The 144,179-nt window shown below is 38.8% G+C and overlaps 1 protein-coding gene across 1 annotated transcript; it reads right to left on the bottom strand.

Annotated features, from left to right (window-relative positions):
- Positions 1-18,071: 18,071 nt before the first annotated feature.
- On the bottom strand, positions 18,072-111,761 carry BCL3 (BCL3 transcription coactivator). The gene is made up of 8 exons (XM_053690868.1): positions 110,677-111,761; positions 73,960-74,146; positions 27,932-28,040; positions 22,470-22,665; positions 21,488-21,576; positions 21,123-21,200; positions 19,238-19,405; positions 18,072-18,710 (listed from the first exon to the last, which is right to left on the bottom strand). The coding sequence occupies exons 1-8, from the start codon at positions 111,062-111,064 to the stop codon at positions 18,552-18,554; spliced, it is 1,374 nt and encodes a 457-aa protein (XP_053546843.1). The 5' UTR covers positions 111,065-111,761; the 3' UTR covers positions 18,072-18,551.
- Positions 111,762-144,179: the final 32,418 nt, after the last annotated feature.

The following is a 144,179-nucleotide window of genomic DNA, read 5'->3' on the forward strand; positions in this document are numbered from 1 at the left end:
CCTTGTGAGCTGAGGAACCACTAGTTTGAGGTGAGTCTGGCACATGATACGCCAGCGTTCCCTTTGTCTCCTACGACATCTATACATTTATCAACGCTGATACCTGCTTACTTGAGAGTGTGTTTATTAGTGACTTTATCCATTTGCTGTATGGGGGTTCTAGGGCAGTTACATTGTGCAACGAACATTGCTATATATACACAGCTAGTGTGACCTACCTGTCTGTTATCTTTTCTTGCATATATCGTGTTTGTTTTGTGTCTGCAATAAATTTCCTCCCTCCCCTACACTTTGCCCTCATGCAACACTTGGACAGTGTGTGAGTCAGAAGGAAGGATAAGCTGACAAACAGGAGCTGCAAGGTTAGAAGAGAGTCAGGTTATTTAACACTTTGTATGGCTGTGTGCAGGGCTTTATGCATACTCAGGCCCATATTTATCAAGCTCCGTATGGAACTTGAAGGGCCGTGTTTCTGGCGAGTCTTCAGACTCGCCAGAAACACAAGTTATGAAGCAGCGGTCACAAAGCAGCGTATTGCTTGCCGTATTCAGCGAGGTCTGGCCGACCTGATCCGCAGTGTCGGATCAGGTCCGCCAGACCTTGATAAATAGAGGCCTCAGTATCTTCCAGTCTTCCCTCTGCAATTTTATCTCTCTGCTCTGACCAACTAACCGCTCTCACCTTTCCCCCTACCTGATGATTAATGTGACCAGTGTTCCTTGAGCTGTAAAGTGCAAGCCTGTCTCTGTTTTCTCATCTTTTTTTGTTAAACTGGCAGATATCACTATGTTGGAGTAAACTTTTTATTATATTGAATTAAATGCTAGTATGTGTGTGTATAATATTATAGACATATACCTGGTTCCTAGATATACTACAGCAAATGATATATACTGTATATGTGTGTGTGTTCTTAAAATAAACGTTATATAACAAAAAACATAATAATATCAAGGATAAGAAGTAATAGTAGAAGTTTGTAGTGGCTACCTTTTTTTTTTTTTTTTTTTTTTTTTTTTTTAATGGGTGGGGCCATCTGGGGGAAGTGGCTTTATTTAAAGGGGTGGAGTCTAGCGCCTCACCATCTTTCAAATTCACCAGCCGCCACTGCCACTCTGAATACAATTATTAAGTATATTTCAGAATACTATCTTCCAGCATAGTTCACTTGTGTTTTTAATGTTTGTTTTTTATTTTTAACAGTTAAAAAACAAGTTTTATTTTATTAGTATTTTTCTCTGCTACAGTACCGGTGTTTTAGAAATAACAAACAAACCTTTAAGGAATAAGAGTGCTTCTATGGTGTACACCGCTTTCAGTCTTGTACTGTTAATTCAAGTTTGTTAAACTTGCAATTTAAATTCGTAGTGGCAGGATGGTTATTCATGTGTCCGGTAAGATCCTCTCCCACAACAGTGTAGTGTCTGTGTATGTACACAAGCAAAGCATGTACTGTGACCTCCAAACAACCCCCTTTGATCTGTGCATCATTTGATTTGGAATTATACCAAAACATGACTGTATATCATTTATTGGAGGTAATCACTGCATCTAAGACTGCCTTTGGAGGATATTTGCAATTCTACATCTAAAGCCCTGTGTATGGAGCACAATAATGTACAGCTAGTGCTGCTATTGGCTAGCTCGCACATATACACCAATTAACCGTACTTAATGAGCAGCTATTGGATGTCTCATATCTGTTATATATGGTCATTTAGTAACAGTATGTGAATAACCTAATGCTAATGGGGACTGATATGGTCTATGTTGAATTGCTTTAAGAGATTGAATCTTTCTTGTATAGATTACACAGGCATTTTTTTTTTACTATTTTAAGATGTAAGTTTAGGGCATGATTAATGTTAGAGAGTGCACTTCTACACTGTTATGCATTTTTTTAATATTTCAAGTCTTTTAATATATATAATTTGATATACAATTTAAAAAGAGTGATGAATTCCTTTACTTTTAGAGATCAAAAATGAATAGTCTTAAAACGCTATTTTCAGATCCTGCACCCATCTGAACCTACACGGATGGTATGCAATATCAGTTTTATGTGGGACATGCACGCTCTAGTACCCTATATCAGAGACTGGACTTTTTCTGTTGCAGCGGGTTATGCTTCAATCCTGTTATTTGCCTTATACTGCCTAGCCTCTAGTACTTTAGTATTACAATTTAGTTCATAGGCCCTCTCCTATATTATACCCCACAATGTACTTTATGTTGGCTGTTAGGACCGATTAGGAGACTTGGCTCATTTCTGTTTACACGTGCTACATCTTGGGCACACATAAGCGTCATTTACACGGAGCATACTTATACACCTATAATTGAGTCATATATCTATAAATCCTGGCTCCTGCTATATATATATAGGCGTAGTTAGTGTTTATATGTCACTGAAGATACCTCTATTACAGCCAATATTTATATAGTTCAACATAGGGTACAGTCACACACTATTCCATGTATGATAAGTAACATACCTTATACCTACTAACATATAGACTTTTCAAAGCTAATTGTATGCGTGTTTAACAGCCTATGATTGTGCATATCTTAGATGCGTACTATAGTAAACATTTGTGAAGGTGCTCTCCATATTTTTAATTGTATGCACACATTATACAGCTAAGGTTCTGTGTGGCTCAGGGCTCTATTTTATATAAATCAGTTACACCCAAGTGTTTCACCCATATATGTTAAGTCCTTGGGGAATGTTATGTGAGACTCTCATCTAGGCAAACTATTAAGTTTCCTATTCAGCCCCCCCTAGAGAAGATACACCTTAACCCCTAATACTTGCACATAACTAACAGTCTTATTTGTTAAACCTAGTAAAGGAGTAAGTGTGACACGGTACATATCATCACTTGTTTGGGCGCTTATGATACTGATGTGAGTAGATGAGACAGTTTAGACTACTGTGGCTATGTTTGAATATTCATAGTTAAAATGAAATTAACCTCTTCTAGAGCATGTTAAATGATGAGCAGCCTCCTCCTAAAACTGGCATATTATCCATTATAAATGTCTTTCGCAAATAGGAAATCCTCTCAGTAGTAGTACACTCCTTTGTTATGTTTCCTAAGAGTACAGCTATGAAGTGACCAATTACCTATGCTCGCCTACACTCTTACGCTTAGCCTGCACTATGGTCAGGAGTTAATATGTTGGCTACTGTCCATACGGTGTTTAATGACTTAGAAGCTCATTTAAAACGAAATCTGGTTTCTTGTGTGTATTTACTATTCCTCATTTATATCTTGTGATATTTAATAGTATGCCATAGTTCTACTTAGTTAGCTGTGTCCAGTCTTTCTTCTCACACTGTTCATGTACTAAATCTAGGACTAATTTGAGCAACCCTCTGTTCTGCTCCTATGTATTTACACTGTATAGAGTATGAACACTAGGTGTACCCAAAGGCGACCAAGGTTTATTCTTGTATTTCATTATAATTATTATGTCAGTTTCTTATGCTTAAGGTTCTGTGTTAAATGAGAGGTTCACTTGTCTCACCCGAAATATGCTTTTGGTTATGTACCTAATGAGACTCTCCCACCCCTAGCCCAAACTTTCCCCAGGTACTGCCCCACTTATAGAGCCCTTGATGACAAGCCCTCTAATAGCCCCATGTACACTGTTAATTTAGCATTTAGATAGCTCCGCCCCTCATTCCCTTTTATTCCCCTCCTTTTCTAACACGAGCGGCTCTCGCCCGCTGAACTCTTTGTCCCCCTTCTTGACCACCTTGGTCCGAAAACGACTAAACAATTACTGCCCCACACTTACCTCAATTCTATTAGAATACATAATCTTATAAATTCTCTACATGGTAAGATGTGGGCCACATCGCTTATATATAAAATATAAAACTGAGGTTCCATTATTTTATGTACACATATATACTCCATTACTGGACATCCTTGTTATTGCATGGGTAACTATAGCAATCTCATATGCCTCCTATCTGTTGTAAATATCTGCCTTTTCATAAGGGAGTTCTGAATATGGGACATAGATATATTTCCTATGACTATTGTACACGTTTCCCTCCAAAGGCATATAGAATTTACTCCAAGACCTGTTACTTCTTTGGTTTATGATTATGTTTATGTAGTAAGGATGTATCTTTCAGAATTATGATACTTTGTTAATCGGATGACTATGTTATGTAAATTTTCTCATAACCTCAATAAAAAAATTTAATAAAAAAAAAAAATGAATAGTCTGTTACTTGTCTGTGTTTTTTCAGTATTAAGCCTTAATTGCTTGAGCCGTTTCCACACCCTGTGCTAAGCTGTTTGAAGTTTCTAGATGCTGCATATATCTAAACCTTACTGTTGTCCTCAGCGCTAAGGTAGCTGAGATCAAGGGGTTTAAATACTTACCCCCATCAAGCTCCCTTAAGCTCTCCTATCCACTTCCCGGTCTCCAGTTTAATGACGTCACCATGCCCATGCAAGGTGATGTCATCAGCATTGCCAGATAGCAGAGGTGATGCAGAAACCCTTGGCAAACTCCGTCCAGGCCCTTAACTACAGAGGGGGTCGTGATCAGCTCTAATATGCACCCCCGATGATGATATGTGGTTGACATCCGCAGGTTAAGGCATTGTGTGGAATGACGATCACGTGTCATCACTTGCACTTAAAGGGACATTCCAGCCAAAACTGGCATGCACATGGGAGCCTTTCAGTTTTGAATAGAAGCGTTTTTGCAATATACATGTATTAGCAAAAATGCTTCTAGTAATTACTTTACATGTTTTCAACATATTACCTGCCCAGAGAGCCCTAAGGTGCTTGTACGTATATGTTAATGATTCAGTTTGCATTGTTGCTGACATGATATAAGCACCAATTAACTGTCTGCACAGCTGCATGTATTTAAAATGCTGCTTACTAAGAAATATCTAGATATGCGCTACATGCACATGCAGAGGAAAATGCCTAAACAATACAGCTGTGACCTATTTTACTAGAAGGATTTTTTGCCAATATTTGTATCTTTGTAAGTATGATTCTATCCAAAAATGAAATTCATCTATGTGCATTTCAGTTTTAAATAGAATATCCCTTTAATTATATTTTTTAAGGGTCTGCACCATAAAATATTTTTCTTAAGTGTTTTTTCTCACCTAAAGTATAAATTGGTAAAAAATTACACTTAGGTGACATCAAAGTGAGAGCTGTGGCTTGGATCCCATACAAACTCATCTATTTCTCTTAATTTATAAAACACAAGTAATTTTAGTAACAGGCTTATCCAGTTTTATCAAATCTTGTTATTCTAAGCAAGCACAGCAGCACAAGCAATGGAATTATGTGTGTGTGTGTGGGTGGTGTGTGAACTTTTGTGAATAGGGTGTATACTAATAAATAGGATAAGTGGAGATTGCAGAGACTGGATAGTCTGTTTGTGAATCTAAACCCTGACTCTTTTAAACCATGTGACTCACTTAGACACATTACAGTTGGAATAAAAGAGCAGGTTTACTTTCTATTCAATTAATTCATTCTTGTATTTTGTCAGAGGATCAGGGGGTCGATCCGATATAAAGCGTCGCCCGCAAAAGCCGGCGACGCCAATAATTGCGCGGATTTGGTTTCCTATATACGGCGTAAGCTAGAAGTTACGCGCGTATATTTCTGCCGTCGCCCGCAGTTTTTTGGGCCATAGGCAGGTATACCAAACCCGCGCAGTTTGGTATCCAATATGCAGCGTAAGGACTTACGTGGCGAAAATGGAGAAAACTTACTCCATTTTCACCTCGCCACAAAAAGCAGCCGTAAGAAGCCTTACGCTGACTATTGGAGCCCCGTAACTTCCTAAACTGGCTGCTAAAATAAACCTAACACCTAACGCATGCGCAATGTCTATCTCCCTGTCAACCGCGATCTGCTAAAATAAACCTAACACCTAACGCATGCGCAATGTCTATCTCCCTGTCAACCGCGATCCCCCCCCCCCCGAAATCCCTAATAAAGTTATTACCCCCTAAAACGCCGCTCCCCAGACCCCGCCGCCATCTACATAAACTAACCACCCTACTGTGAGCCCATAAAACCGCCGCCAACTACCTTATCTATCCCGTAATGTGACCCCCTTACACCGCCGCCACTATATAAAAATTTCTTAACCCCTAATTTAATCTACCTACCCCGCCGCCAGCTTTGTTATCTATATTAACCCTAAGTATATTATAGTTAATATAGGTTTTATACATTTATATATTAACTATATTAACCCTAATTTATATTAGGGTTAACTATAGTTACTATAGTATTTATATTAACTATATTAACTCTATCTAACCCTAACTAAAATTTTATATTAAATTAATCTAATTCATTTATAAACTAAATATTCCTATTTAAATCTAATACTTACCTATAAAATAAACCCCTAAGATAGCTACAATATAATTAATAATTACACTTGTAGCTATGTCTAGGGTTAATATTTATTTTACAGGTAAATAGTTAATTATTTTAACTAGGTATAATAGATATTAAATAGTTATTAACTATTTAATATCTACCTAGTTAAAATAATTACCCAATTACCTGTAAAATAAATCCTAACCTAAGTTACAAATACACCTACACTATCAATAAATTTAATAAACTACAAACATCTATCTAAAAATACAATTAAATTAACTAAACTAAATTACAAAAAAAAACAAACACTAAATTACAAAAAATAAAAAAAAGATTACAAGATATTTAAGCTAATTACACCTATTCTAAGCCCCCTAATAAAATAATAAACCCCCAAAATAACAAAAATTCCCTGCCCTATTCTAAATTAAACAAATTTCAAAGCTCTTTACCTTACCAGCCCTTAAAAGGGCCTTTTGTGGGGCATGCCCCAAAGAATTCAGCTCTTTTGCATTCAACAAATACAATCCCCCCCCCCCCCATTACAACCCACCACCCACATACCCCTATTCTAAACCCACCCAAACCCCCCTATAAAAAAGCCTAACACTACCCCCTGAAGATCTCCCTACCTTGTCTTCACCACACCGGGCCGAACTCCTGATCCGATCTGGGCGATCGTCGTCCTCCAAGCGGCAAAGAATGAATTCTTCCTCCGGCGACGTCTTCCTCCAAGCAGGCAGCAAAGTCCTTCATTCTTCCGGCGGCATCTTCAATCTTCTTTCTTCGCTCCGCCGCCGCGGAGCATCCATCCCGGCCGACTGCTGAACTTGGAATGAGGTACCTTTAAATGACGACATCCAAGATGGCGTCCGCCCGAATTCCGATTGGCTGATAGGATTCTATCAGCCAATCGGAATTAAGTTAAAAAAATCTGATTGGCTGATTGAATCAGCCAATCAGATTCAAGTTCAATCCGATTGGCTGATCCAATCAGCCAATCAGATTGAGCTCGCTTCTATTGGCTGTTCCGATCAGCCAATAGAATGCGAGCTCATTCTGATTGGCTGATTGGATCAGCCAATCGGATTGAACTTGAATCTGATTGGCTGATTCAATCAGCCAATCAGATTTTTTTAACTTAATTCCGATTGGCTGATAGAATCCTATCAGCCAATCGGAATTCGGCGGACGCCATCTTGGATGACGTCATTTAAAGGTACCTCATTCCAAGTTCAGCAGTCGGCCGGGATGGATGCTCCGCGGCGGCGGAGCGAAGAAAGAAGATTGAAGATGCCGCCGGAAGAATGAAGACTTTGCTGCCGCTTGGAGGAAGACGTCGCCGGAGGAAGAATTCTTCTTTGCCGCTTGGAGGACGACATCGCCCGGATCGGATCAGGAGTTCGGCCCGGTGTGGTGAAGACAAGGTAGGGAGATCTTCAGGGGGGTAGTGTTAGGCTTTTTTAAGGGGGGTTTGGGTGGGTTTAGAATAGGGGTATGTGTGGGTGGTGGGTTGTAATGGGGGGGGGGGATTGTATTTGTTGAATGCAAAAGAGCTGAATTCTTTGGGGCATGCCCCACAAAAGGCCCTTTTAAGGGCTGGTAAGGTAAAGAGCTTTGAAACTTGTTTATTTTAGAATTAGGGCAGGGAATTTTTTTTATTTTGGGGGTTTATATTATTTTTTAGGGAGCTTAGAATAGGTGTAATTAGCTTAAAAATCTTGTAAATCTTTTTTTTTTTTTTTGTAATTAGTGTTTGTTTTTTTTTTGCTAATTTAGTTTAGTTTTAATTTAATTGTATTTTTTAGATAGATGTTTGTAGTTTATTAAATTTATTGATAGTGTAGGTGTATTTGTAATCCTAGGTTAGGATTTATTTTACAGGTAATTGGATAATTATTTTAACCTAGTAGATATTATATAGTTAATAACTATTTAATATCTATATATACCTAGTTAAATAATTAACTATTTACCTGTAAAATAAATATTAACCCTAACATAGCTATAATGTAATTATTAATTATATTGTAGCTATCTTTAGGGTTTATTTTATAGGTAAGTATTTAGATTTAAATAGGAATATTTTAGTTTATAAATGAATTAGATTAATTTAATATAAATTTAGTTAGGGGTGTTAGGGTTAGATAGAGTTAATATAGTTAATATAAATACTATAGTAACTATATTAACTATATTAACCCTAATATAATTAGGGTTAATATAGTTAATATATATAATGTAATACCTATATTAACTATAATATACTTAGGGTTAATATAGATAATATAGCTGGCGGCGGGGTAGGTAGATTAAATTAGGGGTTAATCATTTTAATAGAGATGGCGGCGGTGTAAGGGGCTTACATTAGGGGTTAATAATTTTAATATAGATGGCGGCGGTGTTAGGGGCTCACTTTAGGGGGTTATAGATATAATATAGCTGGCGGCGGGGTACGGGAGCGGCGGTTTAGGGGTTAATAACTTTATTAGGTTGCGGCGGGGTACGGGAGCGGCGGTTTAGGGGTTAATAGCTTTTTTATTGTTAGGCTAGTGAGGGGGGATAGCGGATAGAGGGTTAGACAGTGCGGGCTATGTTAGGGAGGCGTGTTAGGACAGTGCGGGCTATGTTAGGGAGGCGTGTTAGACAGTGCGGGGTGTTTTAAAACTTTAGTCAGGTTTTATAGGCGCCGGCAGATTCTAACGTGCCGCAAGTCACTGGCGACGCCAGAAATTTGTACTTACGCAGATTTCTGGACATCGCTGGTTTGTGAGACTTACGGCACGTTAGCATCTGACGGCGACTTATATGGGATGGCTCGAGTTGCGAGCTGAAACTGCGGGCGACGCCGGTCTCCTCGCTTGCGCCGCAAACTGCGATCTATATCGGATCGCGCCCCAGGTGTATTATTTTGTTGGTCTCTGTGTAAGTGCCAGTTTCTGACCTACCAAGTTATAAAGTAGAAGCTATAAAGCAGCCTGAGTGACCAAAAAAGACAAAATTACAGTCATCTAAAACACTGAAACGTTTTTCTTTTTGTTTGTTTTGTTTTGTTTTAAACTTAAAGGGACAGTCTAGGCCAAAATAAACTTTCATGAGTCAGATAGAGCATGTAATTTTAAACAATTTTCCAATTTACTTTTATCACCAATTTTGCTTTGATCTCTTGGTATTCTTAGTTGAAAGCTTAACCTAGGAGGTTCATATGCTAATTTCTTAGACCTTGAAGCCCACCTCTTTCAGATTGCATTTTAACAGTTTTTCACCACTAGAGGGTGTTAGTTCACGTATTTCATATAGATAACACTGTGCTTGTGCACGTGAAGTTATCTGGGAGCAGGCACTGATTGGCTAGACTGCAAGTCTGTCAAAAAAACTGAAAAAAGGGGCAGTTTGCAGAGGCTTAGATACAAGATAATCACAGAGGTTAAAAGTATATTATTATAACTGTGTTGGTTATGCAAAACTGGGGAATGGGTAATAAAGGGATTATCTATCTTTTAAAACAATAAAAATTCTGGTGTAGACTGTCCCTTTAAAATAACTAATTTAATACCCAATATAATATTGTTCATATTCAATTCTTTATAATCCAAGTAGTTTAAGCAAACACCATAAGTGAACACTAGAGGTCGCCCAAACCACAGAGCATGAAACTGAAGGTGTCAATAATATGCAGGGGTTTTCATACTGTGATATATAAGGTGTTTTTGTTTAACTCATTTGCACTTACATGCCTCTGATCTCATAGTGTACTTAGCTGACAAAGAGTAAGTACATTGTCACATCCTTGAATGAAAAGTAAGCAAATGCAGAACGTGTTCACACCCAGTCACACCTGTCTAGGCAGATTCTATATGCACAGTAATACAATAATATTCTGATGTTGTTTAGTCCAAGCATACTATGGACTTTTATATCCCTTAAAAGATCTGTTTGGGCTATATGGAAACTTCAGCATCTCATAATCTGGGAGTGCTAACAAAGTAGCCAAAAATATACCTCACAATCGGTTAGATTACGAGTGGCATTCTCGTACGCAAGCACCACCAGAAGTAAACATTTAACGCGGGCAGGATAGCACACATATTACAATTTGAACGTAAATTGTTTGCACACGAGTGAAACACAATGCAAGCTAACTTCAGGACTTCGGATATCACAACCATGTTAACGCATTTGCCATATAGAGTTTAATGGAGCGTGCTTAAAAAAATAAAATAGCACTTATTACTTGCGCCCTAACCCAACACCGCATTAGACCTATAGCACTAAACCCAAAGGTAATAATGAATATTTTACATTCCAATGTTCTTCAGAAAAAAGAAAATTAAACTTTCATGATTCAGATAGGGCAGGCAACTTTAAACAACTTTCCAATTTACCTTCACATTTGCTTTGTACTCTTTGTATTGTTTGTTGAAAGCTAAACCCAGGTAGGCTCATATGCTAATTTCTAAGTCTTTGAAGGCCGCCTCTTATCTCAGTGCATTTTGACAGTTTTTCCCAGCTAGATGTGTGTTGTATAGATAACATTGTGCTCACTCCTGTGGAGTTATTTAGTCAGCATTAATAGGTTAAAATTCAAGTCTGTCAAAAGAACTGAAATAAGGGGGCAGTCTGCACAGGCTTAGATACAAGATAATCACAGGGGTAAAACGTATATAAATATAATGGTGCTGGTTATGCAAAACTGGGGAATAGGTAATAAAGGGATTATCTATCTTTTTAAACAATGACAATTCTGGGGTAGTCTCTCCTTTTAAAAATACAAAGAACATGTTCTACTATGGGAAGAGCACAGTAATGTAAAATATTTACAGTAAATACACAGTTAAACACATTATAATGTATTAAAAAGTATTAAAATTTATTTAAGGTATTTGAGTGGAAAGGGCTCCAAAGTCTATATGTATTGTGTATATATGTATATAAATGCATAACTATGTATTTATATGGGAATATATGTATGTAAATACATTTATACGTATATACATATACATGTATATACACATATATGCAAATATATATAGACCCATACACATATTTAGACTTATTTATATACATTATAGCCCTTTCTATTCAAACACTTTATCATATACCATATACCTTTTCAAAGTATAATATTTGTATGAATAATGTTATCAGATAGTGTATATTGAGTGTAACACTTTATTTTTTATGTATTTATGTTGTGTTTGGTGCACTTTTTTTTAACTCTTGCTCTTTACGCCACCGCACTAGCAATAACCTGACGCATGCAAATTCAGATTATGCTCGATAGAAAGTGTTTACTTTCAACTTGTAATAGTGCAGGATCAATATTGGTTATTGTGATCTGTGCAAACAATACTGCACCACTTGCAATCTGGCCAAATATTTCCCAGATGCTTTTGAGGGCAAGAAGGTTAGAGCACTATGGGGCAGAATCGTATCAGGAGTGGCAGGTTGTGGGTGTGTCATGTGGTATAACTGGGCATGAAAACCGGGACATTTCCCTTTTCTTCTTTCTACATAAAGTACCTTTCATATACAGTTTCTGTTGTTTTTTAATTTGTTTTCTAAGTTGCACTAATCATCTTGCTGCTGTTGTGTAGGTGTGAGAGGTTAGTGCATTGGGTACATAGGTGTCTGTAAAATTGTTTGACAAAATGCCCTGAAATATATCTATGGCAAAATGTGCAGGGTGTTGTTTGTTGTATATATAAAATGCACATAATTTCAAATTAAGTGACTCAAGCGGGTGCAATGTTCACTCCCCCCTCCAGACACCTATAATTGTGTAGTACCAGCTCAGTTAAAGAGATGAATACAGCTCTGGATATTAATCCTGTCTGTTCAAAAGATGTCATTTTAAAATGTAGAAATCCTGTAGATACAGAAAAGAGGTGCCTTCATAGAGCAGTAACTTCTACATATAAGAGCAAAAACAGACGAAAGATTGCCAACTCACATAGAGATGAAGGCACTCACGGTGCCGTGAACAGCAGGCCGGGACCTCTTTGTCGCCCGGACAGACTCACCTTGAGATTTCCTGCAGCCAATCACGTAGTGGTGTGTTCACACAATCAGGATTCCTGTCTCCGATAAACGTCAGTAGATGTGTCCTACGGTAGCAGCACCAATTTGCTTTGTATTTATTGAAAAGGTGGTGTTTCCTTATTGGGAAAAAAAAAGTTACTGATCCTTTATTGTCTGTTGTGCCCACAAACCCCCCCCTGCAACTTCCTAATAGTTCTCTGATTAAGAAGGCTTTTTATTACCTTCAAAATGCATAAGGACAATCTATAAGACACTGCCTTATAGTAATTCTGTACAAACTATACCACCATATAGGGGCCGAATTGCCAAGCAATTGTCAAGCAAACCAGCAATTATGAAGCAGAGGTCTTGTCCGCCTGCTCTGTGGCTGCGGACATCAATATAACCTGTTCCTATACGATCGGGGTTGATTGACACCCCCTGCTAGTGGCCGTTTGGCTGTGAATCTGCAGGGGGCGGCATTGCACAAGCAGTTCACAAGAACTGCTTGTGCAATGATAAATGCCGACAGCGTATGGTGTTGGCATTTATCGATGTGCGGCGGACATGATACGCTACATCGTATCATGTTCGCTCGCACTTTCATAAATCGGCCCATAGACCCTAATGAGTCTTTCTTTTTAATCAGCAATAGTTGTGTACGTATTGAGCTTGCCCATCTTTGGTTCAGCACCTGGGTAGAGCTTGTTGATTGGTGGCTAAATGTAACCACCAATCAGCAAGCGCTACCCAGGGTGCTGAGCCACATATGGGCTGGCTTGTAAGCTTACAATCCTGATTTTCAAATAAAGATATTAAGAGAACAAAGAAAAATGTATAATAGGATTAAATTAGAAAGTTGCTTAAAATTGCATGCTCTACCTGAATCATGAAATAAAACACTTATAAAAGGGACACTAAACACTATGGGGCCTATTTAACAAAGATCTGTCGGACTTGATCAGCTCTGACAGACCTCGCTGAATGCAGAGAGCCATACGCTCTCCGTATTCAGCATGCAACGCCACCCCCTGCAGATTTGCGGCCAATCGGCTTGATAAATGGGCCCCTATGCCCTTCCCTCTAATGATGGGTACTGCTATCTTGAAACTTAGGTTTCACAGAAGGTATCTGCTAAAGGAGAGTTGCTGCACATTTGCAAACACATCAGCACTGGAATGCAATGAAAGAGGGAGGCGGATAATAGTTTAAATATTTTGCTTATAAAAAGTATTTAATGTCTATTTACAGAATACCTCATATGTCTGAGGTTTCCTTATTAGTGATGTCGCGAATAGTTCGCCGGCGAATAGTTCCCGGTGAAGATAGCTTGTTTGCGTTCACTGCGGCGGGCGAACATATGCGATGTTCGGTCTTCCCCCTATTCGTCATCATTGAGTAAACTTTGACCCTGTACCTCACAGTCTGCAGACACATTACAGCCAATCAGCGGCAGACCCTCCCTCCCAGACCCTCCCACCTCCTGGACAGCATCCATTTTAGATTCATTTGGAAGCTGTATTCTTAGTGAGAGGAGGGACAGTGTAGCTGCTGCTGATTTAATAGGGAAATCGATAGCTAGGCTAGTGTATTCAGTGTCCACTACAGTCCTGAAGGACTCATCTGATCTCTGCTGTAAGGACAGCACCCCAAAAAGCCCTTTTTAGGGCTAGAACATCAGACAGCTGCCAGTACCCAAGATGGCCACCAATAAGGCAGATGGGGAGGGTTAGAGAGCTGTTTTGGGGGGGATCAGGGAGGTTGGGGGCTAAGGGGTATGCTACACCACAGCATATGTAAATATGCTAAAAAAATAAATATTTTTTTTAAAAAACCTTTTATTTTAGTACTGGCAGACTTTCTGCCAGTACTTAAGATGGCGGGGACAATTGTGGGGTGGGGGAGGGAAGGGAGCTGTTTGGGAGGGATCAGGGGGTCTGATGTGTCAGGTGGGAGGCTGATCTCTACACTAAAGCTAAAATTAACCCTGCAAGCTCCCTACAAACTACCTAATTAACCCCTTCACTGCTAGCCATAATACACGTGTGATGCGCAGCTGCATTTAGCGGCCTTCTAATTACCAGAAAGCAACGCCAAAGTCATATATGTCTGCTATTTCTGAACAAAAGGGATCCCAGAGAAGCATTTATAACCATTTGTGCCATAATTGCACAAGCTGTTTGTAAATAATTTCAGTGAGAAACCTAAAATTGCGAAAAAATTAAAGTTTTTTTTTAAATTTTGATCGCATTTTGCGGTGTAAATGGTGGCATGAAATATTACCAAAATGGGCCTAGATCAATACTTTGGGTTGTCTACTACACTACACTTAAGCTAAAATTAACTCTACAAGCTCCTTACATGCTCCCTAATTAACCCCTTCACTGCTGGGCATAAAACACGCTTGGTGCGCAGTGGCATTTAGCAGCCTTCTAATTACCAAAAAGCAACGCCAAAGCCATATAAGTCTGCTATTTCTGAACAAAGGGGGATCCCAGAGAAGCGATGTTGACAACCATTTATGCCATAATTGCATAAGTTGTTTGTAAAATAATTTCTGTGAGAAACCTAAAGTTTTGTGAAAAAGTGAACAATTTTTTTTTATTTGATCGCATGTATGGGCAGTGAAATTGGTGGCATGAAATATACCAAAATGGGCCTAGATCAATTACTTTGGGGATGTCTTCTAAAAAAATATATATACATGTCAAGGGATATTCAGGTATTCCTGACAGATATCAGGGTTCCAATGTAACTAGCGCTTATTTTGAAAAAAAGTGGTTTTGAAATAGCAAATGTGCTTTCTTTTATTTATTTCCCTATAACTTTGCAAAAAAAGCAAAGAACATGTTAACATTGGATATTTCTAAACTCAGGACAAAATTTAGAAACTATTTAGCATGGTTGTTTTTGGTGGTTGTAGAGTGTGTAACAGATTTTGGGGGGTCAAAGTTAGAAAAAGTGTGTTTTTTTCAATTTTTTCCTCATAATTTATAATATTTTTAATAATAAATTATAAGAAGATGATGAAAATAATGGTATCTTTAGAAAGTCCATTTAGTGGCGAGAAAAACTGTACATAATATGTGTGGGTACAGTAAATGAGTAAGCGGAAAATTACAGCTAAACACAAACACAGCAGAAATGTAAAAATAGCCCTGGTCCTTAAGGGAAAGAAATTGAAAAATGGCCTTGGTCCTTAAGGGGTTAAAAAAAAAAAACCTAGAAATTTGACTGTGAAATAATAGCAGTCTGTTTCCTTCACGCGTGTGCGTTTCAGGGCCTGCCAGGGCACAGTGTCACACCAGTGCAACTCATATCTGGTGTAACAGTAGTGTACATTAAAAAAAAAAATACAATTTTGACTGTAATAGATTGAATAGCAGTTACTTGTCTGCAAGCGTGTCTGTCAGGCCTACAGCGTCTACTCTGCCAACTTCTGCCAGTGCACAGTGCCACTCATATCTGTTGTCACAGTAGCTTGCATGCATAGTACCACTAATCGAAAAAAAAATGACAGGTAGAGGCAGGCCACCCTGCAGGGGCCGTCGTGGTCATACTGCTGTGATTCCCTTTGGCCCTAGAATAATGCCCAGTGTTCAGAGGCCACGTACCCTGAACTCGAAAAGGTCTGAGGACATAGTTGACTGGTTAACACAGGACACCCAATCTTCTACAGCTTCCGCTCGGAAACCTTGACGCACCATCCTCCTCCAGCTTAGCTTCGGGCACCTCTCAAGTTACCACTCGCCCGCCTGCCGCCACCACCAACACTAGCACCACAGCCGCTTCACTTGATCTGTCAGAGGAGTTATTTACACATCAGTTGGAAGAAATGAGTGATGCGCAACATTATTGCCAGAGGATGTAGATAACAGGGATATGTCTCAGTCAGGCGCATTACAACACATGGACGTACGGTGTGATTGATGATGATGTTGGTACCCGCTGCGGGAGTTTGGTGTGTTACTGTGAAGCGGGGCGTAACCCTTACACTACCTGATCGATACAACATCATACCTGATGTTTTAAAGCACGTTATTCCAAACAATTTAGGAATGTTAGGTGATTTATGCCCTTTATGGATTAAAACCAGACTCTGCATCAACTATGTAATTTTCCATGGGAGTTTTGCCATGGATCCCCCTCCGGCATACCACAGTCAGGTGTTAGTCCCCTTGAAACAACTTTTCCATTACTATTGTGGCCAGAAAGAGTCCCTGTGGGTTTTAAAATTCGCCTGCCTATTGAAGTCTATGGCGGTTCGCCCGTTCGCCAGTTCGTGAACATTTACGGAAGTTCGCGGTTCGCCAACCCAAATTTTTATGTTCGCGACATCACTATTCCTTATGTGAGTTGGCTACTAAATAGATTGTATCAATAAAACTGTATTATGCTATTGCATTTTCACCTTTCCCCTGTATCTCTCGTATGCATTGTGAGTCATACCTGGAAAACAGATATCCATTCCTGGAATAATCTAAGAGGCAGAGATCCAAGCAGGAAGAGAGTAATGACAACCTAAAGAGGAATCAATTTACAGCTATTACCTCATACTGATTCAGTTCTCAAGAAGTATTAGAAACCCTAGGGGGTTTATCATTGCACCACATTAACCTGTGCTTTGGAATCTATTACTTTTATTTTAAAAAACAGAAAGTCTTGCACTAACTCTCTAACTTCTTGTTCGAGCATAAATTTATTTAACTTTTATTTTTAGCAAAAATATTGTCACGTGTTAATTGCCATTTTTGCATATGAACAATAGAAAATTATTCAATTAGCATAATCTTATTTATTTTAAATTTTCTAGCCTTCCATTTTTTTCTGTAAGTGGAGTTCTTCTATGTTGTCATTCTGGAATGACTTTTGTCTTTTGGGCTCCCTGTTATGTATAAAATTAGAAAAATTGGTTTCTGACAATGGTTTGTTGCTTTGCAAGTCATTAAAAGATAAGAGTGACCAGATTAATTATTGCTCTATTGGTTGTGTTAAGTTCTCGCATCTTACGCCCTCATGTACTAAAAAGCGATCGAGTGGACAAGCTTCTTAACCCGAGAAGTTGTCCGCTCGCATTTGCTACATACGTATGAATCATTACACGCTCAAGTGAGCGTGCAAAGCTCGCCCCTTCTCTCACGCGACTGATCGCATGAGAGAAGGAACAGTCAACCGCCCAGAGCGAACGAGCGCTCAGTGATTTCCCCTCGATATGTCAGAGGTAGCGAAGAGTGTAGAAGCAGATCTTCTTTTCCTGCAGACTTGATCCATTTGAACGAGCGTGTTCTCTAGAACAATGGGTTTGTGGATTCATGAGAAAAAAATACATATTTCAAATACCCAATTAAACCAAAAGGAGCAACCTACAAATAATACTCTGCAGCTAGTATAGCAAGTCATTGAAAGCACAGTAAGGGTAAATCAGTTTTACAGTATGTAACAGGTGTTCCTTTAATTCTCAGGATAGCCTTACGCAGATCTCAGACTTTCTTGAATTCACTATCCTTACTGATTCAACTGGAAGACTATTCCATAAATCAACCATTCTTTATGTAAAGAAGTGCTCCTGAAAATGACTCCTAATAGTTCCAAATACCAACTATCCCTATCTTCCGTATGAATATTTTTCTGCATGAGAGCCATCATGTTACATTTTGTACAAAAATATTTATTATAAAAATATTAAATAAATTAATAAATGTATCCCCTTACAGTATATTCTCATTATGCAGAGCATTGCCTTGTATCCTACAAGAGATTATACCCTCCACCCTGCAGCACATTATATACAATAATAAGAGTGAATTTTTCAGCTACACAGCCTCTCGGTGGCTCAACAGCGTGTCTGAATGTGTCTCTATATTGTCACGTATCTGTGAATATAGAACTGTCATGCTTCATGAGGAGGTAGATGGGTGATTATTGAGCTGCCAGAAAAGTTTTCTTTGTTATAATCAAAATAGATGTCTTTCCAAGGTGCTATGTAAAGAGATCCAAATACTTTTCTCCTCATCATGGAGATGTGCTTAGTTAGAATCATTTTCCTTATTGCCCGCAGGCAGTTCTCTGCGTGTTCCACCTCATTATGCGGCAGTGAAACAGTTTCTGGGTGCCATTGGTTTTGGTCCTCGTTCAGGAAGTTGCCTTTTCACAAAATTGTGGAGCTGAGGAGTTGTGCTGAGATCTCTCTCCCCAAGACGAAGAAGTAAAAGAGTTATCCTTCAAGCTGCCCACACATTTCTCATTCTGAGAATGGGGAGAGGATGATTTACCACGTAGAATATCTGTGATCTGAAATTAAACAGGAAAAATGTGATGAAGAGTACAGTATGTCAGAGAAGGTGTTGGGAGCATTGGGGAAAATTAAATGCAATAAAGAAGATATTAGTAAAAGCAGAAGAAAACACTGTCCCTAATTATTCTTATGGCATACCTAGGTGCACATTCCGGACCAGTTCATGACTGGAAACAATGCTGGCCACCTAGTGTTCTTGCAAATGTATAACATAGTTATAAAACTGCTGACATATATTGATCGAACACCTTCCCACCTGCTTTTCAACAAAGACCATTAAGTGAACAAAGTAAATTTGATAATAGAAGTAAATTGGAAATGTTTTTTTTTTTAGCATTTTACATTTTATCTGAATCATGATAGAATTATTTTGGGGGTTTATTGCCCCTTTAATTATTAATAGATACAATAATCTATACAAAGGTCTAAAAAAAGAATTGAAACATTTTTTTCTTCTAACCATGAAAATACAATTGTTTATGAAAAGGTATCTAACACAGGGATTGATTTCTTAGCTCCTTACCCTTCTGTCCTTTGCCACTGTCATTGCTGTGTCATTATGGCAGTTTTTGATGCCACAGTCGGCGCCACTCCTCAGCAGTAACCGCGTGATCTCTGCAAGGCCACGACCACTTGCCACGTGTAGTGCTGTGTTGCCTGCATATGTCTGGGCATTCACACTAGCGCCATGCTGGGAGTGACAAAAAAGGACACTTAGAGCTTACCACAATTCTAAAAATGTGCACAATGACAATATAGCAAGTATCACCCCTACTAATCTATGGTACTCTCCTGAATTTCTCTCAGCATAATGAATAAAATCTATAGATTAAATGGACAGTCTTCTCCAGAATTTTTATTGTTTAAAAAGATAGATAATCCCTTTATTACCCATTCCCCAGTTTTGCATAACCAATACAGTTATATTAATATACTTTTTTACCTCTGTGTTAGCTTGTATCAAAGTCTCTGCAAGACTGCCCCCTATTTCAGTTCTTTGACAGACTTGCATTTTAGCCAATCAGTGACGACTCATAAATAACTCCATGGGAGCACAATGTTATCTATATGGCACACACAAACTAGCGCTGTCTAGCTGTGAAAAACTTTCAAAATGCTGAGATAAGAGGCAGCCTTCAAGGGCTTAGAAATTAGCATATGAGCCTACCCAGGTTTAGCTTTCAACAAAGAATACCAAGAGTACAAAGCAAATTTTATGATAAAAGTAAATTGGAAAGTTATTTAAAATTGCATGCCCTATATGAATCATCAGTGTTTAATTTTAATAGACTGTCCCTTTAACATTCTCAATGTGTGAGGTTGACATGCTATAAAGTCCTTTCTACTAGTGAAAGGAATTGAATGAAGTGCTGTCAATAAGGGAACGTGCAAGAAGAATTCCTACATGCTTGTCACCCAGCAAGTTTTTTACCTGCATGGACAGTAATTTTAAGGTAGAATATATGACTAATAAAGCTGGTCCTATTGCTGGAACTAGCCATAAATATTTTTCAAATAATAGTGACTTTGTTTCTGAGTGATGCTAATGTTTCTTATGCTTTTTATGGCTGAAATGTAACCCCAAATTCATACCTGTAACACGTTTCTTATAGTTATATTAGTAATTATTAATTCTGCAACTACTATGTGACGGTAAGTGGAGAAATGTAGCAATGAATTTTATTCCCTAAATGATTAAAGTGATATTTATGTAACATGAGATAAATATTCCTATTACTTGCCATAGATAGGAATGAGGAAGGTATTGGAGATGTTACTAATAAAATTTATGAATTAAAACTACAACTTGTATGAGGTTATTTCTATTATGTGTTGTAATTCTTTGGACTACCAGTGGGTGGAGTTGTGCCGGTAACATTTAGGAAGTAGTTGGATACACTGGGGCATATTTATCAAGCTCCGTAAGGAGCTTGATGCCCCATGTTTCCGGCGACCCTAAAGGCTCGCCGGAAACAGACGTTATGAAGCCCCGTTCTAAAGACCGCTGCTCCATAACCTGTCCGCCTGCTTTGAGGCGGCGGACAGAAATCAACCCGATCGAATATGATCGGGTTGACTGATACCCCCTGCTAGCGGCTGATTCGCCGCAAATCTGCAGGGGGCGGTATTGCACCAGCAGTTCACAAGAACTGCTGGTGTAATGATTAATGCCAAGAGCGTATGCTGTCAGCATTTATCTATGTGCAGCGGACATGATCCGCTATATCGGATCATGTCCACTCGCACCATAATAAATAGGACCCAATGTGTCAAATAATTATTAATATTTAAAGCACAACTTTGATTTGCAAATAGAAAATATTGTATTGTATAAATTAGTACTGTCAACCCACATATGATATTCTATAAAACAATGGACACATGATAGAATGATGATTCTCCTTTACCTGCAACAGAAGGGACACCAAATCTTCACAACCATTCTCCACAGCTTGTATTAGGGGACTATGACCACTCTTTATATCCTAAATAAACAGTAGGCAATAAAGCACTCAGTTACATTCGTGAGAACTTCAGATATGATTCATAAAGTTTGCTGATAGTAAATGAATTCTGTCCCTCTCAGATGTTAAACGGATGACATTTCTCGTCACCCTCCCCAATTCATCAGTCAGTCAGTATGGGCCCTTCTTAGAAGGTAGGCCTATGCTTGCCCTCTCCTTTGTGATCTGTCATTGAAGGTCCCCCCCTTCCAAAATGATATTAAAAAAGTGGTCGCTTTCCTGTCAAAGAGCCATGAGTGACATCATACCACAGTATCCACCTCAGCTCCATTGTCCAAGAGGCAGCACGTGATGTCTTTACGCCGTGTGCTGATAGCTACATGCAGTGCAGTCTTTCCTAAAAGAAAAAAACAAAAACCTATGTGACTAGGAGACAGGGGATAGAAGAGTTGGCTATTTGGTGCATGCTATTTGTATGGTATAAGAATTAAAACAGAGAAATATTGGAATAAATGTAAAGGAACACCCTGACTGTTAAATCTATCAATGATGTCTGAGCATCGTAAATAAAGTTTATTAAAAAAAAAAAAGACAAGGATATCATTCTTATAGCTACTGTTGCTAATAGGTTAATTCTAAAATAAAGAAACACTTATCTATGCTATTTTATCATCTGCTGAAATGCTAAACCATAACCCTGGACTTTCTGGGCATATTCCTGCCTTAACACTAACCATGGTTGACAAGACTCCACCCCTAGCCCTCCAGGTGCTGCAAGAAATGTGTTGGTAGCTATGCTTATAGTATATATAGTTTTTATACTGTCCTAGCATCTAGGAAGTCTGCTGCCCCTTCACCTGCTTTCCATAAACACAACATATTTGCCTAATATATTTCTAAGAACTGTAGGCCAGGGATTCATGGACAGGGGTCATAGAATCCCAACTTACAACCAGGTATAAATAAACCATCTGGAGCATAGGAGGGGGGTGCATCATGCCATAGAACTCCCCATAAAATCTGTTGTTTTCCCTAAATCCTTGTACCTTAGGCACAGGCCTAGTTGGTGTAGCTGGCCTAGGACAAAATATGCCCCTTGTATATTATACATTTTTTCACTTAGTTTGCATTCATCACAAACTAAACCATTTTACTTAAAATTTCAGGTTACGTAGACATTGTCATTTATACCTAAATTCAAAATTGCAGGCAATTTCAATCCTGCTTTCAACAGTTATTAGAATGTGATAAACAGAATGTTACTTTGTATTGATGTTGAAAACTACTCACCTTGGAAGTTGGTGGCTTCCAGGTTCCTTGTTTTAAACCTCAAAAGCACTTCCAGACTTTCAGAACTTTCATATTCGCATGCTAAGTGAAGACATGTCTGCCCATTGCGATCTGGAATCAGGGGCGAGGATCCATTCTCCAGAAGTAGAGAGACCAGGTCAGGCTGATTGGTAATGACAGCAAGGTGCAAGGGTGTCTGAGAGAGGAAGATGGAGATAAGATATGATACAAAGTGGGTGTGAAAGCAACAAGTAAAATTACAGGGACGTAATGATAACAGACAACATATAAATATATATATATATATACATATACTGTATATGCAAAAAAAAGAGAGAAAGTAAGATAAAATATGTAAAATGATGTTCACAACATATATATTATATACTGGGGACACAAAAATACACATATTTACAATGAACACATTTAAAGATTGCTTAGTTTTCAACCTATTTCCAAATATAGGAAACATATCTTCCTTGAAACCTACTCCAAACACTGGAACAGGTGATGTGAATGAGCACAGATTATGTTGTCAGGTATCCAGTATTCAACTGTACAGTTTAGTATTTCATCAGACTGTCTTGTATATTCTACATAAATATACTGGAGTGTCAGCTAAGTATTAAATAAATTACACTTCCCATGCTCTATTCTGCCTGTTACCGGCAGCCAAGGAGGGTAAAAAACACTGTCTTATGTTTTACTGGCAGCCATGGGGTGTTAAATCACTGCTCTTTGTGTGCTGCTGGCAGTCAGTTGAGTGAAATGGCTACTGCATACGTTGTTACTTGCAGCCAAGAGTGTAAAATGACTGCTTAGTTGTGAAAAATATATGTACATGGTGTATATATATGGTATATATGGTATATATGGTATATATATACATGGTGGGGTCAAGAGTGAGGTCTAACGTAGGGCTTTTGGGGGACATCATGTGACCCCCACCTACCACTATTGTCTAGCCAACTAAAGGTTGTCCAGTGTTTTTGTGGATGACCACTGGCACCCTTATGAACAGAGTACTCCCTTACACAGAATGTGCATGCTAGCTGTCAAACTGTGCATGTGCATGGCTCACTCATATATTGGCTGTTGGTTGTATGCAAGAGTGGCGTAAAGGCAATTATATTTAGAATCAATTTTAAACTCAAAGTTTTTTTTCAGGGTGTATATTGCAAATGTATTTATAATTAAGTTTACAGTCCATATACATTCTTTTGATCATGCCTGTCACGCCCCTTTACCTAAGACGGTGCGGTAGTAGTGGCAAAAGTGTTATACAGGATGGAGAAAACGGTAACCGTATGGATTTGGTAGGAGTATAATTAATGGGAAAGAGAACAGTTCAGTGCTTGGTCAAGAGATGCACTTTACAGAATTTTTGAATTTTCCCTAAATGCCATGTTAGCGGGATAATTTTACATTTAGACGTATGTTAAATACAAAATGTTACTCTAAGCATAAAAGGTTGTTTCTGTACGTCTGCTGCACGTGTAAATCACTACTGTAAGAGGGAGGGTTCAAAAGGAAACAGAGGGGAAACCCCTGAGTCATATGATTTCCAGCAAGAGAAACTGACATATAGAAAGGGAGAAATACAGAGAGCGTGTTAGTAATGCCACAAGCTTTTCAAAATCATGAGAGACAGACAGTATCTTGTGCGCTAGGAGTTATAGAGAACTAGTATTAGTATATACAAACACAGGAAACCTGATGGGGAAGGGGTGGGTTATATACAATAACAAGAGTTATTGTAAATTGAGTAAATATATAAGATTCATTTTAACAACTGTGATGCTACAGGGAATTGTTGAGGTCTGAGGTCTACAGGTATTAATGTGAGGAACCACATTGTCCCCCCGCCCCAATTTAATTAAATGAAATAATAATGTGATCTTTCATATAAATAAATGATCAATGCCTTATCAACATACATGGCACTGGTTAAATATGCACAAGTGGCCCTAAAGCTATATATGCACACTGACCCAGAAGCATTTGCAGTGGTTCCTCCCAGTGAGCCATGAAAGTTGCAGATAAGTAGGGCAAACTATGCTTAAAGGAATACTTAACCCACATTTTTTCTTTCACGAATCAGATAGAGCATGCAATTTTAAGCAACTTTCTAATTTACTCCTATTATCAATTTTTCTTCATTCTCGTGCTATCTTTATTTGAAAGAGCAGCAAAGTAAGCTTATGTCCCGGCCCACCTGAGTAGTGCTTTCTAATTGGTGGCTAAATGTAGCGAAACAATCAGCAAATGCAACCCAGGTTCTAAACCAAAAATGGGCCGTCTCCTAACCTTACATTCCTGCTTTTTCAAATAAAGATAGCAAGGGAACAAAGAAAAAATTATAATATGAGTAAATTAGCAAGTTGTTTAAAATTGCATACTCTACCTGAATTGTTTAAAATTGCATACTCTACCTGAATTATAAAAGAACATTTTGGGTTTAGTTTCCCTTTAAAAGAGAATTAAAGGGACAGGCAACACCATTTTTTATGTTTTGGATAGAACATATCATTTTAAACAACTTTTCAATTTACTTCTATTATCAAATTTTGCTGAAGCAACAGCATTGCACTACTAGTAACTAGCTGATCATATCTAGTTAGCCAATCAGAAGATACAAATGTGTGCAGGTCCCAATCAGCAGCTAGAACCCACTATGTGTATTCTTTTACCAAGAGAAAGAAGCACATTTGAAAATAAAAGTGAATTTAAAAGTGTCTTAAAATTAATTCTATAGGGTAGATTTATTAACAGTCGAGCGGACATGATTCGCTGTAGCAAATAAAATGCTTGTGTAATGACCACCCCTGCTCACTGGCAGCCAATCATCAGCTAGCAGAGGCTGCTTCTTAAAGGGACATGAAACCCAGTTTTTTTCTTTCATGATTTAGAAAGAGCATGCCATTTTAAACAACTTTCTAATTTACTTCTATTATCTAATTTGTTTTAATCTCTTTATATACTTTGATGAAAAGCATATCTGGATATGCTAAGTAACTGCTGATTAGTTGCTGCACATAGATGTCTCGCGTGATTGGCTCACCCATGTGCATGGCTATTTCTTCAACAAAGCATATCTAAAGAATGAAGCAAATTAGATAATAGAAGTAAATTGGAATGTTGTTTAAAATTGTGTTCTCTACTTGAATCATGAAATAAAAATTTTGGGTTTGGTGTCCCTTTAACTTCCGTTTCAGGCAAGCATGAAACAATGGGGCTCTGAAGCAGCACCCTCTGTTTAATAAATGGAGCCCTATATCTGAATCATGCAAGTTTAATTTTGTTTTTCCTACCCTTTTAAAGATATGTATATATATTATATATGTATATATACACCCAGCCACTGTATTGCACTGCATGTTGCTATTTCAGACCATTCCTGGGGTACATCCTGTGAAAAGCTCCTTAAATCTTTTTTTTTTTTTTTTTTTGCTGTACAATCAGAGACCAGAAATCATTCAGATCATATACTGATCAATGCACTCAATAGAATGTTGCTGAATAAGGGAGCCTCCTGTAGTTTACTTAAAGGGACAGTCAAGTATAAATTAAACTTTCATTATTCAGATAGGACTTGTCATTTTAATCAACTTTCCAATTTACTTTTATCATCAAATTTGCTTTTTTCTCTTGGTATTCTTAGTTTAAACTAAACATAGGTAGGCTCATATGCTAATTTCTAAGCCTTTGAGGCTGCCTCTTATCACATGCTTTTTAAATCTCTTTTCAACACAAAGAGACAGAAAGTACACATGGGCCATATAGATAACACTGTGTTCAGGCACAGGGGGTTATTTAAGATCTAGCACAATACAATGCTAAATTTAAGACAATAGATAATAAACAGTCACAGTCATGTGATCAGGGGGCTGGAAGAAGGTTCCTAGATACAAGGTAATCACAGAGGTAAAAAGTATATTAATATAACTGTGTTGGTTATGCAAAACTGGGTAATGGGTAATAAAGGGATTATCTATCTTTTAAAACAATAACAATTCTATGGTAGACTGTCCCTTTAAATGGATATGAAATCCAAAAAATGTCTTTCATGATTCAGATAGAGCAGGAAATGTTAAGCAACTTTCTAATATACTCCTATTAACATTTTTTCTTTGTTCTCTTGGTATGCTTTGTTCAATGAGCAGCAATGCGCTTCTGGTTGCTGACGGAACACGTGTGAGCCAATGACAATCGGTATATATAATATGCATCCACCAATCGGCAACTAGAACCTAGATTCTTTGCTGCTCCTGATCTGTCATAAACCTTTTCAGCAAAGGATAACAAGAGAAGAAAGCAAATTAAATAATAGTAAAGTAAAGTAAATTGGAAAGTTGTTTAAAATTGTATTCTCTATCAGAATCAAAAAAGAAAAATTTTGCATTTCATGTCCATTTAAGTGTGTAGTGCATCGGGTTTTCTTGTGGGAATGGAAAATGCATAATTTTCAGAGACAAATTGTGTGGGGGAAATACAGTAACAAATTTGGAGTTAATAGTTTTGTTTTACTATTAATGAAGCATTGTGTGGGGGATTTAATTTTTAATTTAATGGTACTTTAATTGATGGCTGCATAATTTTGATACATGGGTGCACATTCTGTGTTGCAGAAGGTTAGAAGTAGCTAAATAGTGCATGATCACAGCCAAATACATAATTGTAGCACCACTCAACCATATAATGCAAAGAAGCAACTTTGAATGCTACATAGTACCTACCTACAAATCTGTTGCTCAATACATATAGCTACTTGGTTTAGATACAAAATGATTGGTGGGAAATAAAAATACATAAAAAAATAAACACTGATGATGATCACACTGTGGCCCTTGGACTTTAATCTGAACAGCATGGTTTGGATAGAGGAGTTCTGTCTAGAAATAAGAATCTTTATAACAGAGGTGTTATAATGAATAATTTTCAGAACAAATAAAAGGTACTGATTTAAACAATAAACAAAAGATAAAGTTATAGAAATGAAATGGAAGAGTTAGGGTGGTTATAGAGAGGGATCATTTATAGGGGCCGAATTATCAAGCTCTGAATGGAGTAGTTATGAAGCAGCGGTCTAAAGATCGCTGCTACATAACTTGTTCGCCTGCTCTGAGACTACGAACATCAATCCGCCTGATCCTATACGATCGGGCTGATTGAGACCCCCTGATAGCGGCCAATTGGCTGCGAATCTGCAGGGGTGGTATTTATTTGTGAACTGCTTGTGCAATGATAAATGCCTACACCATATGCTTTTATATATGTATATCCCAGGACATACTTGAAAACGAGAGAAATCTCAATGTATCCTTCCTGGTAAAATATTTTATAAATAAATAAATGTGCGGCTGACATGATACGCTACATCGAATCATGTCCGTCCGCACTTTAATACATCGGCCCCATAGTATTAAAAATAAGTATTTCTCTGTCTGGTGTTAAATGCTCACCTGTCTCAGGTTGTTGAGAGAATCCAGGGATCTCCTGCCATGAAGAAGAAGACTTATCACCTTCTTGGCAGCAGAGAAGTTTCCATGAGCGACAGCTATGTGCAATGCTCTGCATGAAAAAAGGGGTGAGAGGTGACATTCTTGATGAAAGGAAGGAAAAACAAATGACACATAATATATTAAGTTGGTAGTAGAAGAAACTATTAGTTGTAGGGAACAGATGGAAAGGAGAGAGAAAAAGAAGATGAGCTAGAGAAGAGAAAACAAGGTATGATGGTATGTGCAGAGGTACAGGAAGGGGAAAATGTATCCACAAACAAGTAAGACTTTCAATAGACTAAGGGCTAGATTACAAGTGAAGCGCTAATTTAATGTGCACCCGTAAAAGGGGCAAATTTGCTAGTTTACAGGCGCACATTAGATAACCAGTTATTACAAGTGTCTGGTTAATGCTACCGCAAGCTCGCAGTAGCAGTTTACGCTCAGTGAATTAACCAGAAGTCAGACCTCTGGTTAATTAAATATATGTCCCCCTATTGCACCCAAAATAAAGTGTACAGTTCCTTTATTTAAAAAATAAATATGAGCATCTTTTAAAAAAAGTCTATGGTGACTGAAGTCTATGGTGACTGTGTTTTTACTTATATATTTATATGCTCATATAATTTATGTGTATATATAAAGGAAGGAATTCTTCCAAAAAATTGTCAACTTAAAAATGTATAGTTAGTCCCATAAAAAAGTATCATTGCTCAATGCAATACTCTTGTTATTTTGTGATATATATATATACAGTATGTATTCATATACATATATATTTTATGTTTGCTGCCCAACGTTGTGTAAATTACCTACCTCCTACACTGCAATAGGTTCCTTGCCATGTTTGACAGCATCAGAACAAGTTTGCCAGTGGAGCCTATGGAGGCGCGCTTTCGTGAGCGCAAAGCTTCCAGGCAATGCGAATGTGAGGCCATGTTTGCATTGTGCTCAACTTGTAACACCAGCGCACAATTGCGTGCACCGGTATTACTGAGTGGAGAGCAAATATTGCGCTTGTGAAAGCGCAATTTTGTGTTCCACTCATTGGGGCCTATTTAACAATGGTCTGTCAAACCTGATCCGACAGTACAGATCAGGTCCGACAGACCTCGCTGAATGCTGAGAGCAATACGCTATTCAGCATTGCACCAGCAGCTCTTGTGAGCTGCTGGTGCAACGCCGCCCCCAGCAGATTCGCGGCCAATCGGACGCCAGCAGGGGGTTGTCAAACAACCCGATCATACTCGGATAGATATATGTTTTTAAAAGATAGATAGACATATGAATTTATGTGTATATATGTTAAATATGTACACATATATAAGTATTTATATATACACACATACACATATATATCCATATTTAGACATGTATATGCACAACCCCAATTCTGAAAAAGTTGGGACAGTATGAAACATAGAAACATAGATATTGACGGCAGATAAGAGCCATAGGCCCAGCAAGTCTGGAAAATGCAAAAAAAAAAAAATCAATTCACACTTTACTATATTGAAGACACATTATTAACACATTATTTGATGTTTTTCTTTGTAAATTTAATGTATTTTTGAAAATATACACTAATTTAAAATCTGATGACTGCAACACAAGGATGGGTCGAGACTTGCCAATCTGCCAACAGATGCATCAGCGAATAATCCAACACTTTGAGAACAACATTCACCAAAGACAATTCAATAGGATTTTGGGCATTTCACCTTCTACAGTTCACAATATAATTCAAAGAATCAAGGAATCCGGTCAAATCTCGGTGCGTAAAGGGCAAGGCCGAAAACCACTTCTGAATGCTCATGATCTCCAATACCTCAGATGTCACTGTCTCAAAAACCATCATGAGTCTGTAATGGATATCCTGACATGGGCTCGGGAATACTTTGGTAAACCTTTATTAGTCAACACCATTCGCTGCTCCATCCACAGATGCAAGTCAAGGCTTTACTATGAAAAACAGAAGCCAAACATCAACACTGTCCAGAAGCGCCGCCGACTTCTCTGGGCTCGGTCTCATCTGAGATGGACAGAAGCACAGTGGAATCGTGTTTTGTGGTCTGACGATTCAACATTTCTCTGGGCCAAACAGGAAAAGGACCATCCAAGCTGTTATCAGCATCAGGTCCAAAAGCCAGCATTTGTCATGGTAAGGGGGTGTGTCAGTGCCCATGGCATAGGTAACTTGCACATCTGTGAGGACACCATCAATGCAGAAATATATGCATATATTTTGGAGCAACATATGCTGCCATCCAGATGTCGTCGGTCTTTTCCAGGGACGTCCCTGTATTTTCCAGCAGGACAACGCCAAATGACATTCTGCCCGGATTACAAGTGCATAGTTGCGTAAGCAGAGAGTGTGGGTGCTAGCATTGCTTGTATGCAGTCCTGACCTGTCTCTGATTGAGAATGTGTGGCACATTATGAAGCGCAAAATAAGGCAACAAAGTCCCTGTACAGTGGCTCAGCTGAAGACATGCATAATGGATAAATGGGGGAAAATTGTGCTTGCTAAACTTAACCACAACTGGTGTCTTTAGTGCCCAAACGCTTAATAAGTGTTATTAAAAGAAAAGGTGATGTTACACAGTGGTAAACAACAAACTGTCCCAACTTTATTTGAAATGTGTGTTGCAGTCATCAGATTTGAAATTAGTGTATATTTTCAAAAATACTAAATTCACAAAGTAAAACATCAAATAATGTGTTATCAATAAAGTACAGGTTGAATTTAATTTTCAAATTACTCTTTTTTTTTTTTTGGGGAATTTTCGATACTGTCCCAACTTTTTCGGAATTGTGGTTGTATGTATCTCAATGTTAAAGCCCTTTGCCTTCCTTTTTTTTGTCTAACACCTGAGTCCTCATATCTTGGAGCCCTTATAACTTTTTTGTGCGATATTTATTTTTAATCATTTTTATTAGATAAAGTTATTATGTGTGTAACTGTACTTTGTAATGTATTTTTGACGTGCTTTGTGACACTTTTTGTTTTGTGAAACAGTTAACTAGAGCTCTCAGGTCATGCTAACCCGAATAGCTCAAGCAATCGCGTTTACTTTCAACTTGTAATATGATTGCAAAAAACCCGGCGTGCGTAAAAACTCGCGATAAACCCCTTTTTGCTTGCGCATAACTGTTAAAGCTCCACTCGTAATATAGCCCTAAATAAATTGGAATTTATTTTTTGTCATTTTCAACCACTTTAGTGTCAACATTATAATTACCCAATATACCTCCATAATCTCTATCTTCCTAAAATATAATAAACATCTTAACCCCTTCACCCCCTTTGTTTAATCTGTAAGCGACATTTGAACATAAACCATATCTTTACCACCAACTGGTAATATTTTGAGATGCTCAGATCATGAATCTCTTTATAGGCCCAGAGTCACCAAATACCTTTACATTTTCCATTATCCTCTTGCCTACTCGTCATTCCAAATATAGACAAATATATACAATTGGTGATTGCTTCCCTTATATAGGATAAGCCTATCCTTCCTTATGTCAATAATAGTAGAACTAAATTATCCTATAAATATTAATAACAAGAGAGATAGTGATATCCAACTATGGTTTCACTTATAAAAGAAAGGGATTTCAGAACTCTTTTCAAATTTAAATTCTATTTATTTATTTACAAGTGCACAGATTATGTGAATACACACACCATCCCCACCCAGACTAAAATAGAAAAAGGAAGCCCTGACAAAGCCCAATAAAGCAAGGCATCATGGGTTAAACACGCATAGGCAGACTTCTATTCCTTTGAGAAAGAGACCAGTACCAAGAAAAGTACTGAAGAAATCCCTTTATTTTATAAGTGAAACCATAATATGTTGGGTATTACTATCTCTCTTGTTATTAATATTGATATAAAGTAAACAAGGGTCTGCACCAGGCGTATTTAAAGGGACAGTCTAGGCCAAAATAAACTTTCATGATTTAGATAGAGCATGTAATTTTAAACAATTTTCCAATTTACTTTTATCACCAATTTTGCTTTGTTCTCTTGGTATTCTTAGTTGAAAGCTTAACCTAGGAGGTTCATATGCTAATTTCTTAGACCTTGAAGCCCACCTCTTTCAGATTGCATTTTAACAGTTTTTCACCACTAGAGGGTGTAAGTTCACGTATTTCATATAGATAACACTGTGCTCGGGCACGTGAAGTTATCTGGGAGCAGGCACTGATTGGCTAGACTGCAAGTCTGTCAAAAGAACTGAAAAAGGGGCAGTTTGCAGAGGCTTAGATACAAGATAATCACAGACGTTAAAAGTATATTATTATAACAGTGTTGGTTATGCAAAACTGGGAAATGGGTAATAAAGGGATTATCTATCTTTTAAAACAATAAAAATTCTGGTGTAGACTGTCCCTTTAACTCATTAAATAAAATATACTCAAAAATAAGCCTAGGATTATAATCTTAAAAATGTTTTAATAAACTAAATTATCATAGAATGATTATAAAATGAACTCTAAAATATTTTGACATTTTCCTGATGTATGTGTGTGTGTGTATATATGATTGTGTGTGTGTATATATTTGTATGTGTATGAGTGTGTGCGTTAGTGTGTGTCTGTGTCTGTGTTTGAGCGTATTACTATAAAATTAAACACATACTGACTATCTTTTTCCCTCAGACCTTTCCACACCATAAAAAAACATTGGACAAACCAGTGGAAGAAGGCAGAAGCCCTTACTCTAAGCACAACACGAACAGAGTATGCATACCCCTGCAAATAACTGAATGTTAGAGGTTTTGGTTCTAGCAGAAAAATAAAGAGTTAAGTTCTTGAACTGAGGTTTACAAAAGAGGAGGGGAGAAGGCTGAGTGTAGGAAGAAGGGTTGGAGTGGGTTAGATGTGCGTCAGTTTTAGGAAGTTAAAGGGATTTCACAGAACTGTCTGTTACTATAAAGTGAAACTTAATGGTGCTGGAGGGGGAGGGGGAGAGAATGAGTGTGACTAGAGAAACAAAGAGACTATAAGAACAATGGTGGAAGATAGAGAGCACAAGAAATACATAGGAAGAGACTGAAGTTAAAGGGACATGAAAATAATGCATTATATATTCATAGTACGTGTCGTTATTAAAGGGACAATAAAGTCAAAATTAAACTTTCATGATTCCGAAAGAGCACACAATTTTAAACTTTCCAATTTACTTTAAAAATCAATTGAGCTTAGTTCTCTTGGTATCCTTTGTTAAAAAGTAATCCTAGATGAGCTCAGAAGCATGCACATGTCCTTAGCCATTTGGCAGCAGTGTTTGCAACAATGTTTATAGAAATGCTATACATAGTTGAAAACTTTGCTGCTATAGAGTTTATGTAGCATTCTGTGGCCGCAATGTATGTAAGTATGTACAAAATTGATATAAACATTGTTGAAAACACTGCTGCCAGATGGCTAAAGACAGGTGCACGCTCCTGAGCTCACCTATGATTATTTTTCACAAAGGATACAAGAGAACAATGCAAAATTGATCATAGAAATAAATTTGTATATTGTTTCAAATACTAATCTCTATCCAATCCGTTTAAGTTTAAATTTGACTTTACTGTCCCTTTTTAAGCACTGCATTGCAAAAGATCTGCAAACAAACAGCTAGATTACGAGTTGTGCGTTAGGCTTAAAAAGCAGCGTTGGCCGGTCTTAACGCTGCTTTTTAATGCCAGTTGGTATTGCGAGTCTTGCAGGTACAGTTGTACTGCTCACTTTTTTTGCCAGACTTGGAAATACCGCAAATCCACTTACGTAAATTGCGTATCCTATTTTTTCAATGGGACTTGCATAGCGCCGATATTACGAGTCTGACAAAAAGTGAGCGGTAGAATCTCTCCTGTCAAGCCTGGTACCGCATTTTAAAGTCAGTAGTTAAGAGTTTTACACTACAATGCCGTAGCATAAAACTCTTAACTAAAGTGCGAAAAAGTACACTAACACCAATAAACTACCTATTAACCCCTAAACCAAGCACCCCCCCCCCCACATCGCAAACACTAAAATAAAATTTTAACCCCTAATCTGCCGAACCGGACATCGCTGCCACTATAATAAATATATTAACCCCTAAACCGCAGCACTCCCGCATCGCAAAAACTAGTTAAATATTATTAACCCCTAATCTGCCGTCCCTAACATCGCTGCCACTTACCTACATTTATTAACCCCTAATCTGCCACCCCCAACGTCGCCGCCACTATTCTAAATTTATTAACCCCTAAACCTAAGTCTAACCCTAACCCCCACTAACTTAAATATAATTTAAATAAATCTAAATAAAATTACTATAATTAACTATTCCTATTTAAAACTAAATACTTACCTGTAAAATAAACCCTAAGCTAGCTACAATATAACTAATAGTTACATTGTTTCTAGCTTAGGGTTTATTTTTATTTTACAGGCAAGTTTGTATTTATTTTAACTAGGTAGAATAGTTATTAAATAGTTAATAACTATTTAATAACTACCTAGATAAAATAAATACAAAAGTACCTGTAAAATAAAACCTAACCTAAGTTACAATTACACCTAACACTACACTATAATTAAATTATTTCCCTAAATTAAATACAATTAAATACAATTAAATAAAATTATCTAAAGTACAAAATAAAACACTAAATTACAGATAATAATTAACAAATTACAAGATTTTTAAACTAATTACACCTAATCTAATCCCCCTAACAAAATAAAAAAGCCCCCCCAAAATAAAAAAGCTCTACCCTACAGTAAATTACAGTAAATTACCCCAAAGTAATCAGCTCTTTTACCTGTAAAAAAAAAATTACAAATCCCCCCAACATTAAAACCCACCACCCACACAACCAACCCTACTCTAAAACCCACCCAATACCCCCTTAAGTCTTCATCCAACCGGGCAGAAGTCCTCAACGAAGCTGGGAGAAGTCTTCATCCAATTCGGGTGAAGTGGTCCTCCAGACGGGCAGAAGTCTTCATCCAGACGGCATCTTCTATCTTCATCCATCCGGCGCAAAGCGGGTCCATCTTCAAGACATCCGACGCGGAGCATCCTCTTCATCCGATGGCTCTTCTGAAATGAAGGTTCCTTTAAATGACGTCATCCAATCGGAATTGAAAGGACGCCATCTTGGATGACGTCATTTAAAGGAACCTTCATTCCAGAAGAGCCGTCGGATGAAGAGGATGCTCCGCGTCGGAAGTCTTGAAGATGGACCCACTCTCCGCCGGATGGATGAAGATAGAAGATGCTGTCTGGATGAAGACTTCTGCTCGTCTGGAGGACCACTTCGCCTGGCTTGGATGAAGACTTCTCCTAGCTTAGTTGAGGACTTCTGCCCGGTTGGATGAAGACTTCTCCCGGTAAGGTGATCTTCAAGGGGTTAGTGTTAGGTTTTTTTAAGGGGGTATTGGGTGGGTTTTAGAGTAGGGTTGGTTGTGTTGGTGGTGGGTGGGTTTTAATGTTTGGGGGGGGTTTGTAATTTTTTTACAGGTAAAAGAGCTGAAAGGCCCTTTTAAGGGCTATTTGTAATTTAGTGTAGGGTAGGGCTTTTTTATTTTGGGGGGGCTTTATTATTTTGTTAGGGGGATTAGATTAGGTGTAATTAGTTTAAAAATCTTGTAATTTGTTTATTATTTTCTGTAATTTAGTGGGGGGTTTTTGTACTTTAGATAATTTTATTTAATTGTATTTAATTTAGGGAAATAATGTAATTATAGTGTAGTGTTAGATGTAATTGTAACTTAGGTTAGGATTTATTTTACAGGTACTTTTGTATTTATTTTATCTAAATATTTTTTAAATAGTTAATATCTATTTAATAACTATTCTACCTAATTAAAATACATACAAACTTGCCTGTAAAATAAAAATAAACCCTAAGCTAGATACAATGTAACTATTAGTTATACTGTAGCTAGCTTAGGGTTTATTTTACAGGTATTTAGTTTTAAATAGGAATAATTTAGTTAATTATAGTAATTTTATTTAGATGTATTTAAATTATATTTAAGTTAGTGGGGGTTAGGGTTAGACTTAGGTTTAGGGGTTAATAAATTTAGAATAGTGGCGGCGACGTTGGGGGTGGCAGATTAGGGGTTAATAAATGTAGGTAGGGGGCGGCGATGTTAGGGACGGCAGATTAGGGGTTATTAATATTTAACTAATGTTTGCGATGCGGGAGTGCGGCGGTTTAAGGGTTAATATGTTTATTATAGTGGCGGCGACGTTGGGGGCGGCAGATTAGTGGTCAATAAGTGTAGGTAGGTGGCGGCGACATTGGGGGCGGCAGATTAGGGGTTAATAAATATAATGTAGGTGTCTGCGATGTTGGGGGCAGCAGATTAGGGGTTCATAAGTATAATGTAGGTGGCGGCGGTGTCCGGAGCGGCAGATTAGGGGTTAATAATTATAATGTAGGTGTCGGCGATGTTGGGGGCAGCAGATTAGGGGTTCATAAGTATAATGTAGGTGTCGGCGATGTCGGGGGTGGCAGATTAGGGGTTAATAAGTGTAAGATTAGGGGTGTTTAGACTCGAGGTTTATGTTAGGGTGTTAGGTGTAGACATAAATTTTCTTTCCCCATAGGAATCAATGGGGCTGCGTTACTGAGCTTTACGCTGCTTTTTTGCAGGTGTTAGACTTTTTTTCAGCCGGCTCTCCCCGTTGATTCCTATGGGGAAATCGTGCACGAGCACGTTACACCAGCTCACCGCTGACTCAAGCAGCGCTGGTATTGGAGTGCGCTAATGAGCAAAATTTTGCTCTACGCTCACTTCTTGTCTTTTAACGATGGGTTTGTAAAAACCTGTAATACCAGCGCTGTAGGTAAGTAAGCGGTGAGAGAAAACTGCTCGTTAGCACCGCATAGCCTCTAACGCAAAACTCGTAATCTAGCCGAAAGGTTTTAAAAAAACTTTTGTACAGTCATTTTGTTAGTCAAACTTGAATTATTTTGCAGTTCGGGGGACATACCCCTTGAATCTCTGTTTTTGTTCTTTATTTCCTTTGTTATAGACTATTAGGGACAGATATAAATGAGCTCCTGTGTAAGGCTTTCACTTTGTAGCTTGTTACAGGGTTATGGATCTAAAGTCTGCAGGGAGCACTCTCTATAGACAGTGAAAGTGCCACTATTTTCACAAATATATTGCTGGAAAAGTGAACAAAATAAATAATGAAAGAGCACAGTTCTTTGTTATTAAGCATTTAAAAACACAAAAAATATTTGATTGTATTTATTTAAACGGATATGAAACCCCAACATTTTTATTTGTGATTCAGATAGAGCATACAATTTTTAAAAAAATGTTTCCAATTTATGTCTATCATAACATTTGCTTCTTTACCATGATATTCTTTGTTGAAGAAACACCTGGGAAGGTGTCTCAAGCACAACATGCCAAGAAATAGTGTTACCATCTACAGCTCTTGCAAATGGAGAACATTCTTGCAAAACTGCTGCCAAATAGTGCTCCAGAAACGTGCACGCTCCTGAGCTTACATCCCTGCTTTAAAAAAAAAAAAAAAGCTTCCAAGAGAACTAAGGAAGACTGAAAATAGAAGTAAATTAGAAAGTTTTGAAAAATTGCACGTTCTATCTGAACAGTGAAAAAAAAAGTCCTTGTAAGACTAATGCCTTTGGCTTATTAGAGAAGTTATTAGGAGTCAATGACAATCCTTTAGAAAAACATATTCAATCATTTATCCAAGAGTTTAATGGTGTTTTCCAGTTTAAAAACATTAGAAACATTTTTCTAAAGGATTGTGATTTGTATTTAATCTCCTACAGCAAGCAAGAATGATAGGCGGGTATGGTCTGTATTCATTAAGGTGAGATTATATTATTCATGTTGCAAATGTTGTGAGGGTATAAATAAACAGGCACGAGTAAGAGGAGGTAGTAATGGCTGGGAAAGCAGGGGCACCACCGTGGGCTTATGCTGTTCTTGTATGGGAGGAGAAGTATGTGACAAGGGAGATGAAGGGGGAATTTGTAGTCACATGTGGGGACTGTATAGACTCAATAGGGGAAACATGTTGAGTGCAGAAGTATAGGAGAGGGTAGGAAGTTTGTGGTTTCAGTGAGTTCTGTGGGGAGGAGGGGCTAATATGTGGTTTTAAAAGGACTGTTTGGTGGTTTCTCTCCGCTCCCCTTTATGAGATTCCAGTAATAAAACGATCAGAGGTCAAACCACAGCTAGGCATGCACCTAATGCATTTACATATCAGCAGCCCTTTAGTTATTAAAGAGCCATTATAGTTCATTAGAGCATGTTATTTTATCACTAGCGTCACTGCAATGCAGACCGTGCAAATGCATTAAACACATAGTTAAAATACCACTTGGGAGCCGCAGAAAAATGCTGATGAATGGAAACTGCTGTCACCCAGTCAGCAATGCTAGTTTCTGCTTGGGAATTAAATGGCCCCTAAAAGGACTACTAAACACAACATATAGCACACTCAATAAATACATAATAAAAAGACAATGAAAACGCACTTAATTTGAATTTCAAATTAGCAGTAGATTTTTTCTGATAAATGTAAAAGTTAGTTACATTTGCCTTCCCAATGCATCATGTAACAGTCATCAGACAAAATGCATATAGGTATATTCTGTGAATTCTTGCACATGCTCAGTAGGAGCTAGAGCCTCAGAAAGTGTGCATATAAAAAAAGATTGTGCACATTTAGATAATGGCAGTGAATTGGAAAATTGTTTAAAATCTGAATCGTGAATGTTTAATTTTAAAGATTTTGAGGAATTACACAAAGGTGTAACTGTATCAAAGTTTAAAAAAACAAAATGCTAGGTTGATGGAATAAGCTAAATATGCCTGTATAGCAATCTTTACCTGAAACCGCAGAACATGCTCTAAAATAACAGAGAAAGCAGAATATGATCTGGTATATTGTAGTAAAGCAGAGTAACCAGGCATAACAGAAGTTAGGTATGGCATAACCAGGCATAACAGAAGTAAGGTATGATATAACCAGGCATAACAGAAGTAAGGTATAGCATAACCAGGCATAACAGAAGTAAGGTATGGCATAACCAGGCATAACAGAAGTAAGGTATGGCATAACCAGGCATAACAGAAATTAGGTATGGCATAACCAGGCATAACAGAAGTAAGGTATGGCATAACCAGGCATAACAGAAGTAAGGTATGGCATAACCAGGTCTAACAGAAGTAAGGTATGACATAACTAGGCCTAACAGAAGTAAGGTATGACATAACCAGGCATAACAGAAGTAAGGTATGGCATAACCAGGTATAACAGACGTAAGGTATGGAATAACCAGGCATGACAGATGTAAGGTATGGCATAACCAGGCATGACAGAAGTAAGGTATGGCATAACCAGGCATAACAGAAGTAAGGTCTGACATAACCAGGCATAACAGAAGTAAGGTATGGCATAACCAGGTCTAACAAAAGTAAGGTATGACATAACCAGGCATAACAAAAGTAAGGTATGACATAACCAGGCATAACAGAAGTAAGGTGTGATATAACCAGGCATAGCAGAAGTAAGGTGTGACATAACCAGGTCTAACAGAAGTAAGGTATGACATAACTAGGTATAACCAGAGCACACCTGCACAGGATTTGAGAAGACAAAGTGAATACCAGCTATACCCAGTTGAAATATTCAAGTTCCCACTGAGCGGCATATATTTAACCGCAAAGATCACATTGATAACTAGAAATCCTTTTTCTACTTATCCTACAAATGTTCTACTTATCCCAACAACCACATTTCAGCACCCAGATCGGTCACTGACCGACATCTAAGAAACCTGGGAACAACAGACCGGAAAGGCACGCAAAAATTCCACATCAGGAGGTTATCCAACAACCATACCATCGTGATCGGTCACTAACCGACAGACAAGCCACAGAATAGAAAAAACGGAGATACTTAAAAAACATCAGCAAACGGTTAGCACTTAACCGCAACGAAGATCCCACCAAGAAACCCTTAAGAGCGCGATCGGTCACTGACCGACAAAGGATAAGGTAACTGAGCGGCCACGACAACTACCCAAACACTTATATAAAAGTGAATTTTCTTGCAGCAAACAGATAAGCCCACCTAATAAGAGGAAACCAAAGCGGCATTTATTTAACCGCCAGCAGCTCATATAGAACTGCCACCATCTTGATCTTGAAACTTAATCAAAACACTGGCATAGCGGCGTTTATTTAACCGCAATTATCTCACAAAAGTGATATCAAACAGATACACTTCAAGGTACTAATTTGTATACTTATATTATAGTGTGATAAAAATCGCACCAACATACCTCTACATTTGATATATAGTTGCCTAAGATAAGATCTCAATTGCATAGCTGAACTTGAAACAAAGTATCCTATATGAACTATACAGCAACTATTGTTTTATCCACTATAAAATTGTATCTACAAACATTCTGTTAGAAATTACAACTTGTGATAAACCCAAAACTGTATAAATTATAAGATTTCAACGCTATTATTTTAATTTAATTTATTTTTTATATATTATGTACATTTTTATACATAGAGACACCGGTGTCATTTTTTAAACTTTGAAGGAATTGTAATATTTTTTGTTTAACTGTACTTTTAGCATCACTACTATTGGGTAAATTTACCATAATCAAATAAAGGATCATATTTATTTCTTAAATAGTTTCGACATCCATTTTTTTCCAAAAGAGAATATAAAATTAGGACTCATCAAAACATTAACATATATTGAGCCCACATATTATCACACATATTTACAGTAAGACACATTGGGAATAGCAACTTGTTTTGCGCCACCTACTACAACTAACTATAACTCTTTAAACTTTGGGATAAAGTTTACTTCAGGTGTGCTAGATTCCCCACCAGCTAGACAGTCTAAACCTACCAAACATAACAGAAGTAAGGTATGGCATACCAAGGCATGACAGATGTAAGGTATGGCATAACCAGGCATGACAGAAGTAAGGTATGGCATAACCAGGCATAACAGAAGTAAGGTCTGACATAACCAAGCATAACAGAAGTAAGGTATGGCATAACCAGGTCTAACAAAAGTAAGGTATGACATAACCAGGCATAACAGAAGTAAGGTGTGATATAACCAGGCATAACAGAAGTAAGGTGTGACATAACCAGGTCTAACAGAAGTAAGGTATGACATAACCAGGTCTAACAAAAGTAAGGTATGACATAACTAGGTATAACAAAAGTAAGGTATGACATAACCAGGCATAACAGAAGTAAGGTGTGATATAACCAGGCATAACAGAAGTAAGGTATTGCATAACCTGGTCTAACAGAAGTAAGGTATGACATAGTCAGACATAACCGAAGTAAGGTATGGTATGTGTTTTTATAGAGTAACATATCAGCCAAGTTTTAACGTTTATAAAATACATTAACATTCTTTTTACTGCAATTATTTTTTAATAGCCAAACTCCACTCTCCAATTAAAGGGACATTGTAGACTAGATTATTCTTTGCATAAATGTTTTGTAGATTATCTATTGATATAGCCCATCTAGGAGTGTTTTTGTAACAATAATAAAAAAAAATAGTTTTTTAACCTCTTAAGGACATATGACGGAATTTTTCTGTCATAAAACAATTGAGCAAACTGAAAGCTGTGTCCTTAAAGGGTTAATAACATTGTGATGATTTTCAGACTGCTAACAAAGCCCCACAGTGTCAGATGTATACACATGTTTACAGACTTCTGTTGGCTCCCGTTTATGTTATGTCTTTTCATATGCCAAGAAGGGGGGGGGGTGTCTGCTCTTCCTGCTTTCTCTGACCCTTTCACTGGGTGTCCCAGACTAACCTCATAAACAGTGCTAAACTGGGATCTTCCAAGTAAGTTTTAAATGGTTTTATACTGGATTTTTAGATCAGTATCTGTGCATATTCTTCTTTATAGTAGTGTATATTACATGCAGTTATATGAAAATTGGTGTTTATTCTCCCTTTAAATTCATTAATAGTAACTAACTCCCTATATCATTTTTGTAACTGGCAGTGTTCTACTCAGATGCAGCAATGTTTAGTTCTCCTGAGTGGGACTTTACCTATGTGTTTAACTAGTAAACAAGTTAAACACATGAGGGTTAATCATAAAAAAAATACTGCAACTTTAATGGAGAGTGCAAACTGCAATAAAACCTAACACCCATAATTGCATGCTAACCCAACCGCGTATATTCAAGAGCGCTAAACCCGACATAAATTATTATAATTTAACATTCTGAAGTTCTTCACATAGCAGAACATTTCCTGGTTTTTTTCTCCTAAATACATATTTCTCTATATATCTGTAAATACCTACACCTATCTATCTATTCCTATAGATATATAGGTATATATATATATGTATTTTACATGAACAGTATCAGATATACAGTATATATACAGGTAGCCCTCAGTTTACGCCGGGGTTAGGTTCCAGAAGGAATAGTTGTAAATCGAAACCGTTGTAAATTGAAACCCAGTTTATAATGTAAGTCAATGGGAAGTGAGGGAGATAGGTTCCAGGCCCCTCTCAAAATTGTCATAAGTAACACCTAATACATTATTTTTAAAGCTTTGAAATGAAGACTTTAAATCCTAAACAGCATTATAAACCTAATAAAATAACCACACAACACAGAATATATAATTAAACTAAGTTAAATGAACAAAAACATTTGTTAAACAGCATTATAAACCTAATAAAATAATCACACAACACAGACTTCACTTGCATTTTTCTGCAAACAGTTCTTTCTATGCATTCCAATCTGGACTGATTTATAGACAGGAAGATCTTGTTCCTTTGAAATCTGCTCGATAGCTCAGGTCTGGTTAAACTGATTAATTTCAGCTTGCTTGGCTTTGCTGCAACACAAGCGGACAGCTCCACCTATTGGCTATTTTAATAAATGCACCGCTTCTCAATGCTTTTCAATAGCAGTCACATGACTGAAAAAAAGGTTGTTATTCTGAAACGGTGTAAATTGAACCGTTGTAAAACGAGGGCCACCTGTAGAAATATAATTAATAATAAAAAGTGCATTATGTTCTATGTGAAATATGCGTTTTGTGCTTTGGGTATCACGATTAAAGATAAAAATTAAAAAAAAATTTAAATTATTAAAAATTATTAAACATACAGTAAAATATTCCAAATAATCCATAGAATATATATTTTATGGTATGTTTAATGATTTTTACTAATTTGTATTCAGTTTTTATAATATTTTATATTTAATATTTCAATAAAGCGCCTTAAGACTATTAGGTTTTCATGTGCGCTAACCCGACCGGTTAAAATCGAAATGTGAAACCTGATGTGCAAAACACATATTCCTATGTTCTTCACATACACCTAGATTACGAGTTTTGAGCGCTATAGGGAAAGTAAAGAACGCAACAAAAGTTAAGTTATTTAACCCCCTATAGCGCTGCCATTACAAGTTTTAAAAAAAACGGCTTGCGCGTACGATATGGAGATTTTGAGCTCCATACCGGACCAAAAACAAGCAGTGTTTTGACGTGCTTGTGCGTGCTTTCCCCATAGACATCAATGGGGAGAACCAGCAAAAAAAAAATGGCTAACACCTGCGATCGCGGAAACAAAAGCTACGTAACGCAGCCCCATTGATGTCTATGGGGAATAATAAAATACTGTTTAAACCTAACACCCTAACATAAACCCTGAGTCTAAACACCCCTAATCTGCTGCCCCTGACATCGCCGATGCCTGCCTACAGTTATTAACCCCTAATTGGCCACTCCCTATATCACCACCTAAATAAAATTATTAACCCCTTATGTGCCCGTCCGATATCGCCGCCACTATATTAAAGTTATTAACCCCTATGCCGCCGCAACCTAACAACGCCACAACTATATTAAAGTTATTAAACCCTATTCTGCCGCTCCCCAACATTGACCGCAACGAAATAAAGTTATTAACCCCTAAACCACTGGCCTCCCACATCACTACCACTAAATAAACCTATTAACGCATAAACCGCCAGCCCCCCACATTGCAACAACCTAAATTAAACTATTAACCCCTAACGTAACCCTAACCCTAACACCCCCTAACTTTAACATAATTAAAATAGAGCTAAATTAAACTTACAATTATTAACTAAATAAACCTATTAACCCCTAAACCGCCAGCCCCCCACATCGCAACAACCTAAATTAAATTATATTAACCCATAACCCTAACCCTAATCCTAACACCCCTAACTTTAACATAATGAAATTATATTTAAATTAAATTTACAATTATTAACTAACTAATTCCTATTTAAAACTAAATACTTACCTGTGAAATAAAACCTACGGTAGCTACAATATAAGTAATAGTTACATTGTAGCTAGCTTAGGTTTTATTATTTTTTCACAGGTAATTTTCTATTTATTTTAATTAGTTAGACTAGTTGGTAAATAGTTATTAACTATTTACTAACTACCTAGCTAAAATAAATACAAACTTATCTGTGAAATAAAACCTAACCTGCCTTACATTTAAACATAACATTCAAAAAAATAAAAAAAACTACCATTACAAAAAAAAACTACCATTAAAAAAACAACAAAATTATCCAAAAAAATAAAGACTATTCCTATTCTAATACCTATTAAAAAAAAAGAGAAAAAAAACACCCCAAAATAAAAAAAAACAAATCTAGAATAAACTACCAAGGGCCCTTAAAATACAAACACCCCCTAACACTATACAAACCCCCACCCCCCAAACTACCTTAAAAGGGCATTTTGTAGGACATTGCCCTAAGTTAAACAGCTCTTTTGCTAAAAAAAACACCCCCTAAAAATATACATTACACAAAATAACAAACAAATTATCAAAAATAAAAAAAAATATTCCTATTCTAATACCCATAAAAAAAAACAAAATAAAAAGCTTAATCTAGAATAAACTACCAAGGGCCCTTAAAATACAAACACCCCCTAACACTATACAAACCCCCACCCCCATACTACCAAGGGCCCTTAAAAGGGCCTTTTGGGGGCCCTTAAAAGGGCCTTTTGTAGGGCATTGCCCTAAATCAAACAGCTCTTTTGCTAAAAAAAAAAAAAAACACTCACTAAAAATATACATTACACAAAATAACAAACAAATTATCAAAAATAAAAAAAAATATTCCAATTCTAATACCCAGGAAAAAAAACACCCCAAAATAAAAAACCTAATCTAGAATAAACTACCAATGGCCCTTAAAATGGCCTAAAGATAGCAGCTCTTTTAGTGAAAAAAAATTACAAAGACCCACTAACATTACAAACCCCCACCCCCCCAAACCTACAAAATAATAAAAACTATCTAAAAAACCTAAGCTACCCATTGCCTTGAAAAGTGCATTTGTATGAGCATTGCCCTTAAACGGGCATTTAGCTCTTTTACTGCCCAGACCCTAAACCAGGGGTGGGCAGACTTTTGTAAGGTAAGGGCTACCTCTAATTTTATTCCAAGTGACGTGGTCACCTAACTAAAAAAAAAAAAAAAAAAAAAAAAACCCACCAGTCGATGGCTGAAAATTGTTTTTTTTGCCACAAATAGGACCTGCTGGCAGAAATGTTATTTTTGCCTCAAATAGGATCTGCTGGCTGAAAATTTTATTTTTGCCACAAATAATACAGCTTTAAAAATCAGCCGCATTCTCTTTAATAATGAATACAGCCACACTCTTTACTTACTGCGAGAACTCTCTTTATGTCACGGTGGGACCAGCAACCTTATCTGTGTACCGCGCCTGTGTATGAAAAAGGAGTCTCACAATCAAGACAGCTCGAGTCTAGGGCTAGCGGAGTAGTCAAGCCTGGAACACATGGGAAACCCACAGCTCAGGTACAACAATGACAATGAACTATTCTCAGCCAATCATAGACAAACTCATTCTACAAAGTAATTTTATTGGTTGGACGCTATGTCAGGTTGATTAGGGGGCAGGTCCTGTTGGCTGCTCTCCACCCAACTGCTACTAGCCGAAGACTACTGCAAATAGTTGGGACAGTGACAGTGGCAGGACCTGCAGGCTCTCTACCGCCTTACACAGCAACCAAAGACTGGTATAGCAGCAACAGCACTGACACCGCACAATTTGGTGACAACAAATTCTGGGGACAGAAAACTGCAGCAACTAGCACAAAGTATAGCTAATATTAGTGTGTCAGAGAAAGTATCAGAGAGCAGCATCAAAGCCTGGTACAGAGTAAGTTAAAGAACCTGAGGGGGAGTAACAGACCCTGGGGGAAAAAACAACAACACCAGACCATTCACCCAGTAGAGCCTGGTGACAAGTAATGGAGGACAGAACTAGAAAATAGCAGCAGAATTTCAGACAGAGCAGGACCTGGAACTGCCAAACCCAGGGAATACAAGCAGCATATTAGCCTGGCGCATAAAGAGTCTTTACTATGGACTGACCACTCAAGACAATAAGTAGGAGTTTGGGACAGGCAGTAAACAAAGCTGGGGCAGCGAGTTCAGCTACAGCCGCGTCGCACATGCTGAAGTACACTACCACCGTCATAGACTTAGGCAGACTTTTGAAATCGTCTATAAGAGAAACATTTCTCATACATCTTCGGTGGCGAGGCTCTTCACTCAGAATCTAGATGTGTGAGAAATGTTTCTCTTAATATGCAAACTTTTGAAATCTTCCAGGCGGTCACCATAAAATTCACTTGCGGTCCACTGGTAGACCACGATCTACCACTTGCCCACCCCTGCCCTAAACTAAAAAAACACCCACCCAAAAACCCATTAAAAAAGCCTAACACTAACCCCCTGATGATCCACTTAAAGTTTTTGAAGTCCTAATTCGAATTAGCCAATAGAATGTAACTGCTTACTTCCTATTGGCTGATTTGTATAGCCAATATGATTTTAGCAGCCCTAATTCCTATTAGCTGTTTCAAATTTTTCAGCCAATAGGAATGCAAGGGACACCATCTTGAATCGCGTCCCTTGCATTGAAGATTCAGTTTACGGCAGTGACCATATGAAGAGGATGCTTCGCGCCGGATGTCTTCAGGATGGACGCACTCCGCGCCTCCGGGATCAAGATAGAAGATGCCGTCTGGATGAAGATTGAAGAGGTCGTCTGGATGAAGACTTCTCACCGCTTGGATCAGAACTTCACTGCTGGGATTAAGATTGAAGAGGCCGCCTGGATGAAGACTTCTCGCCACCTGGATCAGGACTTCAACTCTGGGATGAAGATCCTTCAATCGGGATTTCAAAAACTGTAAGTGGATCTTCAGTGGGTTAGTGTTAGGCTTTTTTAAGGGTTTTTTGGGTGGATTTTTTTTTAGTTTAGGGTCTGGGCAGTAAAAGAGCTGAATGCCCTTTTAAGGTCAATGCCCATACAGATGACCCTTTCAGGGCAATAGGTAGCTTAGGTTTTTTTAGAATTAGGTTTTATATTTTGAGGGGTTGGTTGGGTGGTGGGTTTTACTGTTGGGGGGTCTTCGTGTTTTTTTTACAGGTAAAAGAGCTGATATCTTTGGGGCAATACCCCACAAATGGCCCTTTTAAGGGCCATTGGTAGTGTATTGTAGGCTAGGGTTCTTTTTTATTTTGATAGGGCTATTAGATTAGGTGTAATTCTTTTTTGTCTTGGATAATTTTGTTTGTTATTTTCCATAATTTAGTGTTTGTTATTTTATGTAACTTATTTTTTTGATTTTGTATTTAAATACTTTGTAATTTTTAGAGTAGTATTTTAGAGTAGATTTTTTTAATGTGTAGTTTAGTTTTAGTTAATTGGTAGTTAGTTTAATTTTAGTTTAATTATTATTTTATTTTAATTGGTAGTTGAAACTTATTTTTTTTTTAATTTGACAGCTACATTTTAATTTAATTTAAGATAGGGAAATTGTAATTTTAATATAACATTAGGGGGTTGTTAGGTTTAAGGGTAAATAGTTTAATTTAGTTTATTTTGATGTGGGAGCTTTCGGTTTAGGGGTTAATAGTTTAGTATATTTTGTTGTGGGTGGCTTGCGGATTAGGGGTTAATAGGTTTATTATAGTGGCGGTGGTGTAGGGCTTAATAACTTTAGTATAGTGGGGGCGATGTGGGCGGACGGCAGATTAGGGGTTAATAATATTTAAATAGGGTTTGCAATGCGTGAGTGCAGGGGTTTAGGGGTTAATAACTTTAGTATAGTGGTGAGGATGTCAGGGAGCGGCGGAATAGGGGTTAATATTTTTTTTTAGTGGTGGCGATGTAAAAACTTTAAAATAGTATTTGCGATGCAGGAGGGCCTTGGTTTAGGAGTTAATAGGTAGTTTATGGGTGTTACAGCTACATTTTAATTTAATTTAAGATAGGGAAATTGTAATTTTAATATAACATTAGGGGGTTGTTAGGTTTAAGGGTAAATAGTTTAATTTAGTTTATTTTGATGTGGGAGCTTTCGGTTTAGGGGTTAATAGTTTAGTATATTTTGTTGTGGGTGGCTTGCGGATTAGGGGTTAATAGGTTTATTATAGTGGCGGTGGTGTAGGGCTTAATAACTTTAGTATAGTGGGGGCGATGTGGGCGGACGGCAGATTAGGGGTTAATAATATTTAAATAGGGTTTGCAATGCGTGAGTGCAGGGGTTTAGGGGTTAATAACTTTAGTATAGTGGTGAGGATGTCAGGGAGCGGCGGAATAGGGGTTAATATTTTTTTTTAGTGGTGGCGATGTAAAAACTTTAAAATAGTATTTGCGATGCAGGAGGGCCTTGGTTTAGGAGTTAATAGGTAGTTTATGGGTGTTACAGCTACATTTTAATTTAATTTAAGATAGGGAAATTGTAATTTTAATATAACATTAGGGGGTTGTTAGGTTTAAGGGTAAATAGTTTAATTTAGTTTATTTTGATGTGGGAGCTTTCGGTTTAGGGGTTAATAGTTTAGTATATTTTGTTGTGGGCGGCTTGCGGATTAGGGGTTAATAGGTTTATTATAGTGGCGGTGGTGTAGGGCTTAATAACTTTAGTATAGTGGGGGCGATGTGGGCAGACGGCAGATTAGGGGTTAATAATATTTAAATAGGGTTTGCAATGCGTGAGTGCAGGGGTTTAGGGGTTAATAACTTTAGTATAGTGGTGAGGATGTCAGGGAGCGGCGGAATAGGGGTTAATATTTTTTTTTAGTGGTGGCGATGTAAAAACTTTAAAATAGTATTTGCGATGCAGGAGGGCCTTGGTTTAGGAGTTAATAGGTAGTTTATGGGTGTTAGTGTACTTTTTAACATATTAGTTATGAGTTTTATGTTACAGCTTTGCACTATAGACTTTAAATGGCGTTACAGATCTTGTCGTTTTAGGCTGTAATGCTCGCTTTTTAGCCAGAAGGCAAAAATCATAATACCCGCGCTATGGGAATACCATTAAAAAACTTACGGCTAGATTGCGAGTTTTGCCGGTAAAGCTGTGCATTGCTAATGCTCAGTTCCAGCTCACCGCTCACCTACAAACAACACTGGTATTACAGGTTTTTTCCAACCCAGCGTTAGCCTCTAAAAAGTGAGCGTTGAGCAAAATTTAGCTCCACATCTCACCTCAATACCAGCGCTGCTTACGGTAGCGGTGAGCTGGCTCAACGTGCTCGTGCACAATTTCCTCATAGGAAATAATGGGGCAGATTCGGCTGAAAAAAACCCAAAAAAACCAAAAAGCAGCGTTCAGCTCTTAACGCAGCCCCATTGTTTCCTATGGGGAAATACATTTTATGTCTGCACCTAACACACTAACATGAACCCTGAGTCTAAACACCCCTAATCTAACACTTATTAACCCCTAATCTGCCGACTCCAACATCGCTGCCACCTGCATAACCTTATTAACCCCTAATCTGCCGCTCCGGACACTGCCGCCACCTACATTATACCTATGAACCCCTAATCTGTGACCCCCAACATCGCAGCCACCTACATTATACCTATGAACCCCTAATCTGTCGCCCCCCAACATCGCCGACACCTACATTATAGTTATTAACCCCTAATCTGCCGTCCCCAACGTCGCCGCCACTATAATAAAGTTATTAACCCCTAAACCTAAGTCTAACCCTAACCCTAACACCCCCCTAGCTTAAATATAATTTAAATACATCTAAATAAATTTACTAGTATTAACTACATTATTCCTATTTAAAACTAAATACTTACCTGTAAAATAAACCCTTACATAGCTACAATATAACTAATAGTTACATTGTAACATTTTATTTTACAGGCAACTTTGTATTTATTTTAACTAGGTAGAATAGTTATTAAATAGCTATTAAATATTTAATAACTCCCTAGCTAAAATAAATACAAATTTACTTGTAAAATAAACCCTAACCTAAGTTACAATTACACCTAACACTATACTATAATTAAATTAATTACCTAAACTAACTATAATTAATTACAATTAAATTAAATAAACTAAATTACGAAAAAAAAAAACACTAAATTGCAGAAAATAAAAAATAAAATACAAATTTTTAAACTTATTACACCTAATCTAATCCCCCTAATAAAATAAAAAAGCACCCCAAAATAAAAAAAATCCCTACCCTATACTAAATTACAAATAGCCCTTAAAAGGGCCTTTTGCGGGGCATTGCCCCAAAGTAATCAGCTCTTTTACCTGTAAAAAAAAATACAATACCCCCCCAACATTAAAACCCACCACCCACACACCCAACCCTACTCTAAAACCCACCCAATCCCCCCTTAAAAAAATGAACACTAACCCCTTGAAGATCACCCTACCTTGAGACGTCTTCACCCAGCCGGGCCGAAGTCCTCCAAGAAGCCGGGCAGAAGTGGTCCTCCAAACGGCAGAAGTCTTCACCCGAATCGGGCAGAAGAGGTCCTCCAGATGGCAGAAGTCTTCATCCAGGCGGCATCTTCTATCTTCATCCTTCCGGCCCGGAGCGGGTCCATCTTCAATCCAGCCGACGCGGAGCATCCTCTTCCATCAACGTCCTAAGGAAGAATGAAGGTTCCTTTAACTGAGGTCATCCTTCATCCTTCCGGCCCGGAGCGGGTCCATCTTCAATCTAGCCGACGCGGAGCATCCTCTTTTCCATCAGCCAATAGGATTGAGCTCGCATTCTATTGGCTGTTCCATCAGCCAATAGGATTTTTCCTACCTTAATTCCAATTGGCTGATAGAATTCTATCAGCCAATCGGAATTGAAGGGACGCCATCTTGAAAGACATAATTTAAAGGAACCTTCATTCTTCGTTAGGAGGTCGATGGAAGAGGATGTTCCGCGTCGGCTGGATTGAAGATGGACCCGCTCCGCGCCAGAAGGATGAAGATAGAAGATGCCGCCTGGATGAAGACCTCTGCCGTCTGGAGGACCTCTTCTGCCCAGATCAGATGAAGACTTCTGCTGTCTGGAGGACCACTTCTGCCTGGCTTCTTGGAGGACTTCGGCCCGGCTGGGTGAAGATGTCTCAAGGTAGGGTGATCTTCAAGGGTTTAGTGTTTTTAGTGTTTTTTTAAGGAAGGATTGGGTGGGTTTTAGAGTAGGGTTGGGTGTGTGGGTGGTGGGTTTTAATGTTGGGGGGGTATTGTATTTTTTTTTACAGGTAACAGAGCTGATTACTTTGGGGCAATGCCCAGCAAAAGGCCCTTTTAAGGGCTATTTGTAATTTAGTATAGTTTAGGGAATTTTTTTATTTTGGGGTGATTTTTTATTTTATTAGGGGGATTAGATTAGGTGTATTAGTTTAAAAATTTGTAATTTCTTTTTTATTTTCTGTAATTTAGTGGGGGGGGGGTTCTCGTAATTTAGTTTATTTAGTTTAATTGTAATTAATTGTAGTTAGTTTAGGTAATTGATTTAATTATAGTGTAGTGTTAGGTGTAATTGTAACTTAGGGTTTATTTTACAGGTAAATTTGTATTTATTTTAGCTAGGGAGTTATTAAATATTTAATAACTATTTAATAACTATTCTACGTAGTTAAAATAAATACAAAGTTGCCTGTAAAATAAAAATAAATCCTAAACTAGCTACAATGTAACTATTAGTTATATTGTAGCTATCTTAGGGTTTATTTTATAGGTAAGTATTTAGTTTTAAATAGGAATAATTTATTTAATTGTAGTTGTTTTATTTAGATTTATTTAAATTATATTTAAGTTAGGGGGGGTTAGGGTTAGACTTAGGTTTAGGGGTTAATACATTTAAAATAGTGTTGGCGACGTTGTGGGCGGCATATTAGGGGTTAATAAATGTAGGTAGGTGTCGGTGATGTTAGGGATTGCAGAATAAGGGTTAATAAAATGTAACTAGTGTTTGCGAGGCGGGAGTGCGGCGGTTTAGGGGTTAATACATTTATTAAAGTGGAGGCGATGTCCGGTTGGCAGATTAGGGGTTAAATCATTATATTATAGTGTTTGCGATATGGGGGGGGGGCTCGGTTTAGGGGTTAACAGGTAGTTTATGGGTGTTAGTGTACTTTTTAGCACTTTAGTTAAGAGTTTTATGTTACAGCGTTAGCCCATAAAACTCTTAACTACTGACTGACTTTTAAATGCAGTAGGAGTCTTGACAGGAGAGGCTGTACCGCTCACTTTCTCCAAGACTCGTAATACCGGCAATAGGAAAATCCCATAGAAAAGATAGGATACGCAATTGACGTAAGGGGATTTGCGGTATGCTCGAGTCGCGGAAAAAAAGTGAGCGGTACACCTGTACCTGAAGGACTCATAATACCAGCGGGCGTTAAAAAGCAGCGTTGGGACCTCTCAACGCTGCTTTTTAAGGCTAACGCAAGACTCGTAATCTAGGCATTAATTTGTACGAGTGCGGTACTGACGTTGCGTTACAGGCTAAAAGGCTTGCAGTACACCTATACCGACAAGACTTGTAATGGCTGCATTAGGGAAAATGATGCGTTATGGGCCATAACGCTGCTATTTGACTCCTAACGCACAACTTGTAATCTAGGTGATAGAAAATAATGTACTTTTTATTATTAAATATATATTTCTATATGTATATCTGATCATGTGAAATTCCTATCTATACCTATATATCAATAGGAATAGATATACTGTATATATATATTTATTAGTCAATCGCTCAATCCAATAGATAGGCACTCACCGGTATTGAAGAAAGTTTCTTTATTAGTGAAGTTTCAGGGAGTTTAACCCCTTCCTCAGACCATAAAAAAACATGTTACATGTTATAGACTTACCCCATATTTATACCCCACACCAAGCAGTGATAATCCAAAGCAAGAATGCACACCAGCGTTCCAATGGCGCAACTACGCATGCGCCAACGGTCAGTGATGGCATCTCACCAGGGACAAACTAAAAAGCAAAGTAAGACGTATTACAAAACAGCTGAGCGTCTCCTAGAAACCCTGCGCATATCAATACTGAACTGAATCACACTGCTAGTACGTCCTTGTTAAGATCATGAGACTGTGTGCATAGGATGAACAAGCAAATAGAAACCAATGACGGGGCCCAGCTTAAACAAAAAAAAATTTTTTAAATAAAAAACGTTGACCTGCCACTGCCTGCACTGATATCATGTGAGTGTGACATGATGCTTCACTAGTGTCTCTGACTACAGGGGTTAGTCTTTCTGTTTTACCCATTGGTGTTTATGTATGTGTGTGTATGTATGTATGTATGTGACTGTGTGTGTATTTATACATGTATGTGTGTGTGTATGTATGTTTGTGACTGTGTGTGTATTTATGCATGTATATGTGTGTGTGTATGTTTGTGGAACCAGCAAATTACAGACCTTGTTACTACAGCATGGGGGTAGGGGGGTAAACAGTGTCAGTCTATACAGTACCACTATATACAGTATGGGGGGGCTGGACCATGTCACACACTACTGTGATCACTTTATAAATTACTGGGGTGGGTAGGATCAGGCCAGCCATCTCACCGGCAGATTACAGACTGTGTCACTGACTCACTATATACAGTACTGGTGGGTTAAACAGTGTCACTATATATAGTAACTAGTCCTAAAGCCCGTTCACATGGGCCATTTTTTGCAGGGTACAGCAGTCCCAACCCTTGCGCTCTCTCCCTGCCCCTCTCCTTTGCTCTCTCTCCCCCCTGTCTTTTGCGCTTTCTCTCCCCCTCTCTTTTTAGATCTCTCTCCCCCCCCTCTCTTTTGCGCTCTCTCTTCCCCCTCTTTTTCGCTCTCTCTCCCCTCTTTTGCGCTCTCTCTCCCCCCTCTTTTGCACTCTGTCTCTCCCCTCTCTTTTGAGCTCTCTCCCCTCTCTTTTGAGCTCTCTCTCTCCCCCTCTCTTTTGTGCTCTCACTCCCCCTCTCTTTTGCGCTCTCTCTCTCCCCCCTCTTTTGCGCTCTCTCTATCCCCCCTCTTTTGCGCTCTCTCTATCCCACCCTCTTTTGCGCACTCTCTCTCCCCCCTCTTTTGCGCTCTCTCTCTCCCCCCCTCTTTTGCACTCTCTCCCCTCTATCTCTCTCTCTCTCCCCTCTCTCTCCCCCTCTCTCTCTTTCTCCCCTCTCTCACCCCCCTCTCTCTCCCTCTCTCTATCTCCCCCCCTCTCTCACTCCCCCTCCCCTCTCTCTCTCCCTCCCCCTCCCCTCTCTTTCTCCCTCCCCTCTCTCTCTCCCCCTCCCCTCTCTCTCTCCCTCCCCTCTCTCTCTCCCCCCTCTCTCTCTCCCTCCCCCTCTCTCCCCCTCCCCCCTCTCTCCCCCTCCCCCCTCTCTCTCCCCCTCCTCCCTCTCTCTCTCCCCCTCTCTCTCTCCCCCTCCCCCCTCTCTCTCCCCCCCCTCCCCCCTCTCTCTCTCCCCCCTCCCCCCTCTCTCTCTCCCTCCCCTCTCACTCCCCCTCCCCTCTCACTCCCCCTCCCCTCTCTCTCTCTCACCTCTCACTCCCCCTCCCCTCTCTCTCTCCCCCCCTCCCCCCTCTCTCTCTCTCTCCCTCCCCTCTCACTCCCCCTCCCCTCTCACTCCCCCTCCCCTCTCTCTCCCTCTCTCTCCCTCCCCCTCTCTCTCTCCCTCCCCCTCTCTCTCTCCCTCTCTCCCTCCCTCCCCCTCTCTCCCTCCCTCCCTCCCTCCCCCTCTCTCCCTCCCCTCTCTCTCTCCCTCCCCCTCTCTCTCTCCCCTCTCTCCTCCTCCCACCTCTCTCTCTCTCTCTCTCTCTCTCTCTCCTCCCCTCTCTCTCTCTCCTCCCCTCTCTCTCTCCCCCTCCCCCTCTCTTTCTCTTCCCCCCCTCTCTTATGATCTCTCTGTCCCCTTTCTTTTGCTCTCCCTCCCCCTCTCTTTTGCTGTCTCTCCCCCTCTCTTTTGCTCCCTCTCTTGTGCTCCCTTTATCTCCCCTCTTGATCTCTCTCTCCCCTCTTGAACTCTCTCTCTCTCACCTTTCTTATCTTTTCCCTACCCCCTCTCTCCCCTCTTTTGAGCTTTTTTGAGCTCTCACTGCACAGCCTTTCACGGGCTGCCTGGCCCCGCCCCTTCACACTTGACCACGCCCCTCACGGCCCTCGCGCTCGGCCACGCCCCCACCCATGCTCGGCCACGCCCCCACCCACGCTCGGTTCTGCTCGCACTGCAGAGCAGAGACTTAGGGACTCTCAAAGGCCAGGTGTGTTTGTCCTCGTGCTGTGCTGTCTACTGCGCATGACAGCTTCGGACAAACACACTTGGCCTTTTATTATATAGGATAGGGGGTCAGACCATCTCACAGACTGTGGGCACAAGGTACCTCCTTTTTCAGACATGTAATCTGATTCACATTTTTTTTCTGTGTTAAATGTAAAAAAAAAAAAAAAAAAAGATATGTATCAAATTCACTTTTTTGGGGGGTGGGGAAGGCCTTTCTTAGATTCTTGCACCTGGACCCTGTGGTTACTAGTTACGCCTCTGCAAGTCTATATACACAGTGTCACCAATAATATATGTGTATGTACTTATCACTATTGGGCATAACTAGATCATTAAGTGTGTTAAGTCGGGACATATAAACACATAGGTAAAGCAACCCTAATGAGCAAGATCATATACTCCTTATTAGATATAAAATCCCATGATTATCATATAAGTATATAGTTAGATACCCTATTGTTCGTATTTAACCTCATAAAAGTTATACAAACAATAAAAAGGTTAGCACATTCAGTAGCAGTGGTCATGGACTATTAGAAAACTTGTGTCACATAAATAGACATACAATAACAATGCTGCTAATCATAGCACTTAAATTAAAAAAAAAACAGGATTTATCATAGAGGGAATAGGGCCCCTCGGTTCCCCTACGGACCAGGAAGATCTTATACCATCTCATAAATATATCACATAGATCCACTTTATAGAAAGCATTGTAGATCCATGTTGGTGTTAGGTCCCCTAGGCACTAGGGTCTGCAGGCTCCTAGAGAGGGGGGGGGGACATTGTCAATGATCATGTATTTGAGTTCTGAAGCAGAGTGTTTGGCCACAAGGAAATGCTTGGCCACAGGTTGGTCAGTCTTACCAGTTTCTAGTGCATTCCTGATACCACATCTGTGATTGGCCATACGCGTTCTGAGATCATCATTGGTTTTACCAACATAATACCATCCACAGCTACAGTGTAACAAATACACCACATGTCAGTGCATGTCAGTCGGTACCTGATGTTGAATTTTTGGTTTGTCCACGGGTGTGTGAAAAACTTTCCTTGTGTCAGGCCATTGCATGTTGTACACCCGCTGCATCTATAGCATCCATTCTTATGAGCTCCCAGTCATGTCCCAGGGTTGTAGCTTGCTTTGAAGTCAGGGCGCATCAGGATGTCTCATAGGGATCTACCCCTCTTGTACCCAACTCTTGGTGCTTCATATTTGGTCAATGGTAGTTGTGGGTCACTTTTCAAGGTTTCCCAATTATTCCTGAGGATAGCACATACCTGCCATTTATCTGACGTATAGGTAGTCACAAAGGTTAATCTTTTCTCCTCTGTACCATCTTTGGTATTTTTCCATAGTGCTTCTTCTTGGGTGAGTGCCATTAGCTAATTCACAGTCGAACCAAGGTTCTTATCATGGTAGCCTCTATCCTTGAATTTATTTTTCATGTCCACTAGATGTTGGATTTTCAATGTGTAAAGAGAGTTGTTTCTGATGACTCTCTTGAGTTGAGATTGTGTGAGTGCTCGTTTTAGTGCTGGTGGGTGGCAACTGTCAGCCCTGAGCAGAGAGTTTCTGTCTGTCTCCTTGCTAAAGAGAGTCGTCTCCAAATGCTGTTCCTTTTTAAAGATCCTTAGATCCAGGAAATCAGTGCATGTTTTGGAGTGTCTCATCTTGAATTTGAGGTTATCAGTGGTCCCATTCAGGATTTTAAACCAGTCCTCCAGCTCGCTTTCTGTTCCAGACCAAATTAAGAACAGGTCATCAATATACAGACTAAACAGACGGATCCTTGGATCTTTAAAGCAATCGGTCCTCATGTTCTCAAATTCGGACATGTACAGGTTTGCGTATGATAGGGCCACATTCGACCCCATCGCCGTACCCGCTGTCTGTAGATAATACTTCTGCTTAAATTTAAAGTAGTTTAAGGTAAGACAATATTCAATTAGTTGAATAAGTACCTCTGATGGTGGACCGATGTAAGGATACCGGTTCAAGTGTCTTAATATTGCTGCCAGACCTTCATCATGGAGAATTACTGTGTAAAGACTTGCGACGTCAAGTGTGACCATGGTGTCATCATCACTCACACTTTGTTCTTCTTTCAATAGCTTAATCAATTCTATTGAGTCCAGTAGAAATGAAGGCATATTTCATACCAGAGGTTGAAGAAAGCTGTCCACAAAACTGGCCACTGTTAATAATAGTGATCCCCTGGCTGAGATGATCGGGCGTCCTGGAGGTTGTACTGGATTCTTATATATTTTTGGCAGGGTATAGATGAACGGTATGACTGGATATTCCACTATCAGAAAGGCTTTGTTAGCTGGACTACTGTTGCTGATAATTTTGATCTACATATTGACATTTTTCAACAGAGCTCTGAAGCTGAAGAAATTCTTTAAAGATACATACATGGAATATGACAAGTTCCGGGGTAAAAGTACTTTTGACCCCAAAAGTATGAATGCGAGCATTAGGACCTTCTCAAGAATGCTGACAGCACAGATCTATGACTCTTGTAGTAATCATAAGGCAGAGGTCAGGAAGAACTTGACGACACCAGAATGGCAAGCGTTGGATGCATTGAAGAAAAACCCCAATATAGTCATCAAGGAAGCTGATAAGGGTGGTGCCCTCATCCTAATGAACTATAAAGATTATCAACAAGAAATTTTGGGACAACTGTCTGATACCCAGACATATAGGAAATTACTGAGTGATCCAACTAAGATGTTCAAAGAACGTATTGATGGTTATAGTACAACAATTACTGATATGAGATACATCAGTCCAGCTAACAAAGCCTTTCTGATAGTGGAATATCCAGTCATACCGATCTTCTATACCCTGTCAAAAATACATAAGAATCCAGTACAACCTCCATGACGCCCAATCATCTCAGCCAGGGGATCACTATTACAAACAGTGGCCAGTTTTGTGGACAGCTTTCTTCAACCTCTAGTACGAAATGTGCCTTCATTTCTACTGGACTTGATAGAATTGATTAAGCTATTGAAAGAAGAACAAAGTGTGAGTGATGATGACACCATGGTCACACTTGACGTCACAAGTTTTTACACAGTAATTCCCCATGATGAAGGTCTGGCAGCAATATTAAGACACTTGAACCGGTATCCTTACATCGGTCCTCCACCAGAGGTACTTATTAAGCTACTTGAATATTGTCTTACCTTAAACTATTTTAAATTTGAGCAGAAGTATTATCTACAGACAGCGGGTACGGCGATGGGGTCGAATGTGGCCCCATCGTACGCAAACCTGTACATGTCCGAATTTGCGAACATGAGGACCGATTGCTTTAAAGATCCAAGGATCCGTCTGTTTAGTCGGTATATTGATGACCTGTTCTTAATTTGGTCTGGAACGGAAAGCGAGCTGGAGGACTGGTTTAAAATCCTGAATGGGACCACTGATAACCTCAAATTCATGATGACACACTCCAAAACAAACAGTGATTTCCTGGATCTAAGGATCTTTATAAAGGAACAGCATTTTGAGACTACTCTCTTTATCAAGGAGACAGACAGAAACTCTCTGCTCAGGGCTGACAGTTGCCACCCACCAGCACTAAAACGAGCACTCCCAAAATCTCAACTCAAGAGAGTCATCAGAAACAACTCTCTTGACACATTGAAAATCCAACAACTAGTGGACATGAAAAATAAATTCAAGGATAGAGGCTACTATGATAAGAACCTTGGTTCGACTGTGAATGAGCTAATGACACTCACCCAAGAAGAAGCACTATGGAAAAATACCAAAGATGGTACAGAGGAGAAAAGATTACCCTTTGTGACTACCTATACGCCAGATAAATGGAAGGTACGGGCTATCCTCAGGAATAATTGGGAAACCGTGAAAAGTGACCCACAACTACCATTGACTAAATATGAAGCACCAAGAGTGGGGTACAAGAGGGGTAGATCCCTACGAGACATCCTGATGTGCCCTGACTTCAAAGCAAGCTACAACCCTGGGACATGGCTGGGAGCTCCTAAGAATGGATGCTATAGATGCAGCGGGTGTACAACATGCAATGGCCTGACACAAGGAGAGTTTTTCACACACCTATGGACAAACCAAAAATTCAACATCAGGTACCGACTGACATGCACCACTAGATATGTGGTGTATTTGTTACACTGTAGCTGTGGACGGTATTATGTTGGTAAAACCAATGATGATCTCAGAACGCGTATGGCCAATCACAGATGTTGTGTCAGGAATGCAATAAAAACTGGTAAGACTGGCTGGGAAATGGCTGCATGAAGAAATAGCTCCTAGGCCCTAAGTCTCTAAACCCAGCAGCCATCCACGACCTCAGCCTCTATGAACCCTTAACCGCAATGGTGATAGTCCCCTGACCCTGGTGCAACACTCCAACGGCTGCAAACCCCTTATAGTTAGACCGTGCGCGCTCATATTATCAGGCGCCGCACGGATCTGAGGGAGAAGACATCGCGCTCCTGGGCCTTATTAACGTCAGGGCCGGGCCCGATCAGATAAGAAGCTACGCACGGACCTAGCAGCCGCTGTTCCCCACCAACGGCCTTCTACAATCGCTGCCGCGATCACAGTCTCTTACCGCCTCACAAGATTGGAGCGCCTTCAGGGCGCAGTGCACGCTTCATGGCCACGAGGTGAGACAGTCCACAGTGGGGGCCGCGAAAATTAACATCCCAAGCTACTTACCGCTCTGCTGCTTGGCCACCCATCGCAACACAGGGGGGCTAAGCGAGCAGACACCTCCCAGGGGAATAAATAGTTAAACATCTGCAGCGGGAGAAAGGGCAACCTCGCCACATTCAGATAAGCTGTGAGACAGCAGGCACTATAAAGTCACATCATAAAAATACCACCAGTGATCAGATCAGTATATGGGGCTTGCATCACACAACTCACAACAGCCTCTGTGAAGCTCCCACGCTGCACACATCTTGGGGTTACATTTTCTTATCACAACAAGCAGCACCACCCTTCACTCCCAAGACAGCCACAACTCCTGGAAAGTGTCAGTGCTGCACTGCTGTAGGAGCAGGTCACTTGATAACAACTCTTGGCAGTATATAGAGGGAACCAGCCCAAGCTTCAACCTAAACATATCTGAACTTTTACCTATACCTCTAGCCCATAATAACTCAAAAAGGGCACACTCTCACCACTAGCACCAACCCCCACCATCCCATATACATATGCCAGGGAAAAAAACAGCCAAGCTGGATAACGTCTTACAACCTAGAACTATGCAGCAGTTCCTAAAACAGCCTGAATCCACTTCAAAACAAGCTCAACACATCTCTGACAGCACCATGATCGCACCCAACCCCCAGCCTGGGGCCCAGGTTGCTAACCCTGACCCTGCTCCTGCCAATAATTCGTCAATCACTAAAGAAGATCTAAAATCTTTATGCACCAAAGATGATTTCAAAGAGATGCTCACTGAAGTAAAGGGCTGGTATGGTGACCTCAAAAGGGACTTAACAAGGGTGACGCAGAGAGTTACCAACTTAGAAGAAAATCACAATACAACCAGTAATGACATCACTCATATGTCCCGCCTCCTCTATGATCAAGAAGAAACCATATACAATCTGCTAGAGAAGGTTGAAGACCTCGACAACAGGGGCAGGAGGAACAACCTGAGAGTGCGGGGAATTCCGGAATCTATTCACCCAGGAGCCCTGGAGGGTTGCCTACAAGCTTTGTTCCGCACGTTAAAAGGTGATGAAAATGCTCCAGAGGTAACTATTGAAAGAGCACACAGAGCCCTCAGGGCAAAGCCACCACCTAAAGCACCTCCCAGAGATGTAATCCTAAAGCTACTGCATTTCAAAGACAAGGAAGACATTCTAAAACACTCAAGACAGAAACCAGACTTCACACATGCAGGCATCCGCATCCAGATCTTTACAGATCTGAGCCCTACAACACTCCAGAAACGGAGGGACCTGAACCATATAACCACAGTGCTCAGAGAGAGGAAGATCGCCTACCGCTGGGGATTCCCGGTCAGCATCATCGCCACCAAAGGCAACACCACAGCTATCTACAAAACCCAAGATGACTTACCTCACTTTTGTGAGGCCCTGCAGATACACATCCAGACAGATGCCTCAACAAAAGATGGCACAGCTTCGAGGCTTCCTTCGGGGAGCCGGATGAGATCTACACCCACAACCTCTGTTGAGCGGGGCTCCCATAAACACCCCTCGCTAGTGACTGTTGCTGATGATGTGGAAGAACCACATCAACAAATGGATTGCTCGCTCCTACAGCCCAGGTCAGGGACCAGCTCCTGAATCCAGGCGACAGGTCGTATGTGATATAATGTAATGTTACTCTTAAAGTTTACTTTTTCAAATGCTGGGTTTATTGACGGGGATATTACCCTACTTGTCTAGTTATTCATTGTCATTGATCACTGTTTGTATAGTTCTTTAGAGTTAAATATACCTATCTAACATTAGCTCCCACGGCAGAGTAGCCAAATTGTAAGTATATTATAACTGTTTGCAACTTTATTCTCCCCCATCCTTTCTAAACCTCCCCCCCCCCTCCTCCCTTCCTACCCTCCTCCACTCCTTCTATCTCCAACCCACCTTCCCCCTACCATTGCACATAGAAGCAGAGAGACCTAGAAACTACACACCCCACAGACTTACAAAAGAGTAGGGTGCGTAAAGTAGCCAGACATTGTCCAGCTCCCGGCACACCCGCACATAAACAGATAGATAGCAAATACTTGTTGTGCCCTGACACTACCCAATTAGATCCATTATACCTCAGCAACATGCAGCCGCACCCTATTAAATTCATAACAATTAATGCAAAAGGGCTCAATAGCCCCGAAAAGAGATCAATTGCTTTCACACAGTTACATAGGGCTGGAGGGGAAATTATCTGTATCCAAGAGACACATTTCAAAAAAGGGAGGGAACCCAGATACATCTCACATAGATATAACACCTTTTACCTCGCTTCGGGCTGCTCAAAGAAAGGCGGAGTGGGCATTTTCGTTAAGAATACGATCCCTTTCCAACCAACCCAGGTTCTTAAAGACCCCAACGGAACATACTTGTTAGTGGTGAGAACACTGTTCGGCTCCTACATCACAATAGCCAACGTCTATCTGCCAAACCAGGGTCAGCACACCACATTCAAACAGCTGACACAATTAATATTGGAACATACAAGGGTCTACCATTGGTCCCTTCCCACGACACCTCATCAGGGAAAACTAATATCCCACACAGAGTAATCAAAACTGTCAATTCGCAACTTTGCTCACTAAAACTACACGACATATGGAGGTCATTACACCCAGACACCAGAGACTACACCTTCTTCTCACACCCACATCATGTCTACACCAGAATTGACTACCTCATAACTGACCAATTAGGCCTTTCTTTGGTCAACAAAGCTGATATACTGCCAATCACCTGGTCAGATCATGCACCCGTGCAATGCACATTTGAGTGGCCAAATGTACCCATAAAGCCATATAAGTGGAGACTTGACGAACACACGTTAGATAACCCTTTGCATAAACTGGCAATTGACACAACCCTACGACACTACTTTAACGAAAACCCTTTGGACGCCCTACCTACTTCCACGACTTGGGAAGCACACAAATGTGTGGCGAGGGGCGAATTCATAAGGCTTAAAGCCACAGAAACCAAACAAAACAGACAATTTTTAAACTCGTCCCTATCTCAGATCCGTTATTGGGAAACTGAGCTAAAAAAGAATCCCTCATCTACCACCATCTTAAAATCCCTAAACACAGTAAAGACTGATTTGAATAACCACCTTATCAAAGAATACCAGAGAAGGGCATCAATGCTTCAACAAAAATACTTTGAGATGAATGACAGAATAGGCTCCTCACTAGCTAAGGCGCTGAAGCGCAAACAATTAAGCACACACATATACTCGTTAACAGATGCATCGGGGCATATTCAAAAAGAGAGTGAGAAAATAGCCGAGACATTCCGACGATATTACGAGACACTGTACAACATCACGAACAACAGCACACAATCAAACATAGACACATATCTAAGAGACATACAACTTCCCACACTCTCTCAAGAGGACTCTGAGCAACTTGACAGACCGATAACAGCTGACGAGGTTAAACTAGCCATCAAGAGCATGCCAAATGGAAAGAGCCCCGGGCCCGACGGACTGGGGGTAAAATACTACAAAGACTTCATACATCACTTACTAACCCCTCTCACACTCCTGTTTAATTCACTGTTAAAAGAGGGTGGCTTCACAGAACAGATGCTTGAGGCAAACATCACTGTCCTCCCCAAACAGGGTAAGACCCCGGATAGGCCGGAGAACTTCCGCCCGATCTCGCTCCTTAACGTGGATGTAAAAATCTACGCAAAGGTATTAGCTAACAGAATCAATCGGATCTTGCCCACGCTGATACACCCAGACCAAGTGGGTTTTGTACCCGGGAGAGAGGCGCGCGACAACACACTGAAAGTGTTACAGCTCGTATCGCACGCGCAGCATCAGCATACCCCCCTTATACTGGTCTCGACGGACGCTGAAAAAGTGTTCGACCGGGTACACTGGTCCTTCCTAAAAGCGGTACTAGCTAGAATGAAGTTTAGTGATACCTTCATTAAACAGATTTTTACTCTCTATGAAAATCCCTCCGCTAGGGTAAAAGTTAATGGCCTCCTATCAGACAGATTTCATATTAGAAATGGGACCAGGCAGGGATGCCCACTTTCGCAGATTCTCTTTGCTATTTCAATTGAGGCATTGGTGCAGAAAATTAGAGAAGACCCCCAGATCTCGGGAATTAAAACTAAATCAAACATACACAAATTGGCTCTATACGCCGACGACGTCCTATTGACACTTACTGACATAGAGACTTCCCTCCCTAGGGTAATAGACACCTTTAGTGAGTACGGACAACTATCTAACTTCCACCTTAACGTAGCCAAATCAGAAATATTGAACATCACATACAACATAGAAGACTTGACTACAACATTAGGTGCCTGCCCCCTGAGACTCAAACGAGACAGTCTGAAGTATCTGGGGATATACATCTCCCCGGATGCTCAGACTGTATTCCGAGAAAATTACAAGAGCTTAGAAACCACGCTGATGGCAGATCTGTCTAGATGAAAGAATAAATCCATCTCTTGGCTAGGACGAATAAATGTCGTCAAAATGAACGTGCTACCCCGACTGCTTTATATTCTCCAAACAACACCAATCCCCCTTCCAAGGAACTTTCTACAAAAAAATGCAAAATTTAATCGAACAATATATCTGGGGAGGGATCAGACCAAGGGTAGCCAGGAGAACTCTGTACTTACCTAGGGACAGGGGGGGCTTGGGGGTCCCAAACATACTAACATATAAACAAGCAATCACACTGGGTAGATTGCTGGACTGGTGCTCGAATGACCCCAACAAAGAATGGATATGACTGGACTGCGATATTTTAGACACAACCAACGCAGGCCTAGGTGCCTGGCTACTAGAAAAGGATAGGCACACAGCCACAAAAACGTATCCCCTCTTGGCAGATTTCTATTCCACCTGGGACAAGATAATAAACACTACAACGCATATAACAACTAAACATTCCCCACTAACCCCTACTTATCACAATGCTGCACTACCATGGAATTACCCTGATAATAGAGCCACCGCTGACACACCCTTAAATAACTACGTCATCAAATCACTGACAGACGGACACAAGCTCAAGACATTAGCGGACATCCTGAAGGATCATCCTCATTTGGGGATGAGCTGGTACTCACACATGCGGTTAAACCACTACATTGTGACACATAAAAGACCTTGTTTAACCAGAGCGCCCACCACCTTCGAGACCTTGTGCCTGAAGGACTCACCAACTGCTCATGCAATCTCACTACTCTATAAACTGCTACTGTCAGATGACGCCCAGACACCCCCTTCCTACACGAAGATGTGGGAAAAGGAATGGCAAACTGAGATTGACCATGGGGACTGGCAGAACGCCTTTTTAGTGACCAAGTCAGCCTCAATCTCCATGAGAGTGCAGGAATCCAGTTTCAAATGCCTAGCAAGGTGGTACCTCACGCCCAGCAGGCTACAGAAGATTTATAAACAGGCCTCAGGCAAATGCTGGAGGGACTGTGGCGCAGCTGGCACACCAACACACATATGGTGGGAATGCCCCAAGCTAGATGATTATTGGGTTGGCGTCCTTAATCACATGGAACTAGTCCTGGGGAAACCTCTGCAGAACAGCCCAAAAACATTACTATACCTCTCATTGCCCAAATTACCTAGTAAAGCCAGTAGAGCACTACTACTGATTATGCTGAATGGAGCTAAATTGCTGATCCCAAGGCATTGGAAATCCAGCACCACTCCGACACTTAAGGAATGGCAAGAACAAGTAGATACGCTGCTACACCTAGAAAGATATCACCACATCCAGCATGGGACTGTGGACACACACGAGATGATGTTGGAGAACTGGGCGACACACAGACAACGGACAGACAACGGATAGTGTAGGGAAACTTTGACTACTGCACGGACCTCTGATCCATCCACTGACCCCCCCTCCCCCATCCTTCCTCCTTTCCCTCCCTCATACTTACCTATCCCCCCCGCCTAATCTTCATGAGATTTGCACAAACGAACCCCAAACAATCCCCCCCTCCTCTTTCTCCCCCTTTACTCTCTGCTTCTCACTCTCTGGTGATCCTAGATTATGTATATATAACTTAGTAGGATTGGCCGTAAAACACCAGGAAAAGTGCACTGCTGGACTTTTGGACTTTTTAACATACAAGTGCACATTGACCTGTGTTCTGATCTCTTTGGAGCTAAAACTCCACATATTCTATGAGCGGTCAGTAATTTATCATGTCTAGGGGAGCTAGGGGAAGAATGGTTCTCACATGTTATTGTTAGACATCGCAATTCGCAATGTATTGACCGCATAACTATGTTTTCACATGCATCTTTGAAAAATTTGAAAAACTTGTAACCTTTTGAATACCTTTCAATAAAGCTTTTTTGAAAAAAAAAAAAAAAAAAACTGGTAAGACTGACCAACACGTGGCCAAGCATTTCCTTGTGGCCAAACATTCTGCTTCAGAACTCAAATACATGATCATTGACCATGTTCCCCCTCTATCTGGGGGGGGGTGATCGGGGAAAGTTGTTATTGCAGAAGGAAAGCAGATGGATATTTACCTGCAGACCGTAGTGCCTAGGGGACTTAACACCAACATGGACCTACAATGCTTTCTATAAAGTGGATCTATGTGATATATGTATGAGATGGCATAAGATCTTCCTGGTCCGTCAGGGACCCGAGGGGCCCTATTCCCTCTATGATGAATCCTGTTTTTTTAAATGAAGTGCTATGATTTGCAGTATTGTTATTGTATGTCTATTTATGTGACACAAGTTTGCTAATAGTCCATGACCACTTCTACTGAATGTGCTAACCTTTTTATTGTTTGTATTACTTTTATGAGGTTAAATACGGACAAAAGGGTATCTAACTATATACTTATATGATAATCATGGGTGTTTATATCTAATTAGGAGTATATGATCTTGCTCATTAGGGTTGCTATACCTATGTGTTTATATGTCCCAACTTAACACACTTAATGATCTAGTTATGCCCAATAGTGATCAGTACATACACATAAATTATTGGTGACACTGTGTATATAGACTTGTTATCTGAGATTGAGAATTTGGCTTAAACTAGCATTTAACCACATAGACCAGAATTACATTGTTAACTCAGGTGTACAGACAATTACACATATTTTATTTGTGCTACAATAGACTCCATCTGCCTACAATATTCTTCGGTTACTCTTTAAGATTGACGGTTGCTTTACTTATGTACTTATAATGTCGTCCTATTAAGGGTGACTAGTGTTATTTTTGCGTAGGACTAGGATAAGATTCACACACATTATGATGTAGAATAGTGTGCTTATTATCTAGCCTCCAACATGTAATCACATGTATTTCATTTGAATAAGTGCTCTATCACCAAGTGTTAATATACCAATATTGGGAGTATTTACCTATGTTCATTAACAATATTACACGCAGGTTCTCTATATATTATTTGCACAGGTCGTTGGTTTCTATTTGCTTGTTCATCCTATGCACACAGTCTCATGATCTTAAAAAGGAGGACGTACTAGCAGTGTGATTCAGTTCAGTATTGATATGCGCAGGGTTGCTAGGAGTCGCTCAGCTGTTTTGTAACACATCTTACTTTGCTTTTTAGTTTGTCCCTGGTGAGATGCCATTGGCGCATGCGCAGTTGCGCCATTGGAACGCCGGTGTGCATTCTTGTTTTGGATTATTACTGCACGGTGTGGGGTATAAATATGGGGTAAGTCTATAACATGTAACATGTTTTTATGGTCTGAGGAAGGGGTTAAACTCCCCAAAACTTCACTAATAAAGAAAACTATTTCTTCAATACCGGTGAGTGCCTTTCTATTGGATTGACTAATATATATATACACACATACAGTATATCTATTCATATTGATATATAGGTATAGATAGGAATTTCACATGATCAGATATACACTAATAAAGAAAACTATTTATTCAATACCTGTGAGTGCCTTTCGATTGGATTGACTGGATTTGGATGTTTAAGAGCACCCTGGAAGCTGATAACAAATTAACGGCTAGATTTAGAGTTCTGCGGCCAAAGGGGTGCGTTAGCTATGCATGCTTTTTTCCCCCGCACCTTTTAAATACCGCTGGTATTTAGAGTTCACAGAAGGGCTGCGTTAGGCTCCAAAAAAGGAGCGTACAGCATATTTACTGCAACTGCAACTCTCAATACCAGCGGTGCTTACGGACGCGGCCAGCTTAAAAAATGTGCTTGTGCACGATTCCCCCATAGGAAACAATGGGACAGTTTAAGCTGAAAAAAACCCTAACACCTACAAAAAAGCAGCGTTCAGCTCCTAACGCAGCCCATTTGTTTCCTATGGGGAAACACTTCCTATGTCTGCACCTAACACCCTAACATGTACCCGAGTCTAAACACCCCTAACCTTACACTTATTAACCCCTCTTCTGCCGCCGCCGCTATCGCTGACCCCTGCATTTTATTATTAACCCCTAATCTGCCGCTCCGTACACCACCGCAACCTACGTTATCCCTATGTACCCCTAATCTGCTGCCCCTAACACCGCCGACCCCTATATTATATTTATTAACCCCTAATCGGCCCCCCACAACGTTGCCGCCAGCTACCTACAATAATTAACCCCTAATCTGCCGACCGGATCTCGCCGCTACTCTAATAAATGGATTAACCCCTAAAGCTAAGTCTAACCCTAACACTAACATCCCCCTAAGTTAAATATAATTTAAATCTAACAAAATAAATTAACTCTTATTAAATAAATTATTCCTATTTAAAGCTAAATACTTACCTGTAAAATAAATCCTAATATAGCTACAATATAAATTATAATTATATTGTAGCTATTTTAGGATTTATATTTATTTTACAGGCAACTTTGTATTTATTTTAACCAGGTACAATAGCTATTAAATAGTTATTAACTATTTAATAGCTAAAATAGTTAAAATAATTACAAAATTACCTGTAAAATAAATCCTAACCTAAGTTACAATTAAACCTAACACTACACTATCAATAAATTAATTAAATAAAATACCTACAATTATCTACAATTAAACCTAACACTACACTATCAATACATTAATTAAATACAATACCTACAAATAACTACAATTAAATAAACTAACTAAAGTATAAAAAATAAAAAAGAACTAAGTTACAAAAAATAAAAAAATATTTATAAACATTTGAAAAATATTACAACAATTTTAAACTAATTACACCTACTCTAAGCCCCCTAATAAAATAACAAAGACCCCCAAAATAAAAAAAAATGCCCTACCCTATTCTAAATTTAAAAAGTTCAAAGCTCTTTTACCTTACCAGCCCTGAAAAGGGCCATTTGCGGGGCATGCCCCAAATAATTCAGCTCTTTTGCCTGTAAAAAAAACAATACAATACCCCCCCAACATTACAACCCACCACCCACATACCCCTAATCTAACCAAAATCCCCCTTAAATAAACCTAACACTAAGCCCCTGAAGATCTTCCTACTTTATCTTCACCATGCCAGGTTCACCGATCCATCCTCCGAAGTCTTGATCCAAGCCTCCGAAGTCTTCATCCAAGCCCAAGCGGGGGCTGGCGATCCATAATCCGGCTGAAGTCTTCTATCAAGCAGCGGCTGAAGAGGTCCAGAAGAGGCTCCAAAGTCTTCATCCTATCCGGGAAGAAGAGGAGATCCGGACCGGCAACCATCTTGATCCAAGCGGCACCTTCTATCTTCATCCGATGACGAACGGCTCCATCTTGAAGACCTCCAGCGCGGATCCATCCTCTTCTTCCGACATCCAACTGAAGAATGAAGTTTCCTTTAAGGGACGTCATCCAAGATGGCGTCCCTTGAATTCCGATTGGCTGATAGGATTCTATCAGCCAATCGGAATTAAGGTAGGAAAATTCTGATTGGCTGATGGAATCAGCCAATCAGATTCAAGTTCAATCCGATTGGCTGATTGGATCAGCCAATCAGATTGAGCTTGCATTCTATTGGCTGATCGGAACAGCTCCCCCCCCTCTCTCTCTCTCCCCCCCCCTCATCTCTCTCTCCCCCCTCCTCTCTCTCCCCCCTCCTCTCTCTCTCTCCCTCCTCTCTCTCTCCCCCCCCTCTCTCTCTCTCTCTCCCCCCTCTCTCTCTCTCTCCCCCCTCTCTCTCTCTCTCTCTCCCCCCCTCTCTCTCTCTCTCTCTCTCCCTCCTCCCTCCCCCCTCCTCTCTCTTTTCCCCCCTCCTCTCTCTCCCCCCCTCCTCTCTTTCCCCCCCTCCTCTCTCTCCCCCCTACTCTCACTCCCCCCTCTCCTCTCTCTTCCCCCCTCCTCTTTCTCTCCCCCCTCCTCTCTCTCCCCCCCCTCTTCTCTCTCTCCCCCTCCTCTCTCCCCCCCCTCTCTCTCCCCCCTCTCCTCTCTCTCTCCCCTCCTCTCTCTCTCCCCTCTCTCTTTTGTGCTCTCTCTCTCTCCCTCTCTTTTGCTCTCTCTCTCCCCCTCTCTTTTGTGCTCTCACTCTCCCCCTCTCTTTTGCATTCTCCCCCCTCTCTTTTGCTCTCTCTCCCCCTCTCTTTTGTGCTCTCTCTCTACCCCCTCTTTTGCTCTCTCTCCCCTCTCTCTTTTGCTCTCTCTCTCCACCCTCTCTTTTGCTCTCTCTCTCCCCCCTCTCTTTTGCTCTCTCTCTCTCCCCCATCTCTTTTGTGCTTTCTCCCCCCTCTCCTCTCTCTCTCTCCCCTCCTCTCTCTCACCCTCTCTCTCTCCCCTCTCTCTCTCCCCTCCTCTCTCTCTCTCCCCCCTCTCCTCTCTCTCTCCCCCCTCTCCTCTCTCTCTCCCCCCCTCCTCTCTCTCTCCCCCCTCTCCTTTTAATCTCTCCCCCCTCTCTCTCTCTCCCCCCCCTCTCTCTCTCTCCCCCCCTCTCCTCTCTCTCTCCCCTCCTCTCTGTCTCTCTACCCTATCTCGTGACCGCGCCCAGCCATGGCCCCTTCACGCCCGGCCACGCCCCTTTCACGATCATTTTCATCCGGTCACGCCCCCTTCGCACTGGCCATGCCCCCTCATGCCCGTCCATGCCCACTTCTGCCGCAGATGAGCGCTAGGGAGTAGGACTCAAAGGCCAGGTGTGTGTGTCCTTGTGCTGTCTCTACTGCGCATGACAGCTTCGGACAAACACACTTGGCCTTTTATATAATAGGATATATATATATATATATATATATATATATATATATATATATATATAGGTATAGGAATATACTTATAATAAATTTATATATATATAAATTTATATATATATATATATATATATATATATATATGATCATGTAAAATACATATCTATACCTATATATCAATAGGAATATACTTTTATAGAAATATATAGAAATATGTATTTACAATAAAAAGGACATTATCTGTATGTGAAGTACATTAGAATGTTAAATATATACCACACATAGACACACACACACACATATATATATATATACACATACACAAATTTAGACATGTGTATGTTCGTATCTCTATGTTAGAGCCCTTTGCATCAGATCTCATATCTTTGAGCCCTTATAACTCTTTGAATGCAATTTTTAAAAATCATTTTTATCAGACAGTGTTAATATGAGTGTAAATGTACTTTTAAATGTATTTTTGATGTTTTTTGTGCAACTTTTTGGCTTGCGTAACAGTTAACCAGATTTCTGAAGTCACACTAACCTTACAAGAGTTAAATTTAATTGTGCTCAAGTTAATGCGTTTTCTTTAAACTCTTAACACGTACATCATTTTCCTACATGTGCAAGGAGATCCGAAATACCCCTTATTGCTTGTGCACTACAGCTAGCACTCCCCCCATAATCCCATAAGTGTACAATTAACAACTAATAAAATATCAGTTTTGTGGAGTTTACAATTGCTTCAGAGATTTAAGGGCCTTTATATTGACTGATTACTTTTTATTGCATTTAGTGATGCTAATATGTGTGAAATGTATTTATTGTGCTCTACACATATGTGAGTATGTCAGTCTAAGGGATTAGAACAGAGGCATTATGGTTATAGTGGACATCTGTGGTTGCTGGGCTATTGATAAGGCTCATTTTTATTAGTTTAAAAGTACTTTGTATTAAAGGTTTAACTTTAATTGATTAAAGGTAGCTTTGTATCTGTTTGGTGAAGTTGATCCCTAAGGTTATCCAATAAGGCAGCAGGTAATTTCAGTGTGTTTTGCCCATTATAGTTTAATTTTGTTTTTAGTGTCCCTTTAAAGGGACAGTCTAGGCCAAAATAAACTTTCATGATTCAGATAGAGCATGTAATTTTAAACAATTTTCCAATTTACTTTTATCACCAATTTTGCTTTGTTCTCTTGGTATTCTTAGTTGAAAGCTTAACCTAGGAGGTTCATATGCTAATTTCTTAGACCTTGAAGCCCACCTCTTTCAGATTGCATTTTAACAGTTTTTCACCACTAGAGGATGTTAGTTCAAGTATTTCATATAGATAACACTGTGCTCGTGCACGAGAAGTTATCTGGGAGCAGGCACTGATTGGCTAGACTGCAAGTCTGTCAAAAGAACTGAAAAAGGGACAGTTTGCAGAGGCTTAGATACAAGATAATCACAGAGGTTAACAGTATATTATTATAAATGTGTTAGTTATGCAAAACTGGGAAATGGGTAATAAAGGGATTATCTATCTTTTAAAACAATAAAAATTCTGGTGTAGACTGTCCCTTTAAGTATAGAGCCATTTTTTCACTGAAACAATAATAAAAAAGTACTGCCTATAAACAATAAAAATGCATGATTGTGATCATGTGGACATGGAAAATGGCTTAACTGAGGCTGTTGACATGTTAATAAAATGAAATGATAGATTGTGATCAACTCTATAGTTAGCTAGGGTCACAAATTAGTGCATGACATTTTTGCTTCAGAGTCTCCCTTTTTAAGGACCATTATAGTCATAAAATTACTTGCTCTAAATAACATTATATCAACCATATCACACAGTAGAAATTTTACTTAGGACTCACAGCTCTACTGGAAAATACTGCAGATCTAATCTGCATCACTAGTCACACGACTCAGATATAGAACAAGTGCTGCTGATTGGATCAATGGTGTTTTCTACCTGGAACCAACAGTGCTCTGCAAGACCAGAAAGGTAGTTTTACTGTTTTTGATGTGGTAAAACACACAGCAGTGTAGGGTCAAAAGTCTTAAAATTACTTGCTCTAATGGATTAGAACACGTCATTTTTTTTTACTATAATGGCACTTTAAGGACCGCAAATAGCTAAAGCTCTAGTTGATACAATAAGATACAATAAAACAGATACAAGGTATGAGAAGTACAAACACATTTTATGAGCCAGTATTATAAAGAGCATATGGAATTGTAGCTCAGTGATACAAATGACTTTAGGATAATTTATAACAGATCACATGTAGTAGACATAGGAGTGCAAGTAAAAGACTGAAGTTATACGGAGCTACAGAGAATTGTATAGTAAAGGATTTAGTGACCTGGGATAGGAGTGGTTGGAGAAACAGAGAATGTAATAAACGGAAGATGAAATAATGAGTAGCAGGGAAGCTGGCCCCTTACGTGTCTCCATCTTCATCTGACTGTGTAGCAGCAATAATGTCAGCTTGCAGCTGGGAGTCGTGTTGTAGCAATGCTGCATGTTGCTGAGGCAAGAATCCCGTAAAGGATCCATTTAGCGTGTTATGAACGGGAGCTGGATACAGAGGTAACGTTGGTAACGCTGGGGACAAATAGGCTGCAGAAGCCCCTGAAATAAAAAATAAATATAAATATGAATGTTTCTAAACAAGTATGGAGCCTAACAGTAGATATAAAGAAGCCAATTTATTAAGGGACGAATGGCCCCTAATGCCCCTGTTAGACTCTTAAGACTGCTGCTCTTTAACTGCCCCCTCTGAGGCTGTGGACATCAATCCGCCTGATCTCATACGATCAGGTTGATTAAAACCCCCTGCTAGCGGCTGACTGGCCGCGAATCTGCAGGGGGCGGCATTGCACAAGCAGTTAATCAGAACTGCTTATGCAATGCTAAATGATGACAGTATATGCTGTCGGCATTCAGCGATGTCTGTCGGACATGATCCGCTGAGCGAATCATGTCGGACAGACATCAAGGCCTATGTATCATAGGTCTTGCGGACCTCATCCGACAGTGCGGATCAGGTCCGCAAGACCTCTCTGAATGCGGAGAGCAATACGCTCTCCGTATTCGGCATTGCAACAGCAGCTGGCGGCCGATTGGCTGCGAGTCTGCAGGGGGTGTCAATCAACCCGATCGTACTCGATCGGGTTGAATTCCGGCGATTCCTGTGCTCCTCATCAGAGCAGGCAGACAGGGTTATGGAGCAGCGGTCTTTAGACCGCTGCTACAAAACTGCTGTTTCTGGCGAGTCTGCAGGCTCACCAGAAACACGGGGCATCAAGCTCCATTCGGAGCTTGATAGATAGGCCCCATTTGATAAATTGGCCCCAAACTATTTAATCTTCCTAACCTGGATGATCTTGATTATTTAATTAAAAAGTGCCAGTTTTTTCTGCAGCTCTAGGGGATAATATGCATTATTTATGTTTTTGTGTGAATAAGCCCAGTAACTATTCCATGCTTGTTACATATACTGGGATAACTTTCTGTGTATCTACTACACTTGATTTCTGTTGATTACTTGTTGCTGTACAGAAACTGAAATAAACACTTTTACAAATCAGTAACTGGAAGCCATAATGTTGATCTTAAATTCCATTTGTACACTTTGTGGACTGTTAGCTTTATTAAAAACCTCCATAAACTTTAACCCCTTAAGGACAGAAGCAATTGTCCAAGTTCTGAATGTAAACAAAACCTAGAATATGAGCTATGTTTGTTCAACCATAATTTACCTCATTTAAGTGTACCCACTTTTATTATAAATTGTTTTTAGATAAAAAATAGGGCTTTCTTTTTACATCAAATATTTATATACTAGTACTAAAGCCCGTGTACACGGGCCATTTTTTGCAGTACAGCGGTCCCACCTCTTGCTATCTCCCCCCTCTCTTTTGCTTTCTCTCCCCCTTCTCTTTTGCACTCTCTCCCCCTCTCCTTTGCACTATATCTCCCCTCTTTTGCTCTCTCTCTCCCCTCTTTGGCTCTCTCCCCCCCTTTCTTTTGCTCTCTCTGCCCCCTCTTTTGTTCTCTCCCCCCCTCTTTGGCTCTCTGCCCCCCTCTTCTGCTCTCTCTCCTTCCTCTTTGGCTCTCTCTCCCCCCTCTTTTGCTCTCTCTCCCCTTTGGCTCTCTCCCCTCTTTTGTTCTCTCTCCTCTTTAGCTCTCTTTCCTCTTTTGCTCTCTCCTCTTTGGCTCGCTTTCCTCTTTTGCTCTCTCTCTTCCCCCTCTTTTGCTCTCCCCCCTCTATTTTGCTCTCTCCCTCCCTCTTTGGCCCTTCTCCCCCCCTCTCTTGCTCCCTCTCTGGCTCTGTCTTTTAAACCCTTTGCCTCTCTGGACACGCCCCCATCACGGCACCCCGCCCGGCCACTCCCAATCGCGACAACACCAGCCCGGCCACGTCCCTCGCCCTGCCCTGCCACGCCCCATCACAGCGACACCTGCCCGGCCACGCCCCCTGTTGCACCCGGCCACGTCCCCATCGTGACGCTCCCGTCGGTCACTCCCCCTGACACTCTGCTTCAGCCTTGCTCTGTGCTGAGTGCTGAGTGTCAGGATCCAAACGGCCAGGTATGTTTGTCACGTGCAGTCTCTACTGCACATGACTGCATCTGACAAACATACTTCGCCATTTATTATATAGGATGAACTATAATTTAATATGAATAAAATCTAAGTAAGCAAACACACACATATTTTATTGTGAATATCAGTAAACCACTCACAAGCAAAACAACTTTTTTTTCACATAAACACTGCACTCTCACTGTTTATATCATCCTCCTTATATGTTTTATACACCCATATTTGTGTTCAGTGAAGTCCCACAAGTGAAACAACACCCCACATGTACAGGTTCATTGAGGTTTCTAATGTTAAAGGGACAAATATGGGGCCTGTCCATGTCAGTCTTCATACATGGAAATTTGAGACATTGATTTTCTGGACCTCTGTCACATTTGAATCAGTATGGCAGCCTAGGAAAGAACATTTTTCCATGATGGCATTTCATTTTCGAAAATAGATAACCCACTGTATTATACATGAGGGTATTTTGAGGTTTTTTTTGTTTAGCCACTTTATCATGACCTTAGAGTTGCGGGGCTTAATGTAAACAGGGACAAGCCAAGCTCAGGGGATACAGAAAATCAGAATAATTAGCCAATAAGTCATTACAGGCAGCTGACAAATAGTAACCAGAACAGAATAACCATCAATAAAACACATACAAAGCCATTTGAATCAATAGTTTATCTCTGTATGAATGCCTGTAATACATAGGTCAGGTAGAGATAGGCAGGAAGGGCAATAATAGCTAGACTCCCTCTTAACTTTTTTTTTTTGTAACAGACTCTGCGGGTTACTTTTTGCGGTGGGTGGGGGGGTATCCAACAAGGAAAGTGCTAGCTGCAAAGTTTCTGGACATTCTCTGGTTCCAAATGTGGGAGGATTAGGGGGCTGGTTAAACAAAATTGCTGATAAAAGCTTTAGCGTAAATTACAGGAAATCACATTTCTTCCCTATGCCTGCTTTTTTGTATAGCACATATGAATTATAGACTGTTATCTGTGTTAAGTATATGGCTAATCTTTTGTACCAGGCTTTGGTCTTGTTCTGAGCCAGATGTGGTTGTATGCACTGATCAGCTAAATCTACTCCCCCCCATATATTTGTTGTACTCAACAATGCACTTTGGTTTTTGAATTTATACACCCTTTTCACTGACAGACACTGGCACTTAATCATGTCAGCTTCTGGGAGCTACCAGTGAGATTTGTGCACTGTGTCAAAAAAAAAAAAACTAAAAACTTTTTAAAACAAATCAATTCTGCTATTATAGTTGTCAACCCAGAGATGGTAGCGTTTGTTCAGCAAGGGTAGGAAGAAATTCTACACAATCTTGCCATTTGTGCCCATGGAATCTATGTAACTAGGGTGGCTATCTTTCCTTCATAAATACAAAATGCCCAGTTATAACTTGTAGTGCATTTGCATAATTGATAACATTTTATTCCATAGCTTGAATGCTTAGATGGAATACAAGTATAATATAGTCTTCCTTAAAATTATATCATAGAATCATCTACACGGATGTTTTGGTCAGGGGTGTAATTTTCGGAAAGCTTTTCAGACAGGTGTTTTATCAGGGGTCATATCTTGTATAGCCTGTCATGCAAGGGGTAATTTCTAGGGTGCACTGGGCATTATCATCAAAATGATGAAAAAGCAGCAGTTATTCACATATATCCCTCTCCATAATCCCTGGAAAAAAGGGGGTAGGCAGGATGGGGTGTTGGTGCCAGTACGAACCTATGCTGGGTTTTTTCCCTATACCAATTAACAAGGTCAGTGCCCAAAGCCTTTTAATTTCTGTTAGGTCAGTGGGGTGCCAAGTGTTTTTCATAACATGGTGTGAACTTTGATTAGTCGACAGATACTGGGTAGCATATAAATTTGTTTGAGTAGCTATATTCTCAAACATGTTATCAGTTAGAAACAGGTTTCAATAATTTGTTGGCTCACAAACTAAAATTCTGGGTGAGATGCCAGGAGTTGCTGTAATTTGGGGTATTTTAGGGGGTGGTTACATTTAGGGGGTTTTGTCTGAGATTGTTGGATGTTCTGAACGCATGGTGGTAGGGTGGGAGCACCATCACTAGAAGCCTCACTTAGGGGCTCTATTTCAGATGCAGCAAAGAAGTTACTCTCTAAATCATGTGCGGAACGGAGTTAGGCCTCTATGTATGAAGCCGTCTACTTTCCTGCATTCGCCGGCCCAATATGCTCGCCTAAGCTCGCCTACCATCGCCGCCGCAGACCTGAATATGTTCCCCAAAGTTATCAAAAAAGCTGTCAAGAAGCCGCGCACCAAGTACGGAGCGATGAGCAGCGGACTGTTGTTAACTGAGAGTCATCGATCTCGCTGCTCATCGGCTTCTTTGCAGCTTTTTTGATAGCCTGTCACTAAGCACTCACACTAAACTACACTGTTTTACCCCCTAAACCGCCGCTCCTGGAGCCCCCCACAACTAAATAAAGTTATTACCCCCTAAACCGCTGCTCCTGGACCCGCCGCAACTATAATAAATGTATTAACCCCTAAACCGCCGCTCCCGGACCCCGCCGCCACCTACATTATACCTATTAACCCCTATCCTGCAGCCCACTACACCGCCGCAACCTAAATTAAACTCATTAACCCCTAAACCGCCGCTCCCGGACCCCGCCGCAACTAAATTAAATGTTTAACCCCTAAACCGCCGCTCCCGGACCCCGCTGCCACCTATATTAAAGTTATTAACCCCTATCCTGCCCCCCCCCATACCGCTGCAACCTATATTAAAATTATTAACCCATAAACCTAAGTCTAACACTAACCCTAACCCCCCCTAACTTAAATATTCATTTAATAAATCTAAATAATATTACTCGTATTAACTAAATTATTCCTATTTAAAACTAAATACTTACCTGTAAAATAAACCCTAAGCTAGCTACAATATAACTAATAATTATATTGTAGCTATTTTAGAATTTATTTTTATTTTACAGGCAACTTTGTATTTATTTTAACTAGGTACAATAGTTATTAAATAGTTATTAACTATTTAATAACTACTTAGCTAAAATAAGTACAAAATTACCTGTAAAATAAATCCTAATCTAAGTTACAATTAAACCTAACACTACACTATCATTAAATAAATTACCTACAATTAAATAAAATAAAATAAAATAAACTATAGTACAACCCCCCCCCCCACTAAATTACATAAAATAAAAAAGAATTACAAGAAGTTTAAACTAATTACACCTAATCTAAGCCCCCTAATAAAATAATAAAGCCCCCCAAAATAAAAAAATACCCTACCCTCTTCTAAATTACCAAGTAACCAGCTCTTTTACCAGCCCTTAAAAGGGCTTTTTGCGGGGCATTGCCCCAAAGTAATCAGCTCTTTTACCTGTGAAAAAAAAAAATACAACCCCCCAACATTAAAACCCACCACCCACATACCCCTACTCTAACCCACCCAAACCCCCCTTAAAAAAACCTAACGCTAACCCCCTGAAGATCATTCTACCTTGAGCCGTCTTCACCCAACCAGGCCGAAATCTTCATCCAAGGTGCGCAGAGGAGGTCCTTCATCCGTTAGACGTCTTCATCCAGGCGGCGTCTTCAGTCTTCATCCATCCAGAGCGGAGCCATCTTCAAAGGAGCCGACGCGGAGCCATCCTCTTCAACCAACGACTGAACAACGAATGAAGGTTCCTTTAAGGGACGTCATCCAAGATGGCGTCCCTCGAATTCCGATTGGCTGCTAGGATTCTATCAGCCAATCGGAATTAAGGTAGCAAAAATCTGATTGGCTGATTCAATCAGCCAATCAGATTGAAGTTCAATCCAATTGGCTGAACCAATCAGCCAATCTGATTGAGCTCACATTCTATTGGCTGTTCCGATCAGCCAATAGAATGCAAGCTTAATCCGATTGGCTGATTGGATCAGTCAATCAGATTTTTGCTACCTTAATTCCGTTTGGCTGATAGAATCCTATCAGCCAATCGGAATTTGAGGGACGCCATCTTGGATGACGTCCCTTAAAGGAACCTTCATTCGTCATTCAGTCGTCGGTTGAAGAGGATGGCTCCACGCCGGCTCCTTTGAAGATGGCTCCACTCCGCTCCAGATGGATTAAGATTGAAGACGCCGCCTGGATGAAGACTTCTACCGGATGAAGGACCTCCTCTGCGCACCTTGGATGAAGATTTCGGCCCGGTTGGGTGAAGACGACTCAAGGTAGGATGATCTTCAGGGGGTTAGCGTTAGGTTTATTTTAAGGGGGGTTTGGGTGGGTTAGAGTAGGGGTATGTGGGTGGTGGGTTTTAATGTTGGGGGGGTTGTATTTTTTTTACAGGTAAAAGAGCTGATTACTTTGGGGCAATGCCCCTCAAAAAGCCCTTTTAAGGGCTGGTAAAAGAGCTGGTTACTTGGTAATTTAGAATAGGGTAGGGCATTTTTTTATTTTGGGGGGCTTTATTATTTTATTAGGGGGCTTAGATCAGGTGTAATTCGTTTAATTTTCTTGTAATTCTTTTTTATTTTCTGTAATTTAGTGTTTGTTTTTTTGTAGTATAGTTTATTTTATTTTATTTTATTTAATTGTAGGTAATTTATTTAATTTATTTAATGATAGTGTAGTGTTAGGTTTATTTGTAACTTAGGTTAGGATTTATTTTTCAGGTAATTTTGTACTTATTTTAGCTAGGTAGTTATTAAATAGTTAATAACTTTTTAATAACTATTGTACCTAGTTAAAATAAATACAAAGTTGCCTGTAAAATAAAAATAAATCCTAAAATAGCTACAATTTAATTATTAGTTATATTGTAGCTAGCTTAGGGTTTATTTTACAGGTAAGTATTTAGATTTAAATAGGAATAATTTAGTTAATACGAGTAATATTATTTAGATTTATTAAATGAATATTTAAGTTAGGGGAGGTTAGGGTTAGTGTTAGACTTAGGTTTATGGGTTAATAATTTTAATATAGGTGGCGGCGGTATAGGGGGGCAGGATAGGGGTTAATAACTTTAATATAGGTGGCGGCGGGGTCCGGGAGCGGTGGTTTAGGGGTTAAACAATTTATTTAGTTGCAGCGGGGTCCGGGATCTGCAGTATAGGGGTTAATAAGTTTATGTAGGTGGCGGCGATATAGGGGGCGGCAGATTAGGGGTTAATATGTATAATGTAGGTGGCGGCGGGGTCAGGGAGTGGTGGTTTAGGGGTTAACATGTTTAATATAGTTGTGGCGGGGTCCGGGAGCGGCGGTTTTAGGGGGTAATAAATTTATTTAGTTGTGGCGATGTAAGGGGGGGCAGATTAGGGGTGTTTAGACTCGGGGTACATGTTAGGGTGTTAGGTGCAGACATCTCTTATAGGAATCAATGGGATATCGGGCAGCAGCGAACATGAGCTTTCGCTATGGTCAGACTCCCATTGATTCCTATAGGATTCGCCGCCTCCAGGGCGGCGGATTGAAATACAGATACGCTGGGCCGGAATAGTGCCGAGCGTACCTGGTAGTAGTTTGATAACTACCAAAAGTAGTCACATTGTGCCGAACTTGCGTTCGGAACATCTGTAGTGACGTAACCATCGATCTGTGTCGGACTGAGTCCGGCGGATCGTAGGTTACATTACTATATTCTACTTTTGCCGGGCAGTAGTGGTTGATAACTAAGGCGAATCAGCCTCGCCACAAATACGCTGCGGAATTCCAGCGTATTTGCGGTTGACGGCTTGATAACTGGAGGCCTAAGAAGCATATGTATCAAGCTCCGTATGGAGCTTGATGCCCCGTGTTTCTGGCGAGCCTGCAGGCTCACCAGAAACAGCAGTTATGAAGCAGCAGTCACAAAGACCACTGCTCCATAACCTGTCCGCCTGCTCTGAGCAGGCGGACAGACATTGCCGCAAATCAACCCGATCTAGTACGATCGGGTTGATTGACACCCCCCTGCTGGCGGCCGATTGGCCGCGAGTCAGCAGGGGGCGGCGTTGCACCAGCAGATCTTGTGAGATGCTGGTGCAATGCTGAATACGGCGAGCGTATTACTCGCCGTATTCAGCGAAGTCTGGCAGACTTGATCCGCACTGTCGGATCAGGTTCGCCAGACTTTGATAACTAGAGGCCTAAGCCTCTTCTGTGCAATAGTAACATGCCATGATGCAAAAAGCAACTTTTTTTATCATTTTCTTAAATTGTTTACTCCTACCTTACACTAACTCCCTCAACCCACCCACCAATTCCCACTTCCACCCCCAATTCCCACTTCCACCCAACAAAATGACCCCTATACACCACCCAAAAAACGTAAAACAGTATTGATCATAGTATAAAAAGTTGCAGTCAGATCTATTCAGCACTGAAAGTGTTAATTCATTTTTTTAGTACACTAACAGATCAGGTTGATCAGACAGAATGCTCTGAACACAGACAAAGTGTGATGACCAGAAACCAAAGGAAAGGGTTAAAAAACTAAAATTTGATAAAAAGGACAAAAAGGATCAAATAATTTTAATAAAAAAAAAAATGTATATAACTTTTTGTAGCAGTGATCTCTCTGCCTCTTCCGCCTCAAATCCCACTAAGGAAAGAGAGAGACAGAGGGAGTGCAGTCATTGGCTGTCACATTGTATCAGTGACTGGTTGTCATTGCATTCCAACTGACTGATTGGCTCCCAGGAGACTGACTGAGTTGACAGGCAAGTCCCAGCTTCGTATCCTGCTTAGAAGGAGAGCGGGGGGCCATAGAAGTTAGGATGTGCCCTGCTATCTTAACGTCCTTAAAGCCCAGTGTTTTCAGGACAGCATGGAATGTTCTAACATCCTTAAATGGTTAATAATAATTGTCGTAACTAATACTTTATAATGTTTACAAATTTAATGTAAAATATCCCTTTACTTTGTTTAGCAGTTAAAATTCTCTAGAAATCTGTGTTTACATTTTTTTTTTTAATTAACCTCGTCTGCCAAATAGAGAGATGCAATGCTAGAGCACTTGCTGTCAATAAAACTTGATTTCACAATAAAGGGCTAGAGTATGAGTCCCAATCTAACTGTAGCGAGCGAGCGATAAGGGGTTTTTATTGGCTCTTTGGTCCCATTAGAAGTAGCGCGTGTTTTGTGAGTTGAAAGTAAACGTGTTCACTTGAGTGCATTTCAATTTAAGGTGTGCCGGGATAGTGCAAAATCTGAGCTCTTATTAACTGTTACGCAACACAAATAAGTTGCACAAAACACATCAAAAATACATTTAAAAGTTACACATAATAACACTTTCAAATCAAAATATTTTTTACAAAAAATGCATAAAAAAGTTATAAGGAATGAAAGATATGAGGTCTCAAATGTTAGGGAAAAAAAAGGCAGGCAAAGGGCTTTAACATAGAGATACATACATACACATGTCTAAATATGTATCTATGGGGTCAATTTATCAAGCTCCGTATCAAGCCCTTGTTTCTGGTGACCCTTCAGGCTCGCCGAAAACAGAAGTTATGAAGCAGTGGTCTAAAGACCACTGCTCCATAACTTGCCCGCCTGCTCTGAGGCCGCGAACAGAAATCAATCCGATCGAATACGATCTGGTTGATTGACAGCCCTGCTAGCGGCCGATATGCCTCAAACCTGTAGGGGGCGGCATTGCACCAGGAGTTTACAAGAACTGCTGGTGCAATGATAAATGCCGACAGCTTATGCTGTTGGTATTTATCGATGTGAGGCGGACCTGTACGCTACATCATATCATGCCCACTCCAACATTAATAAATATACCCCTTTATGTTTATATGTATGTACATATGTATTTATGTGTTTATATGTGTTTTCATGTATTTAGAGATATATATACATATATAAACCCTTAAAACCTATGTTATCTGTATAGACATATATATATATATATATATATATATATATATATATATATAGTTTTACAAATATATATATATATATATAGTACATTGGAGCCCTTTGCAGTCAATTATCTGCATACATGAAATATCATATTTATGCAATATTAATATTTAAAGGGACTGGAAACCCAAAATTTTTCTTTCATGATTCAGATAAAGAATACAATTTTAAAAAAAGGTTTATAATTTACTTCTATTATTGAATTTGTGTTGTTCTCATGTTATTCTTCATTGAAGAGATATCTAGATAGGTAGCGTACACATGTCTGGAGCACTACATACCAGAAAATAGGGCTACCATCTAGTGCTCTTGCTATTGTACAACACTGTTGCAATATAGTGTTGCAGACACGTACACACTCCTGAACCTTCCTGCTTTTCAACAAAGGAAAACAAGAAAAAGAAGACAATTTGCTAATAAAAGTGAAGTGGAAAGTTGTTTAAAATTGTATGTTCTAGGGGGGCGGAGCCGGCCGAGAAAGAACATGGTCGCACAAAGCTAAAGCTCCGATCATATCCACTTGATGTATCATATAAAGAAGGGTCAAATGCTCTTTATTTGGGTATTGAAAGGTGCCCAATAAAATCTGAACAGGGGAACAAGGTTCCGGTACCAAAACCTGAGCGGCAAACAGCGGGGAAGGCAAGAACACAAGCACCATCATCGGAGGCCGCAATGAAGCGCCAACTCGGCATGTAACATCCCGCGACCAGAATACTGCAGCGGCGGATAAACCTGAGAGTGTGGAAGCCATAACTTGAAAAACGCTTACAGGACAAAAGGCCTTTGGATAACACAAGCCGGAGAGCGGTAACGACTCAAGCTGAAAGTAAGTCAGACCTCGATAACTTTTACTGGGGCCACTATCTAAAAGCAATACCCTTACAGTTTCAATCGCAAGACTACTGCGACACAATACAGCTTTATACACAGGATATAAGGACACTCTGATCTGAATAACGCGCTCTCACAGAGTTACACTTATTTTTTTCTTGTTATTGCACAAGCACAGAGTCCCATAATAATAAAGACACCCGGGGTAAGGAGGAGACAAAATTCAAATTCAAAGTTTAATATACAAAGACCCCGCATTGTTTTAAACATACTTAAGTGCTTCACATACCCAGATCAATATGGCGGCCAGAAAACCGAGGTCAGACAAGACACAGAAGAATACAACCCCCAGTGGAGGGAAACTAAAATCCTTTTTCAAACCATTTGACAGTGTAAACGCATTATCGTTAGAGACTGCACAAATGGACATGTCAGATCTCACAGAACACACAGATGATTCTGCTCCCATAACAAGGGCAGACCTGAATCTACTCCTCACTAAAAATGACCTCAGCACATTCATGGTACAAGTCAGCACAGCAATAAAAGATGGTCTGGCCGAAGTTAAAAGGGATGTTAACGCTCTGGGCCACAGAGTACTCCATCTTGAAGAGCAAGCAGAGGAAAATACAAAGACCACTGATGATATGACCATCGCATTACAACAGCAAAACACCACAATCCTACAATTGCAATCGCAAGTTGAAGACCTCGACAATAGAGGAAGACGCCACAATTTGAGAATTAGAGGGGTACCGGAGGAAATTCTACCACCACAAATCCCCTCATACCTACAAAATTTATTTAAATTTCTGTTGGGACTTAACAAAGATGACACAATAATTCTAGACAGAGCACACCGAGCCCTCAGGGCAAAACCCCCACCAACTGGGCCACCCAGAGACATAATACTATGCTGCCATAAATTTGCAGACAAGGAGAACATACTGTTGGCGGCAAGGAAAAAATCCCCAATCAGATTTGGAGAAGATTCCATCCAGATTTTCGCTGATCTTAGTCCCCTAACATTAGCAAAACGAAAGGAGGCCAGGTACCTTACACTACACCTGGCTGAATTAAATATACCCTACAGATGGGGTTTTCCATTTGCTATCAGAGTCATCAAGAACAATAAAACCTATATCTACAAAGACCCAGAAGATCTAGAGACATTTTGTCAACAGCTGGACATCCCTCAACCCTCTTTGCCTTCTATTAAAGACCTTATATCGGATAAACCAGCCCACAGAAAATCCAACACACAGGACCAAAGATCTGACTGGATGACAGTACCGAACAAGAGAAGAAACACCACTATTGCTCCACAAGCCCAGACAGAAATGGACGGTGAATCATCATGAAAGAGACACTTTGCTTTTCTTTGCCTCTGGGTGGGATACCTCCCCGCCATACTCTTGCTCAGTTATTGATAAGTATTTGGTTATATTGACACTGTATGCAGACTTGCACTAAAATGCCGGAAGGCATTGGGAGACTCTCCCCCTCATTACACCTATCACCTTAACTCCCCTAAATTAACGAATTCACGCCCCCGAATTCAACCCAATTTAAGACCTAATAAAAGTCAACATCAAGATTGGATGGGCATATTTGGTGCCTCACTCCCTCCACCCTTTTTAGTCTTTAATACTCCGCTTATCGGAAGTACCCGTTACCCCATCCCCTTCTCTCACCCCTCCTAAGTGTGTGATGCTAGAACTTCACACATCATATTGTTCAAGATGTTATTGTTGTTATTGGATGTTATTTTTATATGGTTTGAAATATTTACATGTTTTATTTATCTATTTCAATCTAGAAACCACCATCTATTTCCTTCTCTTTCTCTGCACTTCTCTTGGAGATCCGAAAACAACTCCCTCTTATGTAGTTATCTTCTGTCTCTCTTCTACCCTTGTTGACAGAACTCTGCAACCCACGAAATGGCCGAATTATCAAATGGTAAGAAAATATTGTTCTCCAACACACACACAAGAACATGGCTAACCCAATAGTTAATATCATTTCACAAAACACGAAAGGCCTCAACTCACCCACGAAGAGAGCAATTGCATTGCGGAGCCTAGCCAAACATAATAACTCTATTTTATTTCTTCAAGAGACACACTTTGTAAAAGAGTCAGAACCTAAATTCCACTCTAGGGAATTCACAACAGGCTATTATAGCTCAAACAAAGTAAAAAAAAACGGGGTATGTACCCTCTTCCACAAAAACATACAATTCCAGCTCAATACACAGATAACGGACAATGAGGGCAGAATATTGATATTGACGGGACTCATGTTCCACCAACCAGTAACGTTAGTCAATGTTTATGCCCCTAACGGCAAAAAAGCTCAATTTTTCCAAACATTACAAAATTTAATTGTAGAACATAAGACGGGAATTCTTATATTAGGAGGAGATTTAAATGTTACTCTAAATCCCTCACTCGACGCCTCCTCTTACAGACCCACAGCCCAAACGAGACCACCTAACCTAGTATTCAAATTTCTAACACACTTAGGCTTACTTGATACTTGGAGATTGAAGCACCCCACGCAGCGCAATTACACCTTTTTCTCTTTCCCCTGGTCAGTGTACACTAGAATTGACTACATTTTCATAGACAGAAACCACCTATCTATACTTAAAGATGCGGACATCCAACCGACCCCATGGTCGGACCACTCCATGGTCAATACACAGCTACAATGGCCTAACCACCCCACTACCCCATTTATTTGGAGACTGGACGACTCCCTAATGCACACCCCACACACAGTCAAGGCAATAGAAGCCTCCTTAAAAGAATACTTTAGTATTAATATGACTCCCACCACTTCACCACACATGCTATGGGAAGCCCATAAGGCAGTAATTAGGGGGCACTGCATCAAACATACAACTTACAGGAAAAAAATCTACAACCAAACAATAAATAACCTGACTACTCAACTAGCCCGCCTGGAATTAGCACATAAAAACTCCCCAAAGAATAATATACTACTTAAACAGGTAACAGACACCAGGCTAGAACTTAACAACACATTGTTAAAAGAAGCACAGAGACGAGCGTTACACTTAAAGAAAACCTTCTACTTTGAAGGCAACAGGGCAGGCTCACTCTTAGCTAGGGCCTTAAAAACTCAGACGTTAAAATCACAGATACATAAGATAACAACACCTGACAAAACAGATATCTTAGACAGCGAGGGAATCGCTAATCATTTCAGGGAATACTACTCTAAACTATATAACCTTGAAAGAAAAGACTCCCAGGAACACTTAACACAAATGCGGGACTACATCAACAAAGCAGACCTACCTACCTTACACCCAGAACAACGTGAAAGAATGGAAAGTCCCATAAGCCTACTAGAGGTCTATACAGCAATAAAAGACCTGCCGACCGGCAAAAGTCCGGGCCCAGATGGCTTCTCAAACACGTACTATAAGACATATAAACACATCTTGGCCCCACATTTACTCAATCTATTTCAAACGTTAGAGGAAGGTGGTACCCTATCTCAAGATATGCTTTCAGCGCATATCTCGGTCATACCCAAGCCACAAAAAAATTTAACAGACCCCAGCAGTTACAGACCAATATCGCTCCTAAATACAGATATAAAGATTCTTGGAAAAATATTAGCAAAAAGAATTAATGTAGTTTTACAATCCTTAATCCACACTGACCAAGTGGGATTTGTCCCCGGGCGGGAGGCGAGGGACAATACCATTCGGGTCTTGACACTCATTTCCTATGCCAAACATAAAAAACTTCCTGCCGCCCTCTTGGCGATCGACGCCGAGAAGGCGTTTGACCGCATCAGCTGGGGATTCCTTACTGAGTCATTGAAAGCGATAGGATTTGGCCCGCACATGATTACCCGAATACTTAGCCTTTACAAAAGCCCAACAGCCAAAGTCAAAGCAAACGGAATGCTTTCTAACCCCTTTCAGATCCAAAATGGTACACGTCAAGGTTGCCCCCTATCCCCCATACTTTTCATTATAACTATGGAAGTATTTGCGGCGCATATACGGCGCAATCAGGACATTCAGGGAATTAAAATAGGCCCACACGACTTCAAAATCGCGATGTATGCAGACGACGTGATCTTCACAATCACTGACCCACTCCTGACAGTACCCAAGATATTGAATGAAATTAACACCTTTAGTCAATTCTCAGACTTCTCTATAAACACACAGAAGTCAGAGATTCTAAATATTTCCATGACACAAACAGACTTTCTTAACATGGCAGTTGACTGCCCAATGATCGCCCGGAATGGATCAATAAAATACCTAGGGGTCCACATCTCCCCCAGTCATACACAACTATTCAAAGAAAATTACTCCAAACTTATAACAACAATCCAACAAGACCTCCGTACCTGGGCCCTAAAGCCAATTTCATGGTGGGGACGCACACAATGCATTAAAATGACCACATTACCTAGGATCTTATACTTATTCCAGGCAGTACCTATAAATCTCCCTAAATGGTATTTAGCACAATTACAGAGACACATCAACACCTTTATTTGGGGGAAGAGCAGACCTAGGGTCAACAAAACCAACATGTACAGAACAACAGTAAATGGAGGACTGGGACTACCTGACCTAACAACTTACTACAATGCAGTAACTTTACAAAGAGTTCTGGATTGGCACAGAGCAGGTGATACAAAAGCATGGGTGTCCCTAGATTCCAACATTCTAAAAGTCCCGTCAGTGGGAGCACTATGCTGGGTGCCGAAACCTCTGCGCCCCCCCCAATGTAATGATCTACCGATCCATAAACATATCTTTGAAACATGGGACAGCATTACAACTCACCAAACCCACATTACGGGGCCTCGTTCTCCCCTTTTTCCTATCCCCTTAAATGCTGAAATGATAGGAGGCTTAGACAGAGGACAACAGAGATTGACGGAGTGGGGATATACAGTCCCACTGAAAGAATTCACACTAAATGGGAAATTAATAGCAAGAGAAAACCTAAATACGGTTGCAGGAGGCAGGTACACTAATTGGTTGAAATATTCACAATTAAGACATTTTATTTATACCTCCCCACATCAGAAAGATTACCTTAGAGCCCTTACCCCCTTTGAGAACCTTTGCACAGGTGAAACCCCTTTGCGACACGTGCTATCTATAACCCGCAAACTCCTACAGACGGAACACACACGAACACTCCCCTCATACTCGACCAAATGGCACGAAGAACTAGGGCAGGAGCTGAGTAGAGAAGAGTGGTCTCAGATCTTTCAAAACACAAAAAAGTCGTCCAGCTCACCACGGATGCTAGAACTTAACTTTAAAGTACTGATGAGATGGTATTTGACCACCTCTCGTATCCACTCTATCTACCCAGAAGCCAATGGGAATTGCTGGAGAGGCTGCTCCACAAAGGGCCAATACCTGCATATGTGGTGGGAGTGCGAAAGAATTAAGCCATTCTGGCAAGAGATAGAAACTTTTTACAAGCAAATACTGAATGATGATTTCAGACTTACAATAAGAACAGCCTTGCTTAATGACCTCCCCTCTTTCCCCTGTAAGTTGAGACTTCAATTATTACAAATAGGTATCACTAGTGCTAAACTAATTATAGCACGACATTGGAAAACACAATATACACCAACACTGCGAGAGTGGATTAGCGAGGTTTCAGAAATACTAGTACTTGAAGAATATGGATTCTTTAAAAGGAAACAAATTGGTAGGCTTGCAGACATTAAATTCATTTGGGAAGAAAACACCCCACGACAGACTTTACCGCCTCGGACCGACACTTAACGGATCTCCCCCCCCCCCCTCCCCTCTTTTTTCTTTCCCTATCTCTTACCTTTCTTTTCCCCTCTATCTTTTCTTATTCCTCTCCTCTTCTTGAGGGACAGGTGGGTCCCTTGTCTTAGTTGAGATTTATATGTTTTGATGTCATTAATATAACTTACAATCTTACAGCAGAATTGTGAATTTAAACATGAACATCATCCACATCGACACGCTGGGAGATAACTAAATATTGCCATTTCTGCTATATTGCGAAAATCCCTTGTCATTTTCATTATGTTTGTATATATAATATGGATGATAATAAAGCTCTTTTGAAAAAAAAATAAAAAAAAAAAATTGTATGTTCTATCTGAATAATGAAAGAAACGTTTTGGGTTTTATGTCCCTTTAATAAAGTGTGTATTTACTGTAAATATTTCATATTCCAATGTTTTTCACAAAATATGTTTTCAGAATTTCACAGAATATGTTCTAAGACTTTTTAAATAGATATTCCTTTATATAATCTGTATCTATCGATACCTCTATATATATATATAAACGTATATATACGTATATAGGTATAGATACAGAAAATATATATAAAAATATATATTTAAAAATTCCAGATGCCTACCTAGGTATCTATACAACAAAGAATATGATGGGAACTAAGCAAATTTGATAATAGAAGTAAATTGGATTTTTTTTTCTTTTTTTAAAATTGTATGCTCTGTCTGAATCACAAAAGAACATTTTTGCATTGCATATCCCTTTTAATCTAAAAATATTTTCCCACTGCCAACTAAGACACTGAAGTGCATCTTACAGGATTCTGAGTTCTGACCCATCAATGTTCGGCTCCATGATTGCTCAATATGTGCTATACCTCTTTTACATATGTCCCTAACTGCCAGCAGCAAAGTCGAAAACACACTTGTCAATGGGGTGTGTATATGGACTGCAAAACCATGTAGATTTTGTTAACAATTTTTTTTGGTATGTAGGTCTTTTGCAATTCAGCACTTCAATGCAATATACATTGCATAAAGATAAATTACTTGAATGTCTCTCCTTTAATTTCACATCAAAAAAATCTTTTTCAATCCACACTTGTGTTGTTAATTCTTTGTTTCTGAAATGTATTTTTTTTCTAAATGCAAAAAGCAGAACTTTTATTGTATAAAATATATTCTCTTGAAACCCTGACCCTGCTTTGTTATAGGAAGTACTGAAGACTTATGCCAGCTCTGGAAACTACCTGAAATTTCTAGGCGCTCCATATATTCCGGGACAGTTGGTTACAATCTAGTGAGGTGTAAACAACAGGAATCCCCGAAGACAACTCCCAAGAGAACGATTTCCAAATGCAAAGGCCAATCGATAATTCATTCAAAAAAGTTTGATTTATATAACAAATAGGAGTATGCTTGCTGACTTTGATAAACAAGATATTTGTTGTGTTTGTTGTGTTATTTGTTGTGTTTCTAAGTATGTGAAACGCGTTTGAAAAGCTTTTCTGATTTTTCCTTATTTATACAGGAATTATTAATAAAAATCAAATTTGAATTATTTTAACCCTGAGTTTTTATTTATGGAATTAGAAAATAATATGTATAATTTCACACGAACGGAAGTGATCAGTCCAGTAGATGATTGGCCCAGTATTTAACCCTTTAACAATGCTGATGTACCCTGCATGTTGCCTGTCCCAAAGGAGTTTTTGGCCCCATAATAGCGCAGGTCTCACAGAAAGTGGTGAGATGTGCTATAACAACATGCCTCACTCCTGGAGGCATTGGGCTTTAGGACGGCAAGAGCTGCGTTATTTAACCCCTATCAAAGAAAAATTACAGCCGAACACACAGAGTATGACGGCTGTCATTAAGGGGTTAAATACTACTTATAAGCCAGGTTTGAAGGATTATAGAATTGATCACAATCTATTGTTTGATAATTATCTGCATGCTAATGACTACTGATGAGCACTTTTGCTTGTCTATTTCATTGTTTATCGGCAACCCTTTTTTTTTATTAATATTTGAGTCCCGGTTGGTTGATCATAACCCAAATTCTCAATAATTAACAACACATTTACAAGATAATTTTCACATATCAAATTCCACATCTAAAATAACTTGGTACATCCAGTACATCACTATTCAAATTATTGCCAAAAACACAATAAAGTTAGCAAATCAAACAGTGGTTTAACACATAGGCAAAACACATTGACATTACCCACTGCCATATTACTTCACCAAACAGATACAAACACTACCTGTTGAAAAAATGAAAGCTAACAAATAAATAACAAGCATTTCTACACAAATAAAAAGTGGTCGAACCAATAATCCAACAAACACACAGTTAACTATACTGATAATTCCACTATTAATATCCCTTAAAGGGACAGTCAAGTCCAAAAAAAACTTTCATGATTTAAATAGGGTATGCAATTTTAAACAACTTCCCATTTTACTTTTATCACCAATTTTGCTTTGTTCACTTGGTATTCTTAGTTGAAAGCTAAAACTAGGAGGATCATATGCTAAATTCTTAAACCTTGAAGACTGCCTCTAATCTGAATACATTTTGACCACTAGAGGGCATTAGGTCACATGTTTCATATAGATAACATTGAGCTCATGCACGTAAACTGAGCTAGGACTGAGCACTGATTGGCTAAACTGCATGTCTGTCAAAAGAACTGAAATAAGGGGGCAGTCAGCAGAAGCTTAGATACAAGATAATTACAGAAGTAAAAAGTATATTAATATAACTGTGTTGGTTGTGCAAAACTGGGGAATGGGTAATAAAGGGATTATCTTTCTTTTTAAACAACAAAAATTCTGGTGTTGACTGTCCCTTTAAAGAGACATATGCACATATATCTATGGTTTTGGAGAACAAATGGTTAATTGCACACATGTCACTTATTAGCCTTTCAAACTGTGATGTAATTAATCGTCATTTTGTCTGTCCTGCACATTTAGTTTTTTCAATTATAAAATCTGGAGATTAATCAAGTATTTTGGGACAGCACTGTAAAAAAAACAGACTGACAATACGGCTGAGTTTCTGATATCAATATCTGCTGAAAACAAGTGGAAGATGGTGATACAACATCTTTAGGTGCTTAAGCAGGGTTCTTCAGTGTAAGAAGAATTTCCCAGTACTGAGTCAAGAGATGCTTTTTAGCGGGTTCTAACATGGCCTGGTAACACGGGTCAAATGCTTCTCTCTTATTTGTTTAAAATGATTAATGTTTGGCTGCTTTTGTAAGTTCTAAATTAATTAAACTAATTTTATAGCTGCAAACAAATGTTATACTTCCCTATTTGATATTTGATCTTAAAAAACACATATAAACTAGCAAAGCAATATTTGAATATGCAGAACCGTTGAAAGGGAACATTGCTGGGACATGCCTCTGATCTGAAGCTTGATAGTTGGGGAATGTAACTTACTAAAAAGGTATCTGCACATATGCTTTTTATCTAAAGTAAACATTTTTTGGCATATTCACTATTAAAGAGTGTTGTGAGGACATGCCCTTGAGTTTATGTTTCCCGGTTTAGGTAAGAAGCTTCTAATTATACAGGAAAAAAAAATTGTATTGCATCTTTATTGTTTATTTGGCTTGCTGTTCCTGTAATTTAAATCTTAAAAATTCTAATATTTTTCAAAGCCCCCCAAGGTTGGAATGGATTTTATGGGTTGTTGTTTTTTTAGAGTCCTGGCCTCCCTACATGCTGCAAATTGTTATATGCTGAAATTCATTTATACCTGATCCTAACTGGCAACAGTGAGGGAAATACAATATAACATTGTATTATATGTAGTAAAACTCACTGTAACAGTTTGCTGGGAACGTTTCTCCTCACATGCCTGATGTTTTGGGCATATAACTTACTAAAGCAATTACTTTTGATATAATTTTTCATGATTTACGCATGTAGCTTCTTCAAGGGGTTGAAGTAAGCTTGAATAACTAGAAAGAAAGTATTTACATCAATACAGTACATATTAACTAATAAATTAAAAGAAAAAGAAACTCACCAGTTATCTTGTTTTGTAGTGCCAAGTGTGTGAAATGCGTAAGGGTTCACAAGTGCTGCCCACTTGTCAATAAACTAGAAGCTATGTTCAAAATTAGCCTCCTCCTTCTTATTATTGTTTTGTATCTTGTTTTATAATACATTAGACATGTGAGAGGAGGGGCTGCAGATGTACCATGGTAAGGAAAGGGCATGGAGTGTGGGGTTGGGCAGAGCTGGGCATGTCGTTAGCGGAGCTCTGTCCCTGGAAACTGGGACATTTGCACTGACAGGTGAAGTAGCAGGAGGGACAGTAGGCAGATCTCCCAACCAGTGACAAGCCCACATGACCCATGACAGTTGGGCAGTATGGCATTGCAATTGCCCAACTATAGTTTAACTTAAAAAATGTACTGTAAAAATAATTTCCCCTTTATGTTGCACGTGACTTGCTGCAGAGTATTAAAAATATGGGACATTGCTCCTTTAGACTTATTTTCATAATTCAAATAGCTGGTTTTGTTTAATGAAACCATCAACCATTAATCTCAAGAGCATAACCCATCAAATGAGCTGATCATAGAGGAAAAATCAGACTTCTTTATCTTATATTTCTTTCTCTACACAAAAGCCAATAATTAAGGTACTTACATTTTCATTATGGGTGGTGTTGTCTATCAGCAAAAACAGTTACTTCAGGTTCAAGAATAAAACTAAAGGAGGAATTTCCAATATATTCAAGACATTACAGCTGATAAAACAACAAATTAGGAACATAATAGGGTGAAAAAAGTACAACTTTTAAAAACATATTTTGACCCATACCAATTGTATTAGTATACCACCCGCACAACAGAATAGAACAGTGGCATATTTACTTCCCTAGGCACAGATAATTCTGCAACTTGTCAAATGTTACTCAATGCATTTTCCATCATATTTTCATTATATATTTATCACAAATGAGCAGTACATTATAAACCATTCTTATACATACAAATAATAGTGCTCAACCGCTATCTAAAATCGCTACATTGGGCCAGATTACATGTGGTGCGCTGAGTACAAAGTAAAAAATTAGCATGGACGCATTAGTGTGAGTATTACAAGCTAAACCTGAAGTATACTTTATTTACATTGCTATGTTCTTCACATAGAATTAAATGTTCTTTTTATTCAAAAAATGATTTATATATATATATAAATATATATATATATATATATATATATATATATGTGTGTGTGTGTGTGTGTGTGAGATCATATTTTTGTAAAATATAGGCCAGATTAGAAGTGGTGCGCTAATAATAGCACACATGCGATAACCAGTTTCTCTTGACCACACTACCATTATTGTACAACTTTGATATTACAAGTCCATGTTAAAAAGTGTTAACCAGAGAAGGGTTAGCGCAGCCACCTTTGTTCAAGCATCTCTTTCAATCGATATTGCGAATTCGCTGGCTTTACAAGTTGAAAGTTATAGTTTGCTCAAGCCAAAGCCGAAACTGCACTAGAAGATTTAGCGTTACTTCAGACTTGAAGTAAACTGTAAAGGTTATTTTTTTTCCCACAAAACACATGTATAACACATTAAAATAAAATATTACACACATATATACACTCTTTACATAAACTATATCATACAAATATTAATAAAAAGGTTTTAAAAAGAGATATGGTATATGGTAAAGAGTGACTTGAAAGGGCTCCAATGTGTGTGTGTGTGTGTATACATATACAAAAAAAAAAAAAAAAAGATTGCAGCACTCTAATATTCTTCCTTTCAATTTCTTACAAGAGTGATAGACATAGGCAAATCTTATATATGTCTATTGCCTAACACATATATGTCTAAATATGTGTTTTTATATATGTGTATATATGTGTATACATGTGTATATGTTCATATGTGTAAATATGTAGGTGCACACAGTCACATACATTATTATTATTATTATTATTATTATTATTATTATCAGGTATTTGTAGAGCGCCAACACATTCCGCAGCACTATACATACAGTACATATATACACATAAATACACATACATACAATTATATATACATATATATCCACTTTTGAGCCCTTCCCAGTCAAATACCACTTCAGGAAACTACAGGACATTCTCCAAAAAAAGAGTTCAAGATGTGCTTAGTGCCAATTGACGTCACATTAAATACTGAATTTTGTCTGAAGTGTTCTGAAAAGTGTGTTTTTTTTATATTTTGTGCACATATTTTCTGTATTTTCTGTTTATGTCTTAATAAAGAGAACGAAAAATAAATATAAATGGTCATTAAAACTTTTAAACACAGCTAATGGTAGTCTACTTTTGTACAATACTGTATATATATATATATATATATATATATATATATATATATATATGTATATATATACATACATTGGAGCCCTTTCCATTCAAACTCTTTACCATATACTATATCCCTTTTTAAAACCTTTCAGGTTTTCGTGCATATTACAAGTTGATACGTAAGTAATATGCGCTAACTTCTGGAACAATTTGCATTTGTGCGCTAACCCGACACCATGTTAGATCAACTGCGCTAAACCTGAAGTGAGTTATGAATACATTAAATTCCAGTGTTCTTCACATAGAAGAAAATGTTCTATTTACATTAAATATATATTTCTATAAATATACATAATTATTTTAAAAAAATATATGTCTATACCTATATAATTATTTACACACATATATATTATATATATATATTTAAAAATAAAAGAACATTTTTTTTTTATACATGGAAAACATTGAAATTTAAAGTATTTCTATTCAAAACAAATTAAAACAGAATAAAAATGACATTGCATGTTTCAAGGTATTTGACTGGGAAGGGCTCAACAGTTGATATACATGTGTATGTAATGTGTATGTAATGCTCAAGATTGTCTTGCACAAACCTGGTGTAATAGACCTTTTTCACAACAATCATTTTGACATGCAATAGTAGGACAAATACAGGTGTTCGCAATGACATTAATTAATGTTCCATTCCATTTAGGTTTACGAGAGCCAGGTTCCTGCTATTGCTCAAGTGTAAGGGGAGGTCACACTAAATAATTGCCACTTTAGCCTTTAAGCGGTTTTTCTGATTTTTTTTCAGTTTTTTTTAATACTGCATACGAATATTCTGTATATTCTGGTTGTATTCTAATAAAGAGACTGAGAAATAATTATATATGGTCATTATACCAATTCTAAAACAACAAATCTAATGGTGGCCTAAGACTTTTGAACAGTACGATATATATATATATATATATATATATATATATATATATATATATATATATATATATATATATATATATATATACATACAGTATATAAATTACGAAGAAAAGATTGCAGCTTTATTATAAGAGTGACAAACATAGGCAATTCTTATATATGTCTATTGTATAACACATATATATCTAAATATAGTCTATGTCTATACCTATATTAATATGTACACACCCACACAGATAGATAAATAGATAGATAGATAGATAGATAGATATTGTATATTCATGTATTTCAAAATGTGGAGAACATTAGAATTTAAAATTTCTATTCAAAACACATTAAAACAGAATAGAAATGACTTTGCATGCTTGAAGGTATCTATCTCTCTTCTCTCTCTCTCTCTCTCTCTCTCTCTCTCTCTCTCTCTCTCTCTCTCTCTCTCTCTCTCTCTCTCTCTCTCTCTCTCTCTCTCTCTATATATATATATATATATATATATACACTGTATATATAGATATATATATATATATATATATATATATACTGTATATATAGATATATATATATGTGTGTGTATAATCTTTCTTTGGTAAATGAGATTTTTTATGGGCTTATAATATTGACTAGAGCGATAATATTAGCGCTGTCCAGCGTTATTGCTTAACGTGCCACTTGTAATCTGGCCTATTATGTGCTTACTAATATAATTCAGAAGTAAATATTTTAATCTATCACTTGCACACAAACAGTAACACATTCAGTTGCACTGAGACACAAATTCACATAAATGTATACAGACTTATCTGCACAACCCCATATATGTAAACGTATTAAACTATATATACATATCCTCATATAAACTATACAATTATTTTGCCAAATAAGAATCACTCTTCAGTCCTCAACTGCTTAAAGGGATATTCTGGTCAAAATTGAAATGCACATACTGTAGATGAATTACATCTTTGCAATATACATGTATTGGCAAAAATACTTCTAGTAAAAGCTATTGCTGTTTTAGTGTTAACATTTTTCTCTGCACGTGCATGTGAAGCATAGCTAGATATTCTTAGTGCACTAGCATTTTAAATACTACAGCTGCTCAGAGTGCCAGTGGGGCTTGTATAATGTCAGCAATTAACAAATTGAGTCATTAACAGATAGTGCAAGCACCTTAGGCTCTCTGAGCAAGCTCTGTGTTTAAAATGCTGGTGCACGGTGCATACTTAAATACACTTTTGAATCAGTTATAGCTTTTATTAGAAACATTTTTGCTAATGCATGTATATTACAAAAATACTTCAATTCAAAACTGAAATGCATCCATGAGGATTCTATTTTGGGCTGGAATGTCCCTTTAAGGAACTGTCATGCTGCGCTCCTGGCAACAAGTGCATTCTGATACTCATCCAAGCTGAATATTGGGAATAGGTTTCTAAATCTCCTTGTCTAGACAATCAGATAACATTGTTTCACATCTAATTCCTTGTAATGCATGGTCTATTCCTTTAGTTATAATGTGTAAAGTGTATCTCTCTTGAAATAGACACTGTATTCAAATGTATTTTTATCCTGTTTATAAAAGAGAATACTGAAAATAATTTCATGATTCAGATAGAGAATGCAATTTTAAGCAACTTTCTAATTTACTCCTATTATCAATTTTCCTTCGTTCTCTTGCTATCTTTATTTGAAAAAGAAGGCATCTAAGCTAAGGAGCCAGACAATTTTTGGTTCAGGCCGCTGGACAGCACTTGTTTATTGGTGGGTGAATTTATCCACCAATCAGCAACAACAACTCAGGTTGTTAACCAAAAATGGGCCGGCATCTAAACTTACATTCTTGCTTTTCAAATAAAGATACCAAGAGAATGAAGAAAAGTTGATAAAAGTAGTAAATTAGAAAGTTGCTTAAAATGGCATGCTCTATCTGAATCACAAAAGAAAAATTTGGGTTCAGTGTCCCTTTAAGTAAAAGCTGTTTACATGTCAAACTATTCACATTCTTCCAGTTAAAGGGACAGTCTACACCAGAATTTTTATTGTTTTAAAAGATAGATAATCCCTTTATTACCCATTCCCCAGTTTTGCATAACCAACACAGTTATAATAATATACTTTTAACCTCTGTGATTATCTTGTATCTAAGCCTCTGCAAACTGCCCCTTTATTTCAGTTCTTTTGACAGACTTGCAGTTTAGCCAATCAGTGCCTGCTCCCAGATAACTTCATGTGCACAAGCACAGTGTTATCTATTTGAAATATGTGAACTAACACCCTCTAGTGGTGAAAAACTGTTAAAATGCAATCTGAAAGAGGTGGGCTTCAAGGTCTAAGAAATTAGCATATGAACCTCCTAGGTTAAGCTTTCAACTAAGAATACCAAGAGAACAAAGCAAAATTGGTGATAAAAGTAAATTGGAAAGTTGTTTAAAATTACATGACCTATCTGAATGATGAAAGTTTATTTTGGCCTAGACTGTCCCTTTAATGCCCATATTCTGTAGTTGCAGAAAGGGACACACTTTTGCAAACCTGGCAAAGGTTACTTTCAAGACAATAATATGAATTCCTCCGCCAAAAAAACATTTTGAAATGAACAGGGAAAAGCCATTAGTGTAAAGTGCCATGGAAATCAAAATAAAAGTTACATTTTCTTTAATATTTCAGATAGAACATACAATTTTAAACAATTTTTCGATGTACTTCTATTATCAAATGTTCTTTGTTTCCTTGTTATCCTTTATTGAAAAGCAGAAAGGTAAGTTTAATCAAATGATCCTGTTATCCTTTGTTGAAAAGCAGATAGGTAAGTTCAGGAGTGTGCATGTGTCTGCAGCACTATAATTGTGCAGCAGTTATACGTTAGGAAGAGCATTAGATGGCCGCACTATTTCCTGTTATGTAGTGCTCCAGAAATGTGAACGGAACCTATCTAGATATCTCTGCAACAAAGAATAACACGAGAACAAAAAAAATTGATATTAGAGGTAAATTGGAAACTTTTTTAAAATTGTATTCTCTATCTGATTCATGAAATAAAAAAATTGGGTTACAAGTTCCTTTAAAACACTCAGATAGTGTGTGTAATATAAAAAAATCTCTTTCTGCTGGTATCCTTTGTTGAAACATTCCCTGAGAGCATACTAAGGTTAGGGAACTTGAATGTGTCTTGAGAACTTATGCATACGATTATTACAAACACTGTTACAAATGCAATGGCAATTAAGTACTCAATACACGTGCACACTCCTGAGAATACCTTAATATGCTCTCATGAAAAGCTAGGTTTCACCAAAGGATACCAAGAGATAAATTTGATAATAGAAGTAAATTTGAAAGTTTAATTTTGATTTCCATGTTCCTTAATGTTTTTTTTGTGACAGAGCAAACAATTTTAAAAAGTTTCCAGTTGGCTTGTTTCCATTGTATTCTTTGTTGAAGAAATACCTAGGTAGGTTTCTGGAGCACTACATGACAGGAAATAGTGTTGTCATTTAGTGCTCTTGCAAATGGATAACATTCTTGCAAAACTGCTGCCATATAGTGCTCCAGACACGCAATATAGTGATCCAGACACATGCACGCTCTTGAGCTTACTTCCATGCTTTTTAATTAAAGATACCAAGAGAATGAATGCCATTTGATCATATTTAAAATTCTAGGCGCTGTCTGAATCGTGAAAGAAATTTGAGTTTCATATCCATTTAAGGTTTACTGCGGCCCCTCAACCCCTTGCCTGGCAAGTTTTTTTCAGTATCTTGAATCAACCACAGAGTTCAAGGACCATTAAATACAGAAGAATCACATAACCAACAAATGCATAATAAAAAGAATACAATAACACTTTTTTTTTTTTTTAAATGAGTAATATTTTTTTCTGACAAATTTCAAACTTACTTCCATTTTCCCTGCCCCCTGTATCATGTGACAGCATTCAGCCATTCACAAAACATTTATAAGTATATAATGGGACCTCCTTTATGCTCAGTAGGAGCTGGTGCCTCAAAAAAGTGTGTATATAAAAAAGATTCATGTTGTAGTAATGGAAGTGAATTTGGAAAGTTTTTTTTTAAATTGCATGGTCTCTTCAAATCATGAAAGTGTTATTTTTTACTTCAGTGTCCCTTTAATTACTAAGGGTATACTAAATCACATTATTTGGATAAAGTCTCTACTACGACTTAGTGGATGACAAAATTCTTAATAGCATCCCCTCCTCAAACAAAGGTGAATTCCCCCTTGAACAACATCAATTTGCACCATTTTTTAGTTTTGGTGTCATATGGTAGTTTAACAATTAAAGGGACAATCTAGTCCAAAACAAACTTTCATGATTTAAATAGGGCATGTAATTTTAAACAATTTCCAATTTACTTTTATCACCAGTTTTGCTTTGTTTTCTTGGTATTCTTAGTTGAAAGCTAAACCTAAGTAGGCTCATATGCTAATTTCTTAGAACTTGAAGGCCACCTTTTATCTGAATGCACTTTGACAGTTTTTCACCACTAGAGGGCATTAGTTCATGTGTGTCATATAGATAACATTGTGCTCACTCACGTGGAGTTACCTAGGAGCCAGCACTGATTGGCTAAGATGCAAGTCTGTCAAAAGAACTGAAATAAGGGGGCAGTTTGCAGAGGCTTAGATACAAGGTAATTACAGAGGTAAAACGTGTATTATTATAACTGTGTTGCAAAACTGGGGAATGGGTAATAAAGGGATTATCTATCTTTTTAAACAATAACAATTCTGGTGTAGACTGTCCCTTTAACATGTAATTGGGTTGGTCTCCTGTCTTTCACATTAATAGATTTTTGCATGCCTTCATAATTTATAGCTGAGCATGAATAAAATAAATCAACAATCTATTGTTTGGCAGAAATATTGTTATGTTACCAGATTTCATGGGTAGATCTAAGGGACTTTCCATTTATAACTTTATTGGGGATATGAAATATGGAAACCACTCCTTAAGGAGCAAAGAGTAGCGGCTGATGCTGTTCCTCTGCACACACCTGTATAACATGGGATACGGGGGAAGTGTAAGCAACTTGGCATTTTTTTCCTTTTAAGAAGGATACATAAAGCCCAAACTACGCAAAATAAACCATATAAATTAAAGACTAGACCATATAGAAAAGAAATATATTGATGGTATCAACATTATCCATCTAGCAACACCAGCTATGCTGCACAAATAGGATTTATGAAAATGCAAGCATTGAGTTTTAAACATTACGACTAGATTACGAGTGGATCAGTAATTAACGATCCCACACGCACGCTAATACTGCTCGACTTCTCCTCTTTGCGCGAGTCGAGTTGCGCTTGTTTTACAAGTCGAAAGTAAATAATTATTGCTTGAGCACTAACCCAACTTGCGCAAAGAGGAGAACTTAGAACAAATGTAAATCTTCCTTTGCTACAGGTGAAATAGTTCACCAGTAGCGTTATACTTACCTCTAGCGTGCTGTAGAGCTGTGCTACTGGCCGACACGTCTTCATAGAGCCCCAGGCCATGTTAATAGGAGGCTTAGCGCGGTGTATCCTAGAATTTGTGTTAAAGTATATGGTCCTTTAGCGCAGGCTCTGCAATCCGCCGCGCTAAGCCTCCAAATAGTGCAGCCCAGAGCAATGTGAAGAAGGGTCAGGATTAGCTCTCCTGTGCGCTAGAGGTAACTATTAGGCTACAGGTTACCTTTTTCACCTGTAGCAAAGGATCATTTACATTAGTTTAACAAAAATTAATGTAAATGTTCCCCGAATATTTAGCATCTGTTTTATTTTATACGAAACGATTACCGAATAGTGCAGCAGACACATATTTGAAAACAAATTTTTCCGAATATTCGTTCTGAAAGATTCATACAAAACAAATGTTTCTCTGCTGCCTGCACGTCTAGTTTGGTTCATTTGTTTAAAGAAATAAGGAGATACTGCCCTACAATGCACATAAACATTTTGCCATATACTTGTATTGGCAAAAATACCTCTAAGAAAGCTATGACTGTTTCTGGTGCATATATACATATGCTAAGTGTGCCCCATGCTGCTGCCTTCAGAGATCTGGTGGTGGCGAGTTTGCTTTTTACAAGCTACTGCTGCCACTGCTGCATCCATGTGTATCCATTCATTTAAATAAAGGAGTAAATGCTTCAATATATTATTTGTTGCGACTGGTCTGATTGCCAACTGTGCACCCAAAACCCATAGCGAAGTGCCGCCAAATATATTGCAAGCTGATAGTTGTAGTGCGAGTGCTAAAGTTACTTCATGGTGCTTGGCTCATGTTACTATTCTCTCTAGGATCTTTGATGTCTACGTTTATATTTTTAATCCCTACCGGTGTTCTGTTTAAATCTGCGACTGCATGCGCACATTGTGGTTGCAAAATCTGATGATAGGCTCAGCTGTTCTGTCTGATTTTGCAACCAGTCACGTGTGCGCCCAGGAATGTGCTGACAACACAGTCGCACATTCCGACGGGTCACAGATTTTGACACAACACAGGATCCCTGAGCCTGGGAATCACTCATTGCTATTTAAATAAAATGTGACTTCATCTACTTGATTTTATTGTGAGTACACACAACAAGATATTTGTTTTTATTACAAATACCACACTGTGCTAGTTTTTTCCTGGTTTTGATTGTCTTAGAAAAAAAAAGTAAAGAAGAATCCAATAATGTATTGATTACTGCATGGGTGCAAATAGCATAATTTGTTTTCCTTTGGTTGTCTATGTCATTTAAGTTATTTTTGTATCTTATGTTTTTTAAGTTTGAAGCTACCGCTGGATCCAAAGTGAAGTAAAAATTCTCTCTTAAAACTTTTACTGCTTTAAGTGATTGTTATTTGATATGTTAAACATAAATGGCCAGATTACAAGTAGAGCGCTAAATATCGCTTTCGTGAAAACTATATTTGCGCTCCACTGAGTGATACAAGCGCAAGCTAATGTGCATTCGTATTACAAGTTGACAGCAATGTAAATGCTACAATTTTTATTTTTTAATAAAATGCACTACAGTGTAGTTTGTGAGCATTTGGGGCACATTTATAAAATTAACCAGAGATCTGATCTCTGGTTAATTTTATAAGCGCTAATTGTTACCATGAGCTCTCGGTAGCAATAACCAGCCACTTGTAATGACTGGTTATTCATAGCACGCCTGTAAACAGGCAAATTTGTTTGCGGGTGCGATACATTAGTGCTCTGCTTGTAACCTAGCCCAAAATTATTTCAAATTCTATTTTTTTTTTATAGCAAAAGTTACATTGTTTTTCAGTCTAGGAACATGTTCCATGAGTATCAAGCAATCACTGTATATAGAATGCTGCATGATCAGGGTTTTCAGTTCTGCAGGGTGCACTCCAGCCTTTCTGGGAGTTTTTATTTTTTTCTTCTCCTTTTTACTATGCAGAATAAATAAAAATGTTGGGCTACAGTACAACTGGAGTACAACCTAGCACCAGGTGTGTTATCTGATATTCCAAGTGAATGGTTAAATAATTTAACCAATTTAACCACAGCATCTTAACAAAGCTGAAACTCTTTTAAGTGCACCCTAGGCTAGAATTTTAATGCATAGCACAATACTATTAACACACTCATTGCGCTCGTATTACAAGTGGTAAGTTAAGTGTTGCTCTTGAGCACAATGAATAATACCACTGTAAAATTCAGCACTTTTTAAGACCTAAAGTAAAGAACTGCACTAATGGAACATTGTTACATTAAAGCTTGAGCAATATCCAATATAAATTTTACTGCATGGCCCATAGAAATCTGATATGCAAGAGATTTAGAGCTTCCTAGAATATAGCTTGAGCAATAAAAAATAAATAACTATGGACTTTAAAGAGACAATGAAGTCAAAATAAACTTTTATAAATCAGAAAGAGCGTGCAGTTTTAAGACACTTTCCAATTCACTTCCATTATCAAATTTTGCACAGTATTTTTATGTTCACACTTTCAGGGGAACAAGATCCTACTGTGCATGTGCACAAGCTCATAGGGTATAAGTATACTATTCTCTGATTGGCAGATGTCTGTCACATGATACAGGGCACGGAAAATGGAAGAAAAACTAAATTTGGCAGAAAAAAAATCTACTGCTTATTTGAAATTAAAGTGAAAGTAAATCCTAGCGTTTTACAAACGCTACGATTTACTATTGAAACAAATAAAGGGCACTTTCATTCATGAAGTATAAGATACTTCATGCAGAAAGCTCCTTTATTTGTTTCAATCGATTGCCGCTCTTAGCTCCTACAGCAGCCCACGGCTAAAAAAATGTTTGGCTAAGAGGTGACATTTTCATGGGCACCAAGCCGGATTTGCCGCACGGCTATTGTCTAAGAGGTGAAAACGTCACCTTTTAGCCAAAAATTTTTTTAGCCGTGGGCTGCTGTAGGAGCTAAGAGCGGCGATCAATTGAATCAAATAAAGGAGCTTTGACATGAAGTATCTTATATTTCATGAATGAAAGTGCCCTTTATTTGTTTCAATAGTAAATCCTAGCGTTTGTAAAACACTAGGATTTACTTTCACTTTAAGAGTAGGTGTCAAATAATTTTCTTTTTATTATGCACTTGTTAATTATGCAATTTGAATGCATTGAGTGGTCCTTTAAGAGGAATTTGATTTTTACTTGTTTCATCTAAAAGAAAGTAAATTCAAGATGTACTACAGTACTTTGTTCTTACGATGAATAAGACTAACTTTTTCTTGGGAAGTTGTCTCTACCAGCCAATGGCAATAGCTATTTAAATAACACTTACACTTCCTGATTCACTTTAATTTTTTGCAGTTTTTCATGCAAAATACTATAACACATTTAACTGCTGCTCTTTTATGCACATTTTAATGTTAATGGCCCTTTAAATGTAACGTTCATAAAGTAATAGTTATATTTGATATGCTAAACAGAATGGAGAATACACATTTATTTTTACTTTATTTATATGACACTTAAGTCACAGACATAATATATATATTAGGGATGTGCATTTGTTTTTCGGACAAATGTACATTCGCCCTGAAAATCATATGTTCGTTTTTGTAAATAAAAATTAATATCTGAATGAATGCACCAATGAAATTGAAAGAAAACAAACAATACTGACAAAATTCATCAGTATTTATTTCCTTTAAATTACTTTTAAAGGGTAAAATACCTGAATACGCTTTGGAGCGTGCGCTAACCTTATTCCTCTTTTTGACAGGTCCCAGCTGTGCTAAAGGTGGCTTAGCGTGCTCCTCACCCAGGACCTGCACTAAGTTTAGTGCAGGTCCTGGGAGCCAAACACGCTATGCCTCCAGTTAGCGCGCCCACAGCTCTGGCAAGAAGAGGATCGAGTTAGCGCACGGAGCAGAGAACGTTAAAGGTAAGTATTTTACACTTTAAAGTAAGTATGTAGCTACAGGTGAAATTTTACCTGTAGCTTTGAAACATTTACATTAGTTTTAACAAATGAAAATGTTTAACAAAAATTAGATTTTTGTTTTCTTTTAAGCAACACAAAATTGAATAGTGCAGGGAACGAATATTCGGGGCAAATGAATGTCCATGAATATGCATTACCAAATTTTCCATTACAAAATTTGTATATATATATATATATACAGGTGGCCCTCGGTTTACAACGGTTCAATTTAAGCCGTTTCAGAATAACAACCTTTTTTTTCAGTCATGTGACTGCTATTGAAAAGCATTGAGAAGCAGTGCATTGATTAAAATAGCCAGTAGGTGGAGCTGTCCGCTTGTGTTGCAGCAAAGATATGCAAGCCAAGCAAGCTGAAATTAATTTGTGTAACTAGACCTGAGCTATCGAGCAGTTTTCAAAGGAACAAGATCTTCCTGTCTATAAATCAGTCCAGATTGAAATGCATAGAAATAACTGTTTGCAGAAAAATGCAAGTAAAGTCTGTGTTGTGTGATTATTTTATTAGGTTTATAATGCAGTTTAGCAAATGTTTTTGTTCATTTAACTTAGTTTAATTATATATTCTGTGTTGTGTGATTATTTTATTAGGTTTAAAATGCTGTTTAGCATTTAAAGTCTTTATTTCAAAGCTTTAAAAATAATGTATTAGTTGTTACTTATAACAATTTTGAGAGGGGCCTGGAACCTAACTCCCTCATTTCCCATTGACTTACATTATAAACTGGGTTTCAATTTACAACGGTTTCGATTTACAACCATTCCTTCTTGAACCTAACCCCGGCGTAAACTGAGGGCTACCTGTATATATAAAGTAATGTTGTTGCACTCTCACCAAATAGTATACGGCGCCAGGGTGCTGTAGTAATCGTAACAAAAGAGCTTAATATTAAGCACTCACTGGTCTTCAGTCATCAGTGGTAAAAAATCCTTTTATTGGTGTAATGTATATACAGTATATATATATTTATTAGAAAAGCAAAACATCAGGATAAACAAATAGCGAATTGTGACATATCAAGAGAAGCTCTGCCTTTGATACTCTAGACTTTGAAGTAGGCATATGAAAACTTCTGTAGGACAGGACTTGAGAAATCCTGGAGTCATGGAATCCTAGGCCCTATTATTTTACTTTTGCTTCCTATTTTTGTAGATTATTCTATATAGAACTGTATAAAAATCAGTACATAATATCTAAAAACTGTATACCTAACTCCTCAGTGTTCTGCCTGGCTACTATATTAATCAGATATAAATCTGTCAAACTCTGCTGTAGGGTATTGTCACAATTGATTTGTAAGGATTTACCACGAACATCTGGGAACAAATCCACAAAACTTTCTATAGTTACTAATGATTCCTGATCTCAAAGTTGATAGGTGTGGTTAGTTCAGCCCTAGGTCAATAGCCTAGGTCCTCAGATTTCTCTGGTTAAGACTTTCCTTGTAGTTTCGATTCTGCAGGTTATTAAAGGGAAGTCAAATTAAAATTTTAATGATTCAGATAGATAAGAAATTTAAAAGGAAACAAACTTTGAGTTTACATTTGTTATCAAATTTACTTTTTCTATTGTTATCCATGAGAACATTCCTAGGTAGCAAGCATCTTGATATCTATATGACAGCAGTGTTTAATTTTGCAAACATGTTATACATAGTTGCAAATGCAACTGCCGTATAGTGATCAAGACACACGTACACCATTGAGTCTGCTTAGGCATTCTGTCTTTGAAAGGAGCCAAAATTTCACAAAGAAATCCAAGAAGGAAGTAAATTTATATTGCTCACTTTATCTGAATCATTAAAATTTTATTTTAACTCCCACATTCCTTTAAATTGGAGTCACACAAGTTAACACACAAATTAAAAAAAGACATAAAAAAAAATCTGCATGCACCTATACTTTTCTGAGAATGAAACAGGAACATGACAGTATATTAGTTTGCTTACACAGACTGGGGAGAAGGTAATTCATTAAAAGGGACAGTCTACAGCAGAAAAGTTATTAAGTTTAAAAAGAGAGATAATCCCTTTATTACATATTCCCCAGTTTTGCATAACCAACACGGTTATATCAATTTACTTTTTGCCTCTGTGATTACCTTGTATCTAAGCCTCTGCCGACTGCCCACTTATTTCAGTTCTTTTGACAGACTTACATTTTAGCCAATCAGTGCTGACTCCTAGGTAACTCCACGGGTGTGAGAACAATGTTATCTATATGGCACACATAAACTAGAACAGTCTAGCTGTGACAAACTGTCAAATTGCACTGAGATAAAAGGCAGCCTTTAAGGGCTTAGAAATTAGCATATGAGCCTACCTTAGGTTTAGCTTTCAACAAAGAATACTAAGAGAACAAAGCAAAATTGATGATAAAAGTAAATTGGAAAGTTGTTTAAAATGACATGCCCTATCTGAATCATGAAAGTTTATATTTGACTAGACTGTCCCTTTAAACAATTGCTACAATAACATAGAACTGTTTATTTCTTGATATTTTTAATTGTTATGTTCATGTTATTATGTAACCAATGCCGCAAGTGCAGAATTCAGAATAGTGGGGACATCAAAACTGTTTTTCTTTGAGTTAATAAAAAAATAAAAATAAATCCAAAATCCTCTGTACCTCTTATTTTGTACTCTATTAATTTTGGATGTGGATGTTTAAGGTATTAATATTATTAAATTGTAGAGCATTTCAGTTGTATTGGAAATTTCAAAAGGTATAACATTTCTTCTAAAAATTAATTCAGATAAATATATCTAGACAATTGGAAAGTTATTTATTATTTCAAAGAAAACATGTGTTATGATTTTAGTTGGAGTTTATAGAATAAAATAACTGCTACATAAGTGTATTATTTAAGTTTGGGCAAGCATCTTTTATTGCTTACGTGCATTAATTCTTTTTTTGTATTTGTTGGGTTTTTTTTAAATAAAGTTTAAAAAAAATACAAAATTAATCTGAATTCTGTCAATCATTCCCATACCTGACAACACAAGCCCTCCCATCCAATCAGTCTCTCTTACATCATTCATGCTCAGTCGCACATATGTACAGGTGAAGTGGGAGTTCTGTAAATACAGCAAGACAGTTAAGTTTGCACAATAAAACAAGTCCCAGCACATTTACATTGAGTATGAAGTATGAATGAGTTTCTACAGCAATTTGGCAGCTAAGCTGTAAAGCTAGATGCTGCAATCCTAAATCCCTGTCCAAGTTTACAGTGGCCAAAATATCTCCCCTTTGCCCTGTCTGAAGCCAGGATAGTTACCGTGGTAGTAGGCTTGAAGTGGAGGCAATGTTACAGTCATGCAGGGTGCATAGCATTTCCTTGCACATTCAGAGCACTGGTCCTTTTTCATTTTCAAAGATCCCTCATCTTTGGGAGATGGAGGGTACCTGCGTTTTCGAAAAGGAAGACATGCTTGATCTTTACACACTTCTGCTTCTTCCAATGACTCTCTTTCACTCTCTTTAGGATGCTTTGTTCCTTCCTGTTTTATTTCTACTTGGGAATCTGAGACCCTTGCTGACACCCTTGGTATAAGATTCAGGAAACTCCTTGGCATATTTAATTTGTCCATATTTCTTGAGATGCTGAGGTCCAGGGGAGAAGATGTCTCCATTCTCTCAGTATGCAGGCTATTGGTGGTCTCCATTGGTCAGTATAAAATGTCACTCCATCAGCAAGTCATTAGAAATCCCCTGAGACCAGAGATATAGTCTAATTATTTGCACTCTAGGAGTTGTATCTCTCCCCTTCTTGTCTCTAGCTCTCCTCCTTCTCTTGTCTCTAACTCTACTCCCTCTTGCCCTACTCTCCACCCTCCCTTATTTCTTCCCTCCTTCTATTATGTTTCTTGTTTGGTGTTATAATATTATTTGCTGTAATCTGTATATGTATTCATATCCTCCCCCATGCACAAGTCACTGACATTTAAAGTCTATCTCCCTCTACTAGCACTTTCTTTATTCATCAATTACCATCTCTCTTCCCCTTCTGTGTATCCTGTCATTTCCATGAGTGTGCTTTTCCCAGGGTCTTTTCACACTTTCTGCATCGCCCAGAAAACCATCCTCCTATGTTTCACCTCATTTTCCACATCTCCCTTGCTCCCACTTTTCTGTGTTCTTCATTGCATTGTGGGTCACCCCTTTGTCTAGCCTTTTCTCACTTCTTTCAGTGTTCCTCCTGTCTTCTCACTCCCCCGGTGTCCCCCCTCTTTCTGATCTTCAGTCTCTCAGGCAGTCAGATTTGTGTAGGAAGCAGTTCTTACAAAAGGGACTTCCCCACTCTCATATAACACACCCAGGTGCTTTCTCACCCTTTTCCCTGAAGGGCCCCTCCCCCAGACAGAGGCCAGGAAACCAGGAGGGGGTCACCCATCCAAATATCCGCTCCCTGAGAAACCTCCTCTTGCCTAATACAGCCATCCCTTTAACCCCTCCTATTTCCCTTTATTATAATTTATTATCACATTTCTTATAACATCTGTTACTGCTGTCTTTTGTGCAGCATATTCATATGCTCTATACAGTCAGGAAATATTTCATAATAAGCAAACTAAACTTTTTAACACGACTGCTGTTGCTATACTAACCACTCTGTTTTACCTACATCATTATAAAACATTTATTATAACGTACAGACAGCTCTGTATCTCTGTTCACTCATCTGTATAACTTTTCCTTGACCAGCTCCTACTTATCTTTTAATTCTAACTAATTCTTATTATCTTGTTTATCTGTTTCTAATTTTTATATCACTAAACTCATTCTAAGAACACAGCAATTACCAATGCTCCCTCCTGAGCTACACGTTTTCACTGGGGAAACAGGTAATTAAAGGCACAGTAAAGTAAAAAATAAACTTCCATGATTCAGATAGAGCATGCAATTTTAAACAACTTTCCAATTTACTTCTGTTATCAAATTTGCTTTGTTCTCTTGGTATCTTCTATTGCAGATTAAAACTAGGTAGGCTCATAAGAGCTCAGGTGTGTGCACGTATCCTTGGTACTCTATAGCAGTAGTGTTTTGCAACATTATTTGTAGCTTTGCTATACAATGTTGCAAAGCACTACTGCTATAGAGTACTAAAGATATGTGCACACACCTGAGCTCTCATGAGCCTACCTACCTTCAATATAAGATACAAAGAGAATGAAGTAAATTTGGTAACAGAAGTAAATTGGAAAGTTGTTTAAAATTTCATGGTCTGTCTGAATCATGAAAGTGTAATTTTGACTTTACTGTCCCTTTAACAAAGTTACATGTAACAATAATAATTAATTCAAATCATTCATATAAATACTTTCAGAAACTACACCACTGACAAAACAGGGAACTATAATCAAGCACTCTTCCACCTTCAAGTATAAGGGATTTAAATTCACATTTGTCCTTTAATCCATGATATATGTGTAAGAAATGTGTGAATTGCTTACATATGAATACTCTACCAGCCTACAATCCAAATAGATATAACAATAATAATGATACAGATAAACTTGTATTAGGGATAAATGAGAAATCATGTTTGATAACTATTTAAAGTTCTGCTTATTAAACTTATTGGAAAGCAATGAGTTAATTATCACTATATTATTTCCATTTTCTGGATGGGGCAAATATCTCCCTCATTAGAGGCAAGGCACCTGAGACGGCCCTTTACCCACATCCTAAATAATCCTGTCCTTTGATGAACCAGTTTTTCTGTTCCTGGATATAGAACAATAGCACACAGAGAGATTACACAGGAATCCAGCCTGGAGTAACCTAAAGGGAAAATTCAGATAGTCAGTAAATTACAAAGGCTGTGGATAAAACATAGCATGTAAACTGTCTGAAGGCAGCTACCAGTAAAGTCTGCCTAATGACAGACAGTTAAAGGGACGTCAAGTAAAAATGAAACTTTCATGAATTTTAGATAGGGTATGCAATTTAAAACAACTTTCCAGTTTGCTTTTATCATAACATTTGCTTTGTTCTCTTGGTACTCTTTGATGAAAGCTAAATCTAGGTAGGCTAAACCTGATTTTTAAGCCATTGAAGGACGTCTCTTATCTCAGTGCATTTTGACAGATTTTCATAATAGACACTGCTAATTCATGTGTGCAATATAGATAACATTTTGTTCACTGATTGACTAAAAAGCAAGTCTGTCAAAGGAATCGAGATAAGGGGCAAATACAAGGCTTACATACAAGGTAATCATAGAGGTAAAACGTGTATTAATAAAACAGTGTTGGTTATGCAAAACTGGCGAATGGTTAATAAAGAGATTATCTATAATTTTATAAAATAAAACATTTCAAGTAGACTGCCCCTTTAAGAAGCACACAGACTGGGAAGGAAGTTATAGAACAATGAAGATTAGCAGTCTACTAACAGGTGGAGGAAGCAAGCAAGGGTATGACTCTGAGGCATAAAATGTAGGAGCAGTATTACATATAGTTTATATATATATATATATATATTATATATATATATATATATATATATATATATATATATATATATATATTATATATATATATATATATATTATATATATATATAAACTCTGCAATATACTTTATTTATTTTGTCCCCTTTCCTGTAATTCCAGGAAAGGGGAACAGTTCCTGTTAGAAACACTGTTACATTCTACACAGTCATTAGCTGGACACTCTAGTGACCTATTTATAACTGTCCCTAATTGGCCACAGCCAAAAAAAGAGGAAAGGGGGGGAAGAGAGAGAGGAGTAAGATTAGTAAGGAAAACCAGGAAAACCAAGACTACCTCGCTGAATGCGGAGAGCAATACGCTCTCCATATTCAGCATTGCACCAGCAGTTCTTGTGAGCTGCTAGTGCAATGCTGCCCCCTGCAGATTTGCGGCCAATCGGCTCGCCAGCAGCAGGGTGTCAATCAACCCGATCGTACTCGATCAGGTTGAATTGTGGCGATCTCTGTCTCAGAGCAGGCAGACAGGGTTATGGGGCAGCTGTATTTAGATCTTTACAAATGAGCCTCTAGGACTAGGATTAAGAAATGGAAGAGGCTCTACATGTAGGTGTTCACAGGTATATGTCAGTTGTCAGAATAATATTGGATAGGCTTGTCAGGCGTGGTGCAAAAAGTGTGGCCAGTAAAATGCAAACAAAAACAAAGAAACAGGATAACATGGTTAAGAACAAGAAACAGAGGTTAGCGCTGCTGCACAGAAAACAGATAATTCACAGAAAACAGATAATTACATTCAGGCTAGTGCCTTGGGCAATGATAAGCGATGTAGTCAGCGGTTATTAAAGGTAGTCCCATCACAATATTAATATTTCTAAGGCTAAGTAGTAAAGATGCTTCTTTTTTTTTTAAGAATTTTGTTGAGGTACCAGTATTTTCAAAACAAAAAGAAGATCACATGTTACATAATCATATGGAAAAGAAAAGAACAGAAAAAAGATAACACAATTTTGTGTATACATGCATCTTCCAAATCACAAGACACCTTGTTTAGTCATCTATATTTACATCAAAAAGAAAAATATACAGAAGAAAGAAAAGAAAAACGTAACCGTCATTCTGTGACGTGATAACCCCAGAAAAGAGGGACAGACAAGTCCCATATATGTATAAAAATCTTCTGCGGATAGGATATCATAAACCAATAACATATATCAAAAACATAACAATCATCAGTGTGTAGTATATTATATCATAGGTTAAGATTATAACCTCACATAATCTTATTACTATAATTTGTGAATTGATGGGGAGAAAAAAGAACAAAACAAAAAAAACTACATCTCCCCCTTAACAAAATTATTCAATTAATATTCTGTAATGTTGGGGTAATCCCCCCTTTCTATAGCTCCAAGTAGGTATTTGAATGCTCGAAAAGGATAAATTATTTGAACTTGAGATTCCTGGGGCTAAGAGGTAATTAGTTGCTCCCATTTTCTAAAAAAACAATTATTTTTGTTTCAGACTCAGTTGATGTGTCGTATTGCACAGTTATTAACTGAGTACATATAAATTGGTTAAATTCAGTAATTCTGGGACTATTTTTAGATTTCCAATGTCTGCCAGTTAAGACAACCATATTTAAAATGTGTTATTCTTTCACATACTTGAGCTAGCTACCAGAAAAAAACATGTTTATCTAGCAGATTATACCAAAAATGATTTTTTTCCCCAAAATTGTTGAACCTTAGGGCAACCCCAAAAACAGTGATATAAATCTGCTGCAGGAAAATTACACTTACAATATGATGCGGACAGCTTCTTACCCCACTTAGATTCAAACTATGGTGTAATATAAGTCCTATTTATTAATTTTGTATGAGATTCTCTTCAAGATGATGAGTTAGTTGTTTGATCTACTAACAAAAACCTTTTCTGTAAAATCTCTACTGGGTCCCCTTCGTTTATTATATACCACTTATTGGCAATTCCCTGCATATTATCTTTACCTTGAGATGCTTTAAGGATCTTATATAAGATAGAGACAGATTTTTTACCTTATTTATATAAATTAATTATAGGCTCTAAAGAGCCCCAGGCCCAATTATCAGGATAGTTTCTAGATAATTCTAGGAAAAAACGCGGATCTGTAAATACGCAAAAAATTATTTGTGCGGAAGATGAAATTCAATTCTAAGACCTTCAAAGGACTTTCAGTTTAGTCCATATACTTCCTTAAAGGGACACTGAACCCAATTTTTTTCTTTCGTGATTCAGAGAGAACATGCAATTTTAAGCAACTTTCTAATTAACTCCTATTATCAAAATTTATTAATTCTCTTGGTATGTTTATTTGAAAAGCAAGAATGTAAGTTTAGATGCCGGACCATTTTTGGTGAACAACCTGGGTTGTCCTTGATGATTGGACAGCACCAAGAAACAAGTGCTGTCCATGGGTCTGAACCAAAAATTTTCTGGCTCCTTAGCTTAGATGCCTTCTTTTTCAAATAAAGATAGCAAAAGAACAAAGAAAAATTGTCAATAGAAGTAAATTTGAAAGCTGCTAAAAATTGCATGCTCTATCTGAATCTTGAAAGAAAAAAATTTGGGTTCAGTATCCCTTTAAGTTGATACATATAAACGAGCCCTTACCCCAATTTTTTTATTTTTTTTTATTTTAATGCATATGTAAATTCTGGAATCCCAATAATTGGCAGATACCGGGAACAGGAAACATTAATTTTCAAAATTTTGCCTATTTTGTGCCATGCATGAATAACGTTTTTAATACTTGCTAAACATTTTACCTCTTCTGGTAATTTACTTGCTATATAATGTAGTAGTGATCTGAAGTAATAGAGTTTCACTATTTGTGACTCAAGCGTGTATGGGGTATAATATTTCATTTCAGTAATCCATTCAAATGCAAATTTCCCTAAGCAGACCCAGTTATAATATTCTATATCTGGGAAAGCCAGACCGCCATTATTTCGAAACAAAGTCAGTTTGCTCAGTGCAAGAGCTTTTCTCCTTATAGCCCACAAAACAACTTAAACAGGTCTGTTTAAAAAAAATGAATATCTCTCTGTGTGATAAGTAGAGGTAAATTCTGTAGAACATATAACATCCTGGGAAAAATCATCATTTTGATTAGATAAACTCTGCCAGTCAGGGAGAGTGGGAATTTAGCCCAATTCAATGGGTCTTTTTTCATTCTTGTCCATAATTGTGGGTAGTTCAGTGTATACTATTTATTAGGCTCTCTCCCTAATTTGACACCCAGATACTTAATATAGTTATATACTTCCTTAAAAGGAACTTTTTTGAAGCTATCCTTATTTCCATACAGTCACAATATTTCAGATTTACTGGGGTTAACCTTATAGGGGCATATTTAACAATGTGCGAGTGGACATGATACGAAGTAGCGTATCATGTCTGCTGCTCATCCCTAAATGTCGACAGCATACGCTGTCGGCATTTATCATTGCCACAGAGGTTCTTGTGAACTGTTGGTGCAATGCCACCCCCTGCAGATTCATGGCCAATTGGCTGCTAACAGGGGGTGTCAATCAACCCGATCATATTCGATCGAATTGATTTCTGTCCGCCACCTTAGAGCAGGCGGACAAGTTATGGAGCAGCGGTCTTTAGATGAAACAAGGGGCATCAAGCTCCATACGGAGCTTGATAAATATGCCCCATAACCTGCATTAAAATTTTAATACTTCTTTAGGAGTTGTTCTTAACAAACAATAAAAAATCATATGCGTATAGAGCTAGAGGAACCTTCTCTTGACTAATTTGTATTTAATCCAGATCTTTCCTTAACATTATCGCTAATGGTTCTATTGCAAGGTTATAGAGATAAGGGAAAGCCCTGTCTAATCCCCTTTTGAAGACCAATATAGTCGGGCATCCATTAATCAATATAGAGGTTTTAGGATTATTAAAGATCAACTGTATAAAGATTGGGAATGAACAATCAAATCCAAACTTCTTTAAAGTAGTAAATAAATGGTCCCAGGAGACAGTATCAAGTGCTTTTTCTGCATCTATCACCACAATAGCCACATCTGAATTTATCTTCGGTTTCCCTTTTTGGATCTTCTGCCAGTAATGCTCTATAACAATCTGTAGCTTCCTTAAGTAACTTGTAGAATTTCTAACCTGTCATAAAGCCAGATTGGTCTTCATGTATTTGTTCGGTTTACTGAATAATTTGTATGGAGCTCAGCTGCAGATCTTCAGAATGTATGTCTTTTTAACTAGGATATTGTATCACTGTGACTTGTATGTCCCACTTGAAGAAACACACATCAGTCAGCGTGTGAATTATTACACCATGCGTGTGAATTTACACCAGCCAGTAGCTGAATAGTAGTGCTGGTGGAGAATGTGTTAATCAACTCTGAATGTGGATGCAGTATAGCAGCGGCTTGCACTAGCAAACACAGATCTCTCACAGGATGCTGAACCAGACAGCTTGAACTATTAGGTAGGTGAGTGATACTGACACTGCTGGTAGCTAGTAAGCAACTAAACTAAGATCTTGGAATGAGTTCTGAATGCTGGGTGGAGACCAAAGTACACAGAGACACCTCAGGTAATAACGTCAGCACTGCACAAATGCAGGAAAGGTCACATCCACAGTGGAAAGAAGGATCAGCGGAATATACCAGTCATTAGAGTCAGGTTTATGCAAACACCAGTTCCGCAGTTATCCGGTAAATGATCTCTTTACTACGAGGGTTGGTTGTAGCGTGAGATGCTGAGTGAAACGGTGTAGCTTGAAACCGCTCTCCGGTATAGGGAAATATAACACCAGCTGATTAGTGTTGGTTATGTTGCTATGTGTGTCGGAGTAATGAGAGGGAAGTGCGCCAATTGCCCTTGAAAACCTTCTGTGAGGGTAATCCTATAAAGTGTTGCTTTAGATGAATCCTTGTAGTGTCAGGATGCTGGTAGGCAGAGATTGTAAATCTGAAGGTGCAATAATCCTCCAGAAGTATAGAAGGAGAGATAAGTTGTAATCCAAGTTGAAAGTATGCAAACAAACAATTAGGTGCAAACAGGCTCAGTGCAGACTTAGAGTAAATCACCATCTAAATTGCTAAGCACCTGTTTGCAGGTGTGATGAAGCTTTTAAAGGAGAAGCGAGATGGATTAAGAGAAAATCATGACATGACCCCCCTTCAAACAAGCTGTCCCACAGCTTGGGGTCGTGGACAATAAGGGAAACGATGATGGAATACATTGACCAACCTCGGAGCATGAATATTAGTGGATGGCTCCCAGGAATCAGCCTGAGTGGAATAACCCTTCCATCGTACCAAATATTGCAATTGTCCCCTACAGTACCTCAAATCCAATAAAGTTTGTACTTCAAATTCGTCTGGCAGATCTTGAAGCAACCCCGAAGGCAGAACAGGATTAGGGTCTCTCATACCCATAGTTGGTTTTAGCAGGGAGACATGAAAAGTGGGGTGGATTTGCATGCTAGGGGGTAGGTCAAGGGTTACTGCGTTATCATTGACTATTCTTGAAATGCGAAAGGGTCCGATGAACCGGCTACCCAACTTTTTTAAAGGGTATCTGTAACTTCAGGTTTCTGGTTGACAACCAGACAAAATCACTGATGGTATATTTTCGGGGGGTGGACGACGTCTCAAATCATAGTACTTCCTTTGGCTGGATTATGCTTCAGAAATATTGTTTCGTAGGGTTTTGAAAACCTCTAGGAGGGAATTAGATAATTGGTCTACCTGAGGTGAAGCGGATATAAAGTCTGGAGCGAAAGACAAAGTTGGATGGTATCCATAGTTGGCGTAAAATTGTGTCATCTTTGTTGTGGAGTTAATGGAATCATTGAAAGTGTATTCCGCCATGGGCAAGTATTGCATCCAGTCAGACTGATGATGTGAGCTATAGCATCGGAGGTATTGTTCGAGCCATTGATTGAAGCGTTCTTATTGACCATTGGTCTGAGGATGAAAGGACGTGGTTAAGCAATGGTCAATTTGAAGTAGACTACAGAGTTGTTTCCAGAAACGAGAGTTGAACTGGGTACCTCTGTCCAAAGTCAAAGTTGGAGGTATTCCGTGCAACTTGACAATGTTTTTTAGGAACAGGTCAGCTGTTTTAGTGGAGGTGGTTAACTTGTGGTACAGGATGAAATGGGACATCTTAGTTAGAAGGTCAATAACAACTAAAATTGTATTTTGTTTTTGTGAAAGTGGAAGCTCGACGATGAAATCCATGGCGACATGTTACCAAGGTCTTTCAGAAGTCGTTATTGGCATAAGTAAACCGTAAAGATACATAGATATAGATAAGCACGGGTAATTCTGTACCTTCGAGGAGGTGTCTCCAATGCTCCAGTGAACGTTTTATTGCAAGAAGCTCCTTTTCACCAATTGGATAATTCATCTCAGTGCTTTTCATTACTTTAGAATAGAACGCTATAGGGTGAATAGGTGCTGTCACTAAATCTAGTTGAGAAAGAATCGCTCCAATGGTGTAGTCTGAAGAGTCGACTTCGAGTATGTACTGCAAACCTGGGTTGGGAAAACGAAGAATGGGAGCAGATGTAAATCTTGCCTTTAAATCCTTAAAAGCTATATCTGCTTTATTATTCCAGCAGAAAGTTGTTGAACCAGTGAATGAGGTGAGTGGTTTGGCGATGCTAGAAAAGTTCTTAATAAACTTTCAGAAATAATTTGCGAAACCTAAGAACCATTGTAGTTCCTTCTTAGTTTCAGGTTGTGCCCAATCCTTCACAGTCTGTACTTTATTTTGCTCCATTTGTATTCCTGCAGGACTGATGTGATAACCCAGGAATGTTATTTCAGTAGTATGGAACTCACACTTTTCTGGTTTGGCGTGCAACTGGTGCGTTCGCAATCTAGAGAGGACCCATCTAACATGTTTAATGTGTTCGGTTAAGGTCTTAGAGTATATCAGGATGTCGTCCAAATAGATCACAATACATACATCTAATAGGCCTCTGAATACATCATTGATGAAGTATTGAAAAGTGGCAGGGGCGTTGCATAAGCCAAATGGCATGACTAAATACTCATATATTCCATATCTTGTCCTGAACGCAGTTTTCCATTCGTCCCCTTCTCTGATACGTACTAAGTTATACGCTCCTTGCAGATCCAATTTGGTAAATATTGTAGCTTAATGTAGCCTTTCTATGAGCTCAGATATCAAAGGCAAAGGGTACCTGTTTATAATTGTTTTCTTGTTGAGTTGTCTGTAATCGATAATCGGCCTGAGGGTCAAATCCTTGTTCCTGACGAAGAACATTCCGGCACCAGCCGGAGATGTGGACGGTCTAATGAAACCTTTGCGTAGATTTTCGTCCAGGTAATTCTTTAGATGTTCCAGTTCTGGATGGCTCGGAGGGTATAAATGACCGTAAGGTATTACAGAACCAGGCTGTAACTCTATGGGGCAGTCATAGATTCGATGTGGGGGAAGTGTTTCAGCCTCCTTTTTACTGAAGACATGAGAGAAATCAGCGTAAACCTTAGGTAAAATAAATGTTGGATCTTTTACCTGAAGCAAATAGTCTTGGTGAGGGTAACAAGTATTTAAACAATAAGCAGACGTGAGGTCAACCTTCAAATCCTTCCAGTTAATGCTGGGTTGGTGAAGTTGAAGCCAATTCAAACCTAAAACAATTGGGTATAAAGGTGATGGCAAGACATCAAAACTTATATGTTCAGTATGACAAGAGAGAGTTTGAACTAGAATAGGTACCGTTTGGTGTGTAATAGGACCTGTAACTATGCTAGAGCCGTCAATAACTAGTATAGACACTGGATTTTTTTTGCACACTAAAGGTATTTTACTTTTTACAATCAGTTCTCTATCTAAGTAATTGCCATAAGCACCCAAATTCACGATTTCCTCAGTTGTCAGTCTGTTTTGGTCCCACTGTAAAAGTAGAGAAAGATGACAATAAGTTGGATTTCCTAATACCGGGTGAGAGGAATATAAATGTAGACACTTACTTCTTTTTGAGTTTTGGAGTACAGGGCATTCTTTAACAACGTGTTTAGGGTTTGCACAATACATGCATAACTGATGTAGCCTTCTTCGATTCCTTTCTTCTGAGGTAAGGGGTCCTCTGATAACACCAATCTCCATAGCTTCTTCTATAGACTTTGTGGTGGGAGTTGAATGGGAGTAATTGCTTGGCCTTCTATATGAAGCATCAGGTATAGACCTCTCTGTCTTCCTTTCACGAAGTCTGCAATCAATTTGAATCGCTAACTTCATCAGTGCTTCTAGGTTGTCAGCTAGATCCGTGCAAGCCAATTCATCCTTAATAGGATCAGAGAGGCCCAACCTAAACTGGTTCCTTAAGGCTATTGCATTCCACTGGGAATCTGAGGAGTATTGTTTAAAGTCTGTAATATAGTCTTCTACCTGGCGAGGCGATGACCTTGTTTGAGATTGCGTATGTTACATTCTGCAGTTAATTGTAGATTGATATCTTAATATAATCCATCCATGGTGGCGATGAATTGATCCAAGGATGCTAGGATGGGGTGATCTCAGACTGATTGCCTTTTTCTGTGATAGAATCCTTTATGATGCTACCTAAAGTCTGATTCTCAACTTGGAGTTCCCTTAGGCCTTGAGTTAGCTGATCTACCCTTTGGGATAGATTGTATACAATCTGTGGGAGATCTGCTGGTTCCATGATTTGGGGCTTAGTAATATGTTAGGTTTACTGAATAATTTGTATGGAGCTCAGCTTCAGATCTTCAGAATGTATGCCTTTTTAACTAGGATATTGTATCACTGTGACTTGTATGTCCCACTTGAAGAAGCACACATCAGTCAGCGTGTGAATTATTACAGGATTAAATTTACACCAGCCAGTAGCTGAATAGTAGTGCTGGTGGTGAATGTGTTAATCAACTCTGAATGTGGATGCAGTACAGCAGTGGCTTGCACTAGCAAACACAGATCTCTCACAGGATGCTGAACCAAACAGCTTGAACTATTAGGTAGCTGAGTGATACTGACGCTGCTGGTAGCTAGTAAGCAACTAAACTAAGATCTTGGAATGAGTTCCGAATTCTGGGCGGAGACCAAAGTACACAGAGACACCTCAGATAATAACGTCAGCACTGCACAGATGCAGGAAAGGTCACATCCACAGTGGAAAGAAGGATCAGCGGAATATACCAGTCATTAGAGTCAGGTTTATGCAAACGCCAGTTCCGTAGTTATCCGGTAAGTGATCTCTTTACTACGAGGGTTGGTTGTAGCGTGAGGTGCTGAGTGAAACGGTGTAGCTTGAAACCGCTCTCTGGTATAGGGAAATATAACACCAGCTGATTAGTGTTGGTTATGTTGCTATGTGTGTCGGAGTAATGAGAGGGAAGTGCGCAAGTTGCCACTGAAAACCTTCTGTGAGGGTAATCCTGTAAAGCGTTGCTTTAGATGAATCCTTGTAGTGTCAGGATGTTGGTAGGCAGAGATTGTAAATCTGAAGGTGCAATAATTCTCCAGGAGTATAGAAGGAGAGATAAATTGTAATCCCAGTTGAAAGTATGCAAACAAACAATTAGGTGCAAACAGGCTCAGTGCAGATTTAGAGTGAATCACCATCTAAATTACTAAACACCTGTTTTGCAGGTGTGATGAAGCTTTTAATGGAGAAGGGGGTGGATTAAGAGAAAATCATGACAGTATTAATGTACCCATAATGTGTTTAAGTCTTTGCGCAATTATACTAGTCTATAATTTATAATCCGCATTTAATAGGGATATTGGTCTATATGAACCAATCTGCTCTGGATCTTTATCTTTAAAATTAAGGAAACCAGGGAAGATGTAAAACAGTTAGAATTCATAATTCCTTTATTAAAATAATTATGAAACAAACATTCCAACAGAGGGATGATATTGTCATTCAGTAGATTATAAATTTCTACTGGCATCTGGTCATGCCCTGGAGCCTTATTTAACTATCAGGTTTATGACGCCCATACACATTGCAGATAACTAACTGAAATTCAGTCTTAATACTACTAGTACTCCTGCCTACAATATAAACCTAGCAGCTCAGGGTGATGTTTTAACATTTAAGCCTGAGGCCCCTATTTAACAAAGGTCTTGCGGACCTGATCCGACAGTGTGGTTCAGGTTCGCAAGACCTCGCTGAATGCGGAGAGCAATACGCTCTACGTATTCAGCATTGCACCAGCAGCTCACAAGAGCTGCTGGTGCAACGCCGCCCCCTGCAGCCAATGGGCCGACCAGCAGGGGGTGTCAATCAACCCTGATTGTACTTGATCGGGTTGAATTGTGTCGATTCCTATCCGCCTGCTCAGTGCAGGTGGGCAGGTTATGGAGCAGCGGTCTTTAGACCGCTGCTTCATAACTTGTGTTTCTGGTGAGTCTCAAGGCTCGCCAGAAACACGGGCCCACAAGCTCCATACGGAGCTTGATAAATGGGCCCCTTAGCCTCTTTTATTTTATTTAGCACTATTGTTGCGTCTGTGGTGAAAATTTTAATCTTTGCTGTGTACATCAGGAAGGCCCGCATACCTGCCTTTATTAGGTTTGTGCATACCGGGGGCCATAATTCGTCTTTTCTGAGATGTTTCAGTGGAATCATCTTGGAATATCAAAATGTTATTAGAACCTATCATTAGCGTTGTTCTTTGTCTATAGTTCCTTATTATGCTAACTTTGTCCTGAAAATTCAGGTATTTGACAATAATCGGTCTACTTTTGTGTGATCTCTAACTGGACCTAATCTGTTTGCCCTTTCTATATGAATCATTGACTGGTGTGCTGACATTCCATGGATGTAAATTTAATCAAATCTTGAAATTCTGGTGTTTCAGGTACTCCTATAATTCTAAGATTATTTCAGCGAGAACGATCCTCAAACTCATCAATTCTTCCTTGTACATGTTTAACTTGGGTTCCCTGTTCCTCTAACATCTGTTTGTATCTAACTATTGTGTCTTCTAGATCAGAAATCCTATTTTCTGCTTTATTTAATCTGGTAGTGAATTGCTTAACTTCTGATAATACTGAGAAATCTTTCCTGAGCTGATTAAATTGATGCAACATTAAATCCGCAATTTGTTTAACTATACCTTGAATTTCCGTATTATTAAAGCTTATATTGGAGGAGTCTAATAGCCCCTCAGAACTGTTATCCCGGATGCTCCTAGTTTTCTTTTCTTTGGATTTAACCGGCATGGTAGAGGGTCTATTTTTAGTGGAAGTGACACATTTTTCCATAGCAGTTAGCAACCAAAAATAAAGTGCAATTTATTAAACCCTTAAATAAGTGTGGGAAGTGTTAATAAACTGTATCTTATAAGTGATTTACGGGACTCAAACCATAATGAGTCTTGGAATAAAAATTACTATGTGGAGTGTAAAGATATCACTTTTTTTCCCTTCTATAAATAATTTAAAAAAAGTGTGTATATTTTGTGAATATAAATTAGAAGTGGTATTTAGTAGCGATTAGTGCATATGACTCTTTATCTAATTGATAAACCAATATTAGCTGTATATTAAATGCTACAAAAATAAATCAAAGTTTAGGAGCAAAGAAAAATCCTACTTGTTCTCTATACAGAATCGCAATGCTTCGCAGTGCATTGTGATTCTGTGTTTCTGAAAGAGCGGTGAGTCACTCCTACAGACGAAAGAGCAACAGTACTAAATTTTAATTTGTAATGTAATCTTTTTTTTAAAAAGTTATCGTATTATTAAATCTATTTCCCCCTTCAAACATCTTTGCCTGAATATTTACAAAGAAATATAACACAGAGATCATAACATTGAATGCATAAAATTTACATAGATTGTTCCATAGGATAGTTATTTGCTGATATATATATATATATATATATATATATATATATATATATATATATATATATATATATAAAAATATACTAACTAAGAATGCACGCTCTGGGTAAAGAGATGGGCGGAGGAAGTGTGGAGTGTGACGTAACTACCCTGCAGCACTGACTTTGGGAAAGATTTGACTCAGGCTGCATGGGCGGACAGAGGAGGAAAAAAACGGCAAAGATAATAATTTGGTTTGATTCGCTTCTGTAGCACTTACACTCTGCACAGTAATATATATATAATATATATACAATTATACATTTAATTAGTATGTAAGAAGTATGATTGTTTACAGTCCCTTTAAGAGCTTTCTGGGCTAACGCCGGTTCATAAAGCTCTTAACTACTGTGCTCTAAAGTACACTAACACCCATAAACTACCTATGTACCCCTAAACCTAGGACCCCCCACATTGCCGCCACTCTATTAAATTTTTTAACCCCTAATCTGCCGACCGCAAACCGCCGCAACCTGCGTTATCCGTATGTACCCCTAACAAAATAAATTAACTCTTATTAAATAAATTATTCCTATTTAAAGCTAAATACTTACCTGTAAAATAAACCCTAATATAGCTACAATATAAATTATAATTATATTGTAGCTATTTTAGGACTTATATTTATTTTACAGGTAACTTTGTATTTATTATAACCAGGTACAATAGCTATTAAATAGTTAATAACTATTTAATAGCTACCTAGTTAAAATAATTACAAAATTACCTGTAAAATAAATCCTAACCTAAGTTACAATTAAACCTAACACTACACTATCAATAAATTAATTACATACAAATACCTACAAATAAATACAATTACATAAACTAACTAAAGTACAAAAAAATAAAAAAAGAACTAAGTTACAAAAAATAAAAAAATAATTTACAAACATTAGAAAAAGATTACAACAATTTTAAGCTAATTAAATTGGGGGGGAGGGGGTATTGCATGTTTTTTTTTACAGGCAAAAGAGCAGAATTATTTGGGGCATGCCCCGCAAAAGGCCCTTTTAAGGGCTGGTAAGGTAAAAGAGCTTTTCTATTTTTATTTTAGAATAGGGTAGGGCATTTTTTTTATTTTGGGGGGCTTTGTTATTTTATTAGGGGGCTTAGAGTAGGTGTAATTTACTTAAAATTGTTGTAATATTTTTATAATGTTTGTAAATATTTTTTTATTTTTTTGTAACTTAGTTCTTTTTTTATTTTTTGTACTTTAGTTAGTGTATTTATTTGTATTTAATTAATTTATTGATAGTGTAGTGTTAGGTTTAATTGTAGATAATTGTAGGTAATTTATTTAATTAATTTATTGATAGTGTAGTGTTAGGTTTAATTGTAACTTAGGTTAGGATTTATTTTACAGGTAATTTTGTAATTATTTTAACTAGGTAGCTATTAAATAGTACTTAACTATTTAATAGCTATTGTACCTATTTAAAATAAATACAAAGTTGCCAGTAAAATAAATATTAATCCTAAAATAGCTACAATATAATTATTATTTATATTGTAGCTATATTAGGGTTTATTTTACAGGTAAGTATTTAGCTTTAAATAGGATTAATTTATTTAATAAGAGTTAATTTATTTCGTTAGATTAAAATTATATTTAACTTAGGGGGGTGTTAGTGTTAGGGTTAGACTTAGCTTTAGGGGTTAATAAATTTATTAGAGTGAGGTCCGGTCGGCAGATTAGGGGTTAATAAGTGTAGGTAGGTGGAGGTGACGTTGGGGGCGGCAGATTAGGGGTTAATAAATATAATATAGGGATCGGCGGTGTTAGGGGCAGCAGATTAGGGGTACATAGGGATAACGTAGGTGGCGGCGGTGTACGGAGCGGCAGATTAGGGGTTAAAAAAATATGCAGGGGTCAGCGATAGCGGGGGCGGCAGATTAGGGGTTAATAAGTGTAAGGTTAGGGGTGTTTAGACTCGGGGTTCATGTTAGGGTGTTAGGTGCAGACATAGGAAGTGTTTCCCCATAGGAAACAATGGGGCTGCGTTAGGAGCTGAACGCTGCTTTTTTGCAGGTTTTTTTTCAGCTCAAACGGCCCCATTGTTTCCTATGGGGAAATCGTGCACGAGCACGTTTTTGAAGCTGGCCGCATCCGTAAGCACCGCTGGTATTGAGAGTTGCAGGGGCGGTAAATATGCTATACGCTCCCTTTTTGGAGCCTAACGCAGCCCTTCTGTGAACTCTAAATACCATCGGTATTTAAAAGGTGCGGGGAAAAAAATCCAGCGTTAGCTACACGGGTCGTTACCAACAAAACTCTAAATCTAGCCATTTAGTTCTGCCTTAAGCAGGTATACTCTTGGAAGGCTTTTCACATGACTGTGAAATATTACGATTCTTATTTGTAACCAGAAACCTTAGGTTGATAAGTTCCACCAGTCCAGGTAGCACACTAAAAGTTATCCGTTTTTATTTTCAGAAAAAAGTTCTGCATCATAGGCTTATTAAAGACCATAGAGTAGTAAAAGCAAACCTGAAAAGAAGAATTCTCTGTTTTATGTTTGACAAAGGATAAGACAATAGACAAAATCTATTCCTTCTTAAAACATTTATATAACTTGTGTTAATCCAAATTGAAGATTGTATTCACTGTAGCTGAAGCAGACTGTGGCTCTCATCAGAAAAAAATCTTACTTCTCTGCTCACAATATCATCAAAACAATTAGCTTATGTCCATCCATCGCAGGTGACACATTAACACCGCAACTTCCACTTAGAAGACCTTTCCTTTATCTGTGATACAAAGTTCCACAGAATCGCCAAATTATAACCAGGCGTTGTACATGAGTGTCCCAGGCCAAACTTTTATCTAGACACCATATGTCCTGACAAAAGCAAGATGAAACCTCTCAGGCCGTTATTTTCTCCCAGTGCTCCTACCCCACAGGCCTCTAGCCAGAATAGATATACCCTTTATATTGCCATCACTGGCCTCTGGTGGGGACCGAAAAACTGGGGATTCCAACTTATTGTGCTCTGTATCTTACCAGATATCTACCCGTGATAATGCAGGTCCTTCACCCAGGCACCATGGATTTACCATAGCAGAGTCCCAAGACCGCAAGTTTTATACTCACCCTTGCATCATGTTGTCTGACTTGAGCTGCTCAACCTTAGCCGTGACTCAAATCCGTCAGGTTGTCACAACAGCCTTTGTATTGGGCCCAGATGTTGAGCCCTGGATTCGTCTTGGTAGATCCGGATTTAACCATTAACCACGACTTGGCACGCTTCCCTTGAGAGGGATAGTACTCCAGGCGGTTTAAGAGAAAAGAAATGCCAAGGAATTGCTGCGCCAGCTGTAAGGTTTTCCGTGCTCGTCTCTCACAGAGTACCTGCGTTGCCCGTAACCTTTGTGCAGCTCCACCCATTCCGGTCTGAACCAGTAAAGATGCTTCTTGATCCCACTGCTTTATAGTCTCTCTTTACAATGTCTGGTGACCTTTATAGTTTTCCAAATTTCTGTTTCTGCCTACCATCCTGCCCTTCTTTGCCTTGGCACCCACCTTACAGGGTATCTAATAAGATGATAGAATGTAATTATTCCACTCCTGAGCACCAGTTCCAACACCTAGAAACTGGAGGGAGTTCAAATTATCAAATTAAATGCCTTATGAACTTGCGTGTATCTTCTCCAGCTCATGGCCTTTCTTTCTCAGGCACTTGCTACCTGCAGGATTAATAAGGATTCAATTAGGTCAGTGAACTATTGTAAATTCTATGAAAATATATAACTGCAACCTTCCTATTTTCTAAACCTTCATTCCCTACCCAACTTTTGGTATATGTTTTTGGATTTCATTCTGGGCAACAAAGAAATCCTAAACACACTTAGTGAATGCCTTATTCCACCTCCAGTACTACAAGATACATTTTACTCCAGAGACATTCAGCATTCCCAAATGAGTTTATGTTTTTTCAATGGGGCTTAATTCTGTGTAAATTCAGTAAAGGAACTTCATAGACCTGGTGAGGCAGCAGGTTTTTAAATAAAATCTTTATTATGCTTGGCCAATGTTAATATTAGAAAAAGTACAACACTTAGATTTACAAGACTTTTGAAGGAAGGCTCATTTTGTGAGACTCACAATAGAATATGCATCTCATTTGTCTGCTACATGAAGAAGAAACATCTCTAGAGGAATGAGCCGTAATTCTCTCAGGAGGCTGCTGTCCAGCTGTCTCATAAGCTAAACAGATAACACTTCTCAACCAGAGAGAAAGAGTGATAGAAGTGGCCTTCTGACCCCTACGCTTACCAGAGAAAACAACAAACAGGGCAAAAATATGCTGAGAATCTCGAGTTGCTTGAAGATAAAATTTAAGAGCACAACATCCAAGTTATGCAAAAGACGTTCCTTCTGGGAAGAAGGGTTAGGATAAAAAGAGGGAATAACAATTTCCTGATTAATATTTTGCGATTCAACACTACCTTAGGGAGAAACCCCAGCTTAGTACGAAGGACTGCTTTATCAGCATGGAAAAATAAGGTAAGGGGAATCAAACTGCAGAGCCGAAAGTTCTGCCAGCAGAAGAAATAGCAAGAAGAAATAAAACCTTCCAAGATAGTAAATTAATATTAACTGAATGCATCGGCTCAAACGGAGTCTGCTGCAAAACTCTAAGAACAAAGTTAAGGCTCCAAGAAGAAGCAACAGATTTAAACACAGGTCTGATTCTAGCCAAGGCCTAAATAATAGACTGAACATCTGGCAGAACTGCCAGATGTTTATGCAGAAGAATAGACAGTGCAGCTATCTGACCCTTCAAAGTACTGACTGACAAACCCTTCTCCAGGCCCTCCTGAAGAAAAGCCAAAATTCGAGGAACCCTTACTTTGTTCCAAGAAAAACCCTTTGAATCACACCAATGAAGGTATTTACACCATACCCTATGGTAAATTCTGTGAGTAACCGGTTTACTAGCCTGAAGAATAGTATCTATGACTTTCTCAGAGAAACCACATCTAGCCAAACTTAGACGTGCAATCTCCAAGCAGTCAGCTTCAGATAAACCAGATTTGGATGAATAAAGGGACCCTGAAGTAGAAGGTCCTTCCTGAAAGGTAACCAACATGGCGGAAGAGATGACATCATCACCAGATTCGCAAAACCAGATCCTGCAAGGCCATGCAGGAGCTATTAGAATCACAGAAGCTCTCTTCTGTTTGATGTGAGCAATTACTCAAAGCAAAGTGTGAAAAACAGCACCAACAGATATGTGGCTTGTGGGGCACGGAACCCAGGATCTGCCTTATCCTGCAAATACTCCAAGTAGAAATAATGATTTGTTCCAGCCACCGATAATTAAAAGACCTTTATTTCTTCATTAGTGGGGTCTTAGACAAACATACAACGTTTCAGACCTGCTATAGGTCCTTAGTCATATATATACATGACTAAGGACCTATAGCAGGTCTGAAACGTTGTATGTTTGTCTAAGACCCCACTAATGAAGAAATAAAGGTCTTTTAATTATCGGTGGCTGGAACAAATCATTATTTCTACTTGATGTGAGCAATTACTCATGGAAGCAATGCAAATGGAGGAAACAGGTATGCTAGATTGAAGCTCCAACGAACCGCTAGAGCATATACAAGAACGGCTTGAGGATATCTTGACCTTAATCCATACTTTAAAAGCTTGTTGTTTTGATGAGACACCATCAGATCCAACTCTGGAACCCCCCACCTGAGAGTTATCATTGTGAAAACCTCTGGGTGGAGAGCCCACTCTCTGGGATAAAAAGTCTATTCACTTTCCACCCATGGGAACGTAGAATAGACAACAACATCTCAGTATGAGATTTTGCTAGATGAAAAGATGGTGCTTGAACTAGAATGTCGTCTAGATAAGGCACCACATCAATACCCTTGGGCCTCACCACTGCCAGAAGAGCCTCCAGAACCTTCTGGGAGCTGTAGCAAGGCCAAAAGGAAGGGCAACAGACTGGAAATGTTTTTCCTGGAAGGCAAACCTTAGATACTGATAATGATTCTTGTAAATACGAACATGAGGATACACATTCTTCAGATCTATGGTCGTCATGAACTGACCCTTTTGGACCAAAGGAAGAATAGAATGGATGGTCTCCATCTTGAAGGATGAAACCCTGAGACAGTTTAGGTCCAGAATGGGATGAAAAGTGCCCTCCTTTTTGGGAACTACAAATAGATTTGAATAGCATCCTATACCCTGTTCCTCTAGAGGAACTGTAACAATCACTCCCAGGTCCTTTACGCAGTTTAAGAAGGCCTCTCTCTTTATCTGGTTCGCAGATAACATTGACAGGTGGAATCTGCCCCTGGGAAGATAAGATTTTTATCCTATTCTGTAACCATGGGATACTATATCTATGGCCAAAGGATCTGGAACATCGCGTATCCAAGCCTGACGAAAAAAAACAAAGCCTGCCCCCCACTTGATCCACTATAGTATCAGGGGCAGCCCCTTCATGTTGATTTAGAATCAACAGAAGGATTCTTGGCTTGCTTCACCCTATTCCAAGCCTGACTGGACCTCAGCCTTGGATTGATCCGATTTGGAAGAGCAAGACTTCTATCCCTTTAAGTTTATGAAAGAAATGGAAATTAGAATTCTGGCGACCCTGAATTCTTTTTATCCTGAGGTAGGAAAGAACCTTTTCCACCTGTAATGTCAGAAATGATTTCTGCCAGACGTTGTTCAAACAAGGTTTTACCCTTATAAGGCAGAGATAAAAGCTTGGACTTGGATGTAACATCTGCAGACCAAGATTTTAACCACAGAGCTCTGCAAGCTAAAACAGTAAAACCAAAAATCTTAGCACCCAGCATAAGAACTTGTATGTTGGCATCACAAATAAAGGTATTAACTAGCTTGAGAGGCTTGATCCTGTCTTGGATAAGATTAGATAAGTCATTGCACCAATAAGATGCTGCCCACATAACAGGTTGCCACAGTAATTCCTGATGAATTTACATCTTCTTCAAAAAAGCCTCAAGATTCTTATCCATGGGATCCTTGAAAGTACAACTATCTTCAATAGGAATAGTAGTTCTCTTAGCCAGAGTAGAGATAGCTCCCCCTACCTTGGGCACCATGCGCCATGAATCACAAATAGCATTAGCAAGAGGAAACATCTTTTTAAAAACAGGGGACGGGGAAAAGGAATCCCTGGTTTATCCCATTTCTGAGTTATAATATCTGCCATACGGTCTGGAACTGGAAATACTTCAACAGATGAGGGTACATCATATACCCTATTAAGCTTACTAGACCTCTTTGGATTCTCTGCGACAGAAGTGTCAGATTCTTCCAAAGTAGCAAGAACCTCCTTCAAAAGAACTCGAAGGTGTCCTAACTTAGATCTGAAATTAATTTCCTCTAAATCTGTAGAATTGGTCACTACAGTATCAGAATCTGACAATTCCCCCTCAGAAGTCACTGAAGAATCATCCTCATCAGATAATTGAGACAAACTGACTAATGCAGCCTGAGCAGAGTCAGCCTTATTAACATCAATATGTTTGGATTTCCTCTTACCAGAAACCTTTGGAAAAGCTGATAAAGCTGCATAAACAGCAGAACTAATCCGTGCAGCAAAATCCCCAGGTAAACCCCCCCAGGAATTTGAGAGGAACTGCAGAGCACTGCATGTGAAGCTTGGGAAGCTTGAAGGGAAAGCTGAGGTTTAGCTAGGATAACACTATCCTGAGGGACAGGAGGCTCAGGGAGAGACATCTTATCTTTAAACATTAAAGTTTTATTTAGACATTAAGAACAAAACTGTACAGGAGGAATTATCTTAGCCTCTAAACACAATAAGCATTTTTCAAATGAATCAACTTCAGCATTAGTGTCCATAATTTGGTATCAGTTCCTAGCAATTAACAAGAATTTTAAATGCCAAATTTGGTTTATTTATATGAAGCAATAAAATATAAACAAGCAGCTAAAACCCTCAGCTCTACTGAGGTCTTACCCCTCCAGAAGTTGCTAACCCACTACCACAGAAACCGGACACACCCGGTAGCAAAATACACCTCCTTGTTACCGGAACAGCCCAAATCCACTTGTAACTGTAGAATTCCCCCTCCAGAGGAAACTGCAACCTCCACACTTGCTGCGGCAAATTCCGATCTGAACAGAGAAGCCAAAAACCAGAAGTGCTGAGGAGCGGTCACGTGACCACAAATAAAAAATCTTTTTTTTTTTTAAATTGCACCGAACAAAAATGGCGCAAAAACCAACAGCAACACAGCGAAGTGAAGGGGCCAAATAAGCTGAGCTTAAAAGCGATAGCAACAAGTAAAAAGTAGAACAAACACTTCATACACTCTCCATCTCTGAGCCCCAATAAAATATGATGCCTCTTTTCACATATAAGCAGTGCCCCTAACAGATTCAAATGCTTTCCACAAGGATTTAACCCCTATAGTGCCGGTACCTTCAAACCTTGAAGGGAAAGCACTTACCTGTGGATCCTGCTCTGTCAGGCAGGAGCTGTTTTCTGAGGTGTGGCAGCTTCTCCATTTCTACCAGGGACCTATAGAAAAGAATGAACAGAGTAACCAACCCTGGTTTTCTATAATAGGGGTAGCAATAATGTTAGAAGTCTAAGCAAAGACCACCTCACTGTCTTCTAACTGCTTATAGCCACCACTACTGTGTCCATTACTTACTAAAGAGATTGACATGGACACAGCTAGACCCCAATCCTTGCTTGCAGGGAAAAGTACCCATAAAAGGATTAAAATAAATCTTGAGAGACCATCTTTACGATAGCAATTAGGGCTCCGAAACCAGAGGTCCCCCAATTGCCCCCAAACTTAAGTGTTAGTTTTCTTGTTTTTTAAATTATCATTTACTAGTGCACCGGCACTGAAAAGTGCCAATACACGCATTAACACATAAATATATATTTATATTTGCTGCCATCGTTGCACGACTTGCCCATTTCTCTGCGCTAGTTGGAGCCTATGGAAGCTCTCTCTTATGAGCATAATGCTTCCGTGCAATATGAATGCAAGGTCATGTTCCCATTGCACCTCACCTGTAATACCAGCCCACATTTTTGTGCTCTGGTATTAAAAAGTGAAGTGCAAATAAAGCGATATTTTGCGCTCCACTTATAATCTGGCCCTATATGTATAAAAAAAATATAAGATAAAAATCAAATAGTTCAATATTAAAAAAAAAAAAAGAAAACTACTCAAATTATATGTTCTCCTAAAGCTTCCTGAGAGAGGAGGTGGTGCAAATCCACTGAAAAGCTTTGGTCAGACCAAGAGGCACTTGCGTTGCTTAGTTAATAAAATTGTGCAGCTGTATTATTTTAAACAGCCTGTATTTTGAATAAAATCTAGAAAAAGAAATATTCTGATGGCACTTATTATTCTTTCTTTTATGATGAGTTAATCCCCAAGACATTCCAAAGGAAAGAGGAATTTCGATAGTGAGTGCAATAAAAGCTCAAAATTCACAAGTGAATATATTACATTGTCATTTTTTTACACGGCACCACTGGATTTGCTTATTGTATTTTACATCTAATTCCTGGAATTTGAATTGTGTTTGGAGAAAAGTCAGACAACCTGAAGCTGTGGGGAACATCAACAATTCTTAAGAGGATACTATTGTTAGCCAAAATTTGTCTATCCAATTTAGGTAACCTGAATGCAAAATTAAACAGACTATGGGGCCGAATTATCAAGTGTCTGGTGGACATGATCCATTGTAGCGATCATGTCCGCCAGACATCAATAAATGCTGACAGCATAAGCTGTCGGCATTTATCATTCCACAAGCAGTTCTGGTGAACTGCTTGTGCAATGCCGCCCCCTAAAGATTTGTTGACAATCGGCCACTAGCAGGGGGTGTCAATCAACCCGATTGTATGAGATCGGGTGGATTGATGTCCGCAGCCTCAGAGGCTGCTTCTTAACTCCTAGCGCAGAAACAGGGGTATACGGCCCTATTCGGGCCGTGATAAATCGGCCCCAATGTAATGATTGTAGTTGACTGTAGCTACTGCGCAGCTAATGGCAGAATAGACACAACATATTTCGACCAGCCAGTGAGCAATAATGAATAACATTTCATCCAATCATTACCCAATACAAACACAAGGAAGCATTCCTAGTAAGGTTTACCTTAAAGGGATAGTCTAGTCAAAATTAAACATTCATTATTTGGAAAGAGCATGCAATTTTAAGCAACTATCTAATTTACTCCTATTATCAATTTTTATTAATTCTCTTGGTATCTTTGTTTGAAAAAGCAAAAAATGTAAGCTTAGGAGATGGCCTATTTTTGGTTCAGCACCTGGGTAGCGCTTGCTGATTGGTATCTAAATGTAGCCACCAATCAGTAAATGATACCCAGGTGCTGAATCAAAAATGGGCTGGCGCCTAAGCTTACATTTTTGCTTTTTCAAATAAAGATATGAAGAGAACAAAGAAAATTTGATAATAGTTGTAAATTAGAAAGTTTCATTCAATTGCATGCTCTATCTGAATCATTAAAGTTTAATTTTGACTAGACTATCCCTTTAAGTATAATCTGAACTAAGACACATGGTAACTTCCTTGTTACTCAAGGGATTATTTGAAAGCACAGCCTCATTCTGCTCTGCTCTTTACCTTGCCTGCTTATCAGAGATTTGTCTGGAAAACTTTTTCTTAAACTAGGACAGATATTTAATTAATGTCTCACTGTATGAAGACATTAGCATATAAGTATATATAACAGCAGACACCACGGCCTCCAATACATATAGAGCGTCGCCCGCAAAAGACGGCGACACCAGATTTTACGCGATTTTGGTATTACTTATACGGCATAGCATACAAGTTACGCGCGTATTTTTCACCCTTCGGACATATTTTTTTACCCATAGACTAACATAGAACAGCTGCGCAATTTGGTATCCAATATACAGCGTAAGGACTTACGCCCGCAGAATTCAGAAAATCTACTCCATTCTCATCTCGCCACAAATTGCAGGCGCAGCAACCCTTGCACTGACTAAAAAAACAACGTAACTCCCTGGAAGCCTTAACAAACACATACATTTAAGCAGCATCTCAAGGTTAAAGGGACAGTATACTATGATATTGTTTTTTTAAGGTTTATTTGTTTATTTGATATAGTTTGAAGCCACAACATAATCAAATGGATTGTAGGTACTTTATCACATTGTGGACATATACTTGCTTATTTATTTTAAATTTCTTCTCAAAACAATCAACAATACTTGGAGGAGAGAACAATGGGAAATCATAATTGTATTACCTTCATCTCTTTAGAACCCACTGGAGTGTAATTTATTCTAATGCTAACACAGCTTGGCACTGATGCCAAAATATATAAAGGGACAGTCAAGTCCAAAGAAAACCTTCTTGTTTTACATAGGGCATGTTATTTCAAACTACTTTCAGATTTAATTCTAAAACTTGCTTTGTTTTCTTGGTATTCTTAGTTGAAAGCAAAACCTAGTATGGCTCATATGATAATTTCTAAGACCTTCTTGAAGGCTGCCTCTTTGCAATGGTGTCAAACCAATCACAGACACCACAACCTCTCACCTGCAACCTTAAAACACCTGATAATGCACACCCTATCAGTAACATCACTACTATATATACCAATGTGTCAATTTATATTGGATGTGAGATACATTGATTTACATCTTAGAAGTGAATATTACTATATGTACCCTTCATAAACAACTATTGTGGATGTGAGTTATAGTACAAGAATATGTCATAAACATGATAATATTACCTTTTTTCCCATTTCCACACAGGTCTTATTATATGTTTTAACAATATTAGTGTACTAAAACACACCTCACATGGATGTGGATGACAATTATATGGTAAATAACAGAAGACAAGATTTATGGTGAACTATAAGAATATTTATTTCTTTTTTGGCTTCTTGGATGAGGGAGCTGAGGTGGCTGTAGTGGATTGCCTTGTTCTCCTGGTTTGAGAAGATTCTGATGTTTCTGCTGGTGTCCTGGCCACATATGATAGGCTGGAGGCAATGTCCTGCTGGTGTGTAAAGTGCTCAACCAACACACCCAAGAGTTGATTTTGTCCTCTCCATCTATTGTTGATTTGCATCTGCATATCAGACAGAACTCGCATCATCTGTGATTGGTTATGAACACTTTCACTTAATGATGCTGCCATGTCCCTCTGTAGCTCTATGCTACGTTGTTGTCTCCTCTCTTGGCTCCTGATGAACCTTTCATGGTTCCTGAAGAACCTCTCTTGGCCTCTTTGTATGTTCTCTGTGCTTGTTATGAGCCTCCTCTGAAGTGCAATGTATTCCTCACCCAGGGGTGAATACAATGCATCCACAGGCTCTTGAGCAGCAGGGCTTCTAGGTGCTTGAGGTGCAGGTTCAGCTGCATCTGCTGTTTCTGGTGGGACAGGTTCAGCTGCATCTGCTGTTTCTGGTGGGACAGGTTCAGCTGCATCTGCTGGTTCTGTTGGGACAGGTTCAGCTGCATCTGCTGGTTCTGTTGGGACAGGTTCAGCTGCATCTGCTGGTTCTGTTGGGACAGGTTCAACTGCATCTGCTGGTTCTGTTGGGACAGGTCCAGCTGCATCTGCTGGTGCTTGAGTACTTTCAGCTATATTTTCATCTGCAGATGGTGGCGCTCTCCCAAGTGATGAGGATGGTGGAGCTCTCCCAAGTGATGAGGATGGTGGGGCTCTCCCAAGTGATGAGGATGGTGGAGCTCTCAGGGTGGATTCATAATCCCACTGATGACCAGTGTGTGACCACTCAGCCTGTCCATTGGCACTTCTTGTGACATAGTCTGTGGGTAAAAGCCATGACTTCCCTGAGATTGTGTTGGGGGGGGGGTGTAAATACATGGACCCTTTGTGGCTGTCTTGGCTCCCCCTCAAAGCCAAAAGAAGAATATTCCTCTGTCCAGGAATCTTGCCAGAGGTCATATGGCAATGGTGGTGGCATCACTCCGGGGCCCTCAACTGAAGCCATCCAACCATGCTCATGCCTGGGAGCATACTGTTCATGTGTTTGCCTGAAGACTGGTGGTGGTGGCTGCATGCCTGTGACTGGTGGTGGTGGCTGCATGCCTGTGCCTGGTGGTGGTGGCTGCATGTCTGTGACTGGTGGTGGTGGCTGCATGCCTGTGACTGGTGGTGGTGGTGCCGGCGGCATGCCTGTTTGTATCCTCGTGACAGGAGGTTCTGTGGAGGAGATTGCACTATTCCACCTCATATCATGAATTGTATTCTGTTAAGTAGCATTAATGTCAAATATAATTGTAGATGTTTTTGTTAGTAGGCCAAATACCATGCTCCTCATTGTGTACATGAATGTGTGATATTAAAGGATGTTATATCTCACATACATATAATACTGGTGTGTGGGATGTTACTCACCAGCATGATGTGCTGTGGTTGCAGCCCCTGAGTCACGAGCCCCTCACGGACTGCTGTGATACTCAGGGACCTGCGTATCATCTCCTGCCAGGTGTTATATTCTATGTCCAGGGATGGACCACCGCCTGTTCCCCTCTGGTGCATAGCTTCCTGCCCCATCTTTTCTTGCAGTCATTCCACCGCTTTTTAAGGCCCTCAACAGTCCTCCTCTGCGGGGCCACACTGTTGACGGCATCCTCTACCGCCAACCATGCTGTTTTTCGCCTTTTAGCACTGCCTTTGCCCTTCTCCTGCCCAAAGAGGGCACTGTAATTGTCCATGATGGCCTGGACTAGTGCAACATTTTCATCAAATGAGAAGTTGGGACATCTCAGCCTCTCATCCTCCATGGACACCTGGCTTGCTCCCTGTGATGTCCCTGGTGTGGGTTCCTCCCTATCCTCTCCCTCCTCCCCCTTCTGTCCCCATGTGCACCCTCTGTCCCTCTAGTAGATGTGCCTGGTCTCTGGGGCTCTTGGGCATCTCCCCTCCCATCATCCCTTCTAGCTCTCCCTCTCCCCACTCCACTTACTCCCTGACGGGGACCCCACTGCTCCTCCTGCCCTCTACAATACTCCTCTCCCTGCCACTCCTCTCCCCTCCTCCCCTCCGCCCTACCTCTCCCTGCCATCCTCACACTACACACACTCACACACTCACTCCCAGTTCAATCACACACAATCACAACCAAACACTCAGCCAATCACACTGTAAAATTGAAATAAAATGTGTGTGGTGTATTTGTATATGTATGTATGCAAAATGTATGCAATATGTAAAAATATGTGTAAGTGTACAAGCTTAATCAAACAACAATGCGACCTAACTAACTCCTCTGTTTGCGCCTTTCTCTCTACTCTGACTAATCCTCCACTCCACTGTAGTGTGCTGTAGCTCAACGAACCATCCAAACACACTGAAGAAAATGGCGGCTGCGCATGGATTTATATATGAATTTTGAATAGCATAATTACGTGTCGCATTTTTATATGAAGTTGCGGCTCATTTTTACGAGTGTTAGCCTAATTTGCATAAAACTACTCTTTATTGAGACTTTCTGTGGACAAAATACTGGTGTAAGTTACTTGCGATGACTAAAATGTGTATTTGTGCAAATTTAAGAAGATCGCCAGTTTGTCCTACTTACGCCAGTTTAGCATCTGATGGCGCAGTATATGTAATACCCCGATGTGCGAGGTGAAATTACGGGCGGCGCAGGTTCCCACGCTTGCGCCGAAACCTGCACCGTATATTTGATCGCGCCCCATATATGTACTGGTAAAAAATGTATTAAATCTTAAAATAAAATATATTTAATGAAGTTAGATACAATAAGGAGTATAAAAAGAAAAAATGCAAAGAAGCCAGTGACACATCTAGGTAAATGCTTCAAGCAGATTTGCATGTACATTTTTATATATTGTGTACACATAGCCCTTCCCACTTGCTCTGAATGAGAGCTAAAATTCCTCTCAATGCATATTTAACACAAACTATGTTGTGGGGGTGGAGGTGGAGACTGTTTTGCATTGTAACAGAATTCAGAAGAAAAGACAGACTGAACCATTCCTATAAGTGAGCAAGGTAGTGAAAGACAGAAACTAGAGAAAAAAAACCCTTAAAGGTGACAATGAAATAAACAACTAAAATCTGGACATTTTAGAGGCATAAACAGGCACTATGGGTCCCTTATACAAAAGGACGGGCAAGGTTCCCAATTTGGTAACCTGTCCACCCAACTTTGCAGCAAACAGGCAACGGACACTGTAGTCCACTGCCTGTATTGCCTGTTGCACAAGAATGTAGTTACTACTCTCACATGACCTGTCAATCACCCAGATCAAGCAAGTTGGGGATGTTTTATCTCCGCAAACCCAGAGGTAGAAGAGAGGATCCAAGGCAGCAGTCATTTGACCAGCGCTTTGCAGCTTGTGGTAAGCATGAGAGTTCCTGTACAGCAAGGGCTCCAAAGCAGCTTCCACTGCTTAGTACATGGTGTCCAATGTGTGAAATAGCAATCATGGAGAATACAGCAAGGAACTATGAGATATAAAAAAAAATAGCAAAACATATATATAATGGGAACAGAAAGAAAAAGGGACAGACAATGGGGCCTATCTGACAAGCTCCGTTTGGAGCTTGACACCACGTGTTTCTGGCAAGCCTGCAGGCTCGCCAGAAACAGCAGTTACGAAGCAGTGGTCTCAAGACTGCTGGTCCATAACCCTCTCTGAGCAGGCGGACAGACATCGCCGAAATTCAACCCAATTGAGTACGATCGGGTTGATTGAAACCCCCCTGCTGCTGGTGCAATGCTTAATGCGGAGAGCGTATGACTATCTTAAAAGATAATAAATTATTTTAAATGTATTTATTAACAATTAATCACTGCATTGTAAAAGGCCCACATTTAGAATAAATGTTTGTGAAAATCACTTTATTTTATTTTTTTTATTTTTTTTAACCTTAAACACGATGGTAGCATTAAAAGTATTTCCATCTAAAACAAAAATTATGGCAACATGAAATGCATGCTTGGTCATTAAGGGGTTAAATAAATATAGACAAGCATTTGTATTTTAGAACACAAAAACATTAAAGGGATATGAAACCCAAAAATTTTCTTTCATGAATCAATGTTAAACAACTTATAATAATATAATAATAATTTGCGATTTATATAGCACTTTTCTCCCTGTGAGACTCAAAGCACTTTACAAATATACTGTACCAACATAAGACATAAAAGTTAGGAGTTTCTGAAGGTCAGATAAGCGGACTGAATGCCTGATGGAAGAGGTGGGTCTTTAGCTTTTTTTTTTTTTAAAGTCTGTAAGGACGGTGCCTCTCTGATTGTGCACGGTAAAGAGTTCCAGAAAGTAGGGGCAGCGTGGCAGAATGCTCTGGAGCCTGAGTTTGTCCTTATTCTTGGTACTGAGAGGAGGGATGTGTTGGCTGACCTAAGTGAGCGGGATGGGATGTAGGGTGTCAGGAGCTCTTTCAGGTACTGTGGGCCTTGGTTGTTTAAGGCTTTGAAGGTCAGCAGGCCAATTTTAAAATATGTTTGCCACTCAATTGGAAGCCAATGCAGGGAGTGGAGAACAGGTGTTATGTGGCAGGAGCGAGTTTGATTGGTCAATAGTCTGGCTGCTGTGTTTTGTACTGTCTGAAGGCGATGGAGTTCTTTTTTTGCGAGGCCCAAGTAAAGTGCATTGCAGTAATCTAGCCTAGAGGATACAAATGCATGGATTAATGTTGGCATATCATCCGGTGGAATTAAGTGTTGTATCCTGGCTATGTTTTTTAGATGAAAGCAGGAAGATTTTATTACGGAGGAAATCTGCGGTTTAAAAGATAGTCCAGCGTCAATCAGCACTCCGAGGTTTCGTACCTTTGCTGAACTAACGAGTTCAGAGCCTCCAAGCTCCAAGCCAGTTGGGTAATCGTGGGATATTTTTGATGCCCGGGGTCCCCTCACCAAGGGTAACTCTGTTTTGTCCGGGTTCACTTTGAGACAGCTAGCTTTCATCCATTCTATGAGGTCTGTTAAGCAACTGTTTATGCGGCATGCTGGGTCTGTAGTATCTGGAGCAAAGGAGAAGTAGAGTTGTGTGTCATCAGCGTAGCAATGATACCTTACCTTACCTTACTTAAAATGTAAATTTACTTCTAGTAGCAATTTTTCTTCATTCTCTTGGTATCTTTTCTTGAAATCAAGGGCGCATGCTAAGTAGCCGATCCATGTCTGGAGCACTATATTGCAGCAGTTTGCAAGAATGTTATTCAATTGCAAGAGCACTAAATGGCAGCACTATTTCCTGCAATGTAGTACTCTAGATGCCTACCCAGGTATCTCTTCAACAAATCATATCATGGGAACGAAGCAAATTTGATAATAGAAGTAAATTGAAAATTATTTTTAAAATGGAATGTTCTGTCTGAATCACAAAAGATTTTTTGGGGGGTTTCATATCCCTCAAATTAAAAAGTTTGGATTTCAGAATACGTTTGGATTTTTGAATTCCAGATTTGGGGATCTGTAACTGTATATATAATGAGATTTTTCCAATGATGTAAACCATGAAACTGGCAAATCTCCCTGTATAGAAAAAGGTTTGTCTTTTTCAGAACAATATTTCTATTAGTTTAACATGGCAACACAATGTTATAAATGTTGTAAATCTCAATTATTTAAAACATAATTTTTGAGACTTCTGTTTTTGCAAAACTTGTGCAAAGATCTTGGTCACCAACAAACAGCACAGGATGGTAAACATGATTTTTTTTATTAGAAATATCATTTAAAAAGATGGAAATACTGTAAATTACAATCACTAATATGACAGTATAAAAAAAAGAAACATTTTAAAAATGGGTTGCTAATGCCATTTGTAGATGTTATGGACGTGATTTTCGGTACAGATTTCTCACAGATCTTGTTTATATAGGTATTAAATAAGTATACATATATAAATGTGTATCTCACCCAATACTGATTGACCAATGTATACTCACAGACGTGTTGAAACGGTCAGTTTTCTTTGTTACCTGCCAAGTTTTTCACCAGCTGCTGAAACGTAAAGGGATAGAAAGGACAAAAATAAAATGTGCATAGGTGCATTTCAACTTGAAATATCAACATTTTTGCAATATACTTCCATTTGCAAAAATGCTTCTGATAAAAGTTATTACTTTTTTCAGTGGCATATGCACATATCCTGTGAGGGCCTGTGCACCAATATTCAAACACCACAACTTTTCAGAGAGTCAGCAGTGACTTATATGGCATAATTAAGTCTTCAGAAGCAATACACACGACCGCAAGCTCTCTGTGTTTGAATACTGGTGCATGGACCCTCAAAAGATATGTGCGTATACCATAGAAAAACAGTAATAACTTTTACTAGAAGCATTTTTGCTGATGAAATTATATTGCAAAAATGCTTATATTTCAA

This window comes from Bombina bombina, chromosome 8 (genome assembly GCF_027579735.1).
Source record: "Bombina bombina isolate aBomBom1 chromosome 8, aBomBom1.pri, whole genome shotgun sequence".
Lineage (NCBI taxonomy): Eukaryota > Metazoa > Chordata > Amphibia > Anura > Bombinatoridae > Bombina > Bombina bombina.

Bases quoted from the DNA above. Each gene is read 5' to 3' on its own strand.
- BCL3 (XM_053690868.1), bottom strand. From the start codon at position 111,064: ATGGAGACCACCAATAGCCTGCATACTGAGAGAATGGAGACATCTTCT. The intron at 21,577-22,469 runs GTGAGTAGTTTT...TTTTTCTTTTAG, and splicing joins GGAAGCCACCAACTTCCAAG to GAAAGACTGCACTGCATGTA. The intron at 19,406-21,122 runs GTAAAGGAGAAT...TGTCACTCCCAG, and splicing joins TGGTGTCCCTTCTGTTGCAG to CATGGCGCTAGTGTGAATGC.